Source organism: Elephas maximus, chromosome 4 (genome assembly GCF_024166365.1).
Source record: "Elephas maximus indicus isolate mEleMax1 chromosome 4, mEleMax1 primary haplotype, whole genome shotgun sequence".
NCBI lineage: Eukaryota > Metazoa > Chordata > Mammalia > Proboscidea > Elephantidae > Elephas > Elephas maximus.
In genome coordinates, this window is record NC_064822.1 from 105,810,392 (window position 1) to 105,921,144 (window position 110,753).

Sequence of the window (110,753 nt, forward strand, 5' to 3'; positions counted from 1 at the left end):
TGTTACAAATAAAGCTGTCATGAACATTCATGTACAAGTCATTACATACACATATGCTTTCGTTTCTCTTGAATGAAAGACCTAGGTTTGGAATGGCTGGGTTATATGGTAGGAAAATGTTTAATCTTTTAAACTACCAAACTGTTTTCAAAAGTGATTATACTACTTCATGTTTCCACAAGCAGGATATGAGGCTTAGAATTGCTACACACCTTCATCAACACTTGATGTGGTCAGTCTTCTTAATTTTAGCCATTCCAAAACGTATGTAGTACTATCTTCTTATGGTTTTAATTTGCACTTCTGTACCACTGCACCACGAGGGCTCCAAGACTAATGATTTTGAGCATCTTTCATTGGGCTTACTCGCAATTGGTTTGTCTTCTTTGGTGCTTTAAATACTTTGCCCATATTTTTCTAATTGAGTCATCTGTTTTATTATTCAGTTTTGTGTATATTTGTGTATTTTGGATACAACTCCTTTATCAGGTAGGTGGTTTGCAAACATTGTCTTCCATTCTGTGACTTGTCTTTTCCTTCTATTTGTTAATAGTGTCTTTCAAAGAACAGAAGTTCTACATCCCAAGGTCATATACAAAGATTAAATCATATATATGTATATGATGTGAGAGACATCTGTCACCTTATATACAAAGATTAAATCAAAACATATTACAGACCTAGATGTAAAATCTGAAAGTATGAAACTTCTAGGAGAAAATGTTTATGACCTTGGGTTAGGCAAAGTTAGCTTGTATACTACACCAAAAACACGATCCCTCCCCCGCAAAAAAAAAAAAAAAAATTGATAAATTGGGCGTAGAACTTCTGTTTTTTGAAAGACAAGATATAGAAATAAAAGAAAAATATTTGAAGCACCAAAGAAGACAATTGCAAGTAAGCCCAAGGAAAGATACTTAAAATCATTGGTCACAGAGCCCTGGTATAGAGTACAAATTAAAACCACAATGAGATACTACTAGTTGCCTTTTGGAGCTCTGGTGGCACAGTGGTTAAGAGCCTGGAGGCTAATTAAAAGGTTGACAGTTTGAATCCACCAGCTCCTTGGAAACCCTATAGAGCGGTTCTACTCTGTCTTATAGGGTCTCTCTGAGTCGGAATCAACTCGACGGCAACGGGTTTTTTTTTTTTTAACATGCCTTTTGGAATGACTAAAATTAAGATGACTGACCACATCAAGTGTTAATAAAGGTGTGGACCAATTCTAAGTTTCATATGCTCTCATGGGAACATAAAATAGCATAACCACTTTCAAAACCAGCTTAGATTAAACATTTACCTACTGTTTTGGATTCAATTGTGTCCCCCAAAAATGTGTGTCAACTTGGCTAGGCTGTGATTCCCAGTATTGTGTGGTTGTCCTCCATTTTGTGATCTGATGCAATTATCCTATGTGTTGTAGATCCTAGCCTCTATGATGTTAATAAGGGAGGACACAATCTACAGATTAGGTTGTATCTTAAGTCAATCTCTTTTGAGACATAGAAGAACGAAATGAGCAAAGAGCAGAGGGCTCTCATACCACCAGCAAAGAAGACCCAGGAGTGGAGTGTGTTCTTTGGACTCGGGTTCCCTGTGCTGAGAAGCTCCTACACTAGGGGAATATCAATGGCAACGACCTTTCCCCAGAGCCAACAGAGACAGTAAGCCTTCCCCTGGAGCTGATGACCTGAATTTGGACTTTTAGCCTCCTATACTGTAAGAGAATAAATTTCTGTTTGTTAAAGCCATCCGTTTATTGTATTTCTGTTATAGCAGCACTACATAACTAAGATACCAACCATGTGACCTGGCCTTTCCGAACCTAGGTATTTTATTCAAGAGAAATGAAAGCAAATGCCCATATAATGGCTTGTACATGAATGTTCATAGCAGCTTTATTTGTAATAACAACAAAAAAAAATCCAAAAATAACCCAAATGCCCATGCCATGCAAAAATATTCAGCAGTAAAAAGGAATGAGCTATTCATAACACAAGAATGTAGATAAGTCTCATAATAACAATGCTTAATGAAAGAAGCAGAGGAAGAAAGTAGATACTGTATGAGGCCACTTACATAACATTCTAAAAATGCAAACTAATTTGTGGTGACAGAAAGCAGATTGGTGCTTGGCTGGGGTTTGGAGGGAGAGGAAGGATGTGTGGGATTATAACAGGGCATGAAGAAACTTTTGTGGGTTATGGATAAGTTCATTATTTTGAGAAGATTTCACTAGTTTATATACATATATCAAAACTTAACTTGTGTACTTTTAAAATGTGCAGTTTATAGTATATCAGTTATACATCAATAAAGCTGTTAAAAACAGTTATTGTTGCTAGTTGTGGGGAGGTGGAATGGCGTAAGTCTGTGTAGAGAGTGAGAAAGTACCAATATTTAAACTTCTTAAACGTAGGAAAGAACTTCACCTTAATCAATTTATGCTAACCTTACTGGTTTTCCTGCATTCTGACTGTCTGAGAGAAGAGAATGCTGTACAGCTTCAACTATTTGGGGTCTATTTGAATGCTGGAGCCCTGGTGGCACAGAGGTTAAGAGCTCAACTGCTGACCACAGCAGTTCAAATTCACCAGCCACTCCTCTGGAAACCCTATGGGGCTGTTCTACTCTATTTTATAGGGACACTGTGAGTTGGAATTGACTCAATGGCAACAGGTTTTTTTTTTTTTTTTTTTTGGTGTTATTTGAACATTGTATTAGTTAACCACTTTGTTTAGTTTTCTTGGATTCGTAATGGCCGGAAAACCCCACTCCAATGAAGTATTCAGGAGAAATAAAAAGAGCTAAAATTCAAAGTACTCCATGTTCTTTCTCTTAAATAGTTATTTGATAAAAGCTCAGTAGGAAATGAATAAAAACTGTTGGCTAAAATTAGGTATTGATATTAGCTATGGATTTTAATTTTTTTTTCTATTGCAATTGTATCAGTACCACATATGATTTATTTCCAGAGTCAGGTGAAATTGTCTTTTGAAGTAACCTCAAACACAGCCAAGTAACATGAAAATAAGGCAAATTCTAATAAAAATGTAGCTAGTCATGGAAAAAAATTTTGCATACTGTAAACTTCTAATTCACTACCTACCTTTTTGGCTCGAAGGAGCTGTGCTTGGTCAATTCTAGAGATGACATGCTGCGTTGAGAATGGGATCTCAAGCGTAGGGACTACTGGGGCATCCAGGACATTTTTGGACTCTCTTGAAAGGACAGTGGAATCCTCAACTTCTTTTTCTGAATCAGATTCACTGTCTACCTCACTTAGCACTCTGACAAACATTTTGAACAGTTGGGTGATTTCCTTTTATCTCTTCTTTTTCACGGAATATAGGCAAATGCTAATAAACGTATCCACTAGGAAGCTAGAAGAGGTCTTTCCTGCTCCCAGATATTGTGGTTTACCTTTCTACTAACTGGTTGTTATCCATGGTATTCTCGTCCTGGTGATGTCATAACAGATTCATTGTGACATGATCATTGACTCAAACATTTAAAGAGTGCTTACTATATGCAGAGAACTAGGCATTCTTTGTGCTGTGATGGTAGAAGGGTGAAGGGGGGAGGGAGGGTAGGGAAGAATAGGCAACAGGAATGCTAAAAGATATAGAAGATAATAACCCCGCTTCAACAAGTTTTAAATCTAGGTGATAGAATTCAAGACCCAGTGTAGCAAACATAACTCCTGGTTCTTCTCTCTTCCTGGGATTTTGCCTAAGTATTCTTAAGCCTGTAGTGAAATAATTGTGTTACAATTTCTTCAGCTGCCCTTTAACTTCCAAGGCTTGCAGTAACTTGGAAGATACTGTTTGAAGATCACACTCTTTGCATTGCCTAGTTACTTGTTTTTTTTCAAGGAACCTGATTGAAGAAGGCTTTGAATTTCCATAGTTGGCTCAAGAAATTGAAGTGAACACTAGAGGCTGCATTTGAACAGAAGGAGGAAGAGTACTTTGGGCAGCTCCTTTGCGGGAGGAGGTGAAAGGATTAAGTAGACTGCAGCAATTAAAAGACAGGGTGGTTTTGTTGGCTATGCAGTATTATTTTTTTTTATTTAAGAAATATTTTAAAAATACATAATATAATAGCCATGTGCCCACCACCTAGAATGAACAAATATTATTTTGTCATATTTGCTTCAGATATTTTTAAATAAGACAACATATTAGAGATAGAGCTGAAGTCCCCTTTGTTCTCCAAAGACTCCTTCCTTCCCCTCTGTCCCTTTCCAGAGGCAACGACAATCATGAATTTAATATACTTACATCTAGCCCATATTTATATAGTTTTACTACATGTGTATATATTCATAAACACTGTGGTGTATTTTATAGGTTTTAAATTTTATACAAATTGTGGATGTAAAGCTTAATATCTCTACAAGAATTTCCTATGTTGACTCCGTGTAAATTGAAGTTAAACAATTTACGTGTTTTGATTCTTCAGAGAAAGGGAGGCAGGGAACCATCAAGCAGATGTTTTTAAAAAATATCAATATAAATGAGAGAGCAAATTAAATATTTTCCCTTCTCCTTGTCTAAGTTGCTCCCTCTTCTGTGTTCCCAAAGCACTTCATGAAATTTCTGTGGTGGTACTTATCTCATTGACATGTAACTATTTCTTAATGGTCTTTACCCACCAGTTCTTGAACTTTTCAAGTCTAGATGCCATGCTTTTTATTTTTCTAATGTTTGCCATGTTCTAACTCACTTCTTCTTCAGAAACTATCTAAAATTTGGGGATCCTGTAGTCTCAGACTCCTTTCCTTATGGAAACTTATCAAAGCTTTGGAATATTTTCTTTGATTGTTAGATGCCCCTCTCAGTCAAAAAATATTATCCCTCCTTTCCTATATGCCACAATTAAGTCTAGTCACTCCAGGAAGTTCATAATGGGTTCTGAAAGGCCTATGATCAAGGAGAATTATTTTTATAAGTGTGAAGTTTCTTTAAGATATCCATCATGATCCAACATTTCTTGACTATTTAAATACTTTGTGGATAATATATTAAATTGTAAAATTCTTAAGTAACTTATTTCTCTTGATTTCCTTATATTGCTTACCCCAGCAGGAATTCACAAAGCAGCCTAAATGCTTGACAACTAAACTAATTTAGCATTATTGCTCCCTTTCTCTTTTTTATGTTTTTCATGCAGCATGGAATTCATCAGCAACTGGAAATTAAGGCTTTTTAAAGTAAACTTTTAAATTCCTCTCTTTCCCTTTCAGTTGGAGAAATGTTTGTTGAGACACTACTATGTGGCTACCATTATCCTAAACTGTAAAGAATACCTGATACGGTTCCTGTGAAGAAACTGAAAACAAACAAAAAAAATTAATATAGAATCTCATAATCGAGTGCTAACAAGGGCCATGAAGAAGAGATCTGTGGGGAACGGAGTCTTTAAGAAAACCTACGGAAAGAGAAGGATGATTGACAAATGAAAGCACTCCAGATAGGGAAGACACCTTGAGCCATGGCTTTGGAGGTGAGTGGAAATGAGTTTGTACCTCAGAGCAAAAATGATGTGGATTTAATGGAGATGAAGTAGTGGGAGTTTACTGAGGGATCAGATTAGGGAGGGTCTGGAATACATATGTCAGCAATCTGACAGTAGAATGAATTTGGTATCTAAGTGAGAACAAGTGAGATTAGTTTAATTAAGGTAAAGGGAGATTACATGGGATCAGAATGAGAAGGTTTTGAGTGAAAATAACAGCGGTTTGTTGAAAATGAAACCTTTAGGAAGACTTTTGAATGAATAGAAGGGGAAAAAAAAAATCTTTGGAAAGGATCAAGATGAACGTCCGAACTAGGATCTAGCAGTGGGAATGGAGAAAGGGATAAATCCTACTAGGTATTGCTGAAGATAATAAGGCATTTGAATCATCTAACAGAAAATTATAAAGACAGTTTTAAAAATTAATTTTGTTTTTATTGTATTTCATTTGAATCGGTGGCAGACCATCAATGTAGAAGCCGTAGAGGCTAGATATTATTAGTAGCGTATTTTTTTTTATTTATTGAGTGAAGATGTGGGTACCTGATTTAAGTGAATGTGGGGCAAAGTTTAAAAGGTGTCGTCTAAGGGAAACTCGCCTTCCTAGAGGGCGCCTTCAACTGTAAAATGGGGATAATAACGTTACATAGGATTGTTTTACGATTAATTCAGGTAAAATGCTTAGAACAGTGCCGGGCACATAGCAAGCATTCAATATGCAGTGGCTGCTATTAATACATTTGCTTCTACTACTGCTATTTTTTTTTCTTTAATTTTTAACCGCGAGCCACCACCTTTTTGGAAATGTTTGGGCGTTTGTTCGGTACACTTCGCACAAGCTTGGCCATTTAGCAGAGCTAGATTTCGAACTATGAAAACCGCGGAATTACTAGGGCTCGGTGATAGGCGTCTGGCAAGGGATAAAATGCGTCAATGCGAGTTTCACACACCCTGATTTTCACACAGAATGGTGCCTTCCTCTGACTGCTTCCCCCCAGGACAGATAATAGTACATTCCATACTGCTGGTGGAAAAGACAGTGCAAAGGTTGAGCGCTCGAAGGGTTGTTTTTTTTTTTTTTCTCTTCTCCCGGAAGCAATTGTTCTCTGGGACCGGAAACAGTTGCCGTTTTAAGGGAGGTGGGACGGGGCGGGTCAGGCCGCAGCGGCTGACGGCAGGGGAGGAGCTGGGTCCATTGCCGGGTGGAGGGGCAAGGCGAGTGTCCTTATCCTAGCGATTGGGTTCAGGCCTGTGAGCCAGTTGGAGTCGCGGCGGCGGGAACGATTGGGCCGAGTGGAGGAAGTCATGTTACTCTTCGTGGAGGTGAGTGGACTTGGTAATTTCGTTCTGCCCTGAGGAAAGCAGGAGTGTGGAGGCGCCGGCCGGTCCCACCGCCATGTGACTTTCCAGGCCGTACACGCCGCGGCACCGGCAGATAGGCTGACACAGCACCTGGGCCGTGCGGGCCTGCAGCTCCACCCTGCGTACTTACAGCACTTTAGGAAGCTGTGGGAATTGAGGGCCGTAGTGGGGAAGAATTGAGGGTGGAGAATTGAGGGCTTGTCTGGTGTGGCGTGACAAACAGGAGAGGGAAAGTGTCCCATATGGACCTCCAAAAGGAGTCAGACAGGCGGAGGAGGAGGCGGGGGCGGAGTCTGCCGGGGAGAGGGTAATCAGGTGGGCGCGTTCCGGGGTGCGGGGGAAGCACGGCCTCGCGGAGCCCTCTGGGAGGGTGGCGAGCAACATGTGGGGCCGCGGAGGTAGGAAGGTGAAATGCAGAGCAAGTATTTGGAAAAGAAAATGGAAAGCTTCTTTTTAGCTACTTCCACCAGATTTTGTTCGGTTTCTGGAACGTTCTATGAGTGGAAAGCGAGTTACTGTTATTGAGGGAGAAGCCAGTAGGGTTTGGAAGCCTTGAAAGGCACCGCTTTGACCTTTTGTAAAAGTTACTCAGGCAGCGTCTGCGTGATGAAGGGTTGGTTTTATGAACCGATAAAAGCCCTTTACAGGAAAATTCCAAGAATGAGAGAAACTTGGGCCGGGGAAAACCGTCTTTACTGTTATTTAAACAGTAGAAATACTTTCATTAACTGGAACGTCTGCTGTTGGCCCGTTTTAGTTTTAAAGATAGTTGGTATCTGCCTCCCACAAATAGGAGTTTAATTTTTCTAATTTCTGCGGTTCTCTTGTGTGCAGTGAGCATCAGCTGACTGCCTGGCTAATGCTTTGAGTAGATTCCAGATCATATTGTTCTTGCATTGTGAAAACGTCAGACCAGCAAAGCTGCATGCAGCTTCGCAACTTGGCACTTGTTAACTGTGCCCATAAAAATAATCTTTTCAATGATGGAAGGCATTTGCAGGTTGTACAATTGATTGAGTGAGCCGGGGCCACCCTATGGCAGTTTCTTGTGTGGGGGGAGTAGGGGGACTTAACTCTAACATTCTGTCATAAGTAAATAAGTTTTTTTTTTTTTTTTTAACCTAACTCTGTAGTTGACAACTTTGAGATATTTAGGTTTAAAAAAGACAGCGTGTGTCTAACTTTCATAATAAACGTCCATTGGAACATTCCAAGCAAATCATGAAAAAATTTTAAATTACGGAACCCACTCAGTTTACCTTTTTTTTTTTTTTTTTTAAATCCTCTTTGTTGTTTTCCTTCGGCAGAATAAGAAATCAGATATGAGTTTAAGAGTGCCAGTTTGTTTTAGGAATGTGAGGCGATGCAAATACTGCAGGTTTTTAAGTGCTTATGTATTTTACTGGGCAAGACAAAGATTGTGAAGTTTAATTATATAAACATAAATTCCAGAATAAACATTTGAGTTCCAAAATGATTCCTTTGACTTTGTTAAAATGTGAACTTTAATAATAGCCCCATTTATCGTTTGTTTAAGCCAGGTCCTCTCCTGTCTCTAAAACAACATTGCAGCATTTTACAAAGGAGAAAACTCAGGCTGACAGGTTAAGTACCTTTCCCAAAATTCATACAGCTAACAAAGTGGAACTGGGAGATAGAACCTAGGTCATTCTAATGTCAAATCATGGTTAGATTTTTTTTTTTAGCAGTTTAGACCTATGCAACTCCCCAGTGTAAACAAACTCTGCCACATCTTAACTGTAATACCAACTTAATGTCTCCATTAATTTTCTTTGCAAATCAGTATGTCATTTTTGATGTTAATAACTGAGTTAATTGTGTTTTTTAATTTTCTCTGGTAATGAGTTTTATTGAAAAATCAACAATGTCATTAAATATTTGAAACTGAATAGACACTACTCATTTGACATTTTGTTAACTAATCTCATGATATATAGTAATTATTCTAAGGGAGGAAACCTATGCTCAGAAGTTAGATGTCTAAGGTCACTCAGGTGTAAATAATACGGGGACTAAAGTCTGAAGTCTACATAGAACACAAGTTTCTGGCTCCAACACTTATTTTTACACTTTCCCTTTAGGCAAGCGTTCTTAATCTGAGTCCTTGGGTAGAATTCAGGAAGTCCAAAAATTTGGTTGAGGAGAAAAATTTATTTATTTTCACTAGCCTCTAATTGAGATTTAATTTTCAATGTAGGCAACAGTGTTTGTGAGTCTGTCACCAAGATAAACTACAGATATTTTCATATCATAGTTACTGTAAGTACTTTATATTCATCACTCCTTGCTACTGTATGTAAAAAAACTTACATAGTGCATTATTAAAGAACACATTTATTACTCGATTAGAAATTTTAAAATGGTTTGATAAATATAAATATAAACTAGTTAGACTCCGATTTATAACTAGAATTAGTGGGATAGAGAATAGTAACTGTAACAATAATAATATAATAAAAGTGCTATACATGTGTAGTGCTACTAAGTACCTTTGTATGTATATGTGTATATATCTATACACACACACAAATGCCGTCAAGCCTCACAGTTTCTGTGAGGTAGACAGCATTATTATCCCCATTTTAGAGATAAGGAAATTATGGCACAGAGAATTTAAGAAACTTGCCCAAGATTATACAGTTATTGAATGAATGTTGAAGCTGGAAACAACTCTAAACCACCTAGCTATATCGTTGTCATTGTTAGGTGCCCTTGAATCGGTTCTGACTTATGGTCATTGATGTAGCAGAGTAGAACTGCTCCATGGGGTTTTCTTGGAAGCAGATTGCCAGGTGTGTCTCCTGCAGAGCTACTGGGTGGGTTTGAACCACCAACCTTTCGGTTAGCAGTTTATGCCACAGGACACCTTCACCTAGCTATCCTGCTGTAGAAATTAGAGGAAAACAAGGAATCCTATTTTAAGTTATACTTAGCCGTAACTTTTTTTAACCTGGTCTTACAAACAAAGGACTATATTGACTTCAGTAGTTAATTGGCTTTTTTCCCCCCACCTATCTTGTGACAAAGGTACCTCTGGGAAGAGGTAAAAAAGTTTGGATAATTCACAAAGTTGTCAAACACTTCGCTACTTAGATTTCTTTAAAACGAAATAAGTTTGAAACAGCAGTGTGCCCCCTCCATCTGTCTGCTAATGAGTTTATTTAAGTTTTAGGGGACCAACGGAGACAGCTTGCAGTTTTTTCATGTTGTTGTTGTTAACATTTTGTTCATTTTTCAGACCCGTTTTCCTTTCTGATATTTCCAGGCAATTATGCCTGCCATTGTTGTTTGGCAATGTTTTAATGACTGTTAAATTCAGGTTTCTGTCTGTATTTGAATTTTTCCTTGAAAACAAGTGCCTCTAACCACTTATATAAGTGACAGTGACTTTCATGCACCCTAGGATGCTTTGATAACTTTTACATAATTTTAAAAATAATTTTCCCTGACTTCTCAAGTTTCCTGTTTTTTGGGTGATAGCATTTTAAATTTTAGATTAGCTTTAGACTTTGGTGTAAGAAGTAGGTTATTTGGCTAGATAGTGTTTAATTAATTTTATATTACAGTAATCACAGGTAGTATTGTGCCTTTTGCCCCAAGTACGGTAGAACTCAGGTAGCTTTCCCTGTAGGTTTGAATAATCATTTATTTATAAAGAATTGTTAGATACCATTGACTGAAAAGAATTTTTTTTTAAAACAATGACTTAGAGGAAGAAATGTGTAAACAAATTGTGAAACAGTTGCTAAGAAAAGTTATGAATAAGTGAACAGGTAAGCAATTTTTGAACAATTGGATTTTGGATTTTGGAAGATTCATTGGAGCTGGATGCAGAATTTAAAAACGAATAAAAACATGGACAGATAGTGGATATGTAATGGACTGAAAAATGCAGTAGAGTGTTTTAAAAGTGTGAAATGTGGAATAAAATCCTCAGAAGTGAACATAAAGATTAGAAAGTATCCCATGGTGCTGGAATTACCAGTATGTGAAGAACAACTAGAAATATTGATAGTAAACTATTTTGTATTTTGATCAGTCAGCATTTGTTGGGGCTGTCTGCCAGCTCCGTATTATCTCCTACTTAGCAGGAGTGATATTTAACACTAGATACTAACATTTCAAATCCATAATTTTGGCCTTCTTTGGAGCTTACATAAAGATTTTGGCTGTCTCTTAGAAATGGGGTCAGAGTCAGTGTTACAGGGAAGTAGAGGAAGTTGAGAAGCTTTCATGGATGAAACTATCATTGTGAAATTATTTTTTTTAAAAAAAGATTTCTAACCACCTTTTCTAATATCTTTAAGTGAAAATGAAAAATGACTTTCTGACTCTGATAGTGTTTATAGCATTTTATCTTTCCAGTATTTTGTGCTTTGATTAAGTTTTGTTTTCTTTAACATTTAATGCTTAAGGCAGATTTCAATCTTGAAAACGTTGTGAATATTTTGTATTATGCACTATGATTTTCAGTAAGAGTTTTGGAATCTTGGGTTCAAATGTTAGCTGTGTGAACTGAGGCAAGTGACTTCTGACCCTCCAGTTTGTGTTGTAATTTAAGGATAATTTCTTCTGGCAGAGTTAAGTTGTATTCATGGTTTTTATGTTCTAAGGCTTGACTACATTCTAGGTTAGGGATTGATTGTACTGTGATATAAATCGTCAGGTATGTGTTGTTGTTAGGTGCTGTTTAGTCGGTTCCAACTTACAGCAACTCTATGTGCAACAGAATGAAACGCTGCCTGGTGCTGCGCCATCCTCAGAATTGTTGCTATGTTCTCGCCCATTGTTGTAGCCACCATGTCAGTCCATCTCTTTGAGGGTCATCCTTTTTTGCTGACCTTCTACTTTACCAAGCATGATGTCTTTCTCAGGGACTGACTGGTCGTTCCTGGTAACATGTCCAAAGTACGTGAGACAAAGTCTTACCATCCTCACTTCTAAGGCGCATTCTGGCTGTACTTCTTCTTTTTTTTTTTTTTAAATGATTTTTATTGTGCTTCAAGTGAAAATTTACAAATCAAGTCAGTCTCTCACACAAAAACCCATATACACTTTGCTACACACTCCCAATTACTCTCCCCCTAGTGAGACAGCCTGCTCTCTCCCTCCGCTCTCTCTTTTCGTGTCGTTTTCGCCAGCTTCTAATCGCCTCCACCCTCTCATCTCTCCTCCAGGCAGGAGATGCCAACTTAGTCTCAAGTGTCCACCTGATCCAAGAACTGGCTGTACTTCTGCCAAGACAAATTTATTCGTTCTTTTGGTAGTCCATGGCTTATTCAATATTCTTTGCCAGCACCACAATTCAAAGTTATCAGTTCTTCTTAGGTCTTCAGTATTTCATTATCCAGCTTTTGTACATATATGAGGCTGTTGAGAATACTGTGACTTGGGTCAGGCGCATCTTAGTTCTCAAAGTGACATCTTTGCTTTTGAACACTTTAAAGAGGTCTTTTGCAGCAGATTTGCCCAGTGGAGTATGTTGTTTGATTTCTTGACTGCTGTTTCCATGGGCGTTGATTGTGGATACCAGTAAAATGAAATGCTTGACAACTTCAATCTTTTCTCCACGTATCATGATGTTGCTCATTTTGTTTTCTTTATGTTGAGGTATAATCCATACATAAGGCTAGTCTTTGATCTTCATCAGTAAGTGCTTCAAGTTCGCTTCACTTGCAGCAGGCAAGGTTGTGTCGTCTGCATAACACAGGTTGTTAATTAGTCTTCCCCCAATCCTGATACCAAGTTTTTCTTCATATAGTCCAGCTTCTTGGATTATTTGACTCAGCATACAGGTTGAATAAGTAAGGTGACAGGATACAACCCTGATGCACACCTTTCCTGGCTTTAAACCACACGGTGTCCCTTGTTCTGTTTGAACAACTGCTTCTTGGTCTATGTACAGGCTCCTCATGAGCACAATTAAGTGTTCTGGAATTGCCATTCTTTGCAATGCTATCCATAATTCATTATGATCCACACAGTCAAATGCCTTTGCGTAGTTAATAAAACACAGGTAAATCATCTTTCAGGTATTCTCTGCTTTCAGTCAAGATCTATCGGACATCATTAGTGATACCCGCCATTCCACATCTTCTGAATCCAGCTTGAATTTTTGGCGTTTTTCTATCATGTAGTGCTGTAACTGGTTTCGAATTATCTTTAGCAAAATTTTACTTGCATGTGATATTAATGATACTGTTGGATAATTTCCACATTCTGTTGGATCACCTTTCTTTGGAATGGGAACAAATATGGATCCCTTCTAGTCGGTTTTCCAGGTAACTGGCTTCCAAATTTCTCGGCATAGACAAGTAAGCGCTTCCAGCGTTGCATCTGTTTGTTGAAACATCTTAATTGGTATTCCATCAATTCCTGGAGCCATGTTTTTCGCCAGTGCCTTCAGCGCAGCTTGGACTTCTTCCTTCAGTACCATCGGTTCTTGATCATATGCTACCTCCTGAAATGGCTGAATGTTGACCAATTCATTTTGGTACAGTGACTCTGTATTCTTTCCATCTTTTGATCCTTCCGGCATTGTTCAATATTTTGCCTGTAGAATCCTTCAATGTTACAACTCGAGGCTTGGATTTTTTGTTCAGTTCTTTCAGCTTGGGAAATGCTGAACACGTTTTTCCGTTTTAGTTTTTAACCCCGGGTCTTTGCACATTTCACTCTGATGCTTTGTCTTCTCAAGCAGCCCTTTGGAATCTTCCTGTTCAGCTCTTTTACTTCATCATTTTTTCCATTCGTTTTAGCTACTCTGTATTCAAGAGCAAGCTTTTTCTGACATCCGTTTTGGTCTTTTCTTTCTTTCCTGTCTTTTTAATGACCTTTTGCATCCTTTGTGCATGATATCCTGAATGTCATCCCACAACTTCTCTTCAGTCATTAGTGTTCAGTGCATCAAATCTATTCTTGAGATGGTGTTTAAATTCAGGTGAGATATACTCAAGGTTGTAGTTTGGCTCTCTTGGACTTGTTTTAATTTTCTTCAGCTTCAACTTGAACTTGCATACAAGCAGTTGGTGGTCTGTTCTGCAGTCGGCCCCTGGCCTCATTCTGACTGATGATCCTGAGCTTCTCCATCATCTCTTTCCACAGATGTAGTGAATTCGATTCCTGTGTATTCCATCTGATGAGGTCCACGTGTGTAGTTGCTGTTCATGTTGTTGACAAAAGGTATTTCCAACGAATAATCATTGGCTTTGCAAAATTCTTTGATGTGATCTTCATTGTTGTTTCTGTCACCGCGATCATGTTTTCCAACTACTGATCCTCCTTTGTTTCCAACTTTCGCTTCCAGTCATCACTAATTATCAGTGCATCTTGACTGCATGTATAATCCATTTCATAGTGCAGAACTTGGTAAAATCTTTAATTTCTTAATCTTTGGCCTTAGTGGTTGGTATGTAAATTTGAATAATAGTTGTATTAACTGGTCTTCCTTGTAGGCGTATAGATATTATCCTATACTGACAGCATTGTACTTCAGGATAGACCTTGAAATGTTCTTTTTGACCATGAATGTGATGCCATTCTTCTTCAATTCTTCATTCCCAGCATAAGTAGACCATGTGATTGTTTGATTCAGAATGGCTGGTACCAGTCCATTTCATTTCACTATTGCCTAGGATATCAATCTTTATGCATTCCATTTCATTTTTGACGACTTCCAATTTTCCTGGATTCATACTTTGTATGGTCCATGTTCTGATTATTAATGGACGTTTGCAGCTGTTTCTTCTCATTTTGAGTTGTGCCACATCAGCAAATGAAGGTCTCGAAGGCTTGACTCCATCCGTGTCATTAAGGTCAACTCTAAGGGGAGCACTGGTGGTGCAGTGGTTAAAAGCTTGGCTGCTAACCAGAAGGTTGGCAGTTTGAATCTACTAGCTACTTTTTGGAAACCCTGTGAGGCAGTTCTACTCTGACTTAGAAAGCTGCTGTGATACGGGATCGACTCCATGGTGGTGGGTTTGGTTTTGTTTTTTTCTACTTCAAGGAGGCAGCTCTTACCCAGTCATATTTTGAGTGCCTTCCAGCCTGAGGGGCTCGTCTTCTGGCACAATGTCATACAATCTGCTGCTGTCCTTAAGATTTTCACTGGCCAGTTTTTTCAGAAGTAGGCTGCCACATCATTCTTCCAGTCTGTCTTAGTCTGGAAGCTCTGCTGAAACCTGTGCATCTTGGGTGACCCTGCACTTACAATATTATCTGGTACATAATAAGCACTTATTTAAATGTTAGCTGCTGCTTTCATATATACGCATGAAAGAAATTCTCATCTCAGTTTTCTGGTCATTTGCATTTGAATGTAACAGAGGATTTGCTGACTTGACTACATACCCTAGGAATAAAAAGATGTCCTTTCCTGAAAAGAATTAACTATAAAATTGGTATTTAATACTGATATTTTAATCTTTATTAAGGGGGTTCATGAATCTTACATACTGAACTTTAGGGAGAAAATCTGTAACTTTGCTTGTATTTTCAGAGCAGCCTATGACCTCCAGAAAAGTTAATAGCCACTAGTCTATGGAGACCTGTTTTTGACAGTCCTCAGATGCTGTCTGACTGAGGTAATGGGAATTTTAGACTAGAAGTCTTTTCTCTTTCTCTCTCTCTGGTACTGGTGATAGTTTTATTGAGGAATGAACTTCAGGTTTTTTCCCACAGTGGAGGGAAAGTGAATCCTGAGTTCTGACGATTTAGAGAGTTTGGGGAAAATGACCTACAGCGATCCCAGACCAGCTGCAATTTTTTTTTACCCAGGGGCTTGTTAGAATACAGTTCTCTAACCCTGCCCCTGAATTACTGAATCAGAATCTGCATTTTATTGTGATCCCTAGGTGATTCTTAATGCACATTAAAGTTTGAGAAACATTCATGTAGCATACCTTCATTCAGCAAATTTTACTTGGTCTATGTTTTTTTTATGTGCTAGTCACTGTTTAAAGTACTAGAAAGCAGTAAACCATAGATAAGTTCACTGCCATTGTGGAACTTGAAGGCAAAATAATTTCAGATGAGGTTAAATGCCTGGTGATAGAGGTTGAATTTTTATGCCTAAGCTACCGTGGGAAACCCTGGTGGCGTAGTGGTTAAGTGTTACAGCTGCTAACCAAAGGCTCAGCAGTTCAGATCCGCCAGGCACTCCTTGGAAGCTGTATGGGGCAGTTCTGCTCTGTCCTGTAGGGTCACTGTGAGTTGGAATCGACTTGACAGCACTGGATTTGGTTTTGGTTTGGAAGCTACCGTGAATATTATCTTTTTTTTTTTTTTTTTTAAAACTGCGAATTAACTGTACCTTGGCCCTAGGATAGAAATCATTGCAGATCATTAGCCATTCTCAGCAAAACTGGAGCCAGGGACCATTTGGCTTTGAGAGATTTATAATATTCCTTATTATGTAGTATGTAACTAGTTGTCTTAATGTTTTCTCTAAGGTATCTGTAATACCTAGTGGATAAAAACAAGGACTGTCCTGACTGCCTAGGTTCAGATCCTGGCTCTGTCTTATGTGTGACTTTGGGCAGGTTTCTTTACCTTTTTTTTTTTTAAGGTACTTGTAATTTAGTGGACCGCTCAATGTTGCAGATGTAAACATTGAGTCTGCATGATCTGCCTTGAAGCAAATAGACTTAATCAATTTATACACTTTATTTTTGTTTTTCAGCATTTATAGGGTAAGTGGCATAGGGTTTTTATTTCTGATAGTAGTAAATAGGCAAGTAAAACACAAAGTTATGTATGACCCAAGAGGTGGTTTCACCATATGTATAGTTACTTTTTCCTAACTCTGGTTCTGCTACCTTCAAACTGCAGGTAGGTAACATTTTGCCAAGAAATTGGTATTTTTCTTTATTCCTTTTATTTATGTCTCTTCCCAGATACCGTTCCTTCTTTGTTTCCAACTTTTGCATTCCAATCATCAGTAATTATCAATGCATCCTGATTGCATGTTCAATCAATTTCAGACTGCAGCAGCTGAGAAAAATCTTCTATTTCTTCGTCTTTGGCCTTAGTAATTGCTGCGTAAATTTGAATAATAGTCATATTAACTGGTCTTCCTTGTAGGCGTATGGATATTATCCTATCACTGACAGCGTCCTACTTCAGGATTGATCTTGAAGTGTTCTTTTTGATGACGAATGCGACACCATTCCTCTTCAAGTTGTCATTCCCCACGTAGTAGACTATATGATTGTCCAATTCAAAATGGCCGATACCAGTCCATTTCAGCTCACAAATGCCTAAGATATCGATGTTTATGAGTTCTATTTCATTTTTGAGAATTTCCAATTTTCCTAGATGCATACTTTGTACATTCCATGTTCCAATTATTAACAGATGTTTGCAGCTGTTTCTTCTCATTTGGAGTCATACCACATCAGCAAATGAAAGTCCCGAAAGCTTACCTCCATCCACGTCATTAAGGTCAACTCTACTTTGAGGAAGCAGCTCATCCCCAGTCATGTTTTGAGTGCCTTCCAACCTGGGGGGTTCATCTTCCAGCACTAGATCAGACAGTCTTCTGCTGCTATTCATAAGGTTTTCACTGGCTAATGCTTTTCAGAAGTAGACTGCTGGGTCCTTCTTCCTAGTGTGTCTTAGTCTGGAAGCTCAGCTGAAACCTGTCCTCCATGGGTGACCCTGCCGGTATCTGAATACGGGTGGCATAGCTTCCAGCATCACAGCAACACGCAAGCCTCTACCGTAAGACAAACTGATAGTTAGAAACAAAGAATAAGGATCGATAGTTGGAAGATAGGGCCTTGATAGAAACAGTGACGGAAATTAAATGTAGAATTCTGCAAGACCAACGACTTCTTCATTGCAGATACCTTCTTTCACCAACATAAACAGTGACTATACACATGGACCTTGCCAGATGGAACACACAGGAATCAAATCGACTACATCTGTGGAAAGAGACGATGGAAGAGCTCAGTATCACTCAGAACAAGGCCAGGGGCCGACTGTGGAACAGACCATCAATTACTCATATGCAAGTTCAAGGTGAAACAAGAAAATCAGAGCAAGTCCATGAGAGCCAAGATATGACCTTGAGTATATCCCACCTGAATTTTAGAGACCATCTCAAGAATAGATTTGACGTGTTGAACACTAGTGACTGAAGACCAGACCAGTTGTGGAATGACATCATACATGAAGAAAGCAAGAGGTCATTGAAAAGACAGGAAAGAAAGAATAGACAAAGATGGATGTCAGAGGAGACTCTGAACCTAGCTCGCGAACATCGGGCAGCTAAAGCTAAAGGAAGAAATGATGAGGTAGAAAGAACTGAACAGAAGATTTCAAAGGGCGGCTCGAGAAGACAAAGTAAAGTATTATAATGACATGTGCAAAGAGCTGGAGATAGAAAACCAAAAGAGAAGAACACGCTCGGCGTTTCTGAAGCTGAAAGAATGCAGAAAAAACTCCAGCCTCAAGTTCCAATAGTGAAGGATTCTATGGGGAAAATATTAAATGACGCAGGAAGCATCAAAAGAAGATGGAAGGAACACACAGAGTCATTATACCAAAAAGAATTGGTCGATGTTCAACCATCAAGAGGTAGCATATGATCAGGAACCAATGGTACTGAAGGAAGAAGTCCAACCTGCACTGAAGGCATTGGCGAAAAACAAGGCCCCAGGAATTGATGGAATATCAATTGAGGTGTTTCAAGAAAGGAATGCAGCGCTGGAGGTGCTCACTTGTCTATGCCAAGAAATATGGAAGACAGCTTCCTGGCCGATTGACTGGAAGAGATCCATATTTATGCCTATTCCCAAGAAAGGTGATCCAGCTGAATGTGGAATTATAGAACAATATCATTAATATCACAGCAAGCAAAATTTTGCTGTAGCTGCAGCAGTATATCGACAGGGAACTGCCAGAAATTCAGTCTGGTTTCCGAAGAGGACGTGGAACCGGGGATATCATTGCTGATGTCAGATGGATCCTGGCTGAAAGCAGAGAATACCAGAAGGATGTTTACCTGTGTTTTATTGACTACGCAAAGGCATTCGACTCTGGATCATAACAAATTATGGATAACATTGCGAAGAACAGGAATTCCAGAACACTTAATTGTGCTCATGAGGAACCATTACATAGATCAAGAGGCAGTTCTTTGCACAGAACAAGGGAATACTGATTGGTTTAAAGCCAGGAAAGGTGTGCATTGGGGTTGTATCCTTTCACCATGCCTATTCAGTCTGTATGCTGAGCAAATAATCTGAGACGCTGGACTATATGAAGAAGAACGGGGCATCAGGATTGAAGGAAGACTCATTAACAACCTGCATTATGCAGATGACACAGCCTTGCTTGCTGGAAGTGAAAAGGACTTGAAGACCTTACTAACGAAGATCAGAGACCCCAGCCTTCAGTTTAGATTGCACCTCAACATAAAACAAAAATCCTCCCAACTGGACCAATAAACAACACGATAAATGGGGGAAAGATTGAAGTTGTTAAGGATTTCATTTTACTTGGATCTACAATCAGCATCCACGGAAGCAGCAGTCAAGAAATCAAAAGACGCATTGCATTGGGTAAATACGCTGCGAAGGACCTCTTTAAAGTGTTGAAGAGCAAAGACGTCACCTTGAAGACAAAGGTGCACCTGACCCAAGCCATGGTATTTTCAGTGGCATCATATGCATGTGAAAGCTGGACAATGAATAAGGAAGACTGAAGAAGAATTGATCCCTTTGAATTATAGTGTTGGCGAAGAATATTGAATATACCATGGATTGCCAATAGAACGAACAAATCTGTCTTGGAGGAAGTACAACCAGAATATTCCTTAGATGCAAGGATGTCGAGACTGCATCTTACATACTTTGACCATGTTGTCAGGAGGGATGAATCCCTGGAGAAGGACATCATGCTTGGCAAAGTACAAGGTCAGCGAAAAAGAGGAAGACCCTCAATGAGGTGGATTGACACAGTGGCTGCAACAATGAGCTCAAGCATAACAACCATTGTAAGGATGGTGCAGGAACGAGCAATGTTTCGTTCTGTTGTGCGTAGGGTCGCCATGAGTTGGAACCGACTCAGCGGCACCTAACAACAACTCCCCAGATATGAATTGATATAAAATGGGCAAGAGATTTGATGGCTCTGAAATAACCAGGACTGCTTTTGGCTTATTTGGGATGATGTATATCGTTATAGAAAAAGGGGTGATGATTGATCCGTCAGTTTCTGGACTGACAGTTTCTTTATTTTTGTGGTTTTTTGAAAATATCTGTGTGCATGCATCCTGTGTGGATGTTGGCAGGTAGGTTCACAATGCACTTGGACTGTGCTATATATTACATCCTTTAATAGATGTTTCACACAACTGTGTAGCCTCAATGGCTTCTAATTCTGCTATGAAAAAGGTAAAGATTGTGGTGGAGGCCTTAATCTTAGTCAAAAGATGACTCAAACTAAGTTTTTCTAGAATTTGGGTAGAGAAATTAGACTTTGTTCTAGTTAAACTGCTCAGTCACATTCATTATGGTAGTGTCATTTTTAAGACCATTTTGTTAAAAACATACCAAATTTGCTCTGTCCTTTAGGGTCACCATAAGTCAGAATTGACTCGAGGGCAACTGGTTTGGTTTTTAATGGGTTTTGCTTCCTACATACAGTGTAGGTTATGTTAGTTGCACAATATGGGAATGCCAAGCATTCTAATTTTAAGAAATTCACTGTATTGGTTAAAATAAAATAATTGATTCATTTTGCGTTTTTTTAATGACTATTAAGATTGAGGGAACACTGGTGGCGTGGTGGTTAAGTGCTACAGCTGCTAACCAAATGGTTGGCAGTTTGAATCCGCCAGGCACTCGTTCCTTGGAAACTCTGCAGGGCAGTTCTACTGTGTTCTATAGGGTCGCTATGAGTCGGAATTGACGGCACTGGGTTTGGTTTTTGCTTTTATTAAGATTGAACATTTTTCCATGTTTTTTGTGTAATCCTTGCTGAAAATTATCTGTTTGTGCTTTTCTTCTCAGTTGGTAGGTTCTTAATAAACTTTCGTCTTTAAAGACAGTATTCGTTACGTCACTTCCCAAAGAGTGGTGTGTCTTTTGTTTGGGATCTTATATATTTCATTATGTATTTTCTGATTATAAAATTAATAGATATTCCTTATAGGAAAATACGAAAAAGCACAAAAATGAAAGTGAAAGATGCTACTGTTCACAGGTAACCAATAGTAACTTGGATTTCTGTTCTCTCTAGTCTTTTCTATGCTTGAACATTATTTTCCTAAAATTAAATCGCTAGGGATAGTAACTTCCTTTAGTTTACAACAATTTATTGTGGAAATTTCCAGATCTTCTACAATGTATTTTTCCTCCAGTTCCTAATCTTTTTGTTTTAAAATAACTGTAGATTCACTGAAAGTTTAAAAAAAAAAGAATTTTTTTTTCAGGAAGGTCCCATGTACTTTTAACTAGTTTTCCCCTATGGTAACACCTTGCATGACTATTAAAATATGAAGACCATGAGATCGACACTGGTACAGTTTACAGAGCATATTCAGATTTAAGCACTTTTACATACAGTTTGATTTTAAGCCTACAGATTATTCTTTTATAATTTATTATATTTTTGTTGCCGAGAATATACACAGCCATTTCTACATGTACAAATCGGTGACATTGGTTACATTTTTCAAGTCGTGCAACCATTCTCACCTTCTGTTTCAAAGTTATTTCTCCGCTATTACTGTAAACTCGCTGCTCCCTGAGTTTCCTATTTGATCTTTTGAGTTGCTGTTGTCAGTTTGATCCCAAACAGATTTTTTAAAAAAGACAATACTCAAGGCAGACATTCTTTACTAGTTAAGCTAAACTGTTGTTTGGTTTTAAGAAGCCTTCAGGAAATATTTTTGGTTTAGGGTTTAAAGATTATTTCAAGGCAGTAGTTTCAGGAGTTCATCCAACCTCCATGGTCCAGAATATCGGTTCTGCATTTTCCCCATTTTGATCAGGATTCTTCTATGGAATCTTTGAACAAAACGTTCAGTAATGGTAACGGGGCACCATCCAGTTCTTCTGGTCTCATGGCAAAGGAGGCAGTTGTTCATGGAGGCAGTTAGCCACACATTTGTTTCATCCTCCTATTCCTGACTCCTTCCTCTGTTGCTCCAGGCAAATGGAGACCAATTATTGTACCTTGAATAGCCACTTGCAAGCTGTTAAGATCCCAGGCACTATGCAACAAACTAGGAAGTAGAACAGAAGCGCCGAACACATTGTTAGGCCAGTTAACAGGGATGTGCCATGAAACCATGATCTTAAACCTCCAAACCAAGGAACCAAATCCCATGAGGTGTTTGGTTGTACATAAGCAGCCTTAGCCGCTACTTTTTTTTTTGGTCTATTGTAAATATATCTATCACACAGCTTCTGCCAGTTCAGCTTTTTACAGGTGTACAACTTATCGACAGCAAATATTAATCAGCTGTGCACCTCTACCCTTAATCAGTGCGATTTTCCGTCACTGTAAACCACAACTCAGTACTCCATAAGCAGTAAGCCCCACCCCCTTTTCCCTCTCCCTCCCACTGCTGGTAACCGCTAATGTTAACCACTAATAAACCTTGGTTTCTATATATAATTTGTCTGTTCTTTTATTTTATGTATAGGTACAGTCATATGGTATTTGTCTTTTTGTGATCAACTTATTTTTCTCAGCATAATGTCTTAAAGCGCCATCCATATTATTGCATGTATCAACATTTCATGTCTCCTGTTGACTCAGTTGTATGTATGTGCCACATTTTGTTTATCAGTTCATCTGTTAATGGGCATTTAGGCTGTTTCCACCTTTTGGCTGTTGTGAATAGTGTTGCTGTGAACACTGATGTACAAGTCTCTGCTTTCAAGTCTTTTGGGTATATGCCTAGGAGTGGAATTGTGGGTTGTATGGTAGTTCCTTTTTTAATTTTATTTTAATGAACCGCCACACTGTTTTCTACAATGGCTGTACCGTTTTGCATTCCCACCAGCAGTGGATAAGGGTTCCAATTTCCCCATATCTTTGCCAGCATTTGTTATTTTCTGCTTTTTTTTTTTTTTTTTTAATCTTTGCCGTCTAGTGGGAGTGAAATGGTGTCTTATTGTGGTTTTGAATTGTATCTCTCTGGCTAGTGACATTGAACATCTTTTCATGTTTGGTGGTCATTTGAATGTCCTCTTTGGTGAAATGTATGTTCAGGTCTTTTACTCATCTTATGAGTGACTTATTTGTCTTTTTAAATTCTTGAAGTTTTATATATATTTTTGTTATTACTATTTTTTATTTATTTTGTTGTTGAGAATATACACAGCACAACATACACCAATTCAACTGTTCCTGCATGTACAATTCAGCGACACTGAATACATTCTTCCAAGTTGTGCAACCATTCTCACCCTCCTTTTTGAGAGATAGTAGATTCTTATCGAATGTATGCTTTCCAAAGATACTCTCCCAGGTGTAGCTTGTCTTTTCACTTTTTTTGTAAAGTTTTTTGATGAACAAACATTTCTGAATTTTTATGAGGTCTCATTTATTTATTTTGTATTTTCTCTTTGTCCTTTTGTTATTAGAGAACCCATTGTTAAAAGCTAGGCCCGACAGCATTGCCCCTGAGTTTTCTTTCTTTTTTTTTTTGTGGTGAAAAAATTTATATTTTGAATTAGACAGCTGGACTCAGCTTAGAATATCTCGATTTTGTTGACAACATCCAAAGCATCGTAGTCATCCTGCATTTTCGTCTAAGAATTTTATGGTTTTAGTTTGCACATTTAGGATCTTAATCCGTTTTGAATTTGTTTTTGTATATGGTGTGAGGTATAGATCGGATTTATTTTTCTGCATGTGGAAATCCAATTTTCCTAGCACCATTTATTAAGTGGAAACCCTCATGGTGTAGTGGTTAAGTGCTGTGGCTGCTAACCGAAAGGTCAGCAGTTCGAATCCACGAGGTGCTCCTTGGAAACTCCATGGGGCAGTTCTACTCTGTTCTGTAGGGTCGCTATGAGTCAGAATTGACTGGACGGCAGTAGGTTTGGTTTTTGGTATTTATTAAGTAGACTTTTTTTTTTTTTGCAATATTCTCATATGGATGAATTAACAGTTATTGAACAAATCCTCTAAAATTAGGTTTTCTAATTTTTCACTTTCATAAAATTAGTGTGGCGAACATCCTTATGCTTGTCTTTTTGCATATGTTTGAGAAAATCTGACAAGTATTTCTGGACCAAAAGCTGTAGTTTTATGGCTTTAGATAAATATTGCCAATTTTTTTTTTTTTTTTTAAGTTACGCAAATTACACCAGTGCATTCATGGTTTCCTTTTACCACACTTGTCAAAAAGGTATTAAGTCTGGGTAGTTCAATAGGTAAAAATTATATTTTGTTACTAACTTTTGCTACCTATCCTTTCCCTGGCTCTGTGTCCTCTTCGGAAACCAGCCTGAATTTCTGGCAGTTCCCTGTCGATATACTGCTGCAGCCATTTTTGAATGATCTTCAGCAAAATTTTGCTTGCTGTGATTTTAATGATACTGTTCTATAATTTCCGTATTCGGTTGGGTCACCTTTCTTGGGAATAGGCATAAATATGCATCTCTTCCAGTCAGTTGGCCAGGAAGCTGTCTTCCATATTTCTTGGCATAGACGAGTGAGCACCTCGAGCTCTGCATCCATTTGTTGAACATCTCAGTTGATATTCCATCAATTCCTGGAGCCTTGTTTTTCACCAGTGCCTTCAGAGCAGCTTGGACATCTTCCTTCAGTACCATCGGTTCCTGATCATATGCTACCTCTTGAAAAGGTTGAACATCGACCGATTCTTTTTGGTATAATGACTCTGTGTGTTCCTTCCATCTTCTTTTGATGCTTTCTGCATTGTTTAATATTTTCCCCATAGAATCCTTCACTATTGGAACTTGAGGCTTGAATTTTTTCTGCAGTTCTTTCAGCTTGAGAAACGCCGAGCGTGTTCTTCCCTTTTGGTTTTCTATCTCCAGCTTTTTGCACATGTCATTATAATACTTTACTTTGTCTTCTCGAGCCGCCCTTTGAAATCTTCTGTTCAGTTCTTTCTACCTCATCATTTCTTCCTTTTGCTTTAGCTGCTTGATGTTCGTGACATCCATCTTGGTCTTTTCTTTCTTTTCCTGTCTTTTCAATGATCTCTTGCTTTCTTCATATATGATGTCCTTGATGTCATTCCACAACTGGTCTGGTCTTCGGTTACTAGGGTTCAATGCGCCAAATCTGTTCTTGAGATGGTCTCTAAAACTCAGGTGAGATATACTCAAGGTCATATCTTGGCTCTCATGGACTTGCTTTCATTTCCTTCAGTATCAGCTTGAACTTGCATATGAGCAAGTTGATGGTCTGTTCCACGGTCAGCCCATGGCCTTGTTCTGACTGATGATATTGAGCTTTTGCATTGTCTCTTTCCGCAGATGTAGTCAGTTTGATTCCTGTGTATTCCATCTGGTGAGGTCCATGTGTATAGTCGCCGTTTATGTTGGTGGAAGAAGAAATTTGCAATGAAGAAGTTGTTGGTCTTGCAAAATTCTGTGATTCAATCTCCGGCATTGTTTCTGTCACCAAGGCCATATTTTCCAACTACCAATCCTTCTTCTATGTTTTGTACTGTTGCATTCCAATCACCAGTAATTATCAGTGTATCCTGATTGCATGTTCGATCATTTCAGACTCCAGCAGCTGATAAAAATCTTCAATTTCTTCATCTTTGGCCTTAGCGGTTGGTGTGTAAATTTGAATAATAGTCGTATTAACTGGTCTTCCTTTTAAGTGTATATATATCATCGTATCACTGATAGCGTTGTACTTCAGGATAGACCTTGAAATGTTCTTTTCGACAATGAATGCAACACCATTCCTCTTCAAGTTGTCATTCGCAGCATAACAGACTCTATGATTGTCCCATTCAGAATGGCCAGTAGCATTCTATTTCATCCCACTAATGCCTAGGATAACTAGGTTTATGTGTTCCATTTCATTTTTGACGATTTCCAATTTTCCTAGTTTCATACTTCACACATTCCAGGTCCCAATTATTAATGGATGTTTGCAGCTGTTTCTTCTCATTTTGAGTTGTGCCACATCAGCAGATGAAGGTCCTGAAAGCTTTACTCCATTCACGTCATTAAGGTCGACTCTACTTTGAGGAAGCAGCTTTTCCCCAGTCTTATTCTGAGTACCTTCCAACGTGGGGGGTTCATCTTACAGCACTATATCAGACAATGTTCCGCTACTATTCATAAGGTTTCACTGGCCAATGCTTTTCAGAAGTATACTGCCGGGTTCTTCTTTCTATTCTGTCTTAGTCTGGAAGCTCAGCTGAAACCTGTCCTCCGTTGGTGAAAGCAGAGACTACCAGAAGGATGTTTACCTGTGTTTTATTGACTATGCAAAGGCATACCTGTGTGGATCATAACAAATTACGGATAACATCGCGAAGAACGGGAATTCCAGAACACTTCATTGTGCCCATGAGGAACCTTTACATAGATCGAGAAGCAGTTGTTCGGACAGAACAAGGGGATACTGATTGGTTTAAAGTCAGGAAAGGTGTGAGTCCGGGTTGTATCCTTTCACCATATCTATTCAGTCTGTATACTGAGCAAATACTCTGAGAAGCTGGACTATACGAAGAAGAACGAGGCATCAGGATTGGAGGAAGACTCATTAACAACCTGTGTTAGGCAGATGACACAACTTTGCTGCCTGAAAGTAAAGAGGACTTTGAAGCGCTTACTAATGAAGATCAAAGACCACAGCCTTCCATATGGATTGCACCTCAACATTTAAGAAAACAAAAGTCCTCACAACTGGACCAGTAAGCATCGTCATAATAAATGGAGAAAAGATTGAAGTTGTCAAGGATTTCAGTTTACTTGGATCCACAATCAACAGCCATGGAAGCAGCAGTCAAGAAATCAAAAGATGCATTGCATTGGGTAAATCTGCTGCAAAGGACCTCTTTAAAGTATTGAAAAGCAAAGATGTCACCTTGAAAACTAAGGTGTGCCTGGCCCAAGCCATGGTATTTTCAATTGCATCATATGCATGTGAAAGTTGGACAATGAATAAGGAAGACTGAAGAAGAATTGATGCTTTTTTTTTATCTTAAGCCTTTTTTTTTAATTAATTTTTATTAAGCTTCAAGTGAACATTTACAAATCCAATCAGTCTGTCACATGTAAGTTTACATACATCTTACTCCCTTCTCCCACTTGCTCTCCCCCTACTGAGTCAGCCCTTTCAGTCTCTCGTTTCGTGCCAATTTTGCCATCTTCCCTCTCTATCTTCCCATCCCCCCTCCAGTCAAGAGTTGCCCATACACTCTCCAGTGTCCACCTGATTTAATTAGCTCACTCTTCATCAGCATCTCTCTCCCACCCGCTGACCAGTCCCTTTCATGTCTGATGAGTTGTCTTCGGGGATGGTTCCTGTCCTGTGCCAACAGAAGCTCTGGGGAGCATGGCCACCGGGATTCCTCTAGTCACAGTCAGACCATTAAGTATGGTCTTTTTATGAGAATTTGGGGTCTGCATCCCACTGATCTCCTGCTCCCTCAGGAGTTCTCAGTAGTGCTCCCTGACAGGGCAGTCATCGATTGTGGCCGGGCACCAACTAGTTCTTCTGGTCTCAGGATGATGTAGGTCTCTGGTTCATGTGGCCCTTTCTGTCTCTTGGGTTCTTAGTTGTTGTGTGACCTTGGTGTTCTTCGTTTTCCTTTGCTCCAGGTGGGTTGAGACCAATTGATGCATCTTAGATGGCCGCTTGTTAGCATTTAGGACCCCAGATGCCACATTTCAAAGTGGGATGCAGAATGTTTTCATAATAGAATTATTTTGCCAATTGACTTAGAAGTCCCCTCAAACCATGGTCCCCAGACCCCGGCCCCTGCTCCGCTGACCTTTGAAGCATTCATTTTATCCCGGGAACCTCTTTGTTTTTAGTCCAGTCCAACTGGGCTGACCTTCCTTGTATTGAGTGTTGTCTTTCCCTTCACCCAAAGCAGTTCTTATCTACTGATGGATCAATAAAAAACCCTCTCCCTCCCTCCCTCCCTCCCCCCTTCGTAACCACAAAAGTATGTGTTCTTCTTAGTTTTTTCTATTTCTCAAGATCTTATAATAGTGGTCTTATACAATATTTGTCCTTTTGCCTCTGACTCATTTCGCTCAGCATAATGCCTTCCAGATTCCTCCATGTTATGAAATGTTTCAGTGATTCGTCACTGTTCTTTATCGATGCGTAGTATTCCATTGTGTGAATATACCACAATTTATTTACCCATTCATCTGTTGACGGACACCTTGGTTGCTTCCAGCTTTTTGCTATTGTAAACAGAGCTGCAATAAACATGGGTGTGCATATATCTGTTTGTGTGAAGGCTCTTGTGTCTCTAGGGTATATTCCGAGGAGTGGGATTTCTGGGTTGTATGGTAGTTCTATTTCTAACTGTTTAAGATAACGCCAGATAGATTTCCAAAGTGGTTGTACCATTTTACATTCCCACCAGCAGTGTATGAGAGTTCCAATCTCTCCGCAGCCTCTCCAACATTTATTATTTTGTGTTTTTTGGATTAATGCCAGTCTAGTTGGTGTGAGATGGAATCTCATCGTAGTTTTAATTTGCATTTCTCTAATGGCTAATGATCGGGAGCATTTTCTCATGTGTCTGTTGGCTGCCTGAATATCTTCTTTAGTGAAATGTGTGTTCATCTCCTTTGCCCACTTCTTGACTGGGTTGTTTGTCTTTTTGTGGTTGAGTTTTGACAGAATCATGTAGGTTTTAGAGATCAGGCGCTGGTCTGAGATGTCATAGCTGAAAATTCTTTCGCAGTCTGTAGGTGGTCTTTTTACTCTTTTGGTGAAGTCTTTAGATGAGCATAGGTGTTTGATTTTTAGGAGCTCCCAGTTATCTGGTTTCTCTTCATCATTTTTGGTAATGTTTTGTATTCTGTTTATGCCCTGTATTAGGGCTCCTAGGGTTGTCCCTATTTTTTCTTCCATGATCTTTATCGTTTTAGTCTTTATGTTTAGGTCTTTGATCCACTTGGAGTTAGTTTTTGTGCATGGTGTGAGGTATGGGTCCTGTTTCATTTTTTTGCAAATGGATATCCAGTTATGCCAGCACCATTTGTTAAAAAGACTTTCTTTTCCCCAATTAACTGACACTGGTCCTTTGTCAAATATCAGCTGCTCATACATGGATGGATTTATATCTGGATTCTCAATTCTGTTCCATTGGTCTGTGTGCCTGTTGTTGTACCAGTACCAGGCTGTTTTGACTACTGTAGCTGTATAATAGGTTCTGAAATCAGATAGAGTGAGGCCTCCCACTTTCTTCTTCTTTTTCAGTAATGCTTTGCTTATCCGGGGGTTCTTTCCCTTCCATATGAATTTGGTGATTTGTTTCCCTATCCCCTTAAAATATGACATTGGAATTTGGATCGGAAGTGTGTTATATGTATAGATGGCTTTTGGTAGAATAGACATTTTTACTATGTTAAGTCTTCCTATCCATGAGCAGGGTATGTTTTTCCGCTTAAGCATGTCCTTTTGAATTTCTTGTAGTAGAGCTTTGTAGTTTTTCTTTGTATAGGTCTTTTACATCCTTGGTAAGATTTATTCCTAAGTATTTTATCTTCTTGGGGGCTACTGTGAATGGTACTGATTTGGTTATTTCCTCTTCGGTGTTCTTTTTGTTGATGTAGAGGAATCCAAGTGATTTTTGTATGTTTGTTTTATAACCTGAGACTCTGCCAAACTCTTCCATTAGTTTCAGTAGTTTTCTGGAGGATTCTTTAGGGTTTTCCGTGTATACGATCATGTCATCTGCAAATAGTGATAGCTTTACTTCCTCCTTGCCAATCCGGATACCCTTTATTTCTTTGTCTAGCCGAATTGCCCTGGCTAGGACTTCAAGTACGATGTTGAATAAGAGCGGTGATAAAGGGCATCCTTGTCTGGTTCCCGTTCTCAAGGGAAATGCTTTCAGGTTCTCTCCATTTAGAGTGATATTGGCTGTTGGCTTTGCATAGATGCCCTTTATTATGTTGAGGAATTTTCCTTCAATTCCTATTTTGGTAAGAGTTTTTATCATAAATGGGTGTTGAACTTTGTCAAATGCCTTTTCTGCATCTATGGATAAGATCATGTGGTTTTTATCTTTTGTTTTATTTATGTGATGGATTACATTAATGGTTTTTCTGATAATAAACCAGCCTTGCATACCTGGTATAAATCCCACTTGATCAGGGTGAATTATTTTTTTTATTTGTTGTTGGATTCTATTGGCTAGAATTTTGTTGAGGATTTTTGCATCTATGTTCATGAGGGATATAGGTTTATAATTTTCTTTTTTTGTAATGTCTTTACCTGGTTTTGGTATCAGGGAGATGGTAGCTTCATAGAATGAGTTGGGTAGTATTCCGTCTTTTTCTGTGCTTTGAAATACCTTCAGTAGTAATGGTGTTAAGTCTTCTCTGAAGGTTTGGTAGAACTCTGCAGTGAAGCCGTCCGGGCCAGGACTTCTTTTGTTGGAAGTTTTTTGGTTATCGTTTCAATCTCTTTTTTTGTTATGGGTCTGTTTAGTTGTTCTACTTCTGAATGTGTTAGTTTAGGTAGGTAGTGTTTTTCCAAGAATTTGAAGTGATGCTTTTGAATTGTGGTGTTGGCAAAGAATATCGAATATACCATGGACTGCCAAAAGAACGAACAAATCTGTCTTGGAAGAAGTGCAACCAGAATGCTCCTTAGAAGCAAGGATGGCGAGACTGCGTCTTACACACTTTGGACATGTTGTCAGGAGGGATCAGTCCTTGGAGAAGGACATCATGCTTGGCAGAGTACAGGGTCAGCGGAAAAGAGGAAGACCCTCAACGAGGTGGGTTGACACAGTGGCTGCAACAATGATCTCAAGCATAACAACAATTGTAAGGATGGCACAGGACTGGGCAGTGTTTCGTTCTGATGTGCTTAGGGTCGTTATGAGTTGGAAGTGACTTGACGGCACCTAACAACACCACCACCACCTATCCTTTACACATTGTCCCTGTTTGACAAATTCATGGTACCTTTGTTAACATGTTGATGTCTAACCTTCCAGATCTTTTCTGTTTTCACATACCTGTGTATCGGTACAGTGATTTTAAGTGTTTGTCATGTTAAATGATAAAAACAAAGTACTTAGTGTTTTGCCACTTGTGTTTTTCACTGAATAAAATGCCTTGAAGCACTTTCCACAGTGTATGTAGGCCTATTGCGTGTGTATGTGTGCTATACGTACACGTTATGTATGTATATACAGGTAGTCTCCCACTTATGGCAGGGTTTAGTTCTGATGACTCCATCATAAGTCAATTCTGATGTAAGTCGAATACCTCTTTTTTTTTTTTTTTTAAGTTTTCATTATTTTTGGCTTTTATTATCAGTATAAATTGGATCTTTGTCTTTGGGGGCTAGAAACATTACCTATAAACTTACAGATATGACGACATCAGCAAGTTATGCACAACAACATTGCATTACTACATATTACTAATGATAAAATATAGCAAAAAAAAAAAAGGATAGTTGTAAGTGTGGTTTGTCCTAACTCTAATATGTTGTAAGCTGGGGGCTGCCTGTGTATACGTAGTATTCCATGTCAGGAGAGCTCCCACATTTATTGAACTATTCCCCTGTTGGTGGACATTTAGGTTGTTTTCAGGTTTCACTCTTTGGATCAATGCTGCAATATACATACTTCTTATATGTCTTCTTGTGTGCATGGAGAGCCTTGCTATCAATGTCTTTTAGAGTGTCCACTCTTAAATACGCTGGTAAGAAATGTAAATATGCCCAGGAGTACTGCTTGTCTGTATTTCACAGACCTTAAATTTTGAGTATTCTGCCCTGGTGTCCCAGTGGTTAAGAGCTCAGGTTGCTAACTAAAAAGTTGGCAGTTGGAATCCATCAGCCGCTCCTTGGAAACCATGTGGGGTAGTTCTGCTTTGTCCTATAGGGTTGTTGTGAGTTGAAATCAACTTGGCCGTAGTGGATTTGGTTTTCGGTTTTAGCAAGGGGCACAACAGATTTATAGGTAGCATGCTGCCGAAAGGGATCTAGTTAATTATTTTGATTGATTGGTAATATTTAATGACATGGAATACTCTATCAGTATAAGCTTTTTTTTGTCATAATCTTGTAATATTTGAACATTTATGAATTAAATATGTATGACGTGTAATATCTTTTTTATGATTTCAGGGTATGGTAAATACTAGCCTTAATCTCTTATAGACCAGGTGATCTGCTTCCCTAAAGATTATGTATAGTCAAGAAGACCCTATGGAACAGCTCTACTCTGTGATGTGTGTTTACCCTGAATTGGAGTTGACTTGATGGCAGTGGGTTTGGGTTTTGGGGGGGTTGGGGGGAGGTGGTTTGGTACTTCTTGAAAAACCCAAGTTGAAAATTTAAAGTGATTTCAGATTGGTGGTCTTCTTAGATGGGTGTCTAGCACAAGGAAAACAAATCCTCTCTTGAAAAGCACATTTTAAACATAGTTCTTAAAAATTGCCACAGAAAAAGTTCCAAGGAAAATGAACTAACAGTGTAAAATCATAAAACTCATTAGAAAAATAAGTCAACATAAACCTGATTTAGTGGAAACATCAAATCATAAAAATCAAACCCTCTAAGACTGCTGATATTGGAATTATCAGATTATGAAATATAAAATTAGAATAATATGCTTAAATGAAGAAGGGCAATACTGAAAGAATTATCAAGAAACTACTGATCAGGTAGATTTGAGAAAAGACCCAAAAGAATTTTTTTTTTATTTTTTATAATTTTTATTGTGCTTTAAGTGAAAGTTTACAAATCAAGTCAGTCTCTCTCACAAAAACCCATATACACCTTGCTACACACTCCCAATTACTCTTCCCCTAATGAGACAGCCCGCTCTCTCCCTCCACTCTCTCTTTTCGTGTCCATTTCGCCACCTTCTAACCCCCTCCACCCTCTCATCTCCCCTCCAGGCAGGAGATGCCAACATAGTCTCAAGTGTCCACCTGATTCAAGAAGCTCACTCCTTACCAGCATCCCTCTCCAACCCATTGTCCAGTCCAATCCATGTCTGAAGAGTTGGCTTCAGGAATGTTTCCTGTCCTGGACCAGCAGAATGTCTGGGGGCCGTGACCACCAGGGTCCTTCCAGTCTCAGTCAGACCATTAAGTCTGGTCTTCTTATGAGAATTTGGGGTCTGCATCCCACTGCTGTCCTGCTCTCTCAGGGGTTCTCTGTTTTGTTCCCTGTCAGGGCAGTCATCGGTTGTAGCCGGGCATCATCTAGTTCTTCTGGTCTCAGGATGATGTAGTCTCTGGTTCATGTGGCCCTTTCTGTCTCTTGGGCCGGTAATTGCCTCGTGTCCTTAGTGTTCTTCATTCTCCTTTGATCCAGGTGGGTTGAGACAAATTGATGCATCTTAGACGGCTGCTTGCTAGCATTTAAGACCCCAGACGCCACTCTTCAAAGTGGGATGCAGAATGTTTTCTTAATGGATTTTATTATGCCAATTGACTTAGATGTCCTCTGAAGCAATGGTCCCCAAAACCCCGCCTTTGCTACGCTGGCCTTCAAGGCATTCAGTTTATTCAGGAAACTACTTTGCTTTTTTGGTTTAGTGCAGTTGTGGTGACCTCCCCTGTATTGTGTGTTGTCTTTCCCTTCACCTTAAGTAGTTCTTTGAATCTACTATCTAATTAATGAATGCACCTTTCCCACCCTCCCTCCCTCCTCCCTCTCATAACCACAAAAGAATGTTTTCTTCGCAGTTTAAACTGTTTCTCAAGTTCTTCTAATAGTGGTCTTATACAATATTTGTCCTTTTGCAACTAATTTCACTCAGCATAATGCCTTCCAGGTTCCTCCATGTTAAGAAATGTTTCACAGATCCCTCAGTGTTCTTTATCGATGCATATTATTCCATTGTGTGAATATACCATAACTCATTTATCCATTCATCCGTTGATGGGCACCTTGGTTACTTCCATGTTTTTGCCATTGTAAACAGTGTTGCAATAAATATGGGTGTGCATGTATCTGTTCGTGTAAAGGCTCTTATTTCTCTAGGATATTCCAAGGAGTGGGATTGCTGGATTGTATGGTAGTTCTATTTCTAGCTTTTTAAGGAAGCGCCAAATCGATTTCCAAAGTGGTTGTACCATTTAACATTCCCACCAGCAGTGTAAAAGTGTACCAGTCTCTCCACATGCTCTCCAACATTTATTTTTTTGTGTTTTTTGGATTAATGCCAGCCTCGTTGGAGTGAGATGAAATTTCATTGTAGTTTTTATCTGCATTTCTCTAATGGCTAATGATTGTGAACATTTCCTCATGTATCTGTTAGCTACCTGAATGTCTTCTTCAGTGAAGTGTCCATATCTTTTGCCCATTTTTTAATTGGGTTATTTGTCTTTTTGTAGTTGAGTTTTTGCAGCATCACGTAGATTTTAGAGATCAGGTGCTGATCGGAAATGTCATAGCTAAAAACTTTTTCCCAGTCTGTAGGTAGTCTTTTTACTCTTGTGGTGAAGTCTTTGGATGAGGATAGGTGTTTGATTTTTAGGAGCTCCCAGTTATGTAGTTTCTCTTCCGTATTCTTAATAATGTTTGTATACTGTTTATGGCATGTATTAGGGCTCCCATTGTTTTCCCTTTTTTTTCTTCTATGATCTTTATAGTTTTAGATTTTACGTTTAAGTCTTTCATCCGTTTTGAGCTCGTTTTTGTGCGTGGAGTGAGGTATGGGTCTTGTTTCATTTTTTTGCAGATGGATATCCAGTTATGCCAGCACCATTTGTTAAAAAGACTGTCTTTTCTGCATTTAACTGTTTTGGGGCCTTTGTGAAATATCAACTGCTCCTAGCTGGATGAATTTATGTCTGGATTCTCAATTCTGTTCCATTGGTCTGTGTGCCTGTTGTTGTACCAGTACCAGGCTGTTCTGACTACCATGGCGGTATAATAGGTTCCAAAATCAGGTAAAGTAAGGCCTCCCACTTTGTTTTTTTTCAGTAATGCCTTATTTATCTGGGGCCTCTTTCCCTTCCGTATGAAATTGGTGATTTGTTTCTCCATCTCATTAAAGAATGTCGTTGGGATTTGGATCAGATTGCATTAAATGTATAAATCACTTTTGGTAGAATAGACATTTTTTTAATGTTAAGTCTTCCTATCCACGAGCAAGGTATATTTTTCCACTTATGTAAGTCTATTTTGGTTTTTTGCAGAAGTGTACTGTATTTTTCTTTGTATAAGTCTTTTACATCTCTGGTAAGATTTATTCCTAAGTATTTTATTTTCTTGGGGGCTACTGTAAATGGCATTGATTTGGTGATTTCCTCTTTGATGTTCTTTTTGTTGGTGTAGAGGAATCCAACTGATTTTTGTATGTTTATCTTGTACCCCGATACTCTGCTGAACTCTTCTATTAGTTTCAGTAGTTTTCTGGAGGATTCCTCAGGGTTTTCTGTGTATAAGATCATGTCATATGCAAATAGAGATACTTTTACTTCTTCCTTGCCAATCTGGATGCCCTTTATTTCTTTATTTAGCCTAATTGCTCTGGCTAGGACATTCAACACAATGTTGAATAAGATCGATAATAAAGGGCATCCTTGTTTGGTTCCCGATCTCAGTGGGAATGCTTTCAGGCTCCCTCCATTTAGAGTGATGTTGGCTGTTGGCTTTGTGTAAATGCCCTTTATTATGTTGAGGAATTTTCCTTCTATTCCTGTTTCGCTGAGAGTTTTTATCATGAATGAGTGTTGAACATTGTCAAATGCCTTTTCTGCATCAATTGATAAAATCATGTGATTCTTGTCTTTTGTTTTATTTATGTGGTGGATTACATTAATTGTTTTTCTAATGTTGAACCATCCCTGCATAACTTGTATGAATTGCACTTGGTCTTGGTGAATTATTTTTTTGATATGTTGTTGAATTCTATTGGCTAGAATTTTGTTGAGGACTTTTGCATCTACATTCATGAGGGATATAGGTCTATACTTTTCTTTTCTTGTGGTGTCTTTACGTGGTTTTGGTATCAGGGATATGGTGGCTTCATAGAATGAGTTTGGGAGTCTTCTGTCCTTTTCTATGCTCTGAAATACTTTTAGTAGTAGTGCTGTTAACTCTTGCCTGAAAGTTGGGTAGAACTCTGCAGTGAAGCTCTCCAGACCAGGGCTGTTTTTTGTTGGGAGTTCTTTTTATTACCTTTTCAATCTCTTTTTTTGTTATGGGTCTATTTAGTTGTTCTACCTCTGTTTGTCTTAGTTTAGGTAGGTAGTGTGTTTCTAGGAATTCATCCATTTCTTCTAGGTTTTCAAATTTGAGTACAGTTTTTCATAGTAATCTGATATGATTCTTTTAATTTTAGTTGGTTCTGTTGTAATATCACCCATCTCATTTCTTATTCAGGTAACTTGGTTCCTCTGCTGTTTTTCTTTTGTCAGTTTGGCCAGTGGTTTATCAATTTTGCTGAGTTTTTCAAAAAACCATCTTTTGGTCTTGTTAATTCTTTCAATTGTTTTTCTCTTTTCTATTTCATTTAGTTCAGCTCTAATTTTTATTATTTGTTTTCTTCTGGTGCCTGTGGGTTTCTTTTGTTGCTCTCTTTCTATTTGTTCAAGTTGTAGGGATAATTCTTTGAGTTTGCTCCTTCTTTTTGGATGTGTGCATTTATTGATATAAATTGGCCTCTGAGCACCGCTTTTGCTGTGTCCCAAAGGTTCTGATAGGAAGTGTTTTCATTCTCACTGGATTCTATGAATTTCTTTATTCCATCCTTTATGTCTTCTATAATCCAGTCTTTTTCGAGCAGGGTGTTTTTCAGTTTCCAAGTGTTTGATTTCTTTTCTCTGCTTTTCCTGTTATTGATTTCCACTTTTATGGCCTTATGATCACAAAAGATGCTTTGTAATATTTCAAAGTTTTGGATTCTGCTAAGGCTTGCTTTATGGCCTAATATGTGGTCTATTCTAGAGAATGTCCCATGTGTACTAGAAAAGAAAGTATAGTTGGTTGCTGTAGGATAGAGTGTTCTGTATATGTCTACGAGATCAAGTTGGTTGATTGTGGCATTTAGATCTTCCGTGTCTTTATGGTGCTTCTTTCTGGATGTCCTGTCCTTCACCGAAAGTGGTGTGTTGAAGTCTCCTACTGTTATTGTGGAGCTGTCTATCTCACTTTTCAGTGCTGATGGAGTTTGTTTTATGTATCTTGCAGCCCTGTAACTGGGTGCATAAATATTTAATATGGTTATATCTTCTTGGTGTATTGTCCCTTTAATCATTATATAGTGTCCTTCCTTATCCTTTCTGATGGATTTAAGTTTAAAGTCTATTTTGTCAGAAATTAATATTGCCACTCCTACTCTTTTTTGATTGTTGTTTGCTTGATATATTTTTTTCCATCCTTTGAGTTTTTGTGTCTCTAAGTCTAAAGTGTGTCTCTTGTAGGCAGCATATAGACAGATCTTGTTTTTTAATCCATTCTGCCACTCTCTGTCTCTTTATTGGTGCATTTAGACCATTTACATTCAGGGTAATTATGGATGGGTATGAATTTAGTGCTATCATTTTGATGTCTTTGTGTATTGTTGACAGTCTCTTTTTTCCACTTAATTTTATGTGCTGAGTAGATTATATACTGTCCTTTCCTCATATTTGTTGTTGATTTTGTTTCTGCTGAGTCTCTATTTTTTTCTTGTATTTTAGTTTGATGAGTAGGATAGTTTGTCTTCTTTGTGGTTACCTTATTATTTACCCCTATTTTTCCAAATTTAAACCTAACTTTTATCTCTTTGTATCAGCATATCTTCCTCTCCATATGGAGGGTGTACAATTACATTTCTTAGTTCCTCTTTATTATTTTAATGTAGTCTTTTACATAGTAATGTTGGTATTACCGTGTTTTGACCTTTTTTTCTTTTTTTAATAATCTTTTTTTTTTTTTTTTTCAGTGTCTGGGTTGACTTTTGGTTGCTCTGCCCAGTGTTCTATTCTTCGGTTGATACCTGATATCATTGATTTTCTAACCAACGAACTCCCTTTAGTATTTCTCGTAGTTTTGGTTTGGTTTTTACGAATTCCCTAAACTTGTATTTATCTGGAAATGTCTTAATTTCACCTTCATGTTTAAGAGACACTTTTGCTGGATATATGCTTCTTGGCAGGCAGTTTTTTTCCTTCAATTTTTTAAATATGTCATCCCATTGCCTTCTCTTCTGCATGGTTTCTGCTGAGTAGTCCGAGCTTATTCTTATTGGCTCTCCTTTGTAGGTGACTTTTTGTTTATCCCTCGCCACTCTTATAATTCCCTCTTTATCTTTGATTTTGGCAAGTTTGAATATAATATGTCTTGGTGACTTTCTTTTAATATCTACCTTATGTGGAGTTTGATAAGCATCTTGGATATATATCTTCTCATCTTTCACAATATCAGGGAAGTTTTCTGCCAATAAATCTTCAACAATTCTCTCTGTATTTTCTGTTATCTCTCCCTGTTCTGGTACCTCAATCACTTGTAGGTTATTTCTCTTAATAGAGTCGCACATGATTCCTAAGGTTTCTTCTTTTTTTTTAATTCTTCTGTCTGATTTTTCTTCAAATATATTGGTCCCAAGTGTTTTGTCTTCATTCTCACATATTCTGCTTTCCACTTCCACAATTCTTCTCCTCTGACTTTCTATTGAGTTGTCTAATTCTGTAATTTTATTGTTAATCTTCTGAATTTCTGATTGCTGTCTGTCTGTGGATTTTTCCAGCTTATTAAACTTTTCATTATGTTCCTGAATAATCTTTCTAATTTCTTCAGTTGCTTTATCTGTGTGTTCTTTGGCTTGTTCTGCGTATTGCCTCATTTCCTTCCTGATGTCTTGAAGGGTTCTGTATATTAAACTTTTGTGTTCTGCATCTGGTAATTCCAGGTATGCACTTTCATCTAGAAGATCCCTGGATTCTTTGTTTTGAGAGTCTATTGAGGTGATCATGGTCTGTTTCTTTATGTGACTTGATATTGACTGTTGTCTCTGAGCCATCTGTAAGTTATTGCATTAGTTTATGCTTGCTTACTGTGTTGTAGGTGTTTGCTTTTTTTTGTTTTGGTATAACCCTATGGGTTGCTTGAGTGAGCTAGCTTGATTATTTTCGCCTTTGGAGCTCTGATGTCCTGTCCCCAGCTGGCTAGAGCTGTTATCAGGTATATCAGTCTAGGAGTCCATTCAGTTTTCTTGTATGAATTCAGCTCAGGTTTCCAGGTAGCTGATCATCAAGTGTGTCGTACAGACTCTGTCCTACAGTCTTAGACGGGCAGGGGTGATTGGCATATATACCAGTATCTGATTGCACCAGGGAGTCCTGCTCTGAACAAGGTAGGGGGCTGAGAGGGACCCCCAGGTGTTTCTGAGGAAAGAGCGTCCCTGTTTCCTAGAGCACACAGGTGGGTGGGTTCTGCAGACGGACCGTGGGCACCCAAAGTTTTTGGTTGTAAGGACTGGGAGGTACCAGTTATCTTTGGACCCCTGTTGTGGGTGGCTGGGTGACCTTAATGGAGCTACCAGTCCTTAGGTCCCTTATGTGGGTAGGTGAGGACCTTGTTTAATAGGCAAAGCAATGTGAAACGTCAGACACCTACCTCTCTACTGCATAGCTGAAATGGTTGGAGTTTGCTAACAAGGGCCTGTTCTCCCGAAATAGGCCCACACAGGTCTATCCAGAAGGGAAAGGTGCTCAAGGTCCACGGACGGTTTATGCCTGGACAGGAGCCACTTCCGTTCGGAGTTCCGCTGGTTAATGGAGGTAGCAAATTATCTTTTACTCCCAATTGCAAATTTTTTCCTTCCCCAAAGCCGGAAGGATGGCTGTAGGTGCTCAACAGGGCCTATCTCAGGCCCAGGGATTCAGCTGCTGAAGCTGGTTTGGGGAGGGGGGGGTATGATAAAATATACGCAAGTACTTAGGTTTTGCCGAGAGCGCCGTTCTTCTCAGGTTCCGGAGGTGTGAGCAGGCTGTGCGTCAGGCTGCTTCTTCCTGAGGAAACTGCACCCGAACACTAGTGCCAGCCTGCCACTCCCTCAGCCCTGGGAATGGTGCCTGAGGGCTCCCTGCGATTCTGGTCCGATAACTCCTCTCCGCTTCTGAACGGCCTCTACCTCCCCCTGCCCCTCAGCTTGTTGTCTAAGCTTGCCTTTGATGCTCAGGGCTCCCAGTTTGTCACAAATATACTCATTTCACTTGTTTTTTTTGGTCTTTGTTGTAAAGAGGGCTCGCTGGAAGCGTCTGTCGATACAGCCATCTTGGCTCTGCCTCCCCCAAAAGAAACTTTAAGAAATGAAAAATAGGAAAAGGAAACTTAGGAACAGCGGACAGGTTGCGTAGCAACTTATAAACACCTTAAAGAGAGAGTTGATGAACTGGGAGAAAAATCCCAAATTGCTTAGAATGTAATCCTGAGAGATAAAGAAATGGAAAATAGGAAAGAAATTGAGATTTGGAACATAGAAGGTGTGACACATTTTTTATTGGAGCTCCAGAAGGAAATAATAGAGCAGATGGTGGAGAGGAACTTTTGAAGAGGTAATGACTTTGAATTTTCCAGAATTGACAAAAGATAGATCAGATGCCAAGAAGCCCTCTGGATCCTAAGTAGAATAAATAATAAAGAATTGCACACTTAGACTTATACTAGCAAAACTGTAAAATACCAATGACAAAGATTAAGCATCCAGAGAGTATGGGAATGACGGACATCCAGACAGATGGCTGATTTCTTATCAGCAATAGTACAAACCAGAAAACAGTGGGATATCTTTAATGTGCTTGAAAGGAAATATATGTCTAACCAGAATTCTATATATGGCAAGCATAGAGGGTAAAAATAAAGCTATTTTCAGAGAAACCACAACTTCAGAGAGTTTACCACCAACAGATCTTCACTAAAAAAATTCTGGATGATGTCCTTCGGGAAGAAGGAAAATGATTCTTGAAAGGTCTGAGATGCAAGAATGATGATCAGAGAAAATGGTCAATATTCATGTAGTTTTTTACATTGACTGGTATAAAACTAGAATGTATATATATCGAGGACTTAGAAAGGCACAAAATAATCTTTTATTTTAACGTACTAGATACTGTCATTTATGCCCAGGAATGAAAAATTCCTGATGCAATACATTTTTTTAAGCTTAATGTTTTTATGACTGAAAGCAGATTTTAAGGGAATACTTTATAAGAAGTAGCAGATCGTGTTCCCTTCCAGCACGACTTTTTATTCATATGTTTATATACTTTATACAGTTGTAATACAGTGTGAGTTGTAATCATTGTATGGTAAAACATTATTTCAGGAGTCAGGCTGTGTGTCTTTTAGTTCGGGCCTTATTTCTCTGTGGATCTGTTATATAACAGGATAATCTGTAAAAGGGAGGCAATAGTACTTATGGGATGTTGTAAGAAATAGATGATACCCACAAAATATTCAGTATTACAAAGGCTAGCCCACGGAAATGCTTAACGTGTTTTGTCATTGTGGTGGTTATGCTTCTTTCACTCCATTATGTGAGAACCTTTTTCCATTTTGGTACTTTCCATATTTCATTGACCCAATCTCTAATTTTGAATGGCTGTGTAATATTTTACCAAGTGAGTATGTTAAAATTTCCTTGATTCCACATTTTGTTTGACTGGCTTATTTCCATTTCTTGGCTCTTTTAACTAATGCTGATAGGTGGAAATATGAGTTGTACCATTTTATACATTATCCAGTAAAAGGTAAGATTGTAAAATTTTATGCCAATGTGGGAATTATTTTTAAATGTTTTGCTAACTTAATAAATGTAAAATGGTACTTTATCTTCCCATTTGTATATATACAAATGTACATATGTATATGTTAATTTTTTTCCTTGAATTTTTATATTCTTCGCACTTAGTTGTTGGAGGCTTTTTCTAGTCAGTGTATGTAACTTTTATGTCCTCTCTCACATTTGCCTGGTGGTGCAGTAGTAAGTGTCTGGCTGCTAACCAAAAGGTTGGCAGTTCTAATCTACCATCTGCTCCTGGAAAACCATATGGGGCAGTTCACCATGGTCCTATAGGGTCACTGTGAGTTGGAATTGACTTGATGGCGATGGGTTTGTGTGTGTGTGTGTGTGTGTGTGTGTGTGTGTGACATTTGCAGATGTTTTCCTAGTTTTTAGTTTTTTGCCGCACAGTTTTATATTATTCTATAGTCATCTGTCTTTTGCGATTTTTATCTGTTGCTTCAAAGCTGGTTTTTTTTTTTTTTTTTTTTATTGCACTTTAAGTGGAAGTTTACAATTCAAGTCAGTTTCTCCTACAAAAATGTATACACACATTGTTAGTTGCTCCCCCTACAATGTGACAGCACACTCCTCCTTTCCACCCTGTATTTCCCGTGTCCATTCAACCAGCTGCTGTCTCCCTCTGCCTCCTCACCTCGCCTCCAGACAGGAGCTGCTCACCTAGTCTCACGTGTCTGCCTGAGCTAAGAAGCACACTTCTCGCCAGCGTCATCTTATGTCTTATAGTCCAGTCTAATCTTTGTCTGATGAGTTGGCTTCGGGAATGGTTTTAATTTTGGGCTAAAAGAGAATCTCGGGCCATGACCTCTGGGGTTCCTCCAGTCTCAAATCAGACCATTAAGTCTGGTCTTTTACTAGAATTGGAGGTCTGCATCCCACTTTTCTCCTGCTCCATCATGAACTGTCTGTTATGTTCCCTGTCAAGGCAGTCATTGGTGGTAGCTTGGCACCATCTAGTTCTTCCAGTCCCAGGCTGATGGGGTCTCTGGTTTATGTGGCCCAGTCTGTCTCTTGGGCTCATATTTTCCTCTTTGTCTTCGGTGTTCGTCATCTTCCTTTGCTCCAGGTAGGTTGAGACCAGTTGATGTATCTTAGATAGCCACTTGCTAGCTTTTAAGACCCCGGACGCCACTCACCAAAGTGGGATGCAAAGCCTTTTCTTAATATACTTTGTTACGCCAGTTGGCCTAGATGTCCTCCGAAACCATGGTCCCCAGATCCCTGCCCCTGCTACTCTGTCCCTCGAAGTGTTTGGTTGTATTCAGGAAACTTTTTCAAAGCTAATTTTTTATGACATAATAGTTGACTTTTAATTTTTAACTTCACCTTGCAGTTATTTTGATGTCGTATGTTGGTGTTTTTGTAATATACTTTTGAGGGTAAGATAGCAGAATTGCTTTCCATTCAAAACCAGCATACTGTGTGTGTGTGTGTGTGTATAAAGACAGATGTTTATACTGAGTACTGACTGCTTTTCAGGTGTTAATATAATTTTATTCGTAAAATCAGAAATTCTTATCTCAGTTTACAGTCGAGAAAAATGAGGCTCAAATGAGTTAGGAATTTTCCCCAAGATTACACAATAGAGCTAGGTTTTGAATTCAGGTATGATTCTGGAGGCAGAACACTCAGCTGTACAATAGTAATTATTAACTGTCTTCAAATGACTCTTCTTGGTGGCACAGTGGTTAAGGGCTCGGCTGCTAACCAGAAGGTTGGCAGTTTGAATTCACCAGCTGCTCCTTGGAACAACCCAATGGGGCAGCTCTACTGTGTCCTATAGGGTCGCTTTGAGTTGGAATCAGCTCCTTGGCAATGGGTATTTTGCTTAACTAACCACATGCTTCTATGCATAACAATCCTATGAGTTAGGAATGTTTCTAGTAGGTGTAAAGAGTCACACAACTTTGAAAACCTGATAGGGCGGTTCTACCCTGCTGGAGTGGGATTGCCATGAGTTAGAATCAACTCCACGGCAGCTAACAACTGGTAGGTGTATGGCCTTCTCACTGTATCTTTGTCAGGTACGAATCTTATTTATTAAGTGCATTTCATGCTCTTTCACTGTATTTATTCAGAATAAGTAAATATTATTTATTCAGAAGTTTGATTTCTGTTACTGAGTACTGTTGTCTTACTACCTGCCATTTTCTTGGATAGGGATATACCTGGTATTTCTTAAAATTGAGGGAAAGGAAGGAGGGTAAATATGTAAATATATAGGTTTTTCTATATCAAAAATGCTTAATACTGAATTAAATATTGTTCTCATGAAATGGCAGGAGAGCTAGGCTATCAGAGGCTCTTCATAGTTCTCTTCTGCTATCAGTCAGAAATTAAGCTACATCTAAATTCCAAAGTCTCACTTGCTAGTCAGCTCAGCTCCAGAGCAGTATCCTACCAAAGGCTTGTTGGGTGTGGGGATATATAGCAGGATACTTCTTGGTTCAGGTGATAAGAGAATCTGTATTGTCTGTTGTTGTTGTGTGCTGCTGATGTTGTGTTGAGTCATTTCTGCCCTATAGGGTTTCCTAGGCTATAACCTTTACTGGAACAGATTACCACGTCTTTTCTTCCACTGAGCTGCTGGCGGGCTTGAATTGCCGACCTTTTGGTTATCAACAGAGCACTTAGGGTAACCACTGCACCAGCAGTACTCTTTGTATTGTCTTTAGATAATTTAAAAACTATAATAAAATTGAATGCTTTTTATTATCCTACAGCTGGCAATTCTAAACAGTATCAGTGATAAAATACTTTCCGCTACTACCAGCATTTTAAGGCTCAGCCCTTGTTCCCAAGATATGAAGGAACTTAGACACAGAAAAGGACATTGTGTCTGTCTTTTGTCTCCCAAATTTGCTTTCAGAACCTGTCTTTTTAGTTGATAAAAGAGAATAATGATTTTAAAAAATGGCAAACTTGTTAGCTGCCATCACATCAGCCCTAGACTCCTGACGACCCCATGCACATTGAAACAAAACATTGCCCAGTCCTCCACCATTCCCATGATGGGTTGCAGATCAGACTGTTGTGATCCGTAGGGTTTTCAGTTTTCAGATCACCAGGCCGTTCTTCCTAGTTGATCTTAGTCTGGAAGCTCCACTGAAACCTGTTTCGCACCATAGCAACACACAAGCCTCTGCATAAGGTGCATTGGCCAGCAATCAAACCTGGGCCTCCTGCATGGAAGACGAGAATTTTACCACTGAACCACCAGTGCCTCGTACATGGAAGGCAAAATCAAAAGCCAAAACCCACTGCCATTGAGTCAATTTTGACTCATAGTGACCCTAAATGGCAAGCAATAGGGTATAAATAAATAATATTGCTTCCTTGGAGCCCTGGTGGCACAGTAGTTAATAGCTCGGCTGTTAACCAAAAGGTCGACAGTTCACATCCATCAGCTGCTCTTTGGAAACCCCATGCGGCAGTTCTACTCTGTCCTGTAGAGTTGCTATGAGTTGAGATCAACTTGACAACTGATTTGGTTTTTGATGGGTTTGGGTTCATACATACCCTATAAGTCATGTTAGTTATACAATATGGAAACATACAGAAAGAAACTAAGTAAAAAGTTGGCTTATTAGAAAGATACAGGGGAATTTGTGGGACACAATTGTTGGAAGTACAGTTGGGCCTTACAGAAGCTCAGTCTTTTGAGTCTTTAGTCAGCATCTCTTTGGGGGCTATGCATTTCTGCCCACCCAGAGCCCTGCTTTGGTTGACCATATTTGGGTGTTGATGATACATTAAGGTGTTTTTTTTTGTTTTTTTTTTAACATGAGCTGTGGTAAGAACCCCCTGAGCCAGTGATAAGAACTCCCTCCAGGCAGAGCATTTATGACAACCTTCTTATAAATGGCTCAGCGGATGCCAGTTATTTTTTTCATGAAAGCGTAGCTCCCAGTATCTGCAGGTCATAAGCTTGAGTTAATTAATTCCCAGTTCTTTGGAACTACCTTCTGCTGTCTAGAGGAGTGGCCTGGGGCTGAGAAGACAATCAAAATAAGTTTCTGTTGAGAAGAAAACATTCTTTTGTGGTTATGAGCGGAGGGAGGGTGGGAGGGGGGTATTCACCAATTAGATTGTAGATAAGAACTACTTTAGGTGAAGGGAAAGACAACACACAATACAGGGGAGGTCAGCACAACTGGACTAAACCAAAAGCAAAGAAGCTTTCTGAATAAACTGAATGCTTTGAAGGCCAGTGTAGCAGGGGCAGGGGTTTGGGGACCATGGCTTCAGGGGACATCTAAGTCAATTGGCATAATAAAATCTATTAAGAAAACATTCTGCATCCCACTTTGAAGAGTGGCATCTGGTGTCTTAAACGCTAGCAAGCAGTCATCTAAGATGCACCAATTGGCCTCAACCCACCTAGATCAAAGGAGAATGAAGAACACCAAGGACACAAGGTAATTACGAGCCCAAGAGACAGAAAGAGACACATGAACCAGAGACTACATCATCCTGAGACCAGAAGAACTAGATGGTTCCCAGCTACAACTGATGACTGCCCTGACAGGGAACACAACAGAGAACCCCTGAGGGAGCAGCAGAGCAGTGGGATGCAGACCCCAGATTCTCATAAAAAGACCAGACTTAATGGTCTGAGACTAGAAGGACCCCGGTGGTCATGGCCCCCAGACCTTCTGCTGGTCCAGGACAGGAAACATTCCTGAAGCCAACTCTTCAGATATGGATCGGACTGGACAATGGGTTAGAGAGGGATGCTGGTAAGGAGTGAGCTTCTTGGATCAGGTGGACACTTGAGACTGTGTTGGCGTCTCCTGCCTGGAGGGTAGATGAGAGGGTGGAGGGGGTTAGAAGCTGGTGAAATGGACACAAAAAGAGAGTGGAGGGAGAGAGCGGGCTGTCTCATTAGGGGGTGAGTAATTGGGAGTATGTAGCAATGTGCATAAAGGTTTTTATGTGAGAGACTGACTTGATTTGTAAACTTTCACTTAAAGCACAATAAAAATTATTTAAAAAAGAAAGTTTCTAGAGAGTGAGTGAACTTTTCAAAGCTTCATTGAAGGATGAAGCCCTGTTGTTTGGCTAGATGATGTGGGAAGTGCATCCCACCCTTCTTTTGCCTTCTTCCTGTTTCTAAGAGTAATATAATACTCTTATTTCTCCACACATGCTCCATTTCTACTTTTCATGTCCATATGTGCCTGTGATTAGACAATGTATGCAAAAGATCACTTTAAAAGGCAATATGTTCAATAGTTATGTTGTGGGCATCAAGAATACACACTCAGAACAAGTGTAAAAAACATTCTAATTAAGGCAGATGACTATTTTTGACCTGTGATAATATTTCCAATGATGGAATCATTTAGAGATTCATTCTCTGTCACAGCTTAGATGACGATAAGAAATTATATACACTTGGAAAATTGCTCTAGATAACTCAAAAATTTACGTACACACACACTGTCAAAGATATGTGAATGGTTTGATTAAAATTTTTCTTACATTTGTGAGTAAGCTGGAAGAAAGCAGTGTTTTTGTAATAAATAAAATAAATGCCTATAAGATATTTTTAAATGTATAGCTAGCTAAATTTTATATGTAGACAAATGTCAAGCTCATCTCCTTAAGATTTATATTCTCAAGTTGGTCAAAAAAGCTTTTTAAAAATCTTAATGAGAAAATGGGAGGTATCACCTTCTATTCTGGATAGCCTTAATATGGTAGTTATTTAGAAGTTTATGATTTTATTTTTTATTATTAGTTAATTTTGATATTTAAGTAAGTTTGAATTTTCAGTGCATGAATTTTTTTTTTTTTTTGAAATATACAAATAGATCCTTTGATTATTTAGCAGGTAACATCTAAAGGAACAGGTTTAAATCCTAATGCCAAAGTATGGCAAGAAATTCCTTCTGGAAATACTGATGCCACGCCAGTAACCGATGGAACAGAAAGTTCTTGGCATGAAACAGCAGCCACATCAGGGTCTCATCTTGAGGGTAAGTCCTAAATATTTCATCAGAACAAATCACATTTCAGTTAAACCGTATGGCAAAACCAATTTATAGAATTTTGGAATATATCCTTGGATTATTTAATTAAATACATTTATAATGATGATATGTAGTTCATATACAATTCTCATTTATATTCACCATGAATGGATTGTCACTGGTTGCATATAGTGGCTGTGTGTGTGTGGGTCTAGCATCAAACTCATTTCTTAATGGTCTTTCTAGATGAGTTTTGATTTACCATTATTGACTCTGCTGTTAACTCACTGTTTGATCTTTGGCAAATGATGTACTTCTTGGGATTTGTTTCCTCATCTGTAAAACAGAAATCATAATAATTACCTATGTCATAGGATTTTCTGAAATTAAATGAATAAAACTTGGGGAATTTTGATACATAATGCTTTATAAGTGTTACCTATTGTTAATCATTTTAGCTTCCCTATAATGGTCAAAACTTACTTCTAGGCATTAACTCTTAAAACATGTAGACATTTTCCCAACTGGTAGAATTCCTTGAAATCTTGTTATAGAAGACATACAGCCCAGAGTTTCTGGACATGGAATTTAAAGAACTTCTATTAATTTTTGATAGTTTTCTTTTAATACAGGCAATTCAGAGCTTTCAGATGATATGTGTAAGGAATATGAAGTAATGTATTCTACGTCTTGTGAAACCACAAGAAATGCTGCAGGCATTGAAGAATCAACTGATGGAATGATTTTAGGACCAGAAGATCTCAATTACCAAATATACGATGTTTCTGGTAAACTTTATGGTTTATTGGTAAAATGAGAATTCAGTATGCTAGCTTTCCTCCCTCCCTCAGTCTGTTTATCATTGCATTGATCCAGACTACCAAGTTCTTTAGGTACAGTGCTTACCCAATGGTATTACTCAGTTGGTTTTCTTATTTTTAAGGAAGCTAATGTTAATGAAAGGTGATGGTTATAAATACTGTTTTCAAATACCCAAACATGAAATTTGTAATTTAAGAAAAATGTTTACTTTAAGGAGCCCTGGTGGCGCAGTGGTTAAGCACTTGGCTGCTGACAGAAAGGTTGGCAGTTCGAACTCACAGCCTGCTCCTATAAAGATTATAGCCTTGGAAACTATGGGGCAGTTCTGTTCTGTCCTGTAGGGTCGCTATGAGTCGAAATCGGCTCAACGGCGATGGGTTTTGGTATTAAAGGAAAGCATGAAATGAAAGATTAACAGGAAATAAAAATAGTCAGAATGGTTAAAAGAGACCTAAATTACAGTCTTTCAAGGTCTAAGTTTCTCAGTCTACTAGTTGGAAGAATGCGGGTTCTATCAGTTTTCCTGACCCTTTTGTCGGAGTGAAATATATTTATGAATGTGAAATTGCAAGTATTAATTTTGAGAAAAAGGCTATATTAAAAACATGGATTCTGTTACACTTCAGCTTGTGAAATGTGCTTTTCTCACATGGATTGAATCAGTATGGATTAGTAGTCACATGGATTTAAAGTGGATGAAATTTAAGACACTGAATATGGTCCATATACCCTGACTACCTGATTTTATTTTCATCTAGTTTCTAAAGGGTCTCTTTGAAAAAATAAGTGTAACAGGGAGTAGTTACCTGTGTCTCTGTTTATAAATAGCTCTGTGACTTCTGTCAAGATATATAAACCTTTGTCCTCCATTTCCTTATGCATTATAAAAGTCTGGACTAGATTTCTAAGGTCTTCTGGCTTGTAAATTGATTTCTAAAGAAGAGGGAGATGGTATTTCCACATACAGGTTTCCCTCGCTATCCAAAAATAGAGCCTTCCTATGGAACCTTTTTAAGCCAAAATGGCATAAAGAGAAGAGGCAATTACCATGAATTTATATGGGAAAATTTTTTGAAAATTCCCAGACCCAAAAAATAACCTACTAAGTCATGCCAAATAGCATATAAAAACCCTTACGAGCTTTCTTAGGCTTTTCTGATACCTCAGGACACATCTCGCTAACAGATGCACAAAATAAATTGAGATGAAGCGCATATGCTCACAGACACAGTCCAGAGCTGTGGCGGCTGGATGCTGAGAGTAGTTTCTGGGGAAGGAGCTGGACGACCCTGCTCTCACTGCTTGGGATGCATGCTGCCACTTTAACAGCTAGCTGCAAAACAAACTGAATGTTATTTCAGCTTACTGAATGCTATTTCAGCTTTTCCCCTTTTTTGGTAAAAGCGAGAATCCTCTTTGGATTTCTTTCAGTTAGTGAAATCAGGTAGCTAATGTAGGTCTTTCTTAGAAGTGAAGTGGTGTAAAGCAAGCTTTCAAAAAGTAGGGGCGGGGGGGATACCTGTAATAATTTAGGGTGGTGAGTTCTGCTCCCTACCTGTTACCATACCCAACTACTTTGAATAGAGTTGGTGTAAGTGATGTGGCAATCTGTTGGTATTTTAATGTGTTTGTTGTAAATGACATTGAAAGATTAAATTAATTGATTGCTCTTTAGCTAGCATTTTGATGGATGAATTTTTTATTAGGATTGTATATACGTAGAAATAGTTCCTTATATTCGTTTTTAATGAAACTTAATAGTGTCTTATATCACTTTGGTTCTTGAGTAATATGACAAGTTAATTGTAAAATCATGCACAAATTTTATTTAGCCTTGCATGCACCCTATTGTGTGTGTATTTGTAAGAAATTTAGCCTATATTATCATTAATGCTTTTTAAAAAGAAGGCAAATTTTATGCTTTTAGTTTGTAGTGTTTTGTGTAATTCTTATAAGAGCGATGGTTTTCCAGACTTAGAGTCCAAAAAAGGTCTTATGTTCTGTGTGTACGGCACTGGGTTTTTTGCTGGGTGGGTTCTGTGTTAAAATAATAGAGAAGATAAAAGACTGTTGCATAGTTGATCTAGTCCTCTGAATGCTTTAAACATGCTTAGTGAGGTAGAGTGCATTTAAAAATCAAGGAATGAGTAGAAAAGAGTATAACGAGATAAAAGTTTAAGGAGTGTGACTAACGTCAGATTTACTGTCACTAACAGGGATGTGGTATGTGTTTTTTAAATATATTACCCACTTGGTTTAACTACTTCCAGTCTTCAAATTAAAGTACTGTTACTTTTGTTCTTTGCGTTTTTATTAAAGGAACAAATAGTTCCTTTAATAAATAGTGTCAAAGTGTTTAGGTCAGTGTTTTACAACATGGAAGTCAAGTGCTTTTAGTATTCTAAGTACAGTAATATATAAGGTTCAACATTTTGGTTATTTGGTATTAATTTTTTTTCTTGTTTCTACCGTTAGGAGAAAGCAATTCAGCCATTTCTACGGAAGACCTAAAAGAATGTCTGAAGAAACAATTAGAATTCTGTTTTTCGCGGTACACAATCATTTTTTTTATTGATCTTCCCCCTTTTTTGAATTGTTTGGTCAGTAGATGTAAGATATCCATGAAATGGGTTGGAAGAATGGTGATTATCTCATTTCCCTTTAGTGATGTGTTTTGATATTTCTTCAGTATATTTATTAACTAAAAGGTGTAGTCTCCAGCTGAATATGCAGAAAACTTCTTCTAGTTAGGGAGATATTGAGTCTGTTGGTTATCTTCACTATTATCACCTTTAAGTTTAGGGTTCTCACAAAAGTGGTTATCTCTTAATTATTTTTTTTTAGTAGTTGGCTCTTAAAACTTTTCATCAGAGTTACTTTTTAGCAAGACTGATGGATGGGCATAGAATTTTTATTACCAATGCCTTCTACTAAAGAAAGGGTCCTTTTAGACAAACGTTTCAATTAAGATGTCTTATTTATAGATAAGAATTATTTAGGTACATTTACAGCTTACTACTGCCTGCCTATCACTTGCTGTTGAGTTGATTCTGACTCACGGTGACACTGTGTGTGTTAGAGCAGAACCGTGCCCCATAAGGTTTTCAATGGCCAATTTTTCAGAAGTTGATCACCAGACTTTTCCTCTGAGGCACCTGTGGGTGGACACAGACCTCCAGTCTTTCAGTTAGTAGTCATGCACATTAACCTTTTGTACCAGTCAGGGACTTCATTTATAGTTTGACCTGTCTAACCCATTGCTTTTGAGTCAATTCCGACTAGTGACCCTGTAGGACAGAGTAGAACTGCTCTGTAGAGTTTCCAAGGAACGCCTGGTGGATTAGCAGTTAAGCTCTTAAGCATTGTGCCACCAGGGCTCCCATTTATATGCTAAAACTGTCCCAAAATAAACAGAAGTTTGGGTATGCATGCAAATGTAATGTCTTCAGTTTTTTCTGTCTGGTGGATGGCACTACTAGTAAACCGAATTTTCAAGCCAGAAACCTGAATTTTATTCTAGACATTTTCATTTCTTTATATATTGAACACTCCCAACTCAGGTTCATTTTATTTTTCATCCTTATTATCTCCCATTTCTTCACCCTCCCATTTACTCTTTGCTTTCAAGTAATTGTACAGGCCGTAGGTTAAAAGCAAGAGCCTCTTGGCTTTTCTCTAGTCAGTTGTGCCTATGATGCAATTCATTTTCTTTAACAATTAAAAAAAATTTTTTTAATCCTTGCTTGCTAATGCCGGTATCTGGATCATTTGTGGATCTGCTTATCTTGTATTTTTCCTTTTGGTTTTCTGTCACAGTTTTCTGTCTTTATACATGTCTTGTAAGCTTTGATTGTTTGCTGGACATTACATATAAAAGAACCATAGATGCTGCAAATGACATTTTTCCCTCTAGAGAGGGTTTGTGCTTTCTTCTATTTGGCAGATAGACTGTGTATGGTTTTCCCGGGGCTGCCATAACAAAATACCACAAACCAAATGGTTTACAAAACAGAAACTTACAGTCTCACAGCTCTGAAGGCTGAGAGCCCAAGATCAGAGTGTTGGCTATGTAGATTCCTTCCGAGGCTTGAGGAAGAATCTATTCTATCCTTCTCTCCTAGCACCTGGTAGCTCTAGGCATTCCTTGGCTGCTGCAGCATCACCTGGCGTTCTTCGCTGTCTCTCTGTCTGTGCGTATCTTTTCTTTTATAAGGGCACCAATCATACAGGATTAAGACTCAAATTACTCCAGTATGACCTCTTATTAACCTAACTGATAACATCTTCAAAGACCGTATTTCCAGTTACGGTTACATTCACAGGTTACAGGGGTTAGAACTTGAACATATCTTTTTGGGGGACACAGTTCAGTCCATGACAGAGGGATATGTTGATTGTTTCAATCCAACCAAGAATTGAGCTGGGTCAGAGCTGAGCAGGCCATCTTAATTAGACTCATTCTACCTCTTATTTGTTTCTTAGGCATGGCCGTTCCAGGCTTTTGATTTAGATCCTGGCAGTTCTCTGTCACCTCAGTTCTGAATACTGAAGGAGATCTAGTTCTGTTCTTTAGAGGTTTGAATTAGCTCTTTAGCTTTTTACCCCCCAAAACCAAACCCAGTGCTGTCAAGTCGATTCTGACTCATACCAACCCTATAGGACAGAATAGAACTGCCCCATAGAGTTTCCAAGGAGCACCTGGCGGATTCAAACTGTTGACCCTTTGGCTAGCAGCCGTAGCACTTAACCACTATGCCACCGGGGCTTCCTTTTACCCCACACAGGTTCACAATCTGGCAAATGTTTCGTGGAGGAGGCCTGTCTGGTATTTGATACAAGTCTCCTCCTTCCACTGGGCCTTAATCATAAAACCACAGAGATTTCACTCTGCCTTTTCAGCTTGGCTCCCAGTTTGCCATCTTCCTCTTTAGACCTCAGGAAACATCTATGGGGAAAATCAGCTCCTCTGGTTTCCAATTAATAATGCTAGTCCTATGCAGTTCCCTAAACTTCTGCAGATTTCTGTCACCCAGTGGAGTCCCATTGGGCCAGGATCTACAGATACCCTCAAGGAAAGATTGTCTTTCTGGAATTTTAGTTATCTTGTCATCAGAGCTTCCACAGCTAATTTCTTCAAACACAGTATTTGTAATTGATCCAAGCTTTTTTAATTGTTGGAGTGGGAGCTCTGGCTTATCAAGATTTAATGCATCCTGCCCAGAACTGTGATACAGTTCAAATCAGCTGGGCAGTTGACATTTGTAGCTCAGCAGAATTACCATTACTACTTATCAAGTCAGTTCCTATATGTTATATCCATTAACCTGATTTACTTCTGAGATGGTAGGGTTTTGATACACGTACTAAAAGTCAGAATTGATTTCGGCTACAATTTTTTATGCAGAGATCATGTTCACAGTTCTTTTATTTTTAGCTTCTAAATGAATCCTTTTTTTAAAATTGTGCTTTAAGTGAAAGTTTACAAATCAGTCTCTCGTACAAAAATTTTTACAAACCTTGCTGTATACTCCTAGTCGTTCTTCCCATAATGAGACAGCACACTCCTTCTCTCCACCCTGTATTTCCGTGTCCATTCAGCCAGTTTCTGTCCCTGTCTGCCTTCTCATCCTCCCTTCAAACAGGAGCTGCCCACATAGTCTCATGTGTCTACTTGAGCCAAGAAGCTCACTCCTCACCAGTATCATTTTCTGTCCCATAGTCCAGTCCAGTCTCTGTCTGAAGAGTTGGCTTTGGAAGTGGTTCCTGTCTTGGGCTAACAGAAGGTCTGGGGACCATGACCTCTGAGGTCCTTCTAGTCCCAGTCAGACCATTAAGTCTGGTGTTTTTATAAGAATTTGAGGTCTGCATCCCACTGCTCTCCTGCTCCATCAGGGATTCTCTATTGTGTTCCCTGTCAGGACTGTCATCAGTTGTAGCCAGGCACCATCTAGTTCTTCTGGTCTCATGCTGATGTAGTCTCTGATTTATGTGGCCCTTTCTGTCTCTTGGGCTCATAATTACCTTGTGTCTTTGGTGTTCTTCATTCTGCTTTGCTCCAGGTGGGTTGAGACTAATTGACGCATCTTAGGTGGCCGCTTGCTAGCGTTTAAGACCCCAGATGCCACTCTCCAAAGTGGGATGGAGAATATTTTCTTAATAGAATTTATTATGCCAGTTGACCTACATGTACCCTGAAACCATGGTCCCCAAACCCCTGCCCCTGCTATGCTGGCTTTTGAAGCATTCAGATTATTGAATGAGTATCTTGTTAGGCAGATACAGCATGTTTCTCTTTTTATGTTGGTGAGTTTAACCTTTACTGATATCTTCTCTATTTGCTTTTTTACCCCCAAAACAGATAACCACGACTTGTTGACATTAGTAACCAAAAATAATTACTATTTTAATGTAATTTGAATGTAAAGACTTTCGAGCCTACTCTTTGCCAGGCACTAGGCCTTTGAAAGGTGTCCCCAAAGGTGGTGCAAATGGTTAAGCGCTGAACTACTAACCAGAAGGCTGCAGTTAAACCCACTCAAAGGCTCCTTAGAAGTAAGGCATGGCAATCTGCTTTCAAAAGGTCACAGCCTAGAGAACCCTATGGAGCAGTTCTACCCTGCACTCATGGGGTTGCCAGGAGTTGGATTGGCTTGAGGGCAACTAACAACAACAGGCCTCTGAGAAACATCACTGAACAAAACACAGATACGTTTTGGCTGAGGGAGACAAAACAGTAAACATAATAAGCAGCTTATAAGTATGCTAGGTGGTAAGTGCTATAGAAAAATAGAGCAGAGGAGTAAAGGAAGGGGAATCAGAAGTCCCTGGGTGGTTGGATTTTTAAGTATGGTAGTCAAAGTAGGCCTCATTGAGAAGGTAGTTTTTCAGCAAAGGCATCTAGCTATTTATAAATAACCAGGCTGCTTCAAAAAAGATTTGATGTGAATAACAGGTTAGGAGTGTGATTTTTACTTCAGGTTTGTTTAAAAAGATTTTATGTGTAAAGATAGAAGTATTTTTACTTTCTTTATCTTAAAGATTGTCCTGTCTTAATTTTAAAGTATGTGTTTTAAATTACAAAAGTCAAACATGCTTATTAAAAATGCAGACATTCAGAAATTAAAAATCTTCCATGATCCAATCCATGGTTTAAACTATAATTTTTCCCATATGTATGTTAGAAATTAATGACAAAGTGTTTATAAAATGGAACTACACTGTATGTGATTTTTTGCAACATGCTTTTAAATTTAATAGTAAAACTTCTTTCTATATTTATGTAATTCTTTTTGATCCCTTGTCCAAAACTATTGATCCAGATGCGTTTGGGGACTTGACTCAAATTTTCAGGAAGTTTAGACTTTATCCGTCACATGTTATGTTGGATCTTTTTAACCGAACATTTCATAGATCAGTGTGTTATTTCTGATAACCTAATTCTGTTCCCTTAGACTTAGTGACAGTCATGACTAAGACACCTTTTTTCTTTAGTTGGATTTTAAGAATTGCTTGTTTTATAGGACTGTTGCTACCTTCTGTTTATTTCTTTTAGAGAAAATTTGTCAAAGGATCTTTACTTGATATCTCAAATGGACAGTGATCAGTTCATCCCAATTTGGACAGTTGCCAATATGGAAGAAATAAAAAAACTGACCACAGACCCTGATCTAATTCTCGAAGTGTTAAGATGTATGTAAATAACACATTTTATCTATTTTTAAATTTCGGAAAGTTGAATACTCATTTTTGATCATACAGGGGATTGTTTTTATTTATTTATTTTTTTTTTTACTATTCTGTTTAAATTTTATTTGTAGTAACTGGCATAGATAAATCTATATATTCAAACTTTGGTTATTGATCTTAATGCTCACTTAGCAAATATAAGCAATGAAATCTCAGGTTTCTGGGCTATTAGAAAGGCATATGCCATATATGTCATTATCGTGCACTCTAAATTAATGGATTTCAAATGTTTTGAACCAAGTAAGAGTACATTATACAGCGCAGCCCAATCACACACCACCTACCCACATACAACTGAAATGTTCATTAGCGATGTTAATGTGGAATGCTTATAATGAATTTATTTTATTCTAAAGTGATTTCACAACGTACTAATGAGTTGCAACATGCATTTTAGCAAACACTGGTTCAAATATTGGTAAAGATTTTAGATGAAGGTTTAAAAAAAAATTAGTGGTGTTTGTGTCTTATCACTGTTTCTTGGTAACCTGTCTTACGTGGTTTTTGTTTGCTACTTGACTGAATAAAGGCAAGTCTTCACTTTTAATAGAAGTATGTCACTGAAAATGTTTGGAAGTTAAATATAGCAAGTCCAATAATAGAGCTATTTAGGGATAAAGGATTTCTATTATTAGAGGGCTAAAAACATTTATGAAATCTATAATTGGTTTATACAGACATTATTTCTTAAAATGACCCAGTCTCGTCAGCATAAAAAAGTTGGCAAAGAAACAGGCCGAATCCCCTCATCTCTTTAGCTTGGAAACCAGTACTTATACCCAAGCCCAAGCCTTTCATCGTTGGCTGATGCTTTTATTATCTTCAGTAATCTGCACAGGGAGATAGGTTTTATAATATCACCTCTCTGAAGGTACTAGAAATAAAAGTTTTGGCTGTGTGGTACTATCTTTATTAAATCAGCATCTAAAAGATGGCTTTTGGGTTTCTGTAGTAGTATGAGTAAAAAAAAAAAAGTATGAGTAAATATGTTAAAATCAAGGATAGCTTATAATCACTTGTGTATGGTTCTTGGTTTAAGGCCTTTATTAGGACTTTAAAAATAATTTTTTTGCATATCAGAGCCCATTACTTCTTCCAAAATAGTGTTTGGCTAATGTAAATATACCCATCTGTTATCTCTAAAATGAATAATTTGGTTATTATTTACAGAGAAATTGCCTTATTAGATAATAAATGTTGTATGCTCCTACGTGGCTTTTTTTTTTACTTCAACGCAGTGCCAAGTCACAAAATGGGTACTGTGAATGTATGCTCAGTGAATAACATTTGGCAATGTTCTTCGCATATAAATTTTGAAACAAATATTTTATCCTAACTAATCTTTGATTCTACAACTTATTTTCTTTAGAATATTAATGTGGTCTCTGCTAATTTATTCACAGTTGAAAATTGAAATGAATAGTTTTTAATGGCATTATTAACATTTTTGGTTGTCACTTTTAAATGAAATCCTTTCTTTCTTACATTTCAGCTTCCCCCATGGTTCAAGTTGATGAGAAGGGTGAGAAAGTGAGGCCAAGTCATAAACGTTGTATTGTTATTCTTAGAGAAATTCCTGAAACAACACCAATAGAGGTAAATCATTAAGCATTGTTAAAGCTAAACGTTCTTTAACTATTTAAATTGGAGCAGATAAGCAAGGAATAATTCACGGTCTGCGTATCAATTACTGTGAATAGGATAAATATTAATTTGTTTTGTAAATTCTGAAATACAAAAAGCATGATACAGAAAGGGGAAGAAGGTGGAATTCTGTTTTCTTAGAATAGTCAGTCTTTAGTATTGCAGTGATACTAATTCTCAGTTGATTGGTTTGACTGAATGACAATTACAAATAGACTCTTTTGGGAACTTTAAGATTTATCTGAAAGAATGAACCTAGACAGGAATGAAAAAATTTTGAGTAAGGATTAATGAGGCAGGACTAACCCCTACTGGTTAGCAAAATAGAAAGCAAAGCTGCAGTCATAAAGATTTTGACTTGTACAAGAATAGGATAATATTTGAATGAAACAAAATACTGCAGAAATAAACCCTTTTATATAAAGTATGTGTGATAACATTTAGTAGTTGGGTTCTACCAAGTGCTGTGCAGTGTACTTTCCCATTAAAAACGCATTGCAAGCAAACAATTCCAACTCACAGTGACCCTACAGCAAAGAGTAGAGCTGTCCCATAGGTTTCCGAGGTTGAAAGCAGACTGTCAAATCTTTCTCCTTCACAGTGGCTGGTGGGTTCAAACCGCCGACTTTTCGGTTAGCAGCTTAACCATCGTACTGCCAGGGCTCCTTGCAGTGTACTTCACTGTTCCTTAAATCTAGGTTTTATTATTAACTGTTTTACAGATAAAGTGAGCAAGACTTGGGATGACTAAGTAACTTGCCCAAGGACACATGGGCTTTAAATGACAGTCAGGATTTGAACTTGATCTCTCTGATGCCAAAGCTCATGTTTCTGAACCACTACACAACAGAGCTTCACACTAAGTTGTAATGTTAAGGCACTGTAAATTAGAGGAGAGGATTGATTAGGAACTGATTTATGGTAATTGATGAACCATTTAGAAAATTATTTTAGACCCTTGCCACATAACAAAATAAATTTGATACCCTAGTAGGTAAACCTTTTGCCCAAAGCCATTAAGTCTCCCAAATAAAGATTTTCTAAACTTATAAGCAGTAGAAAAATGAGAAAGGAAACTAGATCTTTGATTTAAAATTATGAACTATGTCATTAAAAAATAATAATAACAAATTGAAAGGAAAACTGTAGAGTGGGAGAAATAATTGCAGTACTAAGAAATAGTGTGGAGGCTGTGAGCTTGAACTGTGGAGCCAAACTGCCTGGGTTTGAATTCTAGCCTTTTTACTTGTTAACTCTGTTACCTTGGGTAAGTTACTTAACCTCTCTTTTCTTCAGTTTCCTCATCCATTAAGTGAGATAGTAGTAATAAGTAACTTGGCCTATGGTTGTTGTAAGAATGAAATGAGTTAATATATACATAAAGTGCTTAGACCAATACCTGGCATATAAAACACTGTGGTCAGCCATTATTATTGTTATTATAGTTAATATTTTGAATGCCTAGTTAATACACGTGGGAAACAGTAAATAAAGTCATCATGTACTGTTTGTTTAAAAAAAAAATAAAAGGAAATGCAGACTGAAATAGTCAGTGAAAGTCTACCTATGCCTAAATAACCCATAAAATGCAAATTAAAATGGGGGGAGGGTTAGGATCCTGACCTTTCAAGTTACTATCAGGTGGAATACATTTTTGATTACCCAGAATTCAGACTTATGTTCTTGTTTTTGATATGGTAAATTTGTGAAACTTAACTTCCTGTAGAACAGTAAAGGCTGAAAATACAGATTTTACTAAGGTTTAAATAAATTAATCAATTTGTTATATATTTTTAAGGGGAATTAGAAACATTTGGAGATATCTGTGTACTTCTAAAGGTAGAGTTCAGTGGATGGCAGCCTAACAATTCCACAGATAGTTCTCTCCAATGATGTAATTCTGGGCTAGATGGGAATTCTTAACTGATCTTGGTAATACTTTACTACTCTCATAAAAGTCATAAAGCTCAGCTGACTGCCCACTTATTTATGTCAAGCAGCATTTGACTCAAGAAAATTTCACTACAAGTATGAACATTCTCTTTTTTAAATTTATTGCACTAAAAATTTGAAAGAGTTAGAATACAGGTTAGACTTTACTGTTGTCATATCGATTTTCCAATCAGCTTAGTAATTGTCTTTTTTTTAATTGCTACCTAGTGATATTTTATGAGGAAATTTAACCTAACCATATTCTTATACTATTTGAGAATTACTGGTTATTATTAAATTTTTTTTTATTATTATTAAATTTCTCTTTGAACTCAAATAGATGGTAGACAAAATGGACTTTGGAGCTATACAAATCTGGGTTTGAGTTCCACTTTGTGATAGTGTGAGTAGATCAGCCTGAGCCACTATTTCTTCAGCTATAAGACAGAAATAGTAAAACCTTCAACATAAGTAAATCATAGTGCCTGACCTTTGAATCATATTTCAGTATATATCGTTTCCTTTCTTTCTGTAACTTTTTAGGCACATTTAATTCTTAATGTTTACTTCTCCTTGAATTGTTTCTTTTTATAAACTGGCTTTTATAACTGTTTTAAGATTTTTATATGAATTACGGAAAAGAAAAACGTGCTTGCACTGAGTTCTTCCTATGACTGATGTAGGCAAAGCATTTGAATTAAATGAGAATGCATGAAAATACATAGGACTCAGAAAATGTTAACAGAGAGCATACCATTGCTTTTGGATAATGGCAGGAAAAGGATTGGAGAAATTTTACTATAAGGAAAATTTAGCTTGCCACTAGGAGGAAAATCATTCATTTTTGGTGACCATAAAATAAGGTTCCATTCTTAAGCCATATACAAAATTTACACTATATAACTATGTATGTTTTTATTTCAGAACATAAACTGCCCTCATTAGAAAAATAGGCAGAAAGCATAAACAGTTAACAAGTGAAGAAATAGAAGTGACTGAAAGACATGAAGAAATGCTCAGTTTTTCTAGTAAACAAAAAAATGCTAACTATTGATGTCTTCTCAAAAGCTAACTAAAGCTTTTTTGTTTTTTTAGGAAGTGAAAGCTTTGTTCAAAAACGAAAACTGCCCCAAAGTGATAAGCTGTGAGTTTGCACACAATAGCAACTGGTATATCACTTTCCAGTCAGACACGGATGCACAACAGGTGAGAAAAAAAGACAAAAAAACTTTTCTCCTGATGCAGGTCTGGTGGTAAAAGTAACATTTTAATTGAGAAAATGTATGCTTACAGTAATGTTTATAAAGACTGTTGAGAACCTTAGTCACCGTTTTGTTTTTGATTAATTAGTTTTCCTCTTGATCATATTCCTAAAGCCACTTGAATCTCAGTTTAAGAACAATTTGTTATCTGTCAGTAAACACACAATTTCAAAATAAGCATGGGAGTAGGAACCATGCATTCAGTAGTATTTTAGTACATAGTAGGCATATAATAAATATAACTTCCCCTTTGGTTCTTATCTTGGAATTTTGGCTTAATGTTTTTATTCTTAATTGTTATATCCTATTTAAAGAAAAGAGAAGTAATATTCCTTTGAAACAAAAATATCCATATCTATGATAGCGTTTTTTAAACCTTTTCTGGTCTTTAATTTTTTTAAATTCTTCGTCTTAGAAGGCCATCTGATCAAATCATTTCAGTCTGTTTTGATTCTTCTACATTTTGTGTCTGCAGTAATCCATGGTACCTAGTCTAGAATAAATGTCAATTGTACTTGAGAAGGTCTTAAATTTTTACTTTTTTGCTCCCTGTTCTGCATAATAGAATCACCTTCAGAATTTTTTTTGTTCGGTTAAGAGGCAGTTGTTAATACCAGACTCTCTTGCTAGATTAAAGGTGGTTTTATTGAAATGTCTGAATGCTAATAAAAGTTCCTTTCTGCTTTGTTATCAGGCTTTTAGATATTTAAGAGAAGAAGTAAAAACGTTTCAGGGCAAGCCAATCATGGTAAGAAACTTTTTTAACTAAAAGCCTGTGTGAAACAAAGTTTTCTGTTGTTTGTGTTTAAAAAAAATCAAGAAAACACAGACATAATATTTTATAAAACCAGTAGGGATTTTAAAGAAAGTTCTGGCTCATATGCCATACTACGTCAGAAAATTACACGGTAGAGCATCAAAATACCTTAGCTACACAATTTCTTCCAAAGACATAACTTTAAACAACATGACCTGTCAGTCAGATGCTGCTTCATAACATATGATTTGAGATCCCAAAATAAGCAATAGGGATCATTTTTTAGTAACAGAGGTGAAAACATTCTCAGTACTTAAAGCCTCATCCCAATTAACTGCATCATCCCAATAACATTAAATTATTTGGGAACTTGGGGATTGTCTCTGATGATGCTTGCTCACTCTCTTTACATGTCTAGTCCATCCTGAGGTCCAGTGAAATCTGTCTTCAAAACTTCTTTTTATCATTATTGCCGTTGTCTAGGATTGAACAATTGGAATAACCTCTTCCTTCTTATGCCCCCAGCTTTTTCCCTCTTTAAAATCCATTCGCCACATTGCTATCACAGCTACCATTCTAAAATAGCCCTAAACACACATCTACTTTGACATACTCCTTGTTCCCGGTGTAGTACAATTATTCTCATTATTGTTTGTAAATGTGATACATTGTTCTTACTAACTCCTCTCTTTTGAACTCTTACTATGTATTAGTTTCTGTTCTAAACACTTTATATGTATTACCTCATTTAATCCTTACAAGAACCTAATGAGATGTAGGTACTCTTGCTTTCTCCCTTTTACCTGTGAAGAAAATGAGGCACAACAATAACCTACCCTGGTTCACACATCTAGTAAGTAGAAGAACCAGGATGAGAGTAACTTATATTTATTGAGAGGTTATTTGTCAGACACTGCTCTGAGACTTTGACATATTTTAATATCACTATTGCTGAATAGAAGATTTCAAAGGGCAGCTCAAGAAGACAAAGCCTAAAGTATTACAATAAAGTGTGTAAAAACCCAGAGTTAGAAAACCAAAAGGGAACAACACACTTGGCATTTCTCCAGCTGAAAGAACTGAAGAAAAAAATTCAAGCTTCAAGTTGCAGTATTGAAGGATTTATGGACAAAATATTCAACGAAGCAGGAAGCATCAAAAGAAGATGGAAGGCAATACATAGAGTCACTGTACCAAAAAGAATTGGTTGACATTCAACCATTTCAGGAGGTAGCATATAATCAAGAACTAATGGTATTCAAGAAAAAAGTCCAAGCTACACTGAAGGCATTGACAGAAGGGCTCCAGGAATTGACAGAATACCTATTGAGATATTTCAGCAAACAGATGCGGTGCTGGAGGTACTCACTTGCCTATGCCAAGAAATTTGGAAGACAGCTATCTGGCCAGCTGACTGGAAGAAATCCGTATTTGTGCCAATTCCAAAGAAAGGTGATCCAACAGAAAGTAGAAATCATCGAACAATATCATTGATATCATACGTAAGTAACATTTTGCTGAAGGTCATTAAAAAGTGTTTGCAACAATACATCAGCAGGGAACTGCCAGAAATTCATGCCAGATTCAGAAGAGGACGTGGAATGAGGGGTAATACTGCTGATGTTAGATGGATTTTGGCTGGAAGCAGAGAATACCAGAAGATGTTTACTTGTGTTCTATTGACTATGCAAAGGCATTTGACTGTGTGGATCATAACAAATTATGGATAACATTGCGAAAAATGGGAATTCCAGCATACTTAATTGTGCTTATGAGGAACCTGTACATAGACCAAGAGGCAGTTGTTCAAACAACAAAAGGGAATACTGCATGATTTAAAATCAGGAAAGATGTGCGTCAGGGTTGTATCCTTTCACCATACTTTTTCAATCTGCTGAACAAATAATCCAAGAAGCTTGATTATACGAAGAAGAACATGGCATCAAGATTGGAGGAAAACTCATTAACAACCTGCCTTATGCAGATGACACAACCTTTCTTATAGTGAAGAGGATTTGAAGTACTTACTGATGAAGATCAAAGACTGTAGCCTTCAGTATGGATTACACCTCAACATAAAAAAACCCCCCCCCCAAAAAAAAGTCCTCACAGCTAGACCCATAAGCAACATCATGATAAGTGGAGGAAAGATTGAAGTTGCAAGGATTTTATTTTACTTGGATCTGTAACCAATGCCCATGGAAGTAGCAGTCAAGAAATCAAACGATGTATTGCATTGTGCAGATCTGCAGAAGACCTCTTTAAAGTGTTCAAAAGCAAAGATGTCGCTTTGAGGACTAAGGTGCACCTGACCCAAGCCATGATATTTTCAGTCGCTTCATATGCATGTGAAAGCTGAGCAATGACTAAGGAAGACTGAAGAAGAATTGATGCCTTTGAATTATGGTGTTGGTGAAGAATATTGAATATACCACAGACTGCCGGAAGAAGGAACAAATCTGACTCAGAAGAAGTACAGCCAGAATGCTCCTTAGAAGCGAGAATGGTGAGACTTTGTCTCATGTACTCTGGACACGTTGTCAGGAGGGACCAGTCCTTGGAGAAGGACGTCATGTTTGGTAAAGTAGAATGCCAGGGAGAGAGGGGAGGACCCCTAAGACCCTAAACAAGATTGACATAGTGGCTGCAGTGATGGGAAGAAGCATAACAATGATTGTGAGGATGGTACAGGACCAGGCAGTGTTTTTTTCTGTTGTATGTGGGGTGGCTATGGGTCGGAACTGACTTGGCAGCAGCTAACAACATTGCTCTGTGGTGGTGGTGTTATTAATTTCCATATTACAGGTGAGGAAATCTGCTACTGGTCATTCTTTTCCTATGCCCCTAATGCCCTTCTCCCTATTCTTTCCCTATTTTGAGGTCATAAAGATATTTTCCTCGGTCTTTGTCTTAGTTATCTAGTACTGCTATAACAGAAATACCACGATTGGATGGCTTTAACAAATAGAAGTTTATTCTGTCACTGCCTAGTAGGCCAGAAGTCCAAATTCAGGGCACCAACTTCAGGGGAAGGCTTTCTGTCTTTGTCAGCTCTGGAGGAAGGTCCTTGTCATCAGTCTTCCCCTGGTCTAGGATCTTCTCAGTGCAGGGACCCTGGGTCCAAAGGACATGCTGTGCTCTTGGCAGTGCTTTCTTGGTGGTATGAGGTCCCCAGTCTCTCTGCTTGCTTTTCTCTTATATCTCAAAAGAGAATGTCTCAAGATACCACCTAATCTTGTAGATTGAGTCCTGCCTCATTAACATAGCTGCCTCTAATCCTGCCTCATTAACATCATAGAGGTAGGATTTACAGCACATAGGAAAATCACATCAGATCACAAAATGGTGGACAATCACACAATACTGGAAATCATGGCCTAGCCAAATTGACACACATTTTTGGGGGACACAATTCAATCCATAATAGCCTTCTAATACCTTTAAAATTCTATAGTTGAGATTTAGGTTTTTGATACATCTGGAACTTATTTTAATATAGAAGTGCTGCTAACTGAAAGGTTGGCAGTTCAAACCCACCCAGCAGGAGAAAGATCTGGTGATCTACTTCCATAAAGATTAGTCTAGAAAACCCTCTGGGCAGTTCTACTCTGTCACAGGGGGTTGCTATGAGTCAAGATCGACTCGACAGCACCTAAGAACAACATAGTATGAGAGAGAGATTCCACTTTTTTCCATAAATGGAAAGCCATTTGCCTCAACACCATTTATTGAGTGGTTTATCCTCCCTAGTTTTTATATAATGCCTCATCTTAATTCTGTCTTCCTGGACCCGTATCACTGTTTTAATTACCATACTTTTATAATATCCATATGCAGGTTCTCCCTCTTTCTTCTTATTTTTCACATGTGTAATTCAGTAACTCCAATTATATGAATCATGTTGTATATCCATCACCAGAATCCATTGCCAAGATTTCCATCACCATAAGCAGATACTCAGTGCTTCCTAAACAATTATATCCTTTTCTCCCCTCCCAACCTCCCCAAATAACCACTAATAAACTTTGTTCTCTATCCATTTGCCTGTTCTAGGTATTTCATACAAATGGGATCATACGATATTTGTCCTTTTGTGACTGACTTAATATTCCATTTTATGTGTATGCCACCTTTTGCTTATCCGTTTTATCTGTTGATGGACATTTAGGTTGTTGCCACCTTTTGGCTATTGTTAATAGTGCTGCAATGAATATTGTTTTACATGTGTCGGTTTGTGTCGCTGCTTTCAAGTCTAGGGCATATACCTAAGAGTGAAATTGTTGGGTCATATAATAGTTCTGTGTTCAACTTTTTAGGAACTGCCAAACCGTTTTATACAGCAGCAGTACCATTTTGCATTCCCACCTGGATGAGGGTTCCAGTTTTTCCACATCCTTGTCAACATACGTTGTTTTTTGAGTTTTTGTTTTTATCTTAGTCATCTTAGTGAGGGAGTCAAGTGGCACCTCTTTGTGGTTTTCATTTGCTTGGCTAGTCTTAGATGGTTGCTTTTCCGTATGAATTTTAGAATGCAAAGTGCTAACAAATAAATGAAAATCCTTTCGGAGTTAACTTCATTTCTGTTTTAAGATTGAGTAATACTCTATTGTTATGTATATACAGAATTTTCTTTATCCATTCATCTGTTAAGGGACAGTCCAGTTGTTTCTACCTTGGCTGTTGTGAATAATGCTGCAGTGAATATTGATAGACAAGTATCTGGTTGAATCCTTAAAGTCTTTTGAGCAAAGACTCAGGAGTGGAATTACTGGGCATATGGTAATTTTATGGTTAACTCTTGGAGGAACCCTCAGACTGTTTTCCATAGCAACTACATTGTTGTACATTTCCACCATCAATGTACAAGGGTTCCAATTTCTCTACATCCTTGCCGACACTTATTATTTTCCTTCTTTTTGATAAAAGCCATCCTAGTGGGAGTGAAGTGGTATCTCATTTTGGTTTTGATTTGTATTTCCCTAATGACTAATGATGTTAAACATCTCATATGCTTATTGGACATTTGTATATCCTCTTTAGGATAGTCCTTTACCTATTTCTTGATTGGATTTTTTTTTTGTTAAGTTGTAGGAGTTCTTTAAATATTATGGATATTAAACCAATCCTGTAGATTGAATCCTGTCTCAAAAACATAACTGCCTCTAATTCTGCCTCATTAACGTCATAGAGGTTAGGATTTATAACATATAGAACAATCACATGAAATGACAAGATGTTGGACAATACAGGGAATCGTGGCCTAGCCAAGTTGATACACATTTCTGGGGGACACAATTCAGTCCGTAACAGGGGTGTTCAGATGATCATTGCATATGCTTATTTTTCCATTTGAAAACTAGAATTAGGTTCTTGAGCAACAATGCAGTGCAAATACCATGTGCCTTCTACATTTGTTTGCCAACCGTGCCCTCCTCCTATGAGTTGTTTTCATTAGTACATTGTGCTAATTTTTTTGCAGTAGTTGGCAATCAGACGTAGCAAGTGCATGTTATTTGTGTAATAATATGGTGCTTGTTAGTATTTTGCATTGTGTTTTCACAGCAAAATTTCTAATGATTTAATTTGTATTTCCCTTTTTTTTCTGTGTGGAAGGTAAATTTTAGCAGTTATAATTACCATAGTTGGAAAGTTTATAGAGTTTTAGAGTGAAATCTTTTAAAACTCAGTTCAATTTCCATAGCTTTTTGTGAATAATTCAAATCTTTGTTTAATTGTTGTTTCTGCTCCTCCCTTTGTCAATAATTTAGAATCTAATTCAGGTGTGAAAATAAGCACTTTGAAAGCTAAAAACCTACATGAACTATGATCCGCCCTTTAATAAGTTCTCCATATAAACTTTTTTTTAAATGTTCTTTACTTGGTTTTAGTCCCTTACCGAATATTTTAAGGTTAAGATAAATGATTGTGACTTTACCTTGATAAAATTAATAGCTGCAGTTATTTTCTTGGTCATGTTAAAATCAGTCTGAGATGTTTTTTTTTCAAATGATGGCCTTTTTTTTTTTTTCCTCCTAGTTTGCATTGTTCTTGTTAGATGCTGTTGAGAAGGCTCTGACTCATAGCAACTTTATGTATAACAGAACAAATGTTGCCTGATCATCCTTACAGTCTTGATCTGTTTGAGCCCATTGTTGCAACCACTGTCCAGTGTCAATGTGTTTGTTCAGTCTAGTTTAAAAAAAAAAAAGTTTGAATAGTTACAGTTTATTTGATTTTTGGAATTTCCTGCCCTATAGCTGTATGAAAACATGGCTTTCATTCATTTTATTACCGTGATAGTTTTATACTTTCACATGCATTATTTCATTTGATATTTCCAGTAACTTGATGTGATTTTGATTCCTACTCCAGTCCTCTCACATCTTCATATTTTAATTCTATTATGGGGGTCGACAGATTTTTCTGTAAAGGACAGTAAATATTACAGGCTTTGCCAACCATGTGATCTGTGTTGCAACTACTCTGCTGTTATAGGGCAAAAGCAGCTACATAAATGGGCTGATTTAATAAGTTTTAGAACTTTTTTTCTTCCTTTTTCTTTTTAAACTTATTACAGGAAATTTCAAGCATTCATAAAAGTGGAGAAAAATAGTATAAATGAACAGCTGGGCACTCATTACACAGTTTTAACAATTTGTAGAGTGTGTCCAGTCTTGTTTCATCTACATTCTTGTAACCGAACAAGGGTTCTTGTCCTGTCCTATTAGCCAGTCGAAATAAGATGGACACCACACCACCAGTTGCCAGGGAAACAGAAAGTGGAAATTTATTGTCTGCACAGACAAGGAGCAACGTGGGTTCTAACGACCGTAAGGTCATGTGCTCACTGTCTGAGGGGGTTAGGGAGCTTTTTATTTCCCATGGCGTCTGGGGGTTGGGTTTGGTGCCCGGAACTCTCTGCCCTTAGCCCTCCCATGTCCACATTTGGAGGTCTGGATTTTGAATCATGTCGGTGATGTTCAGGTCCAAGGACAGACTGAGGGCACAGCTCTTCAGGTCCTGCGCATGCCCCAAAATCTTAGGTCACACATGCGCAGGATTCTGGCACCAAATTCAAACTGTGGTTATGGCCACAGCGTGGTCAGGCCAGACCGCAGTTAGAAGCTATGGCTTGGCGGGCTGCTGGGGGCGGGTACTGCAGTAGACTGGGGGGAAGTCTCAGCAGACGCTTCATTCTCACCCATTTCCTCCCACCCTAAATTATTTTCATGCAAATCACAAACTTAATTTCATCTGGAAATATATTAGTAACTTTTAAGATAGGTGTTCTTTAAAACATAGCCACAATATCATCATTATCCTTGTAAAAATAAACGGTCAACAGATGAATGAATGAATAAAATGTGCTATATACACACAGTGGAGTACTACTCAGCTATAAAGAGAAATGAAATCCTGGTATATGCCACAGCCTGGATGAACCTTGGAAACATCATGCTGAGTGAAATAAGTCAGTTTCAACAGGATAGATACTTTGTGATCTCACTTAAATGAGATAATCAAATGTATAGAAACCAACGATTATTAATGTTTACCAGGGGGGAAAAACAGGGAGGATTTGCTTGGGGAGCATTGAGGTTATATTGATGGTGGTGTAATGATTTGGAAAAGGATAGCAAGAATGGTTGCACAACTTGAAGAATGTAATCAACGTTAACTAAATTGTACATGTGAAAATTGTTGAGATGGTGTGTTTTGTTATATATATTTTCACTACAAGAAAACTTTTTTAAAAAGAATAATTTCTTGAACATCATCAAATACCCAGTCACCGTTGACATTTTCCTGGTTCCTTTCTCTTTTTAAATCTATAATTTCTTCCTCTAGCTTCCTTTTTTTTTTTTTTCTAACTTTTAAGTGTATTATTGAAATAACCATGTTATTTTTATTTCTTTTGCTGAGTTTCTCACAGTATACACTTGGTAATTTTGTTATTGAGCATAGTTTAACATGCTTCTCTGTCCCCTGTATTTCATGCAAAAATTGGTAGCTAGGTTTGGAGGTTTGATCAGATTTGTGGTTGATTTGAGGGTAACGGAGGGAGGGAACAAGAGCGGTGTCTTTTCATCTCTTTGTTTCCCTTATGTTAGCTGCCACTATCATTGCCTCAAACCTAGATCTGTTAATTCATTAAGAATTGCAAAATGGTGCTATTTCTATGCTTTCTTCCATTTATTACTAGAGACACTTCTACAAGGAGAAGGTTGCCCTCATCACCTGTTTCATTACCTAGATATTTAGTTTATATGTTGTTGTTAGGTGCTACTGAGTCAGTTTCAACTCATAGTAACCCTGTGTGACAGAATAGAACTGTCCCATGGGATTTTCTAGGGTGTAATCTTTATGGAAGCAGATTGCCAGGTTCAGCGGAGCAGCTGGGTGAGTTCAAACTGCCAGCCCGTTGGATAGCAGCCAGGCACTTAACTGTTGTGCCGCCAGTACTCAGTTCATAATAGGAAACGCAAGATAAATACTTAGTTCTAGCTTTTATTACCAGTTTTCAAAAATATTGTGTTGGTTGCCTAACATCCTTTAGAAATTATCACTTAATTGTGTTTTGTTACGTATTTAAACATACTTGGTGTATTTATTGTCCATATTGATGAAGTTTGGCCTCTTTAAGTTGACTCCTCGGTCCTTTGGTCAAGCCCTAGTAATCTTAATAGCTTCTTTACTGTCTAATGTGACAAGACATTTCCTGTCAAAGACCTGGAGTCAGACAGTTCTCCAGAGTCCCCAGGTTACATTTAGAGGGATATGGTATTTTGGAGTTTACTGGCTGGTCATTGTTTCTAAGCTTTTTATTGGACAGAGCTAAGAATTAATGTGTTGTGTTTTTATTTTTTCAAAGTATATCATGAGTTTGTACTGATGCTTCCAATTCAGATCCAGGCTATATGGTCTTTACTTTTTAATTCCTATGTCTATGTTCCTTTCTCTCATGTGCAAATCCTGGATCTCAGTGACCCCAATATTTTCTCTATCCTGTAATCACACACGAAAGTATCAGAGTAACAGTACCAATATCAATATGATTCTGAAAACAGTTAAAAAATTTTGTTTGCTATACTTTGTGCATTGGCGTTTATTCTTAGGGAACATACATAACAGTTGCTTTTATTTTGATTCAAAGTCACTTAGGACCTCTGTTAATGTTACTGATTGGATGCACATTTAGTTAGGTTCATTTTGCTTTTAACATTTATGAATTGCTTTAAAAAATTTTAAGTATGTGTATAGTTTAAAAGTCAAATACACTAAATGTAGTGTATTAAGAACTCACATATGTGCAAATATGCAGGTGTTTTTGGCGTATCCCTATCTTACTTAGCTAAATAGTGGCTTACTATACACACTTTTCTCCTCCTTGGCTTGCCTCTTTCTTTTAAATTTAACAGTATATTCTGGAAATCACTCCATAATAGTATTTACAGCTATCCCTCAACTCCTTCTGCATAGCCGTGATTATCAGTACTGTGGGTATATCATGGTTTATTCGTCCATTTCCTGTTGTTCGGTTGTGTCTGAGTCTGTGGCAGGGGAGGGATGTAGGTTTTTTCCAATTACAGTTAGTGCTTCACTAGTATAAAAAGCAGCTACGTGCATAATTTTTTAGACCTATTTTTGTCCATGTATATTAGGGAAAAATTCCTAGAAGTGGGATTGATTAGAATTATAGTAAACACCTGTGATTTTAGAAAATATTGCTAAATTTCCCTTTACATGCCCAACATCAATGTATCAGACTGCCTGTTTTGCCACAGCCCTGGGTACAAAGTATGTTGTCAGACTTTAGGACTTCTGCCAGTCCTGTGAGAAATAAATTTTAGCTCAAATTTAATTGCACTTCCCTTATGAGCAACATTTTAGCATCTTTTCATATGTGTAAAAGTTATTTGCATTTCTTTTTTTGGTGTGTGAACTCAGTTTATAGCCCATTCTATAGGATTGTTGGGCCTTTTCATCTATTTTTATAGTTTATGTATATATCAGGGATGTTGCTTCCTTGTTTGTTGTAAATTGCAATTATTTTTTTACTCTGACTTTTTTGTTTTTACTTTGTTTATTGTGGCTTTTGCCATTCAAGAGCTTTCTTTTTAAAAAATTACTCAAAACTACCAATTACTTCCTTTTCTTTTGCTATACTTATTCTATACTGTGCAGAAATAGGTAGTTATGTAAAGCATGTAAAACTTATAAATATGTTAAATTAAGTATATTTGTAAAAATGTACACTAAGAGTTCTTTCTTATAATGTGTTCTTCTTCCTTCTAGGCAAGGATAAAAGCCATCAATACGTTTTTTGCTAAGAATGGTTACCGATTAATTGATTCTAGTGTGTATAGTCCGCCCATTCAAACTCAAGCACAGTATGCCTCACCAGTCTTTATGCAGCCTGTATATAATCCTCACCACCAATACTCTGTCTATAGTCTTGTGCCTCAGTCTTGGTCTCCAAGTCCTGCACCGTACTTTGAAACACCACTGGTAAGTGAGATTCTTTTAGAATAATAAAAATTTTAACTTAAGCTGAAATTGGAAGGAACCATCAGATAGGAGTTCATTTTATTTTTGCTTTGGTTTATGTCGATATTGGTTACTTAGTGGCTTTTAATAGTGATATAGATGTATTACCCCAGTACCAAATGTATGCGTATGACTAAGTGGGCTCCTATAATTTTATCCTTTAAAATTTGTTCAGTGAATTGACGGAGAAGACTGGATAATTCTTGGATGAATTAAAATGCTTTTTGTGTTATGAAACATTTTCAGAGAGGACTGTAATGATCTAGTGATTTGCTGTTCAGTAAATCAAGCGGTGCTTGAAGTGAATATTGCAAAAGTGAATAAGCAAGGTGTTTTAAATGTTTTTAACTTGGAAGAGAAATTGATGCTACACTAGAGGCTTCTTAATGACCCTCACATCAGATATTGCTTTTGCTGTTAGTATTGTTTACACATTAAAATTTTCTTCTAGGCTCCCTTTCCCAATGGTAGTTTTGTGAATGGCTTTAATTCACCAGGATCTTATAAAACAAATGCTGCTGCTATGAATATGGGTCGACCATTCCAAAAAAATCGGTAAGATACAAATCATAGCTGGAATTGTATTTTTAAAAATTCACAGTAGTTCCTAAGGAGTTACTGTATTAATAGCATTAAGCCTGTTTTGCAGGTCAGTAGGAAATAGTTTTTGCACAAAAAAGATATGAACTGTTCAATCTAGAATTCATAAATACACTTTGGCCTCAGTGTTAATAATAGGTACAAAAAGGATTTGAGACTCAGATTGTATAAGATACATATTGATTTTTCTTTAATAGTAATAATAAAATAGAAAGAATTTTTCTGGTAACAATTCCTGACTTAAAAATCTGACATCTAAATGCTATTTAAGGAGCCCGTTGGCACAGTGGTTAGAGCAGTCAATTGTTAACCAAAAAGGTCGGTGGTTCGAACCCACCAGTCACTTCTCAGGAGAAAGATGTGGTAGCCTGCTCCCATAAAGATTTAAAGCCTCGGAAACCCTATGGGGTCATAATGAATCAGAATCAACTTGACAGCAACAGGTTTTTGGTTTTCAATGCTTTTAGTGTCAGGAAAATTTTTACTACAAATACACATTTTTAATGCATTATAAAGTTTCAAGTGAAATTTTCTGCTATATTAAATCAAATGTTATATTGTTAGAATGAAGGTGTGTTTATAAGCAAAAGATTTTTTTTGTGCCCTTTTAGAAGGCTCTTTTAGTTTGGTAATACAGTAGCAGTTAACTGCAAAATTTCAAGTATTGTTAGTAGATATGAATAGAAGTAAAGTGAGCCTTAATACATGTATTTTCTTCCAGCCCCCATCCTATCATTCAAAAAAATTACTTAATTTTCATCAGCACATAGAGGCAGTGGTGTTTAAAACTGGAAAGACCTTTGTTCTGATGTAGTTTTAAATCATTTTACAGATGAAGAAAGTGAAGGCTGAAGAGGACAAATACCTTGCTAGGGTTACGTAGCTAGGTGTTACTGGTAGGCCTGAGATTAGAACATCTCTTTCTCCTTGACCATAAGCTGGCCATGTTTTTTTCTTAAAAATAATTCCATTATTACAGATGACAATTTACAACTTCTCTTATGGGGAGATGCAGATTTCTTATGATTGGGAATAGTAGCTTTGTAAAAATATGTATCTATTGATTTCATACACATTTCTCTGAAGGGATGAATTTTGCCTTAAACAGTTAAGTGGGATAGATGTCTTTGATATGGAGTAGACTAAAACGTATTAGATAGGTTCATGATTATTCCTTTATGTCACTTGTTTTTTGTCTGCTCTGCTTTCTTGCTGGAGGGGGTGCAATTACAATAAGAAAGCCAGAAATGACACTCAAGTTATCTTTGTTTATGTTGTTATTGCTGTTGTGTGCCCTCCAGTCGGTTCCAACTCAAAGGGACACTGTAGGACCACAGTAGAACTGCCCCATAGGGTTTCCAAGTTGCAGCTGGTGGATTTGAACTGCTGACCCTTCAGTAACAGTCTGAGCTCTTAACCACTTCATCATCACGGCTCTTTGCTTATAAGCAGGTATATCTGTAGGTTCTGAGACACAGAGCAGGTTTAATGTAATTTTCTGTGTATTCAGAACTCATGTACAATTCCTTTCCAAATATTTGACCAGTACAAGGTTGTTAATTTTTATTTACAGAAATAAGATGTGAATATTTTGTTCTTGTAAAAAGGAAAACATAACAGATAAAACTAAAGTGTTCTTTGACCACCAATTCCAGTCCTCCTCCTCCTTGATTCTAAGAGTTGACCACTGCCAGTTCTTTATTCCCTTTTTTTTTTTTTAATCAGTCAAGGAGAAAAAGTAACTTTTAGAGAGCCCTTTTGTAAGTTTTATATTAACCTTGTGACAGCCCAGTGATGATCACTAGTCTACTTAGAGAGAATAGGACTGACTTTCAGAAGTCCAGGCATTTTCTCTTCCGTATCTTCCTGCCACTTCTCTGTTCTTTCTGTCATCACATTTCTTTCTTCATTCTTTTTTTCTTTTGCCTGGACTGAGATTGTAAGTCCTCTCAATGAAGGGTAAGATTATGAGATCTGAGGGCTGTTTAAATCTAATAGCTTGTCTGTTAGGTGTATTGACATGCAATGTAAAATTTTAGATGAATGATAATTTCTGAACAGATATGTCAACAGTGTATCTACCATATAAGATCATTTTCAGATATGGATAATACAAATATTTTGAAAATTACTTTGTGTTAGGCAACATACTATAATTTTCATTGCTATAAAAATCTGTTTTGTGACATAAAATAATTTTCTGAAAAAGCATCATCTTATATGAAACTCAGCGCAACTCTGCAGCCTGATTTGTATCTTTAAGTTTTGATAGTAGCAATCCAGAGAGCAAAGTAGGGTACCATTGGAATTAATGTTTAGTTGTTGACCTTATAATTATTCATAAGGTTTTAAGTCCCTGTTTGGAGAACCATGAATTGGCAGTATGTTATTAATATTATAAATTTATATTATGAAAGTAGACTATAAAAATGGCATATATACATTGCAAGCAAAGGGACAAATACAAATCTCACTCTTTTTTAATCTGTAGTCAAGACCCTCAGTTGCTTGTGTTTACTTTAGATGTTTTCACTGTTGCATTAAACTGCATGCTCTCTCCGTTACACTACCTTAATTGTTAATTTTTATTTACAGAAATAATATGCCGATAAATTTTTAGGGAATTGGATGTTTATACCTATCATCTAAGATAAAAGCTATTTCTGTTGGAAGTATTTTTTATCAGCTTGTATATCTTAATTCGTGAAGTCGTGCCTGGCTGTTAGTTGTATTGCTGTATTTTCCTAGTCTTCTGTCCTACCTGCGGATCTTTAGACAACTAATTTCATTTGGTGATGAATGCTTAGTAAAAGGGCTGGGACTTGAGCATATTCCAGTATTTCTCAACCTTTTTTTCATTGTCACTTCCCTAAAGAGCCTTTTAGGCATTTTTTCCTATACTACAGGTATACTGGAAACCCTGGTGGCATAGTAGTTAAGTGCTACGGCTGCTAACCAAAGGGTCGGCAGTTCAAATCTGCCAGGTGCTCCTTGGAAACTCTGTGGGGCGGTTCTACTGTGTCCTGTAGGGTTGCTTTGAGTTGGAATCGACTCGACAGCAATGGGTTTGGTTTCTTTTTTTTTTTTTTTTGGTTATAGGTATACTGGAAGCCCTGGTGGCATAGTGATTAAGTGCTACTGCTTCTAACCAAAAGGTCAGCACTTCAAGCCCGCCAGGTGCCCCTTGGAAACTCTATGGGGCAGTTGTATTCTGATCTATAGGGTTGCTATGAGTTGGAATTGACTCGACAGTTGTTGGTTTGGTTTTTTGGTTTTATAGGTATACTGTATATCTGTTTATGTAATGTATGCATATCTGTGCTTACACATAAAGTGAGTAAGATTTTTTTCACACACCACCCCCTCCAAGAACCAACTTTTACTTCCTTTTAGGGGCAATATTGTACCCATTGAGAATGCATGTTATAGATGCATGAATTAGCTAAAAATCTGCTTGATTTAGACTTGTCAAGACTGCAACTAATGTTAAAGACATCAGCTAAATTCCTAGTTATAGTCTGAGTATTGAGGTAGAAGTATCTTGATCTCAAAGAACTTGGGATCATTCCCCAAAATCTCTCCAAACATAACTTTTTTAAATGTAAAAGAATTTTTTTACCTTCTTAAAATGATAGTTCTTGAACATAAAAGGAGTTAGTTTCACAGTTTGATACTTTTATGCTTAACTTAGTTTGTGAAAATCATAGTGTAGCAGAAGGCGGTTTTAAAATTGGGCTATTAAGAATTTCTACCATTAAGAGGAAAGGTTTTCTGTTTGTCTTGATGTATATAATCTTATATTTCTTATAGTGTAAAGCCTCATTTTAGGCCATCCAGTGGTTCAGAACACTCAACAGAGGGCTCTGTATCATTGGGGGATGGACCATTGAATAGATCTAATTCAAGGATCTTCCCAACTGAACGGCATAACCCAACGGTAACAGGACATCAGGAGCAAACTTACCTTCCAAAGGAGACTCCCACTTTGCAGATGGAACAAAATGGGGACTATGGTAGGGGCAGGTAAGGAAATGCAGCTATATGAAAATTCTTTGATCATAGTGTAATTATCCTGAATATTTGAAGACTATGGGTGTGGTTTTTTGTTTTGTTTTTTAACTTAATTATTGGTACATGGTTATGCTAAATATGTATATTGTTCACATAACATGGGTTAATAGTGTATCATTATTAAGAAATATAGAGTACCCACATATATGAAAGGTCTGAATCAGATTTATAAAGTTATTCTGAAGTTCTTTACAGTTCACTGAAGAAAGTACAGCTTAAATAAGATAACCAGTCTGCATTATAGTTTAATTTCTCTCAACTTCTAAACTATGGAGGTGGGATTATACGTTCCGTGCCCTGCCAAAACAAAAGATCTGGAATTTATAATGCTTCTAGGGAGGCAGGAGTACTAGTAATAAAATTGGGCCAGGTTACTTGGTGGTGGTGGTGATTATGGGTGAAGTGTTTGTAGATTGATTAGCTCAGGATCCTTTCAGAAGAATATATTTGTCTTTTAATAATAATGGAAGAATAGCCTCAGATTTGAAAGTATGGATACTTTCAATTCCAAGGGAAAATTTTATTCGGTAGCTTTGATAGATAGTGTATGTTTGAAGAAATTTATGAGTTGTTACCCCTCACTTTTATTAAAAGGAGAACTCTTTTCAGAGGTCGAAGACGACGAGAAGACGACAGGATTCCAGTAAGTATTTCTATCTTTCATTACATCTCTTCAGGTTTTTTGTTTGTTTTTTACTTTTGTACTTTTGTGATTTACTACAGAGTTGACTTGTAGTCTGTCTTTCCTCGTACTGGGTTGTTGTATTTTTTTTTGTTGTTTTTTAATTGATTATAGTATTCAGTGAAGGTAGATAATAAGCTTGACCACAAAACATCTACCACCATCACTAGCCCACTTACCTACTCTCAAGCACACACACTTAGGGGTTTGACTCAAATTATTTGAATATTATATTTCATGGTATAAAAATAAAAAATATGAAAAGTTTTCCAAGTATGTCTTTAGAGAGCATTCCAATATATATATCCATAATATCCTCATTTTTTCTCCCCTGATATACATGGGATTGCCATGCGTTGGGGTCGATTTGACAGCAACTTTTTTTTTTTTTAATTCTTCAGAGAGTATTACAATGTATGCCAGGGATTGAGACAGAAATAAAACAATACCTGGCATTGGGTTGGCTGGGTCTCTTTAAAGTCTCTCTGAACTTTTTTTTTTTAATAAATGCAATTTGTATTCCTTGTCTTAGAAAAATAATCGTAAACTATCAGTGCTGCCTTTTTTAAGACCCGAAAAAAACCTGTTGCCTTCAAGTTGGACTCATAGAGGCCCTATGGGACAGGGTAGAACTGCCCCTTAGAGCTCCAAAGCTGAAATCTTTTTTTTTCCCTTTTTTCCTTTTTTTTATTGTACTTTAGATGAAGATTTACAGAGCAAATTAGTTTAACTTTTAACAATACACATACTGTTCTGTGACATTGGTTGCCAACCCCATGACACGTCAGCACTCTCCCCTTCTCAACTTTGGGTTCCCCATTACCAGCTTTCCTTTCCGTTCCTGCCTTCTCATCCTTGCCCCTAGGCTGGTGTGCCATTTTGTTTATCCTCATTTTTTATAGCTTAATACGTTATATTTGTAAAAACACCAGTTTACTTATTACTTTATTGACGGACATTTAAGTAGTTTCAATCTTTTACACACTGTGCTGTTACAAACAGTACAATGATAAACCTCATACAACTCGCATTCCCCACGTGTGCAATTACATCTGAAGGAGAATTATCAGAAGTGGGATTAAAAAAAACCAAAGCCATTGCTGTCAAGTTGATTCTGACTCATAGTTAACCCTAAACGACAGAGTAGAACTGCTCTATAGGGTTACAAAGGTTGTAATCTTTACAGAAGCAGGCTGCCTGCCACATCTATCTCCCACGAAGCAGCTGGTAGATTCTAACCCCCAACCTTTTGTTTAACACCCGAGCTCTCTTAGAGCTCTTAACCGTTGTGCCTCCAGGGCCCCTTAGAAATGGGATTGCTGGATTGCAATTTAATCATTTTGCCAAACAGCTTTCTATAGGGATTGTGCTAATTTTTACTCTCACAAGCAATAAAGAAAAGTTCCTGATTGACCATAGCCTTACAGAATGTATGATTTTTTGCCAGTCTGATAGGTTAATCATTCACTTTTATGATTGTTAATTTGAGGCCATTTTCTACATACTGCTGATTCTTACATACATGAATCTCATAAACCAGCTTTTAGATAAAATTGCAGTTGTGGACATGGTGATACCTGAATCTTCCCTAGCTTCAACATATTTACATATTTTATTTTTTGTGGTTTGTTCATGACAAATGTTTACAGTCTCTTAATGAGGAGCAAATGGAATTGAGGAAGAAAAATTGTCTTTAAGTCTCAAGCAAACCCAGCCTAGAACTTATAGATATATCATAAACATGTATATAATGCTTATTTAACATGGCTAAATTTGGGGGTGAAAAGATAACTGATTTTCGAAAAAGGAAATGTACTACATATTAACAGCCTTTAGGGAAAAGTGTGAACTTTTTAAGAAAGCATTGGTTTTTGTTGATATCATTCTAAACCATGGGCAGCCACAAGACTTAAGGTAACAAATGTTTTTAGGAAGCCATTGTAGCAGTTCACAATAGCCCTCAAGTGACCCAAGCAACTGGGGGGAGGGGAGATTAGATTTGGGGTTTAATTAATATATCGGAAATTTGAGGATTAAAAGTTCGGGTGAAGAAAAAGGAGACAAGCATACCTTCCAGTAGGAGGGCCAGGTGGACCTGCCTCTTTATAGGAGAGAGATTTTAACTAGAGGTAATATTTTGGATTTGTTGTCTTACGCTAGTAATTGGGTGGTAAGAGTCGATGAGGTCATGCCGGGGACTCTGTAGAGTGAGTGATAAAGAGGGCCAGGTGTGGAATCTTGAACAGAGCAGCTTTGAGCTGAAAAATGGGATTATTTGGTATGTTGTTTAAAATATCGAAGAGAAATCTGAGTGGAGATGGCTAATAAATGGATATCTAGGTTTCTGGTAAAGGTGTGGGCTGAAGATATTTAAAATATTAGAATTCAGTTTTTTTGACAAATTTACTAAGCTGGGTAACCATCACTGCAATGTAATTTTTAAAACATTGCAATCACCCCTAAAAGCAAAAATACTATTTTAAGGGTCATTTGCATATAGCTAATAGTTAAAGGTATGGAGAGTGGATATCACCCAGGGAGTGTATGCAAAGCCAAAAGAGTAATAACCAAATAGATACCTTAAATTTTGAAGTGTGCAGGGAGAGGGGAGCAAGCAGCTATCATATCTGAGAAGAACCAAGCAAAAGGTATCATGGAAGCTGAGGGAGAAATGAGCTCCTAAAGGAAAGAATGATTAGCATGCCAAATAGTATAGAGAGGTCAGGAAAAGTAAAGCGTCTGTCACATCTTACATTGTGGAAGGCATTAGTGACTTGCCAAAACAGTTTTAGTGGAGTGATGAGTACTGAGAAGGAGGCAGAAGAGCTACAAGTGATAGACTTGTCAGTGGATGTATAGGATAGTAGGTAGAAAGGAAAGACAAGGAAATTTCCCAGCATGTTATAAAAAGGAAGAAGGATGCGGTTATCTCTTGAGACTATGGAAGGAGAAAAGATGATGGAAAATTTAGGTAAGATGGCATTTTTGTTTTCATTATGTAAAGGAGTATAGCAAATTTAGACAGCAAAGAATAATGGAGATTGGTTAGAAGACTTAAGGAGTATGGCAGAGTCTACAAAGGGAACAGAAGGCAGAGCTGACTACAGATAAGCAGGATAAAGAAAGAGTAATGAGAGCTCAACTGAGAAGAGAAGCTAATAATGTTTAATGGGACAGTCCTGTGCATTTTTGTGTGCGGTCTTTGTTTTCTTTCTTAACAGCTTTCAGCTTCTGTGGTACAGAAGTAGGGAATGAAAGAGGCATATGACCTGTTGCATGATTTGTGTCTTTTAGAGACCCCATCCTTCAACAGCTGAAGCAAAGGCTCCAACACCAAAGTTTGACCTATTAGCCTCAAATTTTCCTCCTTTACCTGGAAGTTCATCAAGAATACCGGATGAACTCTCTTTGGAGAGTAGGATGTCTGATGTTGTTAAAGGTGTCTACAAAGAAAAGGTAAACACTGACGCATTGACACATTCAATATGGTTATCTCTAATCTCTTACCTTAACCTGTTGCCATAGAGTCAATTCCAACGCGTAGCAACCCTATAGGATTTCCAAGGCTGTAAATCTTTACAGAAGCAGACGGCCACATCTGTCTCCCATGGAGCTACCAGTGGGTTCAAATGCCAGCCTTTCCGTTAGCAGCCCAGCTCTTAACCTCTGCGCCACCAGAGTTCCTTGCTCTCTTACCTAATGGGACCATAATTAGGGCTCCGTCCCCCTCCCCCCTCCCACCAAGGTTAATATTTAAATTTTATTTGTATTTAATATGTATTTCTTTCATAGTTTTTATTCATGGCGTTTTCAGTATATAAAAAGATTTATGGTAAAGCTATATGAGGTCAATAAAATATTTCTTGACTTTTGAGTGTCTTTGCACCAGTCATCTTAACTTGAAAGAACAGGTGAGTGCAAGCTGAATACCCATCCCAACCCAGTGCCATCGAGTCGATTCCGACTCATAGCGACCCTATAGGACAGAGTGGAACTGCTCCATAGAGTTTCCAAGGAGCGCCTGGCATTTTCGAACTGCCGACCCCTTGGTTAGTATAGAAGGTGACATTTCCATTTAAGTGTCTATAACTAACAAATTATTTAAATGAATTCTAAGCTAGTTTAGTAAACTCAATCTTTAAAATAATGGAGACTAACTATCAAAAGGGTTGGGATACTCTCTCCTGTAATACTTTTGAGTGTAGACCTCTTTATATCCTAAATCCTCAGGCCCCACAGATTTTTCTAATTTCCGTCTCTTTTTTTCTAATTCAGTTTTTATTTTAAGAGTACATGTACGTAGAAGACCTAGGCTTGTGATGAAAAACAGCAGTGCTCTGCAACCACTTTTCAGCTCTTAGCTTTTTCTCTTGAGATTTACTCCTGTATTTCTAATTAGTATTGTTATATTGCTGTTTCTTGACTTTTCAATTTTAGACATTTTCTATTAACTTAGGGTCGCTATGAATCGGAATCGACTCGACAGCACTGGGTTCTGGGTTCTATTAACTTTATATTCTAAAAGCTAAGACTTTAACTCTCTTAAACCAACATACTTAATTTTTCCCGTGCTTCCAGTATACTGTATTTCATAAAATTTAAGGTCAGATCTAAGATACAATCAATTATAAGGTGTCCCATTATTTTAGTACCACTTTAGAAAGTAAAAAGCTTTGCCAATTCTTTGTAAAACACATCTCAATATTACTTGTTTTTTTCATAGCTGAGCCTCATAGCACACTGTGATTACTTTTTCTCTCTTGTACACTCTTAGTGACCTACTGCACAGCTGCATTACTCAGACTTTATTTCACCATCATCCTGGGAATTTTCTTTCCTCTTCTTTGTTGGATTCCCTTTCTTCCTGCCCTTGTTTTACGTGCAAACGTTATGGTGGGTCACCTCTTCCAGTGCTTCCTGAAGAAGTGGTTATGGGGTATAAATGTTTTGAGATCTTGTATTCTGAAAACGTTTTTCTGCTTTCACATTTGATTAGTAGTTTGTCTTACTATAAAATTCTTGATTAGAAATCTTTTTCCCTCTGAGTTTTAAAGGTATTATTCCATTTTTTTTCCTGTTTAAAAACATTACGAAATACAATTCGATCAACTCTAAGGTACACTTTTTCATGCTTACCACCTTCGAAAATCAGGCGGTCTTATAATTGTAAACTGTCATAGTTGAAGTGGCAGTGTTTTTTTTCTTAATGGTACATAAAATAATGGTGTGTTTTACAATTGATGGCTTCTCAGATTTGGTGAGTTGTCTCTCACACACACATACATTTTTAAGAAATAATAATAAAGTGCCCTGTCCCTGGTAAGCTCTACGTATAATCTCAGCAATCTCATGTGTATTCCTTCTCTAATACAATTCCTCCTCTTTATTTCTCCCCCTTAAAGGTAAACATTGTGCTAACTGTCATTTTCTTGCTTTTGCTTTTCTTTATAGTTTCCCATTCTGGGCTAGCAAGCTTCCGTAAAAGGTCAGATAGTAAATATTTTAGGCTTTGCAGGCCACAAGCTGTTTCTGCTGCATTTTCTGGCTTTGTTAATTTTTATAACCCTTTAAAAATGGACAAACCATTCTTAGTTCTAAGCCATACCAAAATAAGTCCCAGGATTGGATTTGGCCTGCAGGCTTCAGTTTGCCAACCTGTTCCCTAGACAATATATCATTTAGTGTGCCTGTTTTTAAATACTGTATAAATGGAATCATACAGTATATATTCTTCTGTTACTTCTTTGTTGTTGTTGTTAGGTGCCGTCAAGTCGGTTCCGACTCATAGCGACCCTGTGCACAACAGAACAAAACACTGCCTGGTCCTGAGCCATCCTTAAAATCATTGTCATGCTTGAGCTCATTGTTGCAGCCACTGTGTCAATCCACCTCGTTGAGGGTCTTCCTCTTTTCCGCTGACCCAGTACTCTGCCAAGCATGATGTCCTTCTCCAGGGACTGATCCCTCCTGACAACATGTCCAAAGTATGTAAGACACAGTCTTGCCATCCTTGCCTGTAAGGAGCATTCTGCCTGTACTTCTTCTAAGACAGATTTGTTCGTCCTTTTGGCAGTCCATGGTATATTCAGTATTCTTCACCAGCACCACAATTCAAAGGCGTGAGTTTTTCTTCAGTCTTCCTTATTCATTGTCCAGCTTTCACATGCATATGATGTGACTGAAAATACCATGGCGTGGGTCAGGCGCACCTTAGTCTTCAGGGTGACATCTTTGCTCTTCAACACTTTAAAGAGGTCCTTTACAGGCACTCCTTGGAAACTCTATGGGGCAGTTCTACTCTGTCCTGTAGGGTTACTATGAGTCAGAATCAACTCCACGGCACTGGGTTTGGTTTGGTTTGGTTTTGCAGCAGATTTACCCAGTGCACTGCATCTTTTGATTTCTTGACTGCTGCTTCCATGGCTGTTGATTGTGGATCCAAGTAAAATGAAATCCTCGACAACTTCGATCTTTTCTTTATTTATCATTGGTCCAGTTATGAGGATTTTTGTTTTCTTTATGTTGAGGTGCAATCCATACTGAAGGCTGTGGTCTTTGATCTTCATTAGTAAGTGCTTCAAGTCCTCTTCACTTTAAGGAGGCAGGGTTGTGTCATCTGTATAACGCAGGTTGTTGATGAGTCTTCTTCCAATCCTGATGCCCTGTTCTTCATATAATCCAGCTATTATTTGCTCAGCATACAGATTGAATAGGTATGGTGAAAGAACACAACCCTGATGCACACCTTTCCTGACTTTAAACCAATCAGTATCCCCTTGTTATGTCCAAACAACTGCCTCTTGAACTATGTTAAAGTTCCTCATGAGCACAATTAAGTGTTCTGGAATTCCCATTCTTTGCAGTGTTATCCATAATTTGTTATGATCCACACAGTCTAATGCCTTTGCATAGTCAGCAAAACACAGGTGTAAACATCCTTCTGGTATTCTCTGCTTTCAGCCAGGATCAGCCTGACATCAGCAATGATATCCCTGGTTCCACGTCCTCTTCTGAAACTGGCCTGAATTTCTGGCAGTTCCCTGTCGATATACTGCTGCAGCTAGTTTTGAATGATCTTCAGCAAAATTTTGCTTGCATGTGACATCAATGATATTGTTCTATAATTTCCACATCTGGTTGGATCATCTTTCTTTGGAATCGGCCTAAATATAGATCTCTTCCAGTCAGTTGGCCAGGAAGCTGTCTTCCATATTTCTTGGCATAGACGAGTAAGCACCTCCAGCACCGCATCTGTTCGTTGAAACATCTCAGTGGATATTCCATCAATTCCTGGAGCCTTGTTTTTCGCCAATGCCTTCAGAGCAGCTTGGACTTCTTCCTTTAGTACCATCGGTTCCTGATCATATGCCATCTCTTGAAATGGCTGAACATCAACCAGTTCTTTTTGGTATAATGACTGTGTATTCCTTCCATCTTCTTTTTTTTTTTTTTTATTAACCTTTATTAAGCTTCAAGTGAACATTTACAAATCCAGTCTGTCACATATAAGTTTACATACATCTTACTCCGTACTCCCACTTGCTCTCCCCCTATTGAGTCAGCCCTTTCAGTCTCTCCTTTCGTGACAATTTTGCCAGCTTCCCTCTCTCTCTATCCTCCCATCCCCCCTCCAGACAAGAGTTGCCAACACACTCTCAAGTGACCACCTGATATAATTAGCTCACTCTTCATCAGCATCTCTCTCCCACCTGCTGACCAGTCCCTTTCATGTCTGATGAGTTGTCTTCGGGGATGGTTCCCATCCTGTGCCAACAGAAGGTCTGGGGAGCATGGCCGCCGGGATTCCTCTAGTCTCAGTCAGACCATTAAGTATGGTCTTTTTATGAGAATTTGGGGTCTGCATCCCACTGATCTCCCGCTCCCTCAGGAGTTCTCTGTTGTGCTCCCTGTCAGGGCAGTCATCGATTGTGGCCGGGCATCTTCCATCTTCTTTTGATGCTTCCTGCATCGTTTAATATTTTCCCCATAGAATCCTTCACTTTTGCAACTGGAGGCTTGGATTTTTTTTTTTTTTTTCAGTTCTTTCAGCCTGAGCAATGCTGAGTGTGTTCTTCCTTTTTGGTTTTCCATCTCCAGCTCTTTGCACATGTCGTTATAATACCTTACTTTGTCTTCTCGAGCTGCCCTTTGAAATCTTCTGTTCAGTTCTTTTACTTCATCAATTTTTCCTTTTGCTTTAGCTGCTCGACGTTCATGAGCAAGTTTCAGAGTCTCCTCTGACATCCATCTTGGTCTTTTCTTTCTTTCCTATCTTTTCAATGACCTCTTCCTTTCTTCATGTATAATGTCCTTGATATCATTCCACAACTCGTCTGGTCTTCGGTCACTAGTGTTCAGTGCATCTCAAACCTTTTCTTCAGATGGTCTCTAAATTCAGGTGGGATATACTCAAGGTCATATTTTGGCTCTCATGGACTTGCTCTGATTTTCTTCAGTTTCAGCTTGAACTTGCATATGAGTAATTGATGGTCTGTTCCATAGTCGGCCCCTGGCCTTGTTCTGAGTGATACTGAGCTTTTCCATCATCTCTTTCCACAGATATAGTCAGTTTGATTTCTGGGTGTTCATTCATCTGGCGGGGTCCAGATGAATAGTTGCCGTTTATGCTGGCGAAAGAAGGTATTTGCAATGAAGAAGTCATTGGTATTTGCAATGAAGAAGTCGTTGGTCTTGCAAAATTCTATCATTTGATCTCCGGCATTGTTTCTGTCACCAAGGCCATATTTTCCAACTGCTGATCCTTCTTCTTTATTTCCAACTTTCGCATTCCAATCGCCAGTAATTATCAATGCATCTTGACTGCATGTTCGATCAATTTCAGACTGCAGCAGCTGATAAAAGTCTTCTATTTCTTCATCTTTGGCCCTAGTGGTTGATGCATAAATTTGAATAATAGTCATATTAACTGGTCTTCCTTGTAGGCATACGGATATTATCCTACCACTGATAGCGTCGTACTTCAGGATAGATCTTGAAAGGTTCTTTTTGACGATGCATGCCAACACCATTCCTCTTCAAGTTGTCATTCCCAGCATAGTAGACTATATGATTGTCCGCTTCAGGATGACCAGTACCAGTCCATTTGAGCTCACTAATGCCTAGGATATTGATGTTTATGCATTCCATTTCATTTTTGATGATTTCTAGTTTTCCTAGGTTCAGACTTCATACGTTCCAGGTTCCGATTAATTAATAATCGGATGTTTGCAGCTGTTTCTTCTCATTTTGAGTCGTGACACATCAGCAGATGAAGGTCCTGAAAGCTTTACTCCATCCACGTCATTAAGGCTGACTCTACTTTGAGGAGGCAGCTCTTTCCCAGTCATCTTTTGAGTGCCTTCCAACCTGGGGGGCTCATCTTCCAGCACTATATCAGACAATGTTCCACTGCTATTCATAAGGTTTTCACTGGCTAATGCTTTTCAGAAGTAGCCTGCTGGGTCCTTCTTCCTAGTCTGTCTTAGTCTGGAAGCTCAGCTGAAACCTGTCCTCCATGGGTGACCCTTGTAAAGGGTCAAGTATTTTGCACATGTTTTTCTATTCGATTGTCTCTTAAATTCATGAAATGTTTTTAATATATTCTGAATACTAATCATTTGTCATTTACATGTATTACAGATAAGCTTCTCAGTTTTATGGCTTGTTTTTAGTCTGTGCTGTCTGTGGGTAAAAACAGTTCTTAATTTTAATGTCATTTTTATCAGTCTTTGCTTTATGATTTGTTCTTTTTGTATCTTGCTTAGGAAATGATCTTCTAGCTCTCAAAAATTCTTTTTTGAGAATTGTAATAAAGTCAGATCCTTAAACCTTTGTCTGATTTGTTTTTTTCTTTCCTAGAGGCTTTTAGGATCTTTTATTTATCTCTGTAGTCTGTGAAATTTCTTGATGCTCTTTCAGTGTGGCTCTTTTCATTCATGGCACTGGCTGCTTGGGTGGGACCCTTCATCTGGAAACTCATATCCTTCAAGTCTCAGAAATTTTCTTGCATTATTTCTTTGGTAAATTTCTCTCCTCTCTTTTCTTGTCTTTGTTGAATTCTTAATTTGATAATGGGCCTTACAGGTTGACCCTCTGATTTACTTGTTTTAGCTTCCCTAATTTTTATCTTTGTATTTGTTTATATCTTCTCTGAAGTTTTGCTGAATATTATCTTCTAAAATTATTGAAAATTTTATTTCATCTATTATTTTTAATTTCTGAAGAGTTCTTTCTTGTTTTTTAAATGTTTCTTTTTTTACAGGATCTTATTTTTTCATGAATCTAGTTTTTTGTTTTTGTTTTCTGCCTGAATTTCCTCTAGTTTTCTCTTTTCCTCTCTGTTTTTTGCTTGTGCAGTGATCCATCACTGTTTCATCCATGTTTGTTTTCATTGAGATAAAATTCATATAACACAAAATTCACTGTTTTAACCATTTTAAAGTGTACAATTCAGTGGTGTAACTAAAGGTAGTATGTATGTCAGACCTGTTTAACTCAGGGACTGCCTAAAGTTGGTGATTTTCAGCTAGTGGGTTTCAGCATGAGTGGTCTGCACAGTTCACCAGTAATCCAGAGAAGAATTCTCCAGTCTCCTGCCAGGTTCGGATGAGCTTGCTACTAGCATTCAAGGACCTGATCAATTGAAAACTGGAAGTGATCCACCAGTCCCTATGCAAACTTTTACTTTATCACTGCATTTTCAGTCTGTTGCTTGATTCCTATCCTTAGCTTGTCCGAAGTCTCTCTCCTCAGAGCCTTCTTTTTCATCCTTATCAGAGTGTAAACCACCTATTTTCTACCAAGGTATAGGATGTAGTTGCCTTTCTTCATGGACAGGGGAAGTAGGTCTCAACTCTAAATGTTTTTTACACAGATTTACAACCAGTATTTCTGTTTTGGTTCCCACCCTGCATACATCCTGGATTCGTGGTACTTAATGTTTTTAATCCCTGAGCCTTTCGGTTGTCCTGGGACTCCAGTCAGCTTGCTCATTATCAGTGCCCTCCAGTTTTGCTGCTGCTGCTGCTTAAACATTTGTTTTACATCTTCCAAAATTTCTTTTTCTCTTATCTGCCGTCACCTCCTTCCCTGTTATCTTTGTGGTTTGTTTTTTTGTTTTGTTTTCTATCTCATTTTATTTTCAGGATATTTTAAGAGGAGACAAACATTTGTGTTTCATCTACCATATTTAACCAGCACTCTATAGCCTTTCTCTCATAAGGATTTGTTGTAAAATTTTCAGAAAGAAGTAAAAACCCTTTAGAGTAGACAGTTTTTTCCAGGTATTAAGGTCTGGCTTTGATTGAATTACAGCTTTTTTTTTCTCTTTCCCCCTCCCTTCCTCCCTCCTCCTTTTCTCCCTCTTCTGAACATTTTGTATAAATGGAATCATATAATATGTGGCCTTTTGTGTCTGGCTTCTTTCCTGTAGCATATTTTCAAGGTTCATCCATATTGTGCTGATACAGTACTTGATTCCTTTTATTGCCAAGTGATATTCCTTTGTATGGATATATATTTATACCACATCTCATTTATCCTTTTATCAGTTGATGGACATTTGGATTGTGTCCACTTTTAACTCTTACGAATAATGCTGCCAGAGCATTGTATACAAGTTTTTTGTGTTAACATATATTTTCATTTCTCTAGGAGTGCAATTGCTGAGCAACTCTATGTTTAACTTTGCGGAATTGCCAGGCTGTTTTCTGAAATCACTGAGGAATTCTAATTCCTACCAGCGGTGTTTGAGTGTTCCAGTTCTTCTACCTCATCACCAACATTTGTTATTATCTGATTTTTTTTTTTTTTTTATAGTCATTCTAGTGGGTATGAAGTGATTTTTCATCATGGTCTTGATTTTCATTTCCCAACGACTAATGATGTGGAGGAAACCCTGGTGGCGTAGTGGTTAAGTGCTACGGCTGCTAACCAAAGGGTCAGCAGTTCAAATCCGCCAGGTGCTCCTTGGAAGCTCTATGGGGCAGTTCTACTCTGTCCTATAGGGTCGCTATGAGTTGGAATCGACTCGACAGCACTGGGAATGATGTTCAGTGTCTTTTCATGTGCGTATTCACCACTTGCATATCTTCTTTAGAGAAATGTCTATTTAAATAAAATTTTGAAATCTCTTTTTACTTTAAGGATAATGAAGAATTGAGATTTAGCTGCCCAGTGCCTGCAGAGGATGAGCAGACAGACTGTAGCTCTGCCCAGCAGCTCAGTGTGAGTACAAGTCCTCCACCTACAGCTGAGCTTCCTGCATTAAGGTAAAAGTTTCAGGATAGGAAATCTTCAGCTTTAAGATTACTTTTTCATCTGATCAATTGCCGAACTGCTCTGTGTGCTATACTAAGTCTAAATTTAAGCTCTTTTTTTCCTTAGCACAACTCAGCAAGAAAAGGATATAATAGAGGGATCCACTGTTCAGAAGGATAGTCTCAGCCAGACGACTTTACCAGTTTCTTCCCCGACTAGTACAAAGCCGTCAAGGACAAATACTACTTCACCAAGTAATAGTAATATAAATGCAACTGTAGCTGTGGCCCTACAGGTAACGGGAAGAGTTTATATGTGTGAAAAAAAAGATACTAGATTAGATAATGGGTGATTTTTTTGTTTTCCATGTAACTCTTTATTAGGGCGAAGTCATTTGGAAATAGCCCACATTGGGGCTGCCTGCATCAGAAGCTAAAGGAGTTTAAGGTTACTCTGAAGGGATAGGGAAAGTTAACCCTGTTGAAGGCATGAAGGAGTTACTGTTCATTTTGTTTCTTTTGATTGCTTTTTTCTGATCATATTATAATTAAATGAAGCATCTTTCTTATCCAGGTTGTGATAAATTTAGTCATTTTGGACTAATGTAAAGAGACCTTGAATTTCTTGCAATTCTTTTTGAATGTGTGATGCTTAATAAGTTTGTGAAAACTATGAGGGCTGCTCCCAGTTTTATTCCAGTTCCAGAATTGTTTCTTAATTTTATAATTGGGAAAGTAGAGAAAAATGGAGGTGAGAAATAACATTTACTTATGACCTTTTTATTCAGTGATACAATTAGTAGAATTTTAGCGTATCTTTCTTTTTATAGGTTGAGAACATTTTACGTTTGTCATTTGATAGTAGAATAGCAGCTACCATTCATTGAGCGCCTACTGTATGCTAAGAACAGTGCTAAAGACTTCCTACATGCTTTGTCCTTTTATCACAATACACCTGTTATCCTCCTTTTTCAGATAAAATAACTAAGACATGTAATTAATTTTCTATTAATACATTATTGGTATCTGCCTGCTCTGCGGAGATTCTTGTAGATTCCCTCTCAGAGTTCTTTGTAGCTAGAGAAGAGAGGGTGGAACCATTTTTTATTTCATCATATAGATGTACCATTATTAATCTGTCCTTTCTTGTTAGACATTGAGGTTGTTTGCAGTTCTTTCATTACTATAAACAATGCCAACATGATCATCCTTAGGGTAAATTTCTCAAATGAAACTATTGTATCGTAGATAAATTGTTAAGGCTTTTTAGTATTTTTAGCAAACTTCTTTAAAGATTGTACCAATACATTCTAATAACAGTGTATAGGAGAGTACCTATTACCTTTTCTTAGAAAATAACTTATTGCTTTCTTTTGGTTAACATGATTCTTTTTGTACTTTATTATTTAGAGAATGTGTACCATAAAAAATTTTTTTTTCTTTTAATCACTTCAAAGGAACCTCGGAAGTTAAGTTATGCCGAAGTATGCCAGAAGCCCCCTAAAGAGCCGTCTCCAGTTGTGCAGCCACTACGGGAACTTCGCTCTAATGTAGTGTCTCCCACCAAAAATGAAGAGAATGGAGCCCCTGAGAAGCCTGTTGAGAAACCACATGAGAAGCCAGAAGCAAGGGCTAATAAGGATTATTCTGGCTCTCGAGGCAATACCATTCCCAGGGGAGCAGCTGGAAAAATCAGGGAACAGAGACGCCAGTTTGGCCATAGGGCTATACCTCAGGGAGTGACTCGACGTAATGGCAAAGAGCAATATGTGCCACCCAGATCACCAAAGTAAAAAAAAAAAAACAAAAAAAAACTATTCAGAAACTACTCTCTCTCTTCCCATTAAACTTGAGCCGTGGCTATATTGAACTGTTTGGAGGGGAGGGAGCAGCCAGAAGAGAACAGGAGTAAGTCCTTAAATCATTACGGATTTTGGTGTTGTGAGCAGTTGAATCCCAAAATTCATCTCTAAAGTGATTTTTAAAATGCTAGAGGATTCCAATCAGTATAAATATATATATATATATATATATATAAAAATATAATTTTTCTATTTTTGTTTCTGATTTTAATTTGCAGAGATTTTCTGCCTGGAATCAATTTTGAGGGTTCAGATTTAGCTGGGGAAAAAACATATTACACATCCTTCAGTATAGGAGATGAGGGAGTGAGAGAAAATATTTTTTGAAGAAGCATTTCTGTAAAAATTAGAAATTACTTTTTTTAATCTATTTAAAGTTTGGCTTGGAAAATGCCATCTCTGCCTATATGGCCTTGTGTTGCAAAAGCAGATCATTGGCTGGGGTGCCTGTTATGGGTATGAGTGTGTAGAAGGGTGATTGAAGCCAAATCTGTTGTCATGTTAGTAAATGGTTTGAAAACTGAATGTAATACTTGAGTAGAATTTTTTTTTCCATTTTGAAATTGAGCCTATCTTTTTGATTTTACTAATATTTCATTCAACAAGGCTGTTAAGCTGATTGTACTTGGCGATGTGACTACCATCCAGTTTGATATTCAAGGACAGAATGGGGCTTATGTAAAAAATTGGAAATTTGATTTTAAACCTCAGTGAATAGGTCAAATGGACACCAGAGGTTTCAACTGACCTGTGATTTTTTTTTTTTTTTTTTTACTCCCTAAAACGGGAAATTTTTTTTTTGGTTGTTAATTCATTTGTTACTCTCTGTACTTTAACTGCCCACCCCAAAAGCAAAATAACCAACCGTCTACAGAATTGTATGTTTCTAACTGCTTTGACCAGTTTAGTCAAATCATATAACAGCTGTTCTAAACTTCTCAATTGAACATTGAAGTATTTTACTCTTATGTTCACATATTTAGAACTCTAGATCCCAGAATGGTAGGGCAGGTGGACCCTACAGTAATTTGTGTTAGTGTTAAAGATGAAACATTGTAACTGACTGTTGAACTGTTAAATAGTGTAGAAGTAAAAAAGAAGTTAAAAAAAAAAAGGTTTAATTTGAGGGGATCTTAATTCTGTTGACACTGTATCACCTTCCTTCCCTCCCCTCCTTTCAAAAAAAAAAATATATATATATATAGTTTGGAATTCACTTGAGACAGAAACAGCATGACCTTTTTGAACTGAGGTCAGAAAGATGGTTTAAAAAATTAATGCATAATTTCTCAATAAAGTTGAAGTCCTCATATATTAAATAGGCAAGTTTACATGCTGGTATTTAGAATATGGCTAAAATATTAAAAACCATGTTGCATTAATCTGTTTTAAGTCATACCATGTTCAGAGTTCTGTGTAAGTGGGATTTTGTTTTCTTTTTAGGGATAGTTTATTATAGTAAAAACTGTCTCTTATGTTAGTGAATTACATATGTACAAACAAACTGTAAATTGTGAACACTGGAAAGCACCATTGTGACATAAAGTAAACATCTTAGTAATATATTAAAATGAATGTAAATGAGGTTAAAAATTACGTGACTGTGAAACTCATCTTCCAACTCTAAGTTAAGGTTTGGAGATTTGTGTTAGTAGGTAACTATTAAGAGCTTTGAAAACACTGCACATTTCTGTATAATCCAGAATTACTCTTTCTTTGTAACTTATTACTCAGCAATTACTTTTGATTTGATAGATTGATAACATGGTATATTTAAGCAGTTTGAAACTATTCATTTCTACGTGCTATTTTTTTAAATTATCTACTAGATGAAACATACAATAAAACTACCTGTGCTAAAATTTGGGGAAGTTTAGGTCCTTTTAAAAAAAAAGTGTTAATAGTCATTGATTACATCTCTAATAAAAGTGCTTATTTTGGTTTATTTACGTAATGCTGCAGTTGGTAGGAATGGTAAACATTTAAAGTGTTAACACTGTGAATGCATTGAATTTATGAAAATAAACAATGTATTAAAATCACTTGATAAGGATTATAAACTTAATTATTGCACTTAGAATGAAACATTACTTTTTTTTTTTTTTTACAATGTGTCACAGATTTAGGCTTTACTCGTATGCTCGTGTGACCTCCTTTTAGTCCACCCAACTTCTAAAAAATGCAAAGATTCTAATTGAAACACGAGTCCTTTTTTTTTTTTTTGAAGAAAGCAAGTATGTTCTTGCTTTTTACCCCAATGTTATTGAAAGTAGAAATTCAAAGACGTGACCACTTCTTAATTCCTAATGAAATATAACTTGTCTAATTTAATTTGCTTCTGTACATCTAATAGTTCCCTTTTTGATGGGCTGTATAGGGGAGAATAAAATATGTGTATCTATGTGTGTATATATATATAAAACATATATATATTCACAGTATGTATTTAGTGTTTATTTTATTGCAGCAGACTTAAGGTTTGTATCAAAATGATGCCTATGAGTTGTGTGAAACTTGGCTTTTTTTTTTTTTTTTTTTTTTGAGCATTGCAATTGATGAGGGTTAGGGAGTTTGTTGTAGTTCAGCTATTTATTTGGTTCTTTAGATTCTTTAGATGGAGAATTTAAATATCAAATCCTCTCTTCACCCTTATGACTTAATACTTCCTTGGGTTGTTGGAGGCTAAAAATAGATACAAATGTTATTTCTGAAACAAATTCTGTATGGCGCAGTAATCTGCTGTAGTTCCTAGTGTATGAAGAGAACAAGAGTCACACAAGTTCATAGCTTTGTGTTTCATTGAGAAGGTGCATGGAGACATTGCAGACCCCTATCTCCATTTTCTGTCCTGTTAATTAAGGTTTTCATAATATCTAGCCTGTCTCTAATACGAGTAATTTCATTTTTGCCAATTATAGACACTGGCATTCAAAATAGTGATCCATCTAAATATTTTTCAACTGGATTTTGGAAGAAGACAAGGTCTTTCGGTGATGTGGGTTTGTTGTCTTACATGCTCCATTTGCATGTCATCAAATGGCATGCAGAAGCTTTATTTATTTTTGATTCCTAAAATTAAGGTAGCTGGAGTACTGTTTTACATTCCATTTTCTTTTTAAATAATCAGATTGGCTTTGCAAAAGGCATAATGATGGAGTGTTAGCATCTTCACCTAGTGTAAAGGAAAACAAGAAGGATATTGCTGGAGCAGAAGATAGTATTTCAGAGTTAACACTTCCTCTAGTTTAATTAGTTATGGCTTCAATATTTAGTATCTTGGCTTAAATATCCACTGGTTTTACTACTTTGACACAGTTGAACAGTGCTGTGGTTAAGTCTTTGGTATTTGTTTTGGCAGTGTGTGTTAAGCATATTTTAAAAGTACCAGTTTATTTACAGAAAACACAAAAGGTGGAGCAGTGTATTGCCTCTTGATGAGTTTTTATAAAATCTTAATTATAATATTTTTTTTTCTAATTTTTTATATTTCCTTATCATTTGGTGGCCACTAATTCAACTTTAGGCTTTTTGGTGTATGTACGTAGCTAGTCTGAGCTTCCAAGAAGATACATAGACATTTCAGTTTTGTTAGCCGGATGAGGACATTTTAAGAAGTCAAAAGTTTGTTTTCAAGTATAGTTGAGAATAAATCCTCTTTTAAAATCTACCTGATTATTAAATAACTTAAAGTTTATTTTTAAAAGCTGAGAACTTTTTATGAGTCTTTGAGTAGACAGTTTGAGAAAGTGCAATGCAGATATCAACAGACTGTGTATAAAGTAGTTTTGTTTTCAGTTTTGCAGCATATCACATCAATATCAACATTGATTTTTACCTGACTTAGGTGTCCCTTGAACAACATCTCTTAAATGTTGGGAGGTGGGGTTCAGACCAGTTACCTGGCTCCTGTTTTGTCCATTGCTTTAGGATTGTTCCTGTTGTCAAAACTGTCAAAAAAAAAAAAAAAAAAAAGATGTGACATATGCTTATGCATAAAATGTTAAAATGAGTACATCCTTGTATTTGTGTTTTTGTTTTCAACATTGCCAAGGTGCTATGGAAAATTAAAGTAACACGAAATTAGAAAAAAATAAAATTATTAAAAAGCAGGACTGGTTTCCTTTTCTCTGGGGGTGTATCTGTAATGGCTGCTTGTGGTTACTTTTTTGGTAATTTTACATGTTGCCCACCCTCTGGTTCCATCACTATTCTGGTTTCAGGTTTTGATGGGGTTTTTTTGTTGAGCGGTGGGGTGGTATTTCACCTGTAATAGAAGGGCAGGGAGCCAGAGATTCAGCTTTATGATTCTGAGGTTTTCAACCTTTGAATGTTAAGAGGCATTATTGAAGGGGGGAAAATCACAGGGCAACATGCAGTTTAAGGATTTTGCCTTTATGGCAGATTATGGCTTGACTTGAATATGTAAATTCTAGGCTTTTTTTTTTTTAAAGCCAAGAAGTCACCCTTGCCTTTTCAACCACACCTTTGCTTAGATTGTATCAAACCCAGGTAAAGGGGTTTTGGGACTCTTCAAAGGGAAAAAGTTCACCGGGGAACTTAAATGGGTCTTTGAATCTTTTAAACTTTTAAAATTTAGATAGATGAAATACAGGATAAAAAGACAAAACTGGGAAAGCTTAATCTCTGGCTTTGTAAGTTTAATAACTGGTGTATATATATATTAGTGTGGCTGCTCAGCTTTTACTGAATATTGTATTGCTAGAAAACACTTGGGTGGTGTTCATGGCTCTTATGTCACAGTTTCTTCTTGAATTGTCTTGTTAGGGTCAGCTCTTTTTATAGAAGTCTAATAAGTCTTTTAAATATGGCCTGCTTTCGAGTTAGATTTAAATATTCAGAGCTGTTGTTTCTATGAAGTTATATGGATGTGTTTGTAAGTAATATGCACTAAGGTAACATAATGTGAGCATTCACTTCGGCAATTACTTAGCTCAGTAGCGTTGCCTTTTAAATAGCTAAAACCTTTAATTTACTAATGAACAGTTATTTATCTTAATGAAGACAGCTAATGTCAGTGAGCAAAATGATAACCAGTAACAACAGGTTTACAGGGAGATTAGTGTTAACAAAGCTTTTGGGGGGCTTATGTCAGTGTATTAATAAATTTATCAGGCCAAGGGAAGGGTGTACATAAACATAGCACAGACACAGTGTAATTGTCTGTTCTTTTTAATGAACTAACTAAATTGGTAAATTTGGCTGGATGTGAGAAGGAGGGAAAGAAGAGAGTCTGAGTGTCAAGTTGGTTGGTGATGGCACCAACTGGTATATAGAAAGAGGCACACGTTTGGTACCTGTGAGAGATGTCTGGAATGTAGCCTGGCACGAAATTCTCATTGAAGTCTTGAGTGAATAAGATTAATAGTAGATTATAGAATGAGAGGAGAGCTAAACAACTCTGGAAAATGTCTAAATTGGAAAAAGTTTTTAAATGTCAATACCCAAATTTTTGGCAAGGATGAGAAGAAATGAAAACTCTCGTAAACTGCTAAAAAAAAAATTTTTTTTTTTTTTTCTAGGGGAGTATAAATTGATACAACCATTTTGGGGAGCAATTTGGCTGTATTTAGAGAAGGTAATTAGCGTACCTTGCAGCTTCACATTCCTGAACTCAGAGACAGCAAGGATGTGGCATTGTTTATAAACAATGTCCATCAACAAAATAATTTTAGTATATCTTAATGGAATGCTATATACCCCATTGAAGTGAATGAATTGGAACAACTACTATGTATCAAAAAATACTGAGAGAAAGCAAGTTATACTGATATACAGTTTGATACCTTTTTATAATTTTTAAAATACTATGTACAGTTAGTAAAAGTATAAAAATGTACTAATGTGCTGGGAATACACACCAGCTTCAAAGTAGTGGATACCTTTTAAGAACATTTTTGAGGGAGGTGAATACCATTAGGGGTGCCTGTATAGGGCCTTCAACTGCATAATATCTTTAAATTTTGATGCAGAAATGGTGAAAACTTAGTATTTGTTAAATCTAGGTGGTGAGGTTGGGGACGTGTAATTCTGTATACTTGGAAGTGCCTTCAAATAACAGTTTTTAAAAATTTAAGGGGTAGGCAGAGTAAACATTTCCCAAAGGATACACTGACTGGATATGAAAAGCAGAAGAAAGAGATGCTGAAGAAATCAAAAGAAAATTTTAAGATAAGTGTTAAACATTGCTCAATGCCACAGAGATGGGATGACTGGAAATTCCATTGGATTTGGCAGTCAGGCAGTTACTGGTAACCATTACCAAGCAGATTCAGTAGAGTATGAGTGGGAGCCTGATTATAGAGGGTTGGAAATAAGGAAACCAGTAGACTAAATGTTCAGCGATGGAACTGGATCCAAGTGTATAATCAATCTACTTATCTTAACCCCTGTCTTTCCATCTCCCCCTTCACCATGCCCAGTCTACTGGCTATATGTTGGCTTCTTAAGTGGGATCTCTATGTGAAAGGAAAGATGGTCAGCAGTTATATGTTCTCATGCTCCTGTCATTTCCAAAAGAGAAAATAATTCTCAGTGTCCATATAACAAATCCCTCCACACAACAGGACAAATCACCCTCAGTACTTTTGGGTTTTATGATCCTCAGCTTATGATTCCCAGAGATCAAGGGACTTGATATTGCTCCAGCATCCATATATCAAATCTTGGGGATTTTTTACTGCTAAAGTATTTCCTTAATTTCTGATGACATTGAAAATCTCTTCATATGTTTATTATTTTTCCATTAGGTTGTCATTTTTTTTTTAATTTGAGCTTGCATATGATATGGTTTTAAATTTTTGTTAACATCCTCAAAAACCCTAAGGGGCAGTTCTCTGTCACATGGGGTCACTATGAGTTTTCAATCTACAGCACAAAACAACAGTGCTCAAGATATGTATATAAAGATGTCCTTGCAAATAGAGACTATTTCTATCAACCCTCTGTCAGAAAGGCTGAATAGAAAAAAAAGTCAACATTCTTTACCCCTCTCCCAGCATAAATCATCACTCACTGTGGGAAAGTGGTTACTTGCCAGAAAGTAGGGCATGTGAATCATCACAGTCATGCATCGCTTAATGTCCATGATAAAAAAAAAAAAAATACATTCTATGAAATAGGATATTATGTGATTTGGACGTTCGTGCAAACACCGTGCCAAATCAGGCCTCTGGAGGCTGCTTTCCCACTGCCCATGGAGCCCATGACACATCAGGGTGTGGAGACCCCCCAGGGCCCAGCGGAGCCCAGTGTGGCCAGCACAGGTTATCTATGACCAAACCCTTTGGCTTTCTAAAAGGACCAGGAAAGCTTCCTTTTGTGTTTGGTCCCATTCAGTATACATCCCATTGTCCAGTTGGGATTTCTTAACTCTATTATAACCTCATGGGACCACTGACATATTATGTGGTCAGATGTTGCCAGAGCAGACAGTATGTCACGCATGAGCGTATACTGTTGTCCTTGGCCTCTGATGGAATAAGAACTAAAGGGGGAAAGGCTGAAAAGTTGGAGTGTGAACTCTTTTGCCAACAGTTATGCTCTTGACACCATAAAAAACAAACTGAACCAAACCTGTTGCCATCGATTTCAACTCACAGCAACCCTATAGGACCGAGTTTCCAAGGAGCAGCTGGTGGATTCAAACTGCTGAACTTTTGGTTAGCAGCGAAGCTCTTAACCGCTGCGCCAGCAAGGCTCCATGACACCATAAGGTGATGAAAACTAAGCCAAATGAGCCACAGGGCTGTTGAATCACAACACTGCTACACTGCATGGCCTCCTGTCTTCTGAGTCACTTTTTAGGTCTGTCTTGGAGCAAAGTGGTTAAGAGCTCAGGCTGCTAACCAAAAGGTCAACTGTTTGAATCCACCAGCCACTCCTTGGAAACTCTGTGAGGCAGTTCTACTCTTTCTGTAGGGTCGCTATGAATCAGAATCAACTGGATGGCAACGAGTTTGGTTTTTGGTAATAATCTATAGACTCAAAGGGTCATTGATCACCAAATGCAAATCATGTCAACCCTGAGCTTGTCCTAACAGACAACCAGCCTGTTAATTAATGCCTGTATAAGAGACGCTCTCCTTACATGGAAATATCAACAAACATTACAAGGAAGAGGTTAAATTGCTTGACACCAACATTCTAGAACAGAAATATAAGAATTAGGCATCACAAATAAACTTTCCCTTGTGGTCTCAGCAAATACTGTGCTATAATTTCTTCTTGTTGCTAATAGACTACACCATATCTACTACAACACACACAAAAAAAATTTTGAGTAAATTCTGTCAATCTATTCCTATGTGGTTTGCTTAGGAAGGCCTCTATACTGAAGTTATCGCAATTGTTTTCCTCAAGTTTTTAATAATCATAATTTTGCTTTTTAAATTTTAGCTTTTAAATACATTTGGAATTTATTTTGGTGCACTATAAAAAGTGGTGTTTAACCTTACTTTTTCTGACTAAATATCCCCAAACCATTTGTTGAATGCTTGCTCTTCTTGATTTGAGGTGCCCCCTTTAAAAAAAAAAAAAAAAAAAATTTTTTTTTTTTAAAGGCGGCACCTCAACCACAGAGGAATTTACTAGCTGTGTATGAGTCTATTTCTTCAATATTTATTCAATTCCTTCTATTCCTGCACTAATAACACTCTGTTTTAATTCCTATAGCTTTTTAGTATATTTTGGTATTTGAGAGGGCAAATTGCCCCTATGGTGGTTCTTATTTAGAATGACTGCTCCTTCTTACTTTTTTCCTCCAATATGGATTTTAAAATCACCTACAAAATTTTGTTTAAAAGAATTGTGTTGGCATTTTTATGGATATTCATTTTACTCATAGGAAGTTTTGGGAGAATTGACTGTACAAGATATTGAGTCCTCCCACTAAAGAACATGCACATTTGTTGAATCTTTCAGCATTCAGACTTAATTTTTAAATACATCTATAAGCCTTCCTTCATGGCTTATGGGTTTTGAGGCTTGTAGCTTTGTGGTATGTTTTGGTATCTGGTCAGGCCAATTCCCCTTTTTTAATTTAAATTTTTCTTGAGCATTTTATTTTTCATTTGACCTTTAGAATCACTTGTCAAATTATGATTAAAATCTACAATGAGATTTTAATAATGATTGCATTGATTTTTATGGATTAATTTTTGGGGCACTTTATGATATTGAGCCTACCCGTCTAGGAATAGTTAACTCTTCATTTAGGACTTCTTTTACATCATTCAGGTCTTATATCATTCAGTAATGTTTACAGTTTTCTTCATATAGGCCTTGAACATTTCTTATGTTTATTTCTATTTATGTTATGGTTTCGTATAACTAGAGCTCTCGGTGCACTGGTTAAAGCACTCGGCTGCTAGGCAAAAGGTCAGCTGTTCGAACCTACCAGAGAAAGATGTGGCAGTCTGCTTCTGTAAACATTACAGCTTTGGAAACCCTACGTGTTACTCTGTCCTATAGGGCCACTATGAGTCAGAATTGACTAGACTGCAGTTTGGTTTTAGTTTCCTATAACTGAATGGAATTTTTTTTTTCCAATTCCGTTTCACCTACTGCTGGAATACAAGGAAAGCTATTGATTTTTATATGCATCTAATCTTAAAACCACCTTACAAGACTCTAATAATTATTCTGATGTAACTAGAATGTAAATTGTATGAGAGTATGGACCTTATTCAAACACTGTGTATCTCTAGCACATAGTCAGTGTAACACGTTACAGTAATTAAATACATGTTGGAACTAGTGAATGATGGTAACTTAGTTGATTCTCTTGGATCTTCTGGTAGATAGTATTTCCAATTTTTCAGCTATTGAGACTTTTGGTAAAGATTGTAGGTTCATGTATCAAAAAATTTTTTCTCTAGACAACACACAATACAGGGGAGGTCAGCACAACTGAACTAAACCAAAACCAAAGAATTTTCCTGAATAAACTGAATGCTTCAAAGGCCAGTGTAGCAGGGGCAGGGGTTTGGGGACCATGATTTCAGGGGACATCTAAGTCAATTGGCATAATAAAATCTATTAAGAAAACATTCTGCATCCTACTTTGAAGAGTGGCGTCTGGGGTCTTAAATGCTAGCAAGCAGTCATCTAAGATGCATCAATTGGTCTCAACCCACCTGGAGCAAAGGAGAATGAAGACCACCAAGGACACGAGGTAATTATGAGCCCAAGAGACAGAAAGGGCCACATAAACCAGAGACTACATCAGCCTGAGACCAGAAGAACTAGATGGTGCCCAGCTACAACCGATGACTGCCCTGACAGGGAACACAACAGAGAACCCCTGAGGGAGCAGGAGAACAGTGGGATGCAGACCCCAAATTCTCATAAAAAGACCAGACTTAGCGGTTTGACTGAGACTGGAAGGACCTGGTGGTCATGACTCCCAGACCTTCTGTTGGCCCAGGACAGGAACCATTCCCTAAGCCAACTCCTCAGACGGATTGCACTGAACAATGGGTTGGAGAGGGATGCTAGTGAGGAGAGAGCTTCTTGGATCAGGTGGACACTTAAGACTATGTTGGCGTCTCCTGTCTGGAAGGGAGATGAGGGGGTAGAGAGGGTTAGAAGCTGGCGAAATGGACACAAAAAGAAAGAGTGGAGGGAGGGAGCGGACTGTCTCATTAGGGGGAGAATAATTGGGAGTATGTAGCAAGGTGTATATAAGTTTTTGTGTGAGACTGATTTGTTTAACTTTCACTTAAAGCATAATAAAAATTATTTTTAAAATTTTACATATACATTTATAGTAGATAAAAAATAAAATTACAAAGCTCTGACCTTGACCTTAGGCAGGAGAAAATACTTCTCTACTTTTTTTAAACTTATAGCTATAGAAAATGTTACACATATACAACATACATACAAAAGCATATTTTTTAAACATCTACAAAAGGATAACCAAACTCCATATTCCTATTACCCATCTTAAGCAACTATCTCAGCCAATATTTCATCTACACCCTAACCTTTCCACCAAACCCCCACATGGATTATAATGAGCCAATATCAAGCATATGATTTCATTCATAAATATTTGAGCTTATGTATTCTCTTTAAAAAACTAAAAATTACATAATCATGCTATTACAGCACGTAAAAATTTAACAATAAGTCCTTAATATTATCAAATATCTAGTGTTCAAACTTTCCTGATCCTCATAAATTTTTTTCTTTCCAAGTCTCTTATCTGCAGGTTCTAGTTCTATTTTCCTAGTAATTTATTATGGTCTATGAACTTTAGAACAGAGCCAAATATTTTATTTTGTGGGATTTGGGGTTCAGGAATAGGCAAAAGAAGCTAGGAGTATGGACACAGTAGGGTAATGGAAACAAAAATATTCTGCATGAGTGAGGAATCAAGGGCTAGGCTCGCTGCTTGAAGCCAGAGGCTATAATAGGACTCCAAAGTATGAATGATGGCTCAGAAAAAGCTGTTCCCACCTGGGAAAAAAGCTTCAATGAAGTTGTGAGCCTAAAAGAGTGGAAGAAAGATGACATAGGCTTGAGATGGGAATCTGAACAAGCCATTTATAAGCTTAATGACTGTATTGGTTATATCCTCAGTATTATGGTGCAGGAGCCTTGAGTAACCAATTTAAGACATGGTAGTGAACTGGGGTTCCAGAAACCTGGGTGAAGGCAACAAAAAGACGGTTAGGGAGTGGTGGTGCAGAAAAAAAAATAAAAATCTTCCAACAAGAAATAGGCCCATAATCCAGTTTTCCAAAATACATAACACAATGGCAGAATATGGACTTCTGAAAATCCACTCCATAAAAGCAACGAGAACACTTGCAAAATTGTCAGAATCAACTTCTTCATAACTCTGGAAATGAGCCAAAGGCTTGCAACAATCCAAGGGGCTTTTATTCAAGAAAGGCAGCAGAGTCAGTAAAAACACCAAACTCAGTGGTGTTTTAACTAGACCTTTTCCCAAACCTCTCACCCCAGCGCTACAATAGCCATGAAAACCAGCAGCCTAGCAGTCTTTGGAGGGACATAATGGGTTTGCAGGTACTCAAGTCAAATTCTAAGAGAATTGTCACTAATTGTCTGGCAGGTCCCTAATAGCTCACTCAGTGCAAACAGCCATACCCCTAGGGCGTTTGTCAAAAACAATGAGTGGCAATAGTGTAACATCACAGCTGCCTAACGTTGTGATGCCAGCTAGGCCTAACAAAAGGCTGACTAAAAAACTGGAAAAACCAGGAAATGAGATGTCCATAGCAGACTCTGAAAAGCTCTCACATATTCCTGGGAATCTAAAAGGCCACATGCATGTGTGGATGCTCAGGAAAGGCATGAAAAAGCTCATATCTCAATCTGCCTGATGTTGAGGCTCTGCATAAGCAGGAATTGAAGGACAACAGAGTTGTAGGCTGCCTCCTGGAGCTTTGAAGGCATGCTCCGACACACACACAGAGCCCCTCAGTAAAGGCTGGAAGACTTATGGTTCAAGGTATTTAAGAAAATGTCCAATCATTAGTTGACCACTAAGGTAACAGGGAGTTCCTGGGTAACACAAATGGTTAAGTGAGTGACTACTAACCAAAAGGTTGGTTGTTCAAACCCACCCAGAGTCACCTCCATGCCAACTAACAAGTTGAATTTTTACCAGCAACTGCACCTGCCAGAAGACAAGGGGATAATCTCAAAGTACTAATGAAAAATTACTCTCAACCTAGAATTTCATACCTAGATAAACTATCCTCTAGGGGTAAGGTGAAATAAATTTTTAGACACCAAAGACTAAGGGAATTTATTTTCTACATATCTTCCCTGAAAGATAAAGGATATATATTTACAAGAAAAAGTGAGTCCAGAGGGAAGACATGGCATACCATAAATAATGCTAAGCACAGAAATGACAAATTGTCAACAAAATTTAACTTGGTTATGTTTTTAAAAATGACTTTTTGCATTAAACAAAAGCCAAAATTAAAACTCTAAAAAAAAAAAAAGTCTAGATAATAACAAAACAATGAAAATGAGGATTAAATGATTGATTAAATCATCATCTGACCCTTGTTTTCAGGAGAAAATTTTAGTTGTTAAAAATTTAAAAATAGCCACAAAAGGATGGCAATACAACAACTTATAACTTCCTTACCAGCAAAATAAAGTAAAAAAGGACTACAAAATGCTTTATCAATTCAACAATAGGAAGGAAAAAAAAAAAAAAGATTGATAAACAGATGGTGGTAGAAAATTTGGTAATGATTATTGGTGAGGGTTGCACAACATAATTAATGTAATTTATATCACCAGATTTTACATATGAAAAACAATGAATTGACAAATGTGCTATATATATTTTACAACAATAAAAAAGATTGATAAACAGAAAACATAAGAAGGAAGATAGAAGTACTATATATTAGTAATCACATCAAATGCAAATGGATTTAACTAATTTGTTAAACAGACTCCAATTGGATTAAAGAAACAAACGCATAGAAAATGAAGAAATAAAAAATATATTCTGGCAAACTCTAAAAAAAAAAAGACTGGTGTAACAATATCAGAAGAAAAAATGATTTTAGTAAAACACATATACACACTAAAAACCAAAACAAAACAATAGCAATAAAGACACCATAGGATTAAAACAAAGAATAATCTGTCAAAAAGGTGGAATAATTTGGTAGAAGGATCCAGCAAAAGGTTAAACTATAAATATGTATGCATCTAATACAAATTTCAAAACTGACTAATCTTACAATGAGAAACTGACAAATACATACTCATAGTGAAACTTTTATATATATATATAAAACTGGTAAATCAATAAGAACAAAAATTAGTAAGGCTATAAGGGTTTTGACATCATTAACATTTTGATCCTATAAACATATAGAACATGCACCCAAAGGAGAATATACTTTGACTTGGCTGCACATGAAACATTAATAAAATTTGACCAAATTCTAAATAGTAAAAAAAAAAAAAAAATCAAATTTCAATGTTTTGATTTGTGTTTTTTTCTGATCAAAGGCAAATAAAAAGTAAAAAACAATTTTGAAATATATATATATATTTCAAAATAACTCATGGGTTAAAAAGAACTGAATAATGAATGGAAGCACTCCACAGTAAAACACAGCTAAAGTGATACTTACAGGTGAATTTAAAACCCGAAATGCATTTCCAAAGACAGAAAAAAGATTTAAAATGTGTTAAGATTTCAACTCAAGAAGTTAGAAAAAGAACAACAGGTAAACTTAAAAGAAAGTACATGGAATATACAAGGAAAATCTAGTTAAGAGTAGACTTGAATGAAATTGGAGAAAATAGAGACCAATAAAGTAGAGAAGCATCTAGTAATTAGCGCTAGTCTATAAATGAAAAAGAAAAATTGACAAACCTTTAGTTATACTTACATAGAAGAAAAGAGAAAAGACACAAATAACCAAAATAAGAATGAAAGGGGATATTACAACTAAGCCAATAAAGAGACTTTGACAGAATATTATGAACAACTGTATGGCAACAAACTGAATAACCTACATGAAATGGACAAATTCTTAGAAACACACAACCTACCCAAACTGACTCAAGAGGAAATAGTCTCAACAGACCCATAACAAGTAAAGAGATCAAATCTGTGATCAAAAACCTCCCTAGAGTAAAAAGTTCTGGACCAGATGGCTTCACTGGGGAATTCTACCAAACATTTAGAGAAGAATTGACACCAATACTGTTTAAACTCTTCCAAAAGATAAAGAAGGAAGGAATGCTCCCTAAGCTTTTGTTTACCTGACACCAAAACCGAGCGAAGACACCACAAGAAAACTACAGGCCAGTAACTCTTATGAATATAGATGCAAAAATTCTCAATACTAGTGAACAGAATCTAAAAGCATATTAGAAGAGTCATACACCATGACCAAGTGGGATATATTCCAGGAATGCAGGGATAGTTCAACATTAGAAAATGAATCAACATCAATAGAACAGAGGAAAACAAACACAATCATTTCTATGGATACAGAAAAAGCATTTGATACAATCCAACATGTTTCCTTGATGAATACCTTAAAGAAAATTGGAATAGAAGGTAAATTCCTCAATATGTTTCAGGGCATATATGAAAAGCCAGTAGCCAACATTATACTTAAATGGAGAAAGACCGAGAGCTCTCCTCTTGAAATTGGGCACAAGGTGCCTGTTTCTCATCACTTTGATTCAATATTGTATTAGAAGTCCTAGCCAGAGCAGTAAGACAAGAAAAAAGAAATAAATGTATCCAGATTGGAAAATAAAATGGAAAGTTACCTCTATTCATGGGTAATATGAGCCTATATATAGAAAATCCCAGAGTCCACAAAAAAACTTCTAAATATTATAGAGGAATTTAGCAAAGTTGCAGGGTACAAAGTCGACAAACAAAAATCAAATGGGTTTCTATACACCAGCAGTGAGAAACCTGAAAGGGACATTAGGGTAACCATTTCATTTACAATAGCATCTAAGAAAACAAAATACCTAGGAATAAATCTAACCAGGGATGTAAAGGACTTAAAAAAAAAAGGACTTACACAATGAGAATCACAAAACACTGCTAAAAGAGATTTAAAAAGAACTTAAATATATGGAAAGATATTCCATGTTCATGGTTTGGGAGATTCAGTATTGTTAAGAGGTCAACACTACCCGAAGCAATCTACAGATTCAACACAATCTGGATCAAAATTCCAACAGCCTTCTTTACAGAAATGGAAAAACCAGCTTAAGACCACAAGTGGGATCCTATTAACATGAATGCAAAAATTCTGTTGCTTCTGCCTGCAGGTGCAGGGCTCCTTAACGAGGTCCTTCTTCTATTCTTCACCCACTTGGGCACCTTTGGGTATTCCTAAAAGTTGGGTCACAAATCATTCTGGGCTGCTGCTTTCTGCCACCACTCTGGACTCTGAGGCTGATTCCTCTCTTCTAAGCTTTTTTTTTTTTTTTACCAGCCTCACCACCGCCATTCTCTTCCAACAATACAGTTATCCAAGAATGCACAGACTTCCTAGGATTCTCCTCATATATCTTCCTTATCAGGAAGGAATATCTCTCCCAGAATTCCACCCTCCACCCCAGCTATCATCCTTCAGTTTTCTTGGCCGGAGCTGGAGGATAAGCCAGTGCTCTAGAGACAAGGGAGGTTGAGTACCTGGAATTTTCAGCCATTATGGTAGTAGATGGGCTCTCCAGACCAGAAAAAATAAGAAGGTGTGAAAATGATCTTTGGAAAAGCAGCTCAAAGCCTCTGCCACAGTCCATTACTCAATATCCATTCAAATTTTTATTCCATTTTACACAATTTGGAGCCCTGGTGGCACAGTGCTTAAGAGCCACAGCTGCTAACCAAAAGGCTGGCAGTTCGAATCCACCAACCACTCCAATGAATGGATCCTGGCTGAAAGCAGAGAATACCAGAAGGATGTTTACCTGTGTTTTACTGACTATGCAAAGGCATTCAACTGTGTGGATCATAACAAATTAAGGACAACTCAGAGAAGAATGGGAATTCCAGAACACTTGATTGGGTTCATGAGGAACCTGTACACAGATCAAGAGGCAGTTGTTCAGACACAACAAGGGGATACTGAGTGTTTTCAGGCCAGGAAAGGTGTGCATCAGGGTTGTATCCTTTCACCATACCTATTCAATCTGTATGCTGAGCAAATAATCCGAGAAGCTGGACTATATGAAGAAGAACACAGCATCAGGATTGGAGAACGACTCATTAACAACCTGCATTACGCAGATGACACAACCTCGCTTGCTGAAAGTGAAGAGGACTTGAAGAACTTAATAATGAAGATCAAAGACCACAGCCTTCAACATGGATTACATCTCAACATAAAACAAAAATCCTCACAACTGGACCAGTTAGCAATATCATGATAAACAGAGAAAAGATTGAAGTTGTCATTAATTTCATTTTACTTGGATCCACAATCAACACCCATGGAAGCAGCAGTCAAGAAATCAAAAGACACGTTGCATTGGGCTAATCGGCTGCAAAGGACCTCTTTAAAGTGTTGAAAAGCAAAGATGTCACCTTGAAGACTAAGGTGCTCCTGACCCAAGCCATGGTATTTTCAATCGCGTCACATGCATGTGAAAGCTGGACAATGAATAAGGAAGACTGAAGAAGAACTGACACCTTTGAATGGTGGTGTTGGCGCAGGACATCATGCTTAGTAAAGTACAGGGTCAGAGGAAAAAAGGAAGACCCTCAACGAGGTGGATTGACACAGTGGCTGCAACAATGGTCTCAAGAATAACAACAATTTTAAGGATGGTGCAGGACCGGTCAGTGTTTCGTTCTGTTGTGCATAAGGTCACTGTGAGTCGGAACCAACTCGATGGCACCTAATGACAACAGCAACAAACCGCTTCTTGGAAACCCTATGAGCCAGTTCTACTCTGTCCTATAGGGTTGCTATGAGTCAGAATCGACTTGACTGCCAACAGGTTGTTGTTGTTGTTTTTAATACACAATTTAAAATTTCTAACATTTACATAAAATATCATCCCCTCCTTCAAAGGGAGACAACTCCACTATAATCCAGCTACCTCCTCCAGCTGCAAGTCCAGGACTTCTGAGACCCTGCAATCTTTTCCTTCAGGTCTGGAGGTGATTCTTCACGAAATAGCAACATCCAAAAGACCAGTGGTTCTCAAAGTGTGGTCCCTGGGCCAGCAGCCTCAGTATCACAGTGGAGTTTGTTGTTTTTTGCTGCTGTAAAGAACCTTCAAATCAGCTCTGACTCACAGCAATCCTATGTATGACAGAATGAAACACTGACCTGTCCTACACCTCAATTATCCTCACAATCCTTGCTATGTTTGAGCCCAGTGCTGGAGCCACTGTATCAACCCATCTCGTTGAGGGTCTTCCTCTTTTTTGCTGACCCTTACCAAGCATGATGTCCTTCTCCAGAGACTAGTCCCTCCTGAGAACATGTCCAAAGTATGTGAGACGAAGTCTCACCATCCTCACTTCTAAGGACTGTTCTAGCTGTACTTCTTCCAAGACAGATTTGTTCATTCTTTTGGCAGTCCATGGTCTATTCAGTATTCTTCACCAACACCGTAATTCAAAGGCATCAATTCTTCTTTGGTCTTCCTTATTCATTATCCAGTTTTCCCACGCATATGAGGTGATTGAAAATACCATGGCTTGGGTCAGGCGCACCTTAGTCCTTAAAGTGACATCTTTGCTTTTGAATACTTTAAAGAGGTCTTTTGCAGCAAATTTCCCAATGTAATGTGTTTTTTGACTTCTTGACTGCTGCTTCCATGGGTGTTGATTGTGGATCCAAGTAAAATGAAATCCTTGACAACTTCAGTCTTTTCTCTGTTTATCATGATGTTCCTTATTGGTCCAGTTATGACGATTTTTGTTTTCTTTATGTTGAGGTGTAATCCATACTGAAGGCTTCAGTCTTTGATCTTCATTATTAAGTGCTTCAAGTCCTCTTCACTTTCAGCAAGCGAGGTTGTGTCATCTGTATATCACAGGTCGTTAATGAGTTTTCTTCCTCCAATCTTGATGCCCCATTCTTTTTCTTATAGTCCAACTTCTCAGATTAGTTGCTCAGCATACAGGCTGAATGAGTACAGTGAAATGATGTAATCCTAACACACATCTTTCCTGATTTTAAACCACTCAGTATCCCCTTGTTCTGTTCAAATGGCTGCCTCTTGTTCTATGTACAGTTTCCTCATGAG

At 37.5% G+C, this 110,753-nt stretch overlaps 1 protein-coding gene across 3 annotated transcripts; it reads left to right on the forward strand.

Annotated features, from left to right (window-relative positions):
- Window positions 1-6,690: 6,690 nt before the first annotated feature.
- Window positions 6,691-91,937, forward strand: LARP4 (La ribonucleoprotein 4). 3 transcript variants are annotated; one of them, XM_049883101.1, is made up of 16 exons: window positions 6,691-6,843; window positions 47,661-47,808; window positions 48,435-48,590; window positions 51,100-51,175; window positions 56,177-56,313; window positions 57,863-57,966; window positions 61,042-61,152; window positions 61,903-61,956; window positions 72,262-72,474; window positions 72,965-73,068; window positions 76,924-77,136; window positions 77,779-77,827; window positions 81,161-81,322; window positions 90,011-90,135; window positions 90,251-90,419; window positions 91,581-91,937. In XM_049883101.1, exons 1-16 carry the CDS (start codon window positions 6,826-6,828, stop codon window positions 91,914-91,916), a joined length of 2,175 nt encoding a protein of 724 aa, XP_049739058.1. In that variant the 5' UTR covers window positions 6,691-6,825; the 3' UTR covers window positions 91,917-91,937. The 3 variants fall into 3 exon arrangements, with proteins under 3 accessions (XP_049739058.1, XP_049739060.1, XP_049739059.1); XM_049883103.1 differs by having other exon boundaries at window positions 77,794-77,827; XM_049883102.1 differs by having other exon boundaries at window positions 47,664-47,808.
- The last annotated feature ends 18,816 nt before the right edge of the window (window positions 91,938-110,753 follow it).

Excerpts from the sequence above, each read along its gene's own strand:
- LARP4 (XM_049883101.1), top strand. Across the intron at positions 51,176-56,176 it reads TTAGAATTCTGTTTTTCGCG|AGAAAATTTGTCAAAGGATC; the intron begins GTACACAATCAT and ends TATTTCTTTTAG. Across the intron at positions 90,136-90,250 it reads GCTGAGCTTCCTGCATTAAG|CACAACTCAGCAAGAAAAGG; the intron begins GTAAAAGTTTCA and ends TTTTTTCCTTAG.